General features: G+C 41.7%; 2 protein-coding genes across 2 annotated transcripts; both read right to left on the bottom strand.

Annotated features, from left to right (window-relative positions):
• Positions 1-3,360: 3,360 nt before the first annotated feature.
• Positions 3,361-50,829, bottom strand: pea15.S (proliferation and apoptosis adaptor protein 15 S homeolog). Its single transcript, XM_018233513.2, has 4 exons — positions 50,516-50,829; positions 16,635-16,812; positions 11,335-11,490; positions 3,361-10,691 (listed from the first exon to the last, which is right to left on the bottom strand). Exons 2-4 carry the CDS (start codon positions 16,804-16,806, stop codon positions 10,621-10,623), a joined length of 399 nt encoding a protein of 132 aa, XP_018089002.1. The 5' UTR covers positions 16,807-16,812; positions 50,516-50,829; the 3' UTR covers positions 3,361-10,620.
• Positions 50,830-60,136: 9,307 nt separating this feature from the next.
• On the bottom strand, positions 60,137-115,987 carry casq1.S (calsequestrin 1 S homeolog). Its single transcript, NM_001086758.1, is given in 11 exon segments — positions 60,137-61,309; positions 65,065-65,139; positions 67,957-68,057; positions 68,903-68,957; positions 72,064-72,109; positions 80,724-80,854; positions 81,916-81,989; positions 86,799-86,910; positions 91,742-91,842; positions 106,555-106,639; positions 115,523-115,987. Coding segments are annotated over 11 exon segments (1,290 nt in total). The 5' UTR covers positions 115,766-115,987; the 3' UTR covers positions 60,137-61,042.
• Positions 115,988-121,896: the final 5,909 nt, after the last annotated feature.

The following is a 121,896-nucleotide window of genomic DNA, read 5'->3' as shown; positions in this document are numbered from 1 at the left end:
GGAGTCATGAAAAGGAAGGTGGGAATGCAAAGAAGGCCTTCCCCTTGTCTGCAAATGGCCAACGTCTCTCCAATAAATTATTATTATTATTATTATTAACATGTATTTATATAGCGCCAACATATTACGTAGCCAACATATTGGGCACCTCTGGCTCTTGTTCAGCTCCCACATTTCCTTGACTTTCCCTTTCCCAAGCCATCTTTGTTCTCTCAAAAGCACATCAATATATTTCCTTTGCATGACAATTTTTCACATTCTCCGATCACCTGCAACTTCTCCCCCCCATTTTCACACCAATAGTGCAATAAAAGAAGCAGATTGTGTTTCCATGTGGAATAGTTTAACACATTTAAGCTGAGACGAATACGAATATGCGCTGAGAATGGAGATGCCTTTGGGCGGGGGGGCTGCTTACAGTCTCTCTTCTTGTTGCTTCCCACGACTGGAGTAGAGGTTCCAGATTCTACTCTGATGCTACAAAAGTCATTGTAGAAAGAACCAAAATACCTCTCTAAGTTTTTGACAGTTCTTTGCAGAGCTGGGACAAATAGTTTTGATGCCCAAGGCAATACTTCTTGTTTTGGCTTCTTGCCTGCTTACCCCTAGTTCCAGCCCTTGTCCTTTGTTTCTCTTTAGGGCAAGGCAAGACTAGGAAAGAAGCACATTTGGGAGAAGTCTTCTCTGTTCCAACCACCGTTCCTTTCTGATGCCCAGATACTCTCACCCTCAGTCTTCCATACAATCATTCCCTTAGCCATCATTCAAAGCAATACTTTAGCAAGTTGGGCTTCTTCATCACTGTGTCTTCTGCCCTAACAATTCCCAACCTTTTTAAGTCACCGTGAGCTCTTCTGCTAGGATGGCCATAATTGAACATTTTTTGTCAGAGGTATTTGTCTGGTATTTGACAGGTGCCTGATGGTGCATCTGTCTCGGGTGTCCAAGACCAATGTGGGCTGATGCCGGCACAATGACGTCACACCTGGCGTGAAAATTGAAATTTAAGAATTTCCAGGTTACGGGTTCAATGCTTATAAGAATTGCTAGCTTGTATTCCTGGGTGTTCCTAAATTGATTAGTAGTATCTTCCTGGACTTTTGATCCTGCCTGAACCTTCTGACCTTGATCTTTGCCGCCTGCCTACTGAACTCTTGACGACGACTACTCTTGATCCCCCTGGTTACCGCGACCTTGAACTTTGTCCTGAAGCTTCCTCCGTGATCCAGACTTACCTTCGATTGGAGCCGATAGGCCCCTGGCAGAATTATCCTTTCTCTTTCTTTTTTTTTCCAACCAACTAACACTTGAGTTCTCCAGGGTAAGGCCTCATGTGGAGCCCAGCATCTCCCCAAAGAAATCCTGGTTCCCTGGAAATAGAGGATAAGTTTCTAGGTCCAAAGCAACTAAGGAACTGCTAAAAGCCCTGAGGCTTTCCTAGCTTGGTGGTCTTTCTCTAAGACTATTGATTGCCCACAGGGGATGGATAAAGTATATTAATGGTGGATAGTTGTGTGCATCATCTCAGGTACCACCCAAGCCTTGAATAAATGCACCTGCACATCTGGTGCAAGATTGTTGCTGTTTGTTTCAAAGTCTGAGACCTGGTTGGTAGAGATGTAGATACTACCGGTCCTCTTTCACCCTTTTGACTGCGTCCAGATATGTTTACTTTCAGAGAAAGCCAAAGGATGCCTTAAATTCACTGTGTCTGCTGCAAACCAGATCCAAAATGCTATGGCCAGCCTTTGATTGCATTTTTTTTAATTTTATAATAGACAAGGAATATGAAGACATTATACAGTACTAGGTGTAGCCTATAGTCCAAAAACTCCAAAAAAGATGTCCCCATGCAAAATAGACATCTCTGAGATAGTTTGTCTGATTATGTGCTGGTATTACCAGATTAAAGGCCTGTGCCTCACAATCACTTGCCTGTGCTAAACTAGCCGCACTCGAAATGTTTCCATTTACGTCTCTCTATTTATATCTACAACCTGTAACCCTTCCATTCTGTGTCAAAAAAAGAGATCTGAGGTTTAAACGATTCCCCAAATGAATGAAATGAACGTAAAATAAGAAGCACAGCCATGAGCACACTTTTATCATCCACCCTCCCCAAAAATCAAAGTTATTCTATGCAAGTTGCAAAATACGAGCTGAGGGCGTCTGTCTCGTCCCCATAGATGTCCTCAAATATGAGACAATATGAAAGATCATAATCAAGTTTCTGGGTAAAGCAAAGGGCTTATCCATGTAATAGATGGGTTAAGTACAATAAATATGTTGGAATTCCTGCAACCACAAATAGAAGATTGCTCAGAAGGCTCTAAACTTTTGCAAGTGACACTGATATTTACCTAATTTTCAAGATATTAGAAAGGCTTTACACTAGCGTTCTGTGTGGGTTCTTTTTTTTTAAACCTGTACCCAACCCGTACCAGAAACCCGATCCCACAACCCACAATTTGACCCGGATGTCCCCACTACCCGACCAGCAATAGGCTAACTAACCTTCCGTCCCAGGGGGCACGTGGTACTGGAAGTGACATCACATTTGCCTGGAAGTGATGTCTTTTAAGTGCTGAATCTTCCAAAAAAATGTAAAAACTGGAAGAACCACAAGGGTGGGAAGGATCATGCTCGCTTCTTTGTTGGGTACCAAGCCGGGTTACCCGTGGACTGCTTGCACGGCCAAGGAATCGCGGACTTTTTGCCTAAAACACTTTGCGGGTATTCCGCGGGTACCCAATCCGATGCAGAACTCTACTTTACAGTGCTTACCTAATGAAGTTGGAGTAAGAGCGCCACCTGCTGGTCCGTTCTTCGACAATTCTGCCTGGGGGACAATTACTGAAGAACAGGTAACCGCAGATGACTTTTCTCATGTCTTACATCGCCAAGCGAGCGGATCTCTCCCCAATATGCCCACATTGAGATGAGAATGGAAGCCATACAGGCGGTCAGATCAACGAACAGATGCAACAGGATTTTTTACGCTGCCCAATCAACATCTGGCCAACTTTTGGTCAGATATCGATTGTGGAAGCTCGTTGGAAGGCCCCACACACAGACCAATAAGCTGCTGACTCGGTCTGTTTGCAGCTTTTATCGGCCCGTCTATGGGGGCCTTTAGAAGAGCAGCATAAGAAGAGTTCCTTGTTCTTCTTCTGAACTTTTCTCCTGACTTTATCACAGTCATAAAAACTGACCAACAGGCGGTGATGTTTCAGAGTCATACGATTCATCCAGTTATAATACCCCTGCTGTTCATTCATTTTCCATTGACCTTGACCAACCTTGGACCTCCATAATGAGAACAAATACACTTATTTACTAATGACAAAGCAGAAGACACAATGAAGCTCCATACAGTAAACTTTATTAGCACAATTAACAATTTAATTTTTTTTTTTTGTTTTTATTTATACATTTCAAGTTGAATGCAAAAGCAAAGCATGGGGACTGAATTACTATTCATTTGCTTCTAACAATATTCATATATATGTATTTTTATTAAAAAAAAAGTTTTTTTTAGCAAACTCGAGCACACAGAGACCTCTTGATGTTCAGTGCAAAATTAAAATTTCCAAATAATACTTTCACATTTTCACGTTTCTCCGCCTCGCACTCTCGCAGTCCTTTGCCCAGTCAATTTGCTGTATCCGCGGAAGGTGCGCCACTCGTATTCCCTACCAAGAACAATAGTTGTACCGCTGGATATCAACATCTTGAACAAGAATTGGTCATCGACAGAAAATCGGTATCAAGGGGATAGATTTTTTTGTTTCTGCACCAAAAATTTAATTTTCGTTTAATTTCACCAATATCCAAATATACGTTTTTGTATATATTTTTTTGGATATTTCTCTAAATTTTTCAATGTTTTTTATGTTTTTTTTGAATTATTATAGAAAATCAAAATGGATTCCTTGGTCTCAAGTCTTGTTTAGCTTGGCAATAAATTAACACGTAACAGCAAGAGGGACAATTCATTTTATAATTAATATACATATATTTATAATATATATGTACACACAGTTAACACGGTCTTAGCGCTGTATGCTGGGAAAGAGCAAATGGAAACGGTAACAAGAACACGAACGTTGACGTTGGGCGTTGACATAAAAACCCCTATTTTTGTGCTGCATCGGAGGGTTCGGTGATTGTTGATGGAATTTTAAGGCAGGGACGTGCAGCTTTTGGTACCCCAGCTAAGTTGTGGCAGCCATGATGGTAACTGGAAGCCTACATTAGCAATTGCATCAAAGGTTTCCCCAACTCTCTTTTAAGGTACATTTTGTTTTTTTCCTATATGGCTTTTTCCAGAGGCAAAGATATTTATCACATTGTTGCACTTATATTAAAATGTGGGCGTGATGTAAAAAGAGCCAAATTTGCAGTGAATACATTAAAAGGCCACTTGCAAAATAGATCTTTGTTGGAATGACTGGTCGGCATCCAAGCGGACGCCATTTTGAACACAATGCATGTCATGTATTTTTTGTTTTTCTACAAATTGGGGTTTGTAAACATTCTACCAAACAGAATATTGACCCAATTCTTGGATTTGGGGGGCATAGATGCATTTTGTCATGTAGAATGGCTTATGACCCTCTGGTTCACAGAGATACTTCTAGTTTTTGAGAGATTCATGGAAGGTGGTTTTTTTTTACTGAAAAACAATATTTTCTTCCATTTTTTAGATAGAACTGAAATAAATTTTAATCTCTAAGGCAAAATATGCTCCCGATCAAAAACAGCATATTATTTCTCTCTTTAGGTGGCCATAAACCTATGGCTTGTATTGACCTGTACCCATCAAAAGAATTTAAGTTGACCACACTCATAGTGGACTACCATGGGAAAATGTTTAAGGGTTTTTAGGATTAAATACTACTCAAGTGACCAATTGGAATCCTACTGGATTTTCCGTTGTAGCCACCAATCTCTACATAGTGGGCTCCAAAAATGCTCCTTAGGTCATTGACGAACAAATTTGATGGAGTGGTCTTCTTTAGTGATAAAGGTGATCGAGCATTAAAGATTTTTCTTAGGTCCATAAGGGCAGAGACAGACGAGAAGATGCCTCATGAGGAAATTTCAGGTGAATTTGGAAAACGAAGCGTTCCGAGTGCCATCCCGCCGGCGATTTAGATTCTAGCCAGCAGGAAGGCAGTTTGGGGAGATTAGTCGCCTGAAGAAGAGGAGATTTGTCCCAGACGACTAATCTCCCCGAATTTCCACGTGCGTCTCTGCCCTAATGCATTTGGCCAACAAAATAATCTTCTTCTGGTTAGTTAGGGCTTATAACCAATTGGTGGAGCATTTAATCTTGCAAGCAATTCCCGCTGAGATCCCTTTCCCTTAGTTTGTTGGAATATGAAACCTTCTAATATCAAATATGTAGCAGTTTTGTGTGAGTGGTGGTAAATCTATCAAGAGAAAGTCACTGGCGTTTGTTGGTGGTGAGTTAATAATTAATGAAATAGACAAGAGGAGGTCAGATTCGTATAAGGCTTTGGGGTTTGTGTGGTTTAACAGAAACGTAATCTCTTGAGTGGTTTATTTGGCTTCCGTTAAGTGTTGATACATATGTCAACATGTGTCATAGGCCACTTAGGAGTGAGGAAGATTCCCCAAAATGACCTTGGTACCCAAACAAATGACATTGAGTCCCAACAACTGAGACTTCGATTTTTTTTTAAACTTCTGGTGACCCTCTTGAAGGGAACTAGTCTACAGTCTATTGGCTAGGAAGGCACTATTCACAAAAACTGAAGATGAGATTGGACCAATTTCCTGCCATATATCGAGATGGGGGTTAGAATGATGCTAAACCTGTTCTTTGAATAAATCACACACCTGGCTTATGTCTTAGTGGGTATATGGAATGGAGATTGTGTATTATGTCTGAGATCCTCCATATAATATGGAAAAAGGACAGTAAAACATTAAAATTAAGCCACTTTTAGGTGCCAATGTTATATAATTGAGCACAAGAATGACACCAACTGTTTGGTAGGACCTCTATGGAATGTGTTTTTTCCTACTGGAATATGCCAGTGGCATAACTAGAGTGCACCAGGCTCCCCTGCAAAAAAAATCTTCAGAGGGGCCCAGCTCACTCTGATGCCCATCCTCCCGCCCAACTCCACCCACTTCCCCAAGCGCTCCGGCCTTTCCCTTCCCAGACTCCTCCCACTCTCCGCAAGTAAGATAGCAGCTGGGGAAAGGGGTGGTTCTTGTTGGCTATAGTGGAAGCAGACTGGGCCCCCCTTTTTCCCAGGCCCCCCTGTGACTGTGGGGTCTGCCATCGCCATGAACATGAAATATTATGGAAGTAGTTTTTCTCCCAATTTTCGAGATTTATCCATTGATTAAAAACTCCAGTTAAAAGATTAGGCAATGGGATGTGTATTTTTTAAAAGGCAATCTGTTTTAAAATTTTCCCTAAATATTGGAGACTTTGATAGAATACAATTTTAATACACTATATCCAGGGTCAAAACTAGGGGTAGGCAGAAGAGGTAGGTGCCTAGGGTGCAATGGTGTGGGGGGAAGCCAGGCATGTAACTCTTCTGTAGCCTACCCCTAGCCCGGGAACTTGCTCCCTCTTATTTTAAGCAATCCCCTACTCCCCGAGCACTCGCAAGAGCCCTCTTTCACGCCACCGGGAGGTCGCTCGCTTGTGCATGTGACCAGTGGAGGGGGAATCGACGAAGCCAGATGGGTGTTGCTAGGGAGCTTAGCTGGCTTGGCCCTGACTAGATAATTTTGTCAATGTGGTGAAAAAATTAGAAAAAAAATTTACAGTTATAAGATGGTTTTTTAAAAATTTTCATTTTAGTAAATCACTTTCTTAAAAAATTTCAAAATTCTCTTCTTGAGCCTGAGTAAAAGGACAATAAAATACTTCAGTTGAGTTTTAGAATATTATATATATATATATATATGTATACGCCAATATAGATTTTATTAGGTGCAAAACAAATGTAATAAAATAAAAATCAAACTGGTTTTAATTGCGGTAAGATTATTCTGATCTATATCAAAAATAGCGATCGGAAATGTATTCTTTTACATTTAGTCGTGTCCCAATTATTTGTGCGCCCAGTTTAAATAGTTATATAAATATAAACATATATCTGTTTCTGCAACGTTGCTGATAAAAATATGTCGAGTTTTGAAAAATGGTCATTCCGACTCGGGATATTGGGGTGATGATCAATACTGTAAGGCATATAATGGACGTGTAAGAGGTCATCGATATGAAGGTGCGTCCACCAATTTGTATATTAGAACATGGTCTTGATCTGCTCAGAACTCACCCCACCACACCCCATGCAACAATTGCACTATACTTGCCAGTTGGGGTATAACGTTGACCATCACTGGCCAACCCTTCATGATATCTGATCAATCATACTGCTGGCCAAATGGATAAATAGACCACAAGTAGCCACATGAGCGCATGGACACCTTTCTTTCAAGCAGGACAACAGCTCCAATGATCGGAAATGCAGGACGCAAAGTGGTGTCCAACCTAAATGTTGTTAAGTAGGTGGATAGCAGGTTGAACACCCTGATCTTGTAATGTCATTGGCTATTGAAATATCCAATGAATAATTGACCAAAGGATCTTCTAGGGCTCTCATTAATGGTGGGTATTCAGCTCTGCAGAGGTGTTTGCAGGCATCTGCACCCCCTTAAAGATATTTCTTTCATTTTTGTATACCCCTAGTATTAAATGCATGTAGGAGTATTATTATGTTAAGTAGGTGGAGAGCAGGTTGAACTTGATCTTGTAATCATTGGGTATTGGAATATCCAATGAATAATTGACCAAATGATCTCCTTAGGCTCTCATTAATGGTGGGTATTCAGCTCTGCAGATGTGTTTGCAGGCACCTGCACCCCCTTAAAGATAGTTCTTTAATTGTTGGAGTATTAAACGCATGTAGGAGTATTATTTCTTTCAGGTATTTCGACATACAGTATGGGCATGTGATAAATCCTGCAAAGAACCAATTTAAATTTTTGCTATAGGGCATGTGTAGAATGAGCTCCTCTTGCTTGCGAAACCTAACAGAGCACAACGACAAAAGAACTCACCACCGCCCAGTAGAGTCGGCCTCATTAAAGATACAACAAAGACAGACGGGGACACAATGACACCATGCACTCCTTCCCAGCAATCTGATAGAAGCAGCGACAACACATATTTCCTTACGGCCCTTGGCAAATTGAGTGGTAACACACACACAACCAAGAAGAGTAGGTGAGCGGCTCTCAACTGAACATTACACAAGCCTTTGTTCTCTGGGGCTTTAGCCTTGAGTGACAATTATAGCCAAGGTAAAGCTATTCTTGTTACAAGGAGGTATTACACAACGGCAGAAACCTGCTTTCTCATATGAACAAAATCAAGAGATGGATAAGAAATTTCCATACCAGATTTGGAGTTAAGCTTAGAACCCATAGCCGTTCCTCAGCATTTGCTAACCCCGTAGAGCGCAGAGGAGATCCTGGGAATAAACCCCAGTTTCACTCTTAAAACTGTATGGTAAATGCAGAAGAAATAAAAATAAATATCTATAAATATGCACTCAAACTGCAGCGGTTCCATGAATTTGTTTCTGACCAATTGAATTGCTAGTTACTGTGTTCCCTCGACCTTTCGTTTGTTGTTTCTTATGTAAAAGAGATTGATTACACTGTCACTCCTGTTTTTTTTATTACAGTTTAAATGTTCAGGGGAATCTGAGCTTAATATCCCATTTCAACAGAGCTTTGCTAGAGGAACGAGTTCGGGAGGGCAGGTATTAACGTGGGCTACTGTTACCTGCCACCATTTATCTCCTCTATGGATCTTCATGGCCATATCTCCGCCATATTGTGTAGATACCTTTCCATCGGACATCTGTTCTATAAACTGCTCTGCCCCTTAATATCAATTGTATAGAAATGTAATAAGTGAAGGTGATATTAAAATACACACCTAATGCTCTCACGTTCCCAGTCAAGTCAACAATTCTATCCGTTAGCAGAAACGTAAGTGTAGAGATCAGTCGGAATTAGAACCTTATTGTACCCCAAAACCAAGCTTTATTTACTACTGTTGCCATTTATTTCTAAGGAGACCCTAACCCATAACACTATCATACTTCTTCTTTCTATCTAGGATGTTGCATTCCAGTATGATCACCAGTATGCGCCCTACTCTCTCGCACATGTAACACAAATATATATTACTCCTTCTATCACTTACTCAGTCCATCTACTCCATTTCTATATATATATATATATATATATATATACATATGATTTATCATTAATCACTGTAACCCTCCACTACCAGGGTGTACATAACATTGGCTCTTGGTGAGCTCCTTCATCTTTACATTTTTCCATGTGCTTTCGTGTATTGATCCAGTACAGTCTGGGTGCATTTAATAGCTTTGTTTCTATGTAATATTCTGAATAATTCAGCAAATCACAAGAGGAATATTGTGGCATAGTCACTCAATGTACCAATGGGTTGGTAAGCTCCATTCCATATAGGCCATATACATTGTGAGTATATATAAAGGAGAAGTAAACCCTAAAAATTAATATGGCTAAAAATAACATATTTTCTATACTGATACATTGCATATCCCAAGATATCTTATTCCCAAAACTGATTATCATTTGGAGTCCTACTGGGCCCCATAGTAGTTGCAGGGTCTGCTCCTATGCCAACACCCCCGTCTGTATCCCAGATCCCACTTAACATTTCTTGGACCAGTCAACCATTCTTCTGTTCTTGAGGGTACCCAATAGACATATTTATCTACTAATGCTAGAGTTCCTAAGAGTAGGTCCTCTCCTATAATAACTATAATACACAAAATCTCTGCACTATATTGATAGATTATGTTTGTCATAGAAGAGCCTGTGAAGGGTCTATTTACTATTCTAATTCACCCTTATTAGTACAGTTAGTCACCTTGATGCACCAACTGTCCCCATTATCCTGATCTAATGTGTCTACTCAAATGAGACAGAAGCTCCCAATCTGGGTTGGAATGTCCAGTTCAGAACCAGTCACCATCTCCTCATTGAACATCAAAGACAAATACACAGCCTCATGCCAAAATCCAAGCCCCCTCCCTCCCTTGCCTGTGACCATACTTCTAGCTCCATCTGCAGTCTGCTATGGTGGAAACAGAGGAAGCTGAGGCAAGGTGAAGGGGGAAAAAGTCTAGAAAGGTTTAGTTTCCATTTGCATAGAAATCTCCAAACCACAAAAATCAATAATAAAATAGTATCAAGCCACTTCTTATCTCACAAAAATAAGACAAAAAAAGATATTTCTATTAAAACGCACGCTTACGAAACGCATCAGAAGTTGGGGGGGATTGGACAGACTTCAAGACACAGAGCACACACAATGGGGTTAGGACTCTTGTTAGTGGTCATCGATGAGCCTGGATCTACTTGTGCCCCACCCCGAGCTCCGACCTTGCACTTGATAGGAATGTGCACAGGGGAGGGGCAGGGAGATCCAAAGTGAACAGGTGAGATATAACAATGGAGACCAACAGGATGGAGGGTCTTCTTCTCTCTGATCTTCTTTCAGGCTTTCTTTGGAGGTGGAGGTGGGGCCAGCTTGATGATCTCCTCTTCTGAAGGCTGCCTTATAATATCTAAAGGGGAAACAGACAAGAAATGAACCAATGAGAAGAGGACAAGGAAAAATTCTGAATATGGGGTTGCGATAAATTCCCTTTAACAGGGCAATATCGGGGCACCATTCTCAAACCTACTTATAACCTGGACATAGTATGCCTGATGAAGGGAAGGGAACAGACCAATCAGAAATAAGGCTGCCCATACTTTTACCATTGGCCAGAATAAAGCTTGTCAGCAATTAGCAGTAATGAGTGAGTGATATGCATTCGCCTGGTTGTCTTTCTTTGTTTATAATCTTGAGTTAGAGTAAATGCATAATGTGAGGTTGATATTACTGTGTATATCCACTTACAGCCTGCGATGATGATATTTCTCATTAAATTGTTCTGCGTTTCTCTAACATATAATGAATCATTAATTAAAGGGAGATCATCCCACTGCAATAACTCAGCGCTAAATAATCTCATATGTCAATTGCTTGCGCTCTGATTATAGAGACATTGCAGTAGTCATCATGACTCCAGGGTCAGCAGGGGACACCTACTGTATATAGTGTATGGTGAAACTATAGCTCCACCCTCCATGATGTGACATACACAGAAACTAGAACTACTAACTTGTGGCTTGGCACCCCTTTTCAGAGTGACTGTCACCTACCTTTATACTTTTTGGCGCTGGGGATCCGAGTGAGTTTTGTGTCAAGTTCTTCCTCTGCTGAGATCTTCAGGACTTTGGTCCTGTAGTCAATGACCATGGTGAGGAGGTCGGGGCGTCGGGAAATCTCAAAGATGTGTTCGATGTAAGAAAGGTTGTCTGTGAGAAATAGAATGGGAAATAGTCAGCTTACATGTGACAAATGTTTTACTCTAATTCTACTATTTCCAAGCGTGTTCAGGTACCAAAACTTGGGCTTTCACCTTAAGGCAGTGGTTTTATTTCAAACCCCCACGTTGCAGATCCAGTTTTTAGGCATGGCCTTCTTTAGCTCATATCATGGTTACATATAGGAAAATCTTGGGGTAATAGCCACCGCTACCCAGGGCACAAATAAACACTCACCACAAATCTCCCCCTAACTGGCCTTCAGGTTGGGCCCCCTTAGCTCATAACAAGGTTGCAGATATAAAGAAACATTGGGGTAACAGTCACCCTGCTATAGTTCCAGGGGTACCCAGGGTACAAATAAGCACTCACCCCAAATCTCCCCCTAACTGACCTTCAGACTGGGCCCCCTTAGCTCATAACAAGGTTACAGATATATAGAAACATTGGGGTAACAGTCACCCTGTTATAGTTCCAGGGGTACCCAGGGTACAAATAAGCACTCACCCCAAATCTCCCCCTAACTGACCTTCAGACTGGGCCCCCTTAGCTCATAACAAGGTTACAGATATATAGAAACATTGGAGTGTCATCCTGCTATAGTTCCAGGGGTACCCAGGGTACAAATAAGCACTCACCCCAAATCTCCCCCTAACTGACCTTCAGACTGGGCCCCCTTAGCTCATAACAAGGTTACAGATATAAAGAAACATTGGGGTGTCACCCTGCTATAGTTTCAGGGATACCCAGGGTACAAATAATCACTCACCCCAAATCTCCCCCTAACTGACCTTCAGACTGGGCCCCCTTAGCTCATAACAAGGTTACAGATATATAGAAACATTGGGGTAACGGTCACCCTGCTATAGTTCCAGGGGTACCCAGGGTACAAATAAACACTCACCCGAAATCTCCCCCTAACTGGCCTTGAGACTGGGCCCCCTTAGCTCATAACAAGGTTACAGATATATAGAGACATTGGTGTGTCACCCTGCTATAGTTCCAGGGGTACCCAGGGTACAAATAATCACTCACCCCAAATCTCCCCCTAACTGACCTTCAGACTGGTCCCCCTTAGCTCATAACAAGTTTACAGATATATAGAGACATTGGGGTGTCACCCTGCTATAGTTCCAGGGGTACCCAGGGTACAAATAGGCACTCACCCCAAATCTCCCCCTAACTGACCTTCAGACTGGGCCCCCTTAGTTCATAACAAGGTTACAGATATATAGAAACATTGGGGTGTCACCCTGCTATAGTTCCAGGGGTACCCAGGGAACAAATAAACACTCACCCCAAATCTCCCCCTAACTGACCTTCAGACTGGGCCCTCTTAGCTCATAACAAGGTTACAGATATATAGAAACATTGGGGTAACAGTCACCCTGCTATAGTTCCAGGGGTACCCAGGGCACAGTTCCTAGAATATCTAGGGGAACTAATAAACGTTTAACTCAAATGCTCAGCCTAAATGACCTACATGGCAATTTCAAGTGTATCTAGGAGAGTAAATACTTATTCACCCAAAAGATGACCTGCTCTTTAGACTGGGCTTTCAGGAGTATCTAGGAGACTCTAGTCTCCCTACGCACAGCACTTTTTAATTAGAACACAGCAAATTAGTGAAAAGACCAAATTCTGTTATAAGCACGAGTTGAAAAATGTCAAATTATCATAACGAGACTCTTGTTAGGCTTCTTATTATGGCTTTGGTGTCTTGACTGTTCCAAATCTTCATCAACTCATCCTTCTGGAACGTGTAGCACATTCCACCGAGGCTTCACTGTTTTCAGCCCCTAGTTTCCATCTATTACTCTAGCTGAGGCAGCTCTCAACCATACTAGTTGTTGAACTACATTTCCCATAATCCTAATGGCAGCCAATGGTTCACTATAGTAGTTATATCACACCCCACATAAACGTTTTAACTGCAGAAGTGTCATGCCCTGGACCTGTTGTCCTACCAGAGCCCCAACTTGACTGAGCACAGGTATCTGGATGAACCCAAAAAGAACAATGACTTCTGCCTGTACTTATCCTTTAAAGATCTTTTTATTAGAGAGTTTTCGTACATCCCATTACATATGAGATCAAACAGCAGCCATAACCCGCTCAATAATTTATAAATGAAAATATATATAGAGCTCAGATCTAATGGCAGGGAGAGATATGCCTGTAAGCTATTGCTGACTAATGAATCTGAAGGATAAAGCATTGAGTCCAGCTCATTCCAACAGAACATCCCTACAGAACACGTGTCCGATCCTTGTCCGAATATGTCATTGCTGTGTCCTCTGGGTCATCACTTTCCCAATGACTAGACGGCCTGGAACGGTTGCATTTATATCCATACAACTACCGCTATTGCACTTGGACAGCTTCCAAAATGGGGGAAAAGATTGCTTGAATGGTGGGTGCGGCATTCGTTTTAGGTAAGGACAGGAATTTTGAGAATTATGAGAATGGTGGTAGTTGCAATTCATCAACATCTGGAGGGCCAAGTTCTACATTCCTGATTTAAACGCTAACAAACATTACCCAGTGTGGCCAGATTTCTTTGCAAGTGCCGCCTCCCTGAGCATTATCTGCCCCACAAGTGGCTTCAGCAACAAGGCAGCCTGCCCGACACTGAGCAGGTTAATGGCATCATAATAACAAGCTGTGCCCCCCACGTCCCCCCTGCCTCGCTGCACACTGAGCTTCTATGCACTGCTCTACGCTCACATCAAAGCACCAGTCAGGGAGCCATCATTGGCGTTGCCAGGAGACCAAGTTGGCAGTTGGAAACTGGAAATACGCAAAGGTCAATAAGTTCCATTTCTCCTACCAATGCAGAAATGTCATTTTCCTTAGCGTGTGGGTAGAATCACAGACGGGGAAGGACGGGCTGCTTTGATAAATGGGCAAAAGGGGCATTTTTGAAGTGCCCTGCCGCCTCTGTAGCAAAGTGGCGTATGCTGTAACCTACAGGAACTAAAGTGACAGTGGCTTTCACTAATCTAGCAGGAGAGCACATATGTTTTGTTGTAGGCTGGCACAAACCAGACTTCACTCCAAAAACTTGACGCAAGTGAAAAGTAGTGTATTCGACAAAAAGAACAGTCGCAAAAAAAAATAGCCCTACGCGTTTCGCACTTATTGATAGGCACGAAATGCATAGGGCTATTTTTTGAGATGGTTCTTTTTGTTAAATAAACTACTTTTCACGGTATGTGGCAGCCAACAACAAAACATATATGCCCAATTGAAGCTGAAGGTCTTGGGCTTGAGCACCTGGACCCCCTGTGTAACAAAAAAACCAAATACTGGATATCCATTTCCCCTCCCCCCTCTTTCTTGCAACTTATTCTAGCTCTGCTGATTGGTCTTCATGGGGGGGACCAGGCCGCATGGGTTCTGCTCCCCCTATATTTGTGCAATTGGGTCAGTTTATATTGAGCATGTTAGAAGCACAGAAGGATCCTGTGTGGGAAATGAATAAGGAGCCACAGGGAGTCCTACCTCCATCAGACAGAGATGAAACGAAAAATAAAAGTCAATTAATGGCTGATGTTTCACAATGAGTAGGAGCAGTGCCAAACGCTTCTTCTCTCATGCCAGACTCTGGGATTTATGAATTATGGCCAGTACAGTGTATCTGCCAGGAACCTTTCTTTTTCCTTCAGAGCAGAGTTCAGCGCTACTTTGGATTCATTCATCACACTGAAGCTAAACTATGAGTTGAGACTAAACACAGAAAAGGAGAAGGGGCTGTAATGGCGGATATATAAGATTGTTTCAAGGAAGGGTTGGATGCCTTTTTAGCAAGTGAGAAGACTAATACTCTAGAAAGAAACATGGTCTTTTGCATACAAGGGACACTATCAGGGGGTATTCCAGTCAGGGAACCCAAGAGGCAAGAGATGAGATCCAGTGGACTTTGTTTACATATGTTGAAACTACACTACATCAGAATTACACTGGGCCATCAATAGGCTTCCAGCAGGCCCAGGTGGTATAGAGGTATATTGGATTTACTGTAGTTAGTGTGATACAGTGTGTACTAAATAAACAGAATACTAAAGCATAAGTAAACCTTTAAAATAAGTGAATGTAAAATTGATGAGAGTGCTATTCTAGGCACTTTTGTAATGTACATTCATTATTTTATTTTTTTTAATTCCAAGATATTAAGGGATACATGTGCTGTTAATAGGAATGAATTTTGTTACAACAGCGCCACCTGCTGGTCAGTTTCCCACCAGTCTGACCACCAAGTAGTCAAGGAAGTTGTCAGGAGAAAGAAAGAGGCTGATGTTCTTCTGCTTAGGAAAGATGTGAGAAAGGTTTCTAATTTTATTCCTAAGCAGAAGAACATCAGTCTCTTTCTTTCTCCTGACAACTTCCTTGACTACTTGCTGGTCAGACTGGTGGGAAACTGACCAGCAGGTGGCACTGTTGTAACAAAATTCATTCATATTAACAATACATGTATCCCTTAATATCTTGGAATAAAAACAAAATAAATAATGAATGTAAATTTTATTTATTTATTTTAACGGTTTAGTTATCCTTTAAGCCTCAATGCGTCTACTCACTAGAGCAGGGGTCCCCAACCTTTTTTACTTGTGAGCAACATTTAAATGTAAAAAGAGTTGGAGAGCAACACAAGCATGAGAAAGTCCATGGGGATGTCAAATAAGGCCTGTGATTGGCTGTTTGGTAGCCCTATATGAACTGGCAGCCTACAGGAGAGTCTGTTTGGCAGTGCACCTGGTTTTTATACAACTAAAACTTGCCTCCAAGCCTGGAATTCAAAAATAATCATCTGCTTTGAGGCCACTGGGAGCAACATCCAAGGGGTTGGAGAGCAACATGTTGCTCACGAGCTACTGGTTGGGGACCACTGCACTAGAGTATTCGTCCCAAAGGGTTGACCCTTTTCTGGGTTTACTTGAGCTTAATCAGTTGGGGTTGACAACTGGCTTAACTAACATTTTAAATATGAATCTGATTGGATGGTTGCTCTAATCCTGTAATTATTCCAACATGGAAGACACACACATGAAGTTATTCCAGCCCTAGGCTTCCCAAATGGACCATTTAACAGTATAGGGTTAAGCAAGACTATCTAGATCTCTTCCTTGTTGTACCTTTTGACAGTTTTTCATGTTTTTCCAAGAAGCGGAACCACTCCTGGCAGGATGCAATCTGATCGCTCTTCTCGCTCGGGATGTCCTCTTTGCAGGCCGACTTTAGAAGGTCTAGGTCTTCGTTGGTGATGTTCTCTGTGAGTTCCTCAAGTAAAGAGTCATACTCCTCCATGTCAGCCTAAGAGGAAAGACGATGATGTGATGTTAATGGAACATGGATGAGAAGGCATCTGTAAATCAGGAAATTTAATTTGTTGCATTCCCTTTGGGTGTTACAACAGCTGGAGACCTTGCCTTGTGGTCATGGTTCTCTGATAATTTGGAATATATTGAGGGTTGTTGGGGCAAGTTACATCAATCATCCACCATCTAATAACCAGGAGCTTATTATGAAGAAGGGAGTATCACTACTTCACTGTATTGTTTGTAGAGTAGGCACTCAAAGAGCAGATCCTCCAGGTAGTTGTAGTTTAAAAAACATTTATTGAAGTACAAGTATGAATTACAGCCTTGCGCTTTTTGTGTTCTCGCAACACTTAATCATAGGCTACTGGTAAGCACCTGGGCCTCCTCATATACTCTATGGGGCAAATTCACGAAGCGCCAAACGCTAGCGTTACTTCGCTAGCGTTTGGCATTTTCGTTACTGCACAAATTCACTAACGAACGCTGGCGTAGTTTCGCTAGTGTTACTTCGCACCCTTATGCCTGGTGAAGTTTCGCTAGCGACGTAACTAGGCAAATTCACTAACGCGCGCAGTGTACTGAACGCTACCTTTTACGCCAGACTTCCTTCGCCACCTCAGACCAGGCGAAGCGCAATAGAGTAGATAGGGATTGCTTCAAAAAAAGTCAAAATTTTTTCTAAGTCCCAAAAAACGCTGGCGTGTTTTCTACATTATGGGTGATAGGCTGAAAAAGATCGAAATTTTTTTTGGGGCTCCCCTCCTTCCCCCCTACATTTCCTGACTCATGGCAACTTACCTAGACAGTGGGCACATGTGTAGGGAAAAATAAAAATTTTATTTGATGTTTTGAAGCTTTTTTAGCCACTTGTATTCCTCCATTGAAATTTGAATTTGGCGCCATATGCAAATTAGCCTTCGCTAGCGTAACTTCGCTTTACTTAGCGAATCAACGCTAGCGCAACTTCGCAACCTTACGCTACCCCTGAGCGCAACTTCGGATTTTAGTGAATTTGCGAAGCGCTGGCGAAACTACGCCTGGTGAAGTGCGGCGAAGCTATGCCTGGCGCAACTACGAATCTTAGTGAATTTGCCCCTATGTGTTGAAACACTTTTGATGATATAAAACACTTTTTGATGATATAGTATCACTTCTTCCTCTAGGAAAGTGGTTGTCTGACTTTCTCACTTCAAGATCTCCTTGGAGGTCCAACCTTTAGTCAGAGCCTTCATTCAGGTTGCCAAAATAGAACTGAGATATAGGAAACCACTGATGTTATCAGCCATAGTACCAAGAATATCCAGAACAATAAATAAATATTTATCCACTAATCTTGCTGAACTTCAAGAGAACAAATACAATAGGCATCACCAAAACTAGCCTTTAGACTTCCCAAATTAGCCTACCTTGCCAATGCTCCAGGCCTCTCCTGGGGTAGCCAGTCTCACAGTCCTAGTACAAGAGTGATCATTACTTGCCTACAGGGCTTCTCTATACCAGAAAAGACTCAGGCTAAGAATAGATTTAGCACTTAATCCCATAAAATTCAAATTTGTGAAGGGAATAATGGAGGAACTATTTTTCAGCCTCAGCTGCTGTATTACTGATTACCATCAGCAATTCCCATCCCATAAGTTTTCCTCACTGTAATTGGAATTGGTTCTTCTAATACTTTGATTGGCTACTTGTGGTAAGTCTGTGTATGTACTAATATTCTGATTGGCTAAAGGTTTAAATATGATGCTCAAACCTCACTATTACCAGTTATATGCCTTTTGTACTGTCTACAAAGAAGAATGACTGCCCTCCCAGGCTGGTGCTAAGCTGACAGTTAGATATATTAAATTGGACAAGTCTGTCACATTGATTTTGGGATTACTCTTACTCGTCTGAATGCCAGTGCCATTGATTCTGGGTTCATCCATGACTGTTATTAACTGTAGCTGCTATAAACTAACAAAACACACTTCAATCCTTTAAACTCATAATCCATATTTAGTTCCAGTCAAAAAGCGTCTCCACATCTAAAAATAATTTCATAAAGATATCTGAAATCTTAGCCATAAAGCAGGGCCGGACTGCTGCTTACAATGGGGATCAGATAGGATCTGTGCAGCCACTGGGACAGAATGTTCTGTTATACAGATAGCTAGAATCTCAGCTGCCATAAAGCAGGACAGGACTGCTGCTTACAATGGGGATCAGATAGGATCTGTGCAGCCACTGGGACAGAATGTTCTGTTATACAGATAGCTAGAATCTCAGCTGCCATAAAGCAGGACAGGACTGCTGCTTACAATGGGGATCAGATTGGATCTGTGTTACTGGGACAGAATGTCTTTTATAAATACTACTTCTGTTTATGGATAAATATATCGTGATGACATCACCAAGGTGACATCAGCATTATTTATATGTTACCTACAGTATGCAGGCTTATGAATAATCATATAGGTTTCCTGTATACGGGAGGCATATAAATTCAGGATGATTCATTGCCAATGCAGCTGAGCAGAATGTTGCATTTGCTGACAAATCGCAGTGATATTCAGCAGCCCCTACTGTACTTTACACTCTCCCCTTTGCTGTATTATTACGTGAGTCACCTACAGTTTCCCCTTTATAAATTCCTTATCTGGCAGCAGCACACGCACCATTAACAGACTCAATACACTCCCAATACACCTCCACCGACTTCATCCAAACTGCTCCCTCGGTCGCCACTAACAACAAACCTGAGGCTTTGGGGCGGAAAGTGGTTTTGAAAGAAACCTGTTGTACTAGAGATCTAATGGCCGACATCAACTCCTGCCTAATCAGAGCATCTAATGTAGGTTACTGTACAAAAGGGGCACAAATAATGTACCCCCAGAAGTGAGAAACGGTGTGTTGTTTCACAAACGGAGCCACAAACAGTTCAGCAGGAACAGCCCCTAAGTTTGCTCATAGTCTGTACAGAGAGATCCCATAAAACTATGGCAGCATAGGTATTCCCTGTACTAAGCACAATTCAGCAGGAACAGTCCCTAAGTTTGCTCATAGTCTGTACAGAGATATCCCATAAAACTATGGCAGCATAGGTATTCTCTGTACTAAGCACAATTCAGCAGGAACAGCCCCTAAGTTTGCTCATAGTCTGTACAGAGAGATCCCATAAAACTATGGCAGCATAGGTATTCCCTGTACTAAGCACAATTCAGCAGGAACAGTCCCTAAGTTTGCTCATAGTCTGTACAGAGAGATCCCATAAAACTATGGCAGCATAGGTATTCCCTGTACTAAGTACAATTCAGCAGGAACAGCCCCTACGTTTGCTCATAGTCTGTACAGAGAGATCCCATAAAACTATGACAGCATAGGTATTCCCCTGTACTAAGCACAATTCAGCAGGAACAGCCCCTAAGTTTGCTCATAGTCTGTACAGAGAGATCCCATAAAACTATGGCAGTATAGGTATTCCTCTGTACTAAGCACAATTCAGCAGGAACAGCCCCTAAGTTTGCTCATAGTCTGTACAGAGAGATCCCATAAAACTATGGCAGCATAGGTATTCCTCTGTACTAAGCACAATTCAGCAGGAACTGTTTGCTCATCAGTAGAGAGATCTATACATATGTGTGAATGTTTCAGTGGTATCAATGAATCAGTGAAGGTAAAACACCGCTAGATATAAGGAGCCCATACATACAGATAGCCTAGGGTACAAATGTGCTATATGAAGCTCTTAATAACTCAGGAAAGAAGAATATTTTTTAGACAAAGAGAAACAGAATCAACCCCTTCCAGTCCTTTAATTCTCTGCTCAGTCTATGTGGTGTGTAAGTGCCTGTGCCCCTGCTCGTTAGCTGCTGGTGACATTCTAATTAACACTTTTTGCTGTGCCTTCCACCTCTAGAACGGTGCGAGAGAGAAGAATTGAAGAAGGGATGTCACATACTAATTGGCTGGAGAGAACAGAAGGAATTAGTGCAACTTGTGGGCAGCCAATCCAATGTAGACACTATTCTGGGAATGTCGTCACTGAAGGGCATGGAATAAGGGTAAGTTAGACACATCTACTGGAAATGTGACTTCTAATTATCTGATTGGCTTCAGCTTGGTATCACCATACGAATGCTGCAATATTACAATGTGATATGAATTAAAGGGATTCTATCATGGTTTATATATCTAAATTACTGTTTATACTGCAAATAATTCACTCTACCATGTAAAATTTCAGACCTAACCCAACAAATGTATTTTTCAAGTTGTAATATTGGTGCATCTTGGGTCATTTTGCCTGGTCATGTGATTTCAGAAAGAGCCAGCACTTTAGGATAGAACTGCTTTCTGGCAGGCTGTTGTTTCTCCTACTCAATGTAACTGAATGTGTCTCAGTGGGACCTGGATTTTACTATTGAGTGCTGTTCTTAGATCTACTATGCAGTTGTTATCTGTTTACCTTCCCATTGTTCTGCTGATGGGAGTTGGTGATATCTCTCCAACTTGCAGTGCAACAGTAAAGAGTGACTGAAGTTTATCAGAGCACGAGTAACATGACTGGGGGCAGCTGGGAAACTGACAATATGTCTAGCCACAAAAAAAATCTGTTTGCTCTTTTGAAATACTGATTTCAGTGCAGAAGTCTGCTGGAGAGCACTATTAACTGATGCATTTTGAAAAAAAACATGTTTTGCCATGACAGTATCTCTTTAAAGGGGACCTGTCACCCAAAAAAAATTGTTCCAAATCCTATTTTAGCATGTTAGTCAAGCAAAATGAACTTTAATTACACTGTATAAATTATTTGAATCTTGTTTCCATCAGTCTGGGAATTCATAATGAAAGCAAGCAGGCAGGAGCCATTTTGTGGGACACTGTTATTAAGGCAAGTCTTGTATCATCTCAGAATCTTGTTTGTGCACCAGAATGGGGGACCTGATGTCCATCCCCATGTCCTGGCTACACAATTAAATGGTGAAGAGAACTGGGGAATGTGGGGAGAGCAGTGACATGTAGGAAGTGCTGAATGGAAAGTGAAAGTAATTGCCTAAGACATAGAGGAGGGGCAGACAATATTTGATTGACAGCTGAGATTTTTAAATGAGTTTACAACAGCTATGAACGCTTTAATAAAAAAAAAAGAATTTGGATGTTTAATTTGAAAATTACTTTTATTATACAGCTTTTTATGTCTGGGTGACAGGTCCACTTTAAGTCTGAACAATAAAGCTGGGGGCCCCTGGGTTTCCAGCTCATGATATTAGCAACGTAAAACTGCTAATATCATAACAACTAAAAAAAAAAAAAAAAAAACAACATAAATCGCAAAAGTGCTCAGAAGAGTCAATAGAAATAATCCCACGATTCCTCATCGGCCTAATGAGATTACAAGAAATCTTAATGTAGCCGCCAGTATAAGCGCAAGCTAATTAAAATTAAGATGATGATAAAGGCGAGTTTAGTAGAGGTGGGGAAACTTGTCAGCCGGCGTCTTTGTATTTCTTATTTTTATGAACAATTTCACCTGCTACTAAAGCCTCCCACTCCGGAGCCCACTAAGCCTTGTATCAAATCGAAGTAAAGGCATTTTAGCTTTCGCCGTTGGAATCCTCATTGGCACTACCCTTAATCCTGGCTTTAGAGAGCAGACGGCCACACGCCATTCTCTTTATGTCTGTAAGCTGCTCGCCAATTATTTTTAATTCATTTTGATTCCCCCCGCGACTGCGTTACTGACAGAGAGACTGGATATGCAATAAAACATAAAAGTGATTTGTAGTAAACATGTCATTGGAGAGAAGAAAATTTACAGGAAGGGCATTGTGGGTAATCTGGGGGCATTTGGGTAGAAATAATGAGTACAGTAATGTGGCGTTATGTCTTTCTGCTTGTCTCCCTCAGCTTCCTTCCTGTCATGTGACTAACTACTTCCTTTAGACAGCGGTCTTGTCAGAGAGCTCTCAAAAAGGGTTTAAAATGGAGTGCAATTGTCCTACCGTCTCCATCTTTCCCTACTGTCTCATTCTTGCCCTACTGTCTCCATACTGTCCTACTGTCTCCATCTTGCCCTACTGTTTCCATACTGTCCTACTATCTCCATACTGTCCTACTGTCTCCATCTTGCCCTACTGTCTCCATACTGTCCTACTGTCTTCATCTTGCCCTACTGTTTCCATACTGTCCTACTATCTCCATACTGTCCTACTGTCTCCATCTTGCCCTACTGTTTCCATACTGTCCTACTATCTCCATACTGTCCTACTGTCTCCATCTTGCCCTACTGTCTCCATCTTGCCCTACTGTCTTCATCTTGCCCTACTGTTTCCATACTGTCCTACTATCTCCATACTGTCCTACTGTGTCCATACTGTCCTGCTGCCTCCACCTTGCCCTACTGTCTCCATACTGTCCTACTGTCTCCATCTTGTCCTACTGGCTCCATCTTGCCCTACTGTCTCCATCTTGCCCTACTGTCTCCATACTGTCCTACTGCCTCCATCTTGTCCTACTGTCTCCATCTTGCCCTACTGTCTCCATACTGTCCTACTGTCTCCATCTTGCCCTACTGTCTCCATCTTGCCCTACTGTCTCCATACTGTCCTACTGTCTCCATCTTGTCCTACTGTCTCCATCTTGGCCTACTGTTTCCATCTTGTCCTACTGTCTCCATCTTGCCCTACTGTCTCCATCTTGTCCTACTGTATCCATCTTGCCCTACTGTCTCCATACTGTCCTACTGTCTTCATCTTGCCCTACTGTTTCCATACTGTCCTACTATCTCCATACTGTCCTACTGTCTCCATCTTGCCCTACTGTTTCCATACTGTCCTACTATCTCCATACTGTCCTACTGTCTCCATCTTGCCCTACTGTCTCCATACTGTCCTACTGTCTTCATCTTGCCCTACTGTTTCCATACTGTACTACTATCTCCATACTGTCCTACTGTCTCCATCTTGCCCTACTGTGTCCATACTGTCCTGCTGCCTCCATCTTGCCCTCCTGTCTCCATACTGTCCTACCATCTCCATCTTGGCCTTCTGTCTCCACCTTGCCCTACTGTCTCCATACTGTCCTACTGTCTCCATCTTGTCCTACTGGCTCCATCTTACCCTACTGTCTCCATCTTGCCCTACTGTCTCCATACTGTCCTACTGCCTCCATCTTGTCCTACTGTCTCCATCTTGCCCTACTGTCTCCATACTGTCCTACTGTCTCCATCTTGCCCTACTGTCTCCATCTTGCCCTGCTGTCTCCATACTGTCCTACTGTCTCCATCTTGTCCTACTGTCTCCATCTTGCCCTACTGTTTCCATCTTATCCTACTGTCTCCATCTTGCCCTACTGTCTCCATCTTGTCCTACTGTATCCATCTTGTCCTACTGTCTCCATACTGTCCTACTGTCTCCCATCTTGTCCTATTGTTTCCATCTTGCCCTACTGTTCCCATACTGTCCTACTGTCTTCATTTTGTCCAACTGTTTCCATCTTGTCCAACTGTTTCCATCTTGCCCTACTGTTTCCATACTGTCCTACTGTCTCCATCTTGGCCTACTGTTTCCATACTGTCCTACTGTCTCCATCTTGCCCTACTGTTTCCATACTCTTCTACTGACTAACTCTGATTAACAACTGTGGTGCACTGATAGCAGTAGCCATGTGACATGTTCTGCAGCTCAGTCAGCACAATAAATACATTTCAGTGCATACATTTATCCTAAAGAGTTCTAGATTATAAAGGCAGACTATGTGGTACTATTGTTTAAAGAATTTACATTGATTCAAAGAACAAGAGAGTAGCATGGTTCTAATTGGCACCGTTTAGGACAACACAGTTGAGTATTTGCGCCTAGTTAGAAGTTCTGCATCTGGACTATCTACTTGAACAGTCCCTCTTCCCCACCATGGGGTTTGAAATGGTGGCCATCTGAATATGTACAAAAGTCCTGAAGCATGATGGGATACTAAAGACTTACTTCTGGGACCACAATCTTATCCTCTATGTCTTGGCAGTTGTCTGTGTGTAGTGGTGAGAAAGACCAAAGCAGAGCCATATATTAACTCTCCTCAACATATATTTACTCTCTGACAACACAAGTCAAACACACTTTATGGATGGCAAAAAAAATTATTTTGAGGTTAACTTCTCCTTTGGACAACTTGTCAGAATAGTTACATGGGGACCTACAACCCCTCACATTCAAAAAGAACTTAGAACAACAGAGGGAAGGTTGTGGAGCAAAGGGACTAGCATTGTCTGTGCAGTGCAGTTTTATGTTTTCCACATGCTGCCCCGTGGCTGTGTACCCATGTGATTGGCCGGAAAAGGGGAAGAAGGAGAGAAAACAAAATTACTGATGAGGGAAAAAGCAGTGAGACATGAGAAGATATAAGAGAGAAAAGGAATGGAGAAGGGGATGAGAGTGGCTAGTGAACCCTGGGTGGGGCCCATATACCGGCCTGGCACTGGTTGGAAATAACAAAATGAATAAGGGCTGTTTGATGTGTAAATCATTATGTTCCATACGAGTGTAAGGGAAGTGCTCCGTTTATGTAATCTTATTAGGTTTCTCTTCTTTAGAAATGGAAAGAGGAATTGGTTGAAGTTGAAAGGCGCAGGGTCTCATCCAGGAAGAAGATCTGTCAGGCAGTGTGCCAGTAAGTAATGGGTATTACTGGTATGGATAAGTTAAAGGACTGCAGTTCTAATGCACCTTGGTAGAACAAAGAAAGAAAATGCGATAAATATGACCCAAAAACTAAGTGCTTTCTGGTTTGGACCATATAACTGAGGCATAACTTTGAATGCCGGGTCCAACTAACACCTACACCCCTGGGTTCTGCACCCCTGCTTCTCCCCACCAATGGTTCACACCATAGCAATAAGTAATCCGAGAATAATGCCCACAATGCCTTGCATTTTCTGTCAGTAACATACCTGAGAAGTATGCAAGGGATTGTGGGAAATGGAGTCTTGGCTGGAGTAGAGCTGACACTGAGCATTTCTGTAGTCCAATTGAGAAGGGATTGTGAGCAAAACCTCCTGAGAATCCCGTCACTAATAGATTTGCTGATGTCAAGGCCAGAGGACACAGGACAGTGTGAGTGGCGCCATTGTGTGCTGGACGGGGAAAAGAATAAAAGGAGACCATTTTAATGCAGATCTCAGTCTCAGAGACATAAAGAGACGGGATGTGTAGAACAAGGCAGGGAGGGCTGGCGTTAGATGTGGGAACAGGAAAACAGTTCATGGACAACTAAGAAAGAAACTTGATACAAAGCTGAACACAGGCTCGACTGCCAACCAGCTGGGAAAGACTCCCAGGCCTGTGCTCTGTAGTGCTGAACTTCAAATCTCAACATCCAAACATTCAATTTCAGGGGATGCCGGGAGTTTGTGGTCCCCAGTCTTATTACATTGTCTGGGGCTCATAGATATGAGAAACACCTCACATAAACTACTTGTTACAGGCCCCTCCCACTTACCCATCATTCTATGTGTGTGTCACATGGTATCAGTGAATCAGTGAGGGCAAAACACACGTAGATATGAGGAACCCCTCACATAAACTACTTGTTACAGGCCCCTCCCACTTACCCATCATTCTATGTGTGTGTGTCACATGGTATCAGTGAATCAGTGAGGGCAAAACACACCTAGATATGAGGAACCCCTCACATAAACGACTTATTACAGGCTCCTCCCACTTACCCATCATTCTATGTGTGTGTGTCACATGGTATCAGTGAATCAGTGAGGGCAAAACACACGTAGATATGAGGAACCCCTCACATAAACTACTTGTTACAGGCTCCTCCCACTTACCCATCATTCTATGTGTGTGTGTGTCACATGGTATCAGTGAATCAGTGAGGGCAAAACACACCTAGATATGAGGAACCCCTCACATAAACTACTTGTTACAGGCTCCTCCCACTTACCCATCATTCTATGTGTGTGTGTCACATGGTATCAGTGAATCAGTGAGGGCAAAACACACGTAGATATGAGGAACCCCTCACATAAACTACTTGTTACAGGCTCCTCCCACTTACCCATCATTCTGTTTGAGTGAAATTTAAATTCAGAGAAAGGTTCCAAGACAAAGCTAAGCTCTTTGAGATCCCTTCACATAGTATGAAACTAAAGAGGTTATTGGTATTGATATCAAAGTTTCCATAGTTTTTATACAAGGATCAGGAAGTACCTCAGGGTGATACAAACATGTCTACTGAAATACCAACAGAAAATGCTTCTACTAGGCACAGGCATAACCAAGTAATAGTTGGATATTTACACACACATTTACATGTACTGCAATGTGTCTCTTTTTGTTATGTAATGTGGAACATGCAGAGGCAGCCATCTTGAAAATCACTAGTATACAGATTTGAAGGAGGGAAGATGACAGGGATCTGAGCAAAGTCATTTACCTTCTGTAGGGCTACTGATGTTTATCCTTTGTTAATATCGGCTAGTACACAAATAAAGCAATGGCTGGGAGATCAGCTGGCTCTCTAACCATAGGAAAATATTTCAATAACTGTATTGATGTGAGGAGCCTGTAAAGGAGGCAACTATCATGGGCCCAGTTGGGAAGGGAGTGGGTGCCCAGTGTTAATCTGGCCCTGGGTACAAGGTGGCATCAGTAAAGGGAGGATGGAGGCTATAGGGAAAGATGGAGGCAATTTGGAAAGTAGAACAGAGAGGCAAAATAAAGACACTACGGCTACATGAAGAGAGTGAGGCAAGATGGTGGCAGTAGGAAACACTAGGATGTGCGATAAGGACTCAAGAACACAGTAGATATTGGGATTTGTAGTTCCCTGCTAATGGGACTCCCGGCACTCACGGACTAACCAGACAGTGTGTTACTAATGAACGGGCCTAATGAATGGGCCTAATGAATGGGCCTAAATGAAGCAAATGAGTACAATGGATCCCTGCTTCCAAAGTCACAGACCCTAAATAGCATTATGGGTTCCCAGTTGTAAAAGGTGAAAATAAAATGTCTGTTTTTTGGTTTTATAGACTTGCTGAGAGCAATGTAACGTCCAGTAAACATTCATCTTGTATGATGACTTTCCCTTTGGTTGAATACAGTGTTTTTGTCAGCAGAGCTTCCCATACACCACAGTATTCCCCGGGCAGCAGATAAAGACCTGCCTTTGTGCTCCATTTCTCCCTCTCGGGGGGTAAGTGACGGGTCTCACATCCGGGAACAGCTCAGAGCAGGGGAAGCGACCCCCCTCCCACCACCAACTTTTCATTCCCTGGCAGGATATCCATTTGGTGTTTTGTTTCTTTAAGAGGAAGTTTTCCAGTTGAACTCCCTTTTCCTGAATCACTGAATCAGCCTTTTGGCTTCCGTGGGTGCCCCTGCCTGGTGTCAGACTTGGGACTCACTCAGTATTCAGAGGGGTCTCTTCTGCTTTCAGCTGTTTCACTCCCAGTCTGTCCCACTGGCTTTATGTAACTTTCTTTCAGCCTTTTATCCTTTTCCACCGCACTTTGTTACCCTGTCAACTGCAATGATTAACCCTATCAGTTAATTCATCATGTTAGGGGCTCACAATCCTGCAGTGATGTAAGGGTTATATATTGAGCAAAAGTTCTACTGAATGGGCATGTGACTTTTTTCAATCTTAAAGGAACAGTAACACCAAAATATTGTAGTGTTTTAAAGTAGTAAAAATATCATGTAGTGTTGTTGCCCTGCACTGGTAAAACTGATCTGTTTGCTTCGGAAACACTACTATAGTTCATATAAACAAGCTGCTGTGCAGCAATAGTGGAAATTGAAAAAGGGCTATATGACAAGGTTAAATAGTGGATAACAGATAATGCCATTATGTTCTACAGAGTTTATCTGCTATCTACTGTGTAACCTGAGACTTTTCTCATTTGAATGGTTGTATGAATTGGCCATACAGCAGCTTGTTTATATAAACTATAGTAGTACTTATCTGTTATCTACTGTGTATCCTGTGCTTGAATGGCTGCCCCCATGGCTACACAGCAGCTTGTTTATATAAACTATAGTAGTACTTATCTGTCATCTACTGTGTATCCTGTGCTTGAATGGCTGCCCCCATGGCTACACAGCAGCTTGTTTATATAAACTATAGTAGTACTTATCTGTTATCTACTATGTATCCTGTGCTTGAATGGCTGCCCCCATGGCTACACAGCAGCTTATTTATATAAACTATAGTAGTACGTATCTGTCATCTACTGTGTATCCTGTGCTTGAATGGCTGCCCCCATGGCTACACAGCAGCTTGTTTATATAAACTATAGTAGTACTTATCTGTTATCTACTGTGTATCCTGTGCTTGAATGGCTGCCTCCATGGCTACACAGCAGCTTGTTTATATAAACTATAGTAGTACTTATCTGTTATCTACTGTGTATCCTGTGCTTGAATGGCTGCCCCCATGGCTACACAGCAGCTTGTTTATATAAACTATAGTAGTACTTATCTGTTATCTACTGTGTATCCTGTGCTTGAATGGCTGCCCCCATGGCTACACAGCAGCTTGTTTATATAAAATATAATGTTATTGTTCCTTTAACCACTAAAGCTAAAACTGCTAAAAACCCTCTGTTTGGGTTCCCCTTCCACAGCAGCATTTCCAGTCCTCCCTTCTCCAGGACAGCACGTGCCACTATTAGGGTGTAGGGTTGCCACATGGTCAGTATTTTATCGGCCTGGCTGGTAAAAATGTTGGGTGATGCCAATGTTATTAATAGGGAAAAAAGATAAATATTAAGGAAGGCCGGTATTTTTTTCCAGGAAAAGGTGGCAACCGTAGCCCTGTGCAGTCTTACAACTATGAACACACACAGGCCTTTAAATCCCCTTTAAGAGGCCGAGAGAATCCCAAGGGCATGGTCACGATAAACTTCATAAACAACATGTTAATTTATGGCACTTATGGTTAAACTGAAACAAGAGAAACCCTGCATATCCCAGATCTAGTCTCTAGATTGTAGTCTCTCTGGACTAGAATCCCATAAAACTGCAGGAAACGTTCCCTCTTCCTTTTCTGCATTTTCTTGAGTTTATTTACCAAGGCCCTTTTACTATCTCCACCCCAGACATTTTTTTGCTACCGATTCTGTTCCTGCTGTTGGGGCTAATGAGCTTCTCATAGCAGTTCCCGCTTGTAAGGGTAACTTACCTACTATTAACCCTTCACATAACGAACACCAGTTGGCATGCTAGGGCGAGTTAACTCTTACAGCTCCGCTGTTTTCCTCTGCCTGATTCAGTAATCCGGTGCACCTTAGCACCCCTTTACTATTCCGCCAAGCCCTCCCGTCTCAGTAATCCGGTGCTCGACCAGCACCCCTTTACTAGTCTGACCGGGATCTACCAACAGCACTTCTCTTTGCTTTAAAGGGATCCTGTCATCGGAAAACATGTTTTTTTCAAAACACTTCAGTTAATAGTGCTACTCCAGCAGAATTCTGCACTGAAATCCATTTCTCAAAAGAGCAAACACATTTTTTTATATTCAATTTTGAAATCTGACATGGGGCTAGACATATTGTCAATTTCCCAGCTGCCCCTGGTCATGTGACTTGTGCCTGCACTTTAGGAGAGAAATGCTTTCTGGCAGGCTGCTGTTTTTCCTTCTCAATGTAATGAATGTGTCTCAGTGGGACCTGGATTTTACTATTGAGTGCTGTTCTTAGATCTACCAGGCAGCTGTTATCTTGTGTTAGGGAGGTGTTATCTGGTTACCTTCCCATTGTTCTTTTGTTTGGCTGCTGGGGGGAAAAGGGGAGGGGCCGATATCACTCTAAGTTGCAGTACAGCAGTAAAGAGTGATATATGACTTGAGGCAGCTGGGAAATTGACAATATGTCTAGCCCCATGTCAGATTTCAAAATTGAATATAAAAAAATCTGTTTGCTCTTTTGAGAAATGGATTTCAGTGCAGAATTCTGCTGGAGCAGCACTATTAACTGATTCATTTTGGGGGGAAAAAAATTCCCCTGACAGCATCCCTTTAAGCCCTATTAACCCTATCCTGTGTCTTCCCTTCACTCTGGGTCCCTATCTCGTGGGATATCCACTGTAAACTATTTCCACTACACTCCTAGGGGGGGCAATAAACTACCCATCCTAACTTTCCTAACTCAGACACCTAGTGCCTGCTATACTAAAAGCTGCTATACTAATATTTCCCTTTTTCTTCTTTAGGTCTCCTTTAAAACAGAGCTTCCTTCTCTGGCAGCATCAACAGACATTAATTCTAGGGTGTGTCTCCTTTTTATACCCTCTAGCACTCTGGGCTCCCTCTACTGGTGGGGGAATGAATTACACCTTTTTACCCTTGAGCACCACCTGGTGACCAGTCACCCACATAACACCCTCAACAATTTTAACACTTACATTCACATATTATTCAACCAACTTTCAAACACAAATCAGTTACAACTCCTGACTTTACTTTTCCTTATAAAGCTCACGCGGGGTCACAGTTGTAGATTTGGGGACTTCTGACCATGCAAAAGCCAGAGAAACCCACCTGAGTGCTGTGGGAACGAGTGCAATACAACGACTGCTCCACAGCTTCCCTGTAAGACTTGATAAAGATCACAAGCAAATACCAAACTGTCAGCAGAACAAGGAGCAGGTCTGCATACAGTAGAAATGAGCTGGCAGGTGTAAGTAACATTGTCCAGAGATCTTCTAACTGCGCCCTGGCCTAAAGTCCAAATCCACTTCCTTTCTCCCCTAACAATTAACCATCATCCCCATCTGGTTTCTATAAAAAAAACATTCCCAGAGAGAGGCCTGTGTGAAATTCAAGTGCAGGAGGCCGTCTGCTTGATTCAAAGATTCAACATCATTTCATAAGAGACAAAATATTAGTTTTATTAAACACAAAAGCAACTATATCCATATAAATGATGCTTAGTGATGTAATACGTTATAATTGGAAATCACTTTTGTCACATTATAAACATTGTGCATTATAAGAAATAATTTACCCCCTATTATACAATTCCAGGCTATTAGCAGTCCTCTCAGTGACTTCTAATATCCTTATTATTTACAGTGGGGGGTACATTATCCCTTATAATACATGAGTGATACTCAGAGTTCCCTGTATAACTCAGCCTGCAGCCTTGTGCCTTTATATGGTCACAGAACAACCCCTCAGTGACTTCTAATATCCTTATCATTTACAGTAGGGGGTACATTATCCCTTATAATACATGAGTGATACTCAGAGTTCCCTGTATAACTCAGCCTGCAGCCTTGTGCCTTTATATGGTCACAGAACAACCCCTCAGTGACTTCTAATATCCTTATCATTTACAGTAGGGGGTACATTATCCCTTATAATACATGAGTGATACTCAGAGTTCCCTGTATAACTCAGCCTGCAGCCTTGTGTCTTTATATGGTCACAGAACAACCCCTCAGTGACTTCTAATATCCTTATCATTTACAGTAGGGGGTACATTATCCCTTATAATACATGAGTGATACTCAGATTTCCCTGTATAACTCATCCTGCAGCCTTTTCTCGTAACCCCAATAGTTTCCATTATTCTAACTGCACTAGACTGATATAAGATAACCGTTGCTAGGGGTTACTGCAGGTATATACAGTACAGTATACAGTACATTTAGCATTGGCTGCATGGCCTTGAGGGGATTAGACTTTATTCCCCATTGAATGTGTCCACTGATTAAAGAGAAGCTGCTATAAATGATATACCGCTGTTCCACAACATACGCAGAAGCGCAGTTCCCTCCTGGGGAGGATGATAATTTGTCATATTTCTCTCATATCACACCTCGTATTATATGTGGCGCAGTCATGTGACTCCTCAGGCAACTGACAGTTTAACATCATTAAGGCTCATTGGGGGAGGAGGGAACCATATTGTAATGGGGGGGGGGGAAGTTTAATTCAAAGCCCAGAGGGTAGAGAAGGGTGAGAATAAAATATCCATGTACGTAGAGTGCAGTTTATTTATCACGTTATTTACGCCTATAACACACTAGCGTTTTTTCTGTCTGCCAGGGGTGAGCCTGCCTTATTAGCACCCAAATATTATTCAGTTTGTTAATGGGAGTTTAACCCTCTGGAGGAAAGCTGCTGCCTCTGTATAAATTGCGGCCAAACAGGATTCAGATACACGACCCACCAGCGACGCTCATAGTCCTAATGTGTGTGTATCATATGAGCAGCCTAGAAAGGGCCACTTGTGTGTTTATGCTGCACTTGGATTTATGTACAGGTTAAAGGTAGGGATCCAATGAATCCAGGATTCGGTTCGGGATTCGTCCAGGGTACGGCCTTTTTCAGCAGGATTCAGATTTGGCCGAATCCTTCTGTCAGGCCGAACCGAATCCGAATCCTAATTTGCAAATGCAAATTAGGGGTGGGGAGGAAACTCGCGTTACAATTTGTCACAAAACATGGAAATAAAAACTGTTTTCCCCTTCCCACCCCTAATTTGCATATGCAAATTAGGATTCGGTTCGGTATACTGCTGCCAAACAAGATTATTCTTTACCATGGAACAATGACTGGATCGCAATCGTGTACACCCCAAAGATAATTGTCCAGATATACCTTTTGATATCTTCTAGAGCACCAATCAGATGTCAGTGGTGTAACTATTGATTACCTGAATGTTACCTGAATTCACCTGTGGGCCCTGTACTGCTACATTCAATTGGTGGGTCACCTTTAAGATACCTTTTAGTATGTTGTAGTATATGCCATTCCTAGTAACTTTTCAACTGGCCTTCATTATTTATATATTTTATAGTTTTTCAGTTATTTTCTTTGGTCTTAGCTTTCAAAAGGGGGTCACTGACCCCATCTAAAACAAATGGTTTGTAAGGCTACAAATATTATTGTTATTGCTACTTTTTATTACTCATCTTTCTAGTCAGCCCTTCTCCTATTCATATTCCAGTCTTTTATTCATATCAATGCATGGTTGCCAGGGGAATTTGGATCCTAGCAACCAGGTGGCTGCAATGGAGAGCTGCTGAATAAAAAGCTAAATAACTCAAAAACCACAAATAATAAAAAAGGAAAACCAATTGCAAATTGTCTCAGAATATCCCTCTCTACATCATACTGAAAGTTAACGTAAAGGTGAACAACCCTTTTAATTGTGCAAAGAATGATGCTGCGTAGCACTATGACTGGGGGGGACTCAAGTCTTACTGCATTGCCTGGGGCCCCGTCAGCTCTAACCCAAACTCTGCCTGTTGAGGAAAAAAATTGGAAGAAAATGCCTTTGGCCGAGGAAGGAGACATATAACTCAGCACAGAATATTTAATTCCCATTGCATAACACCGAGCTTTGTTCCAGCCACCGGCCTGTCGCTTCCATTAAGAGGAAATGACTGATTCTCCTCCAGAGGCTGCGCAATATTTATGGCTTCCCCCCTCCCATACTATATATAAAGCTTTTCTAATAATACTTCATGCTGCCTGATATTCGCATTATCACTGTTATCCTGTCTCTACTGCTAAGCCTGAATGCCAAATCATAAGGGGCCAGGCTCAGACGAGAGGAGAATCCCCCATTTTATGGCTTTGTTCCTTTTTTCCCAAATATCTGGGACATTTCCCTCAAATTTACTAAAGGTCGAAGTGGCCGTTGTTACCAAAAATTCGCAAAAAAAAATACAAATTTACAGGGACATTGGCAATTTACAAAAAGGCGTAGAGGACACTAGCGAAAGAGCTCATCGCTAACGAAGTTTCACGCCCTTTCCCCAGGCGAATTTTCGCTCAAACGATTGTTACTTCGCAAATTCATCAAAATGTGAAGTTTCCATTACGTTACCCCTTTTTTGCCAGAGTTTGCTTGGCCAAGGTTATTACTGGCAAACTGATAAGATGAAGCCACATCCTCCTCAATCAGTGACATCATTTCCTGGAGGCTGAAAAGTCATTAAAAACGCCGGCGTTTTTCATTTCACAAATTTCTTTAACCACTTCAGGGGCACGCCACATTTGTTTTAGGGTGGGCTCATGTCTAGGACAATAGAGGATCTCTTTTGTCTTTATTTTGCGCAATGTGTGCAGGGTTGGACTTAGGGTTGCCACCGGCAATCGCGTGCACACTGTGTTCTTAAGGCCCCGGGCCCTTCTTCAAGCCATTCACGGCAAGAAGAGGAACCACAGGGTGTGGATTTAGGCCGACGGGGCTCACGAGATTGTCCCACCGGCCCAGTCCGACCCTTTCCTAATGTGCAGCCGCTGTCCCACCACCAAATCTCCCCCTTAAGCGCCCGATCCAGTAAACATACCTTTCTCTTCCTCCCTCCTGAAACCTCTCTTTGCAATTGGTGACATCATCATCCTGCCCCATCACATCATAGCCCCACCCCTTAATGGCATTACCCCGCCCCATCAACGTCGTCACCTTGCCCCTCTATGACATCGCCCCACCCCTTTATGTGTCGCTACCCATACTGGACAGTAGTGATGTGCAGGTCAGGGTTTCCCTGACCTGCACCCGACCCTAACCCGCCCTGCTAATAACCGAGCCCGCCCACACCCGCTTCCAGGGGTCCTTTTATAGACCCTCGCCACCCGCCGATGACATCACAATGACGTTACAAAAGGGTCGGGGCGAGCAACCACGACACTATAAAACCGGAACCTGGATGCCGGATGCTGGCATTTGAAGATGGCGGGCGGGGAGAGCAGGAGAATAGCTCAACCTGCACCCGCCCACCACCCGTGAGGAGCACTGCGAGGTCGACCTGAACCTGCCTGATCCGCGGGTCCCACAGGTATCGGGTCGTCCCGCACATCACTACTGGACGGTAAGCAGGTCCGGACTGAGAATTAAAATAGGCCCTGGCATTTCAGGTACACAGAGGCCCAATCAGTCCACATAGAGGCCCAAACATCTCCCACCAGCCCACTAAATACTGACTTTCTATGGGACCTTATAGCAGCCCCTCTGGCATTTGCCAGAACCCACAGATTGCCAGTCCGGGCCTGACGGTAAGAACATTTTCAAATAGTGGCTACCTTAGTTGGACTTGGCCGGCCGGGAAAAAACCCGGTGGGCCCCAGGCCTCATGGGCCCCTGCTGGCCACGCACTCACCGGGAGTTTTAAGGTTGGGAGGGGGCTCCTAGGGACTGCCAGGAGGGCCCTTGTTTTGCAACCCAGGTGGGCCCACAAAGCTCCAGTCCGACCCTGGCAGAGCTTTCCGAGGCAAAGATTTGCCCTTTAGTGAATTTCCCCATAGTCTGTGGAAGAGTTTAATGGCAGACAGAAAGGGATTCTGGGAGGCTGACTCAGAGCTCAAACAGGAAATGGCTTCCGTTTCAGGCTTTTATGCTGGAGAAGGCCGCACTCCAACCCTGTCACTTGTACACACCAACTGTCGTCTAAAGAGCGTGCAGGTGAAGGCGTCTGGCCTGACAACTCTCCTGAATTTTTAGGGAGTCTTCTGCTTTCCATAAACCGCACAATTGAAAAGGCTTCTGAACTTACTGAAATATAATAATATTTCTGAAAACAATTGTCATTATTCTCATGTGACAGTCGGTTCAGAAGCCCCCCAAGCCAGCGCAGAACTGATCCAAGGAATCTGACAGAGTCAATTGTATTTGCTCGGCCTGAATGATATGTGAGAATTGACTCGACGCTCAGGAAACAAACGAGGCCTAGAGGGACACAAGCAAATGTTTTTCTTCCCGGTGAAATCTCCATGGCAACCCAAGGGCCCGAGCGAGTCCCCCACTATTCTATCCAAATTGGAACCTTTTCCCCGTTTTCAAAAGAAACTAAAAATTATCTGCCATGTCCCTGGTGCTTTATTATGTGTTATTATATATGTTATTCCCCAGTGTGAGTTTAAAGGGGTCTCAGTACTAACAGGGTCTTATTATTTATATACGGTTATCGGCTTGTGCAGGGGAGCTGACATGTCTACTACCTTTGGACAGGGTCTGAGACCCAGGGGACTCAAGTGACTAGAGGACTAATTATTGGGGTTCCCACTTAGTAGTACGGGGCCCCATGATTACAGCCCTCCCTCCAGCTCTTCTGAATCGCAGATCTGAGCAACACCAGACAGTCATGTGACACCAGTGGGATCCGTGGGGCCCCTTATTTGACCCTTGTTCATAGCTAGAGCACTGTCCCTTTAAGTTCTATTAGAAATAAATAAGAAGTCTGATTTATCGGGAACACTAATAAAACTTTCCAGCAACGTGGGTAGAAATGTATCTCACTGTTAATAGGCTGCCGGCCTCTGTACATAGCGCCTGCCTCTGTTATGTCATTGAAACTTTATTCTAGGGGCTGGTAACTAGCATAATATATCCTTTCATCCCCTCCAGGGCCCAACAAGTGGAGGGTCAGTCAGTTTTAAATAATTCCAGATTCTGCAAAGCTATTCTGGTCTTACATTCAAGCACATGTTATCCCCATTGTCTGCATGGTTTAACCCCACCGCTCCCCCAACCCCTGATCTGTTTTTGCAAATGGAAATAATGATATATATTGTATATTATGGGCCAAGCCAGCCTCCCGCCCCTATAGCTCTCTCATGCTCTCTCACACTCTCTCTTGCTTTCTCTCTGTCCAACGAACAATCCTGTTCTTTATATAGCAGGTCCCATAGATCATTTATTTGCCACATATTGGCACTAGCATAACCCAAAAAAAAGCAATTAAGTATTACAGATTCAATTAATATTTAAAAGAATAAATACCAATTTAGAGCACTTCACAGGTGATAACTACTGCATTTGCCCCCAGTAAGACTGCGGAAATCAGTGGAAAATCTCCAAAAAGCATAGTGAAAATAACATGGAGGCGGTAAGGCAAGATGATGACTGTAGGACAAGAATGGGAAAGTAATGAAAGATGTTTGTAGTTGTGTCAACATGGCAAAATGGCAACATGAGGGCAGATGCCGACAGCAGGACAAGCTAGAGACCTTGGTGGAAGATAGAGACTATAGGGCAAGATGGAGACAGTTGAAGAAGACAAGAACATTAGGATAGTTGGTGACAGCAGGACAAGGTGGAGACAATAGTAGAAAATATAAATTCCTGGGCAAGATGGAGACAGAGGAATGCAATTACTGTAGAGGAAGATGAAAATAGTGGGGCAAGATTGAGACAGTAGCACAAGATGGTGGTAGTAGTGGAAGATGACAGCAGAATAAGATGGTTACAGTAGGAAAAGTTGGTGTCAGTAGTGGAAGTAGGACAAGATGGAGACAGTAGGACAAGATGGAGACAGTAGGGTAAGATGGAGACTGTAGGACAAGATGGAGATAACAATGGTGCCATTAGTGAAAGTAGGACAAGATGGAGACAGTAGGACAAGATGGAGACAGTAGGACAAGATGGAGACAGTAGGGTAAGATGGAGACTGTAGGACAAGATGGAGATAACAGTGGTGCCAGTAGTGGAAGTAGGACAAGATGGAGATAGTAGGACAAGATGGAGACAGTAGGGTAAGATGGAGACAGTAGGACATGATGGAGATAACAATGGTGCCAGTAGTGGAAGTAGGACAAGATGGAGATAGTAGGACAAGATGGAGACAGTAGGGTAAGATGGAGACTATAGGACAAGATGGAGATAACAATGGTGCCAGTAGTGGAAGTAGGACAAGATGGAGACAGTAGGACAAGATGGAGACAGTAGGGTAAGATGGAGACTGTAGGACAAGATGGAGATAACAGTGGTGCCAGTAGTGGAAGTAGGACAAGATGGAGACAGTAGGACAAGATGGAGACAGTAGGGTAAGATGGAGACTGTAGGACAAGATGGAGATAACAATGGTCCCAGTAGTGGAAGTAGGACAAGATGGAGACAGTAGGACAAGATGGAGACAGTAGGACAAGATGGAGACAGTAGGGTAAGATGGAGACTGTAGGACAAGACGGAGATAACAGTGGTGCCAGTAGTGGAAGTAGGACAAGATGGAGATAGTAGGACAAGATGGAGACAGTAGGGTAAGATGGAGACTGTAGGACAAGATGGAGATAACAATGGTCCCAGTAGTGGAAGTAAGATAAGATGGAGACAGTAGGGCAAGATGGACCTGTTATGTAATATAGTGGGTGCATAAGGGTGAGGGTGGGAACAAGGCATGAAGAAGTTATTCCTGCAGTATAGGATGACAGGAACTCATATATAGGTCCAGACAAGAAAATGCACGCACTCCTGCAGCCGTGGTAGTTGAGGTAAAAGAGTCAATTTATTTCTTCATGTTAAAAGTAGCGTCCTAACGCGTTTCGTATCAAAAGATACGTAATCATAGGCCTATTTATCTTTTGATACGAAACGCGTTAGGACGCTACTTTTAACATGAAGAAATAAATTGACTCTTTTACCTCAACTACCACGGCTGCAGGAGTGCGTGCATTTTCTTGTCTGGAGATTTGATTCGCCCAAGCTACGGGTTCGGCGCACAGCACCCGGGCCATCAGATAGACGCGGTGAGTGCCAAGCTAAAGCTGAGTTCATTTTATTTGGATTAGAACTGTTTGACTGCAAGTGAAAGGCCTGGGGTTTGGACACCCAGGCCATCCCGTTCCATGCGGTAAGAATTACCGTGTGGTTGCTAGTTACCTCAATCGTCTCAAAAGAGTGTTATGCTTGATCTGCCTAAATTGTTTAAATTGGTTTGAGTGATTGGGGTTAACAAGCATATAGATCCATCGTCAAATTGGTCCACTTGAGATTAGTAGCCAGCGATCTTTTTTTCTTGTTTGTTCTCATATATAGGTGCCACCAAACCCGTGACCCATCATATGTTGTTAAAATACAATTGTCTGCATCTCCAGACAGCCACTGCTGTCCCCAAAACTGTTCCTGGCTTCCTTCCAACTGTCCAACGAGAAAACCCCATGTAAAATGTATCTGAATCTGGAATCCAAGCAGCTCTCCATCCTTTTGTTTCCCCTTCCCCAGCTGACTGTGCAGTTATTTGTGTCTTGTTGTGTCCTCATAACCTGCACCCCACAGCATTATCATTCTCAGACTGTGAACTAAAGATGCTCTCAGAGAATTCTCTCCCCTCCACCCCCCCCCCCCTTCAATGCAATGGAATGTCCGGCTGGCTGATGGCTTTATGCAAAGATAATGTGGGAGCAAACAAAAAGCCCTATAGAGCGGGGAGGGAAGGGGGAGCACTTGGTGCTTGGAGTTGACAGTGCGGCTTTTGTGTCCATGTTCCCTGCCCCAATTTCACCACCACAGTGTCCTGTTCTTACAGGGACTATTAGCATCCAGGGAAGGCTTCTGGGACAAACAGAAGGCAGTGCCTCGTCATTATTATTATTATTATTATTCAGGCTGGAGGGGGTGGTGTTTATGGCTTTTGTTGTAAAAAAATATGCTCAAAAGAGCGTGAAAGCTGCAAAAGACAAATATTCCCAGGCTCCGACCTTGATATCCCAGTGGGAATGGCTGAGCGGGGACAGATTTAGTGGTGACGTCGGGGGTCTGAGACTTTACAGGGCTCCAAAATAAAAAGTTATTAATAATAATAATAATTGTCCAACCTATAGTGGCTTGGACACCCCAGGCATACAATGATATCATTACGGTTAGCGGTCATAGTGTCTATTTGAACCTCACTTACTACATATGCTACAATCTCCTTGTGCCATTGCCTGGCTATAGGCTACTGGAATTTGTAGTTAATAATCCTGCAATTAATGCCTTTCTTATGAGTAGTTGCAACATGGCTCTGGACTGAACTATCAATGAAAACCAACGTTGGACTTGTCATCGGCCAAGCATTTCCTGATGTGTTTTCTGTGCTTAACCGCCCATACGACAGCCAATGAATAAGGGTCAGGAGGGGTCATTTGGGCTACTAATGAAATGATTCAGGGGGCTTGTAGTATTAGAGAGGAATCTGCTGGAACTGTACGTCTGTGCCGGATCACTGTGGGAATATGGGATGCACAGCTGTCGGATTATATCCCAGGCTTAGGATGTGACGGCCAATCTGGTCCAGTATTTACCCCTCCCTTGTTCCGGATCCCACAGAGCAACCGAGCCCTCCCTAGTATTCAGGTCAAGCCAAAATCATAGCAGCGAGCATCAGCTGACTCCCCCCAAACAGATGGGCCGTCCATGGTTTCCTCGGTGCTTCCTAAACATTCGTAAGCCTCTGAAATGTACAAATCTCATGTCATCAGAGCCCAGTGTAAACTACAGCCCAGGAGTATGCACTAAGCCTGGCCCCTCCAGCCTGAGTCAGCAGCTTATTGGCCCATGTAGGGACCCTTCCGACAGATATTTGCCCGCACATTGTCCAGATATTTATTGGGTATGTTTGAAAGTTCTGTTGGGTGAGGGTCCCATTGGAGCGTTAATGGGTCTGTATAGACCTACACTAGGATCCAACCAGAACATTAGAACCTCCACAAGGCACAGACCAACGCTCCTCCTGGAACTAGAACATCAAATCATTGACATGAATAGTCAAATGTTTAAATGTTCCAGAGCATTAGAACGTTCCTAGACCAACCTTAAGTCAGTTGGAGCATCCAGACCTCCAAAGAGTAAATCTAACCTTTAAGAAATCTAAACAATGGTATTTTAAGCCAACTGTCGCCTTTATTAGGAACATCAGCTTCAAAATGCCATTTTGAAGTGTTCAATACGAGAACCATTGAATATTCACACAACCTAGAACTAACCTGCAACCAGTGTATTGGAACATTCAAAGTACTAGAACCAACCTCTAGCCAGAGTACTATAATATTTAAAGTACTAGAAAGTACTAGAATCAACCTGTAGCCAGAGTACTAGAACATGCAAAGTACTAGAACCACCCTATAGCCAGAGTACTATAATATTTAAAGTATTCAAAAGTACTAGAATCAACCTGTAGCCAGAGTACTAGAACATGCAAAGTACTAGAACCACCCTATAGCCAGAGTACTATAATATTTAAAGTATTCAAAAGTACTAGAATCAACCTGTAGCCAGAGTACTAGAACATGCAAAGTACTAGAACCACCCTATAGCCAGAGTACTATAATATTTAAAGTACTAGAAAGTACTAGAATCAACCTGTAGCCAGACTACTAGAACATGCAAAGTACTAGAACCACCCTATAGCCAGAGTACTATAATATTTAAAGTACTAGAAAGTACTAGAATCAACCTGTGGCCAGACTACTAGAACATGCAAAGTACTAGAACTACCCTATAGCCAGAGTACTATAATATTTAAAGTATTCGAAAGTACTAGAATCAACCTGTAGCCAGAGTACTAGAACATGCAAAGTACTAGAACCACCCTATAGCCAGAGTACTATAATATTTAAAGTACTAGAAAGTACTAGAATCAACCTGTAGCCAGAGTACTAGAACATGCAAAGTACTAGAACCACCCTATAGCCAGAGTACTATAATATTTAAAGTAATAGAAAGTACTAGAATCAACCTGTAGCCAGAGTACTAGAACATTCAAAGTACTAGAACCAGCCTGTAGCTAAAGTACTACAACATATAGAGTACTAGAACCAACCTGTAGAGTACTAGAACATTCAAAGTACTAGACTCAACGTGTATCCAGAATATTAGAACATTTAAAGTAGTAGAACCAACTTGTAACCAGAGTATTAGAACATTAACAGGACCTAGAACCAACCTGTAGTAAGAGTACTAATCTATTCAAAGTAGTAGAACCAACCTGTAGCCAGAGTACAAGAACATTCACAGAACCTAGAACAAAGCTGTATTCAGAGTATTAGAACATTAACAGAACCTAGAACCAACCTGCAGTAAGAGTACTAGAACATTCACAGAACAAGACCCAACAGTATCCAGTCAGAGTATTAAAATATTAAAAAAACTAGAACCAACATTGGGTCATTGACAGGTTTTTTCTTCTTTCTTTCTCATTGAGAATTGAATTTCAGTGTGAATTCTTGGACTATTTCTGCATGTTTCTTCCTTACCCTTTACATCCCATTTTTCATTGTTTACTTTTTCAGCATTCTCTGGATTTTTTTGTCAGATGTGCAACACCCACTGGATCACTTGTACTACCAGGTGCAAATGATACAAAGCTACTTAAAGGGGAACTATTGGGAAAATTAAAATGCAATATAAGCATCATAATGAAATAAGAAACTTTCTAAATACAATCAATTAAATATTCTGCATTGTTTCTGAAATAATCAAGTTTATCTTCACTATTCCTCTCTCAGCATCTGTTTCTCTTCATTCTGTCTTCATGCAGCAGTTGGGTGTCAGATATTCACAGTTAGATCCAATATATCTTATAGGGGGGCTCCTTTTGCCTAGAAGATGTATTAGAGGTCACTCTATTAAAATCACCAGACATCATGTCTCTCTACATGCAGGATTTGTGCAAAAGGCAGTGATTTTGTTACATTTTGTTTGTAATGGAATCAGTTATTTGAGTGAGCTCTAATACATCTGCTAGGAAAGGAGCCCCCCTATAAGATATATTGGATCTAACTGTCAGTGAATATCTGACACCCAACTGCTGCATGAAGACAGAATGAAGAGAAACAGGTGCTGAGAGAGGAATAGTGAAGATAAACTTGATTATTTCAGAAACAATGCAGAATATTTAATTGATTGTATTTAGAAGGTTTCTTATTTCAGTATGAGGACGTTTATATTCAATTTTCATTTTCACGATAGTTCCCCTTTAAACACACAACTTACCTAATCAGAATCTCAGTCCAGACCCAGTCAGACTGGCCGGCCAGATACTAAAAGCTCAGCAAGGTGTCAATGGAACCAGACATGTCAATCACTGCAGCCCCAAGAGCCTCAGGGAGTGTTGGGAGTTACAGTTTTACCCCACAGAACAAGGCCCTGATGTCCCAGAGAGAGATGTGACTGACTCTGCAGACTGGAAGCAAATAAAGGGTAAAAGCCACTTTGGCAGTAAATTACACAAGTTTTCGGAACCCAAATACTCATCATGTTTCCCATGGCAGCTCCACTTTCAGATGAGAGAAACAGATCAGTGGCCACATCTGCTAATACACTTGTTACTGCTGAGAGGAAACAGCACAGGGACCCTTTAACAACTGCTCTTTAACTCTTTAGTTACCAGCAGTTTTAACTACAACTCCCAGCACCCACCACAGCCTGCGGCCGAAGGCAAATGAACTAATAGACCTAGAGAAATACCCGGATGATCTCTAATGATGTAAATAGTGATATATGTATATAGCTGTAGAAATATCATGCATCTCTCTACATTTCAGCCCAAATGTCTTTTGCCATAGAGCTTACAATCTAAACAGTATAGGTGGACCCTGGCAGGCAAAATGAAGGTAGAACTACACCCTGAACCAGTGAACGTGTCATCTAATGAGCCACCACTATCAGACAAGATTTGCCAGTCTGCGTGAGCAGAACTACAACTCCCAGAATCCCTACAGCATAATCAGCTACTAGGATGCTCTGCTGCTCCTTATTTAACACCCAGAGTCTGACTGGCCCACAGGGATACCAGGAAAACTCCCAGGGGCCCAGGTGTTAGTGGCCCCTCAGGCTGCTAAACATTTGGCCTATTTCATGGTCATTCCCAATTTCTACGAGAACAAAGAAGCTAAATAGATGGATAAATAATAGATTATAGTGTGTAAATAAAAGAGACTAGGGGAATAGAGGCTGAGTGAGGAGAGGAAGAATAATAATACTGAGTGGGCCCCTGGTCTAAGGTTTTTTGGTGGGCCCCTGGTTTAAGGGTTTTGGGTAGGCTCCTGGTCTAAGGTTTTTGGGTGGGCCCCTGCTATAAGGTTTTTTGGTGGGCCCCTGGTCTAAGGTTTTCTGGTGGGCCCCTGGTCTAAGGTTTATGGGTGGGCCCCTGCTCTAAGGTTTTTGGGTGGGCCCCTGGTCTAAGGTTTTTGGGTGGGCCCCTGGTCTAAGGTTTTTGGGAGGCTCCTGGTCTAAGGTTTTTGGGTGGGCCCCTGGTCTAAGGTTTTTGGGTGGGCCCCTGGTCTAAGGTTTTTGGGTGGGCCCCTGGTCTAAGGTTTTTGGGTGGGCATCTGGTCTAAGGTTTTTGGGTGGGCCCCATGTCTAATATTGTTGGATGGGCCCCTGGTCTAAGGTTTTTTGGATGGGTTCCTGGTCCAAGGTTTTTTTTGGTGGGCCCCTGGTGTCCCAGTCCAACACCTGATTCATCTAGGTCACTACCTAATCAATGGCACATTTTAACAAGGGGGGGGGGTGGCTATGGCGATTGGTTGGTAGTGAATTGGATCAGGACTGAGGTCCTCATCTATATTTCTGGACAATGTCTGGCAGATATTGGTTGGCCAATTGAAGACCAATTGAAAAGTTCCTTGGAATTGACCATTCTATAACATACTAAAGGGAGGTAGGGGGACCAACAAAGGGCCACAGGGGCCACAAAGGACCAGGGACACTTGTGATAAAGAAATTAGGGATTTTATCCTTTGGCCCTCTGAATATATCATTGGCCAGTATAGTCATGTGAGCCAGTCTTTGTCATGGCCATTTAACCACCAGGGGTCGCTGTTCTATTAGAGTGAGTGGAAGAGCAATGGATTATATTAGTGGATTGTATCTATAACCAGGGGATAGTTTTCCCTTTATGGGTAATGAAACTAAAATGATGAAATAGCTCAGTAGAGCCAGTGAAATGTATCCGGGAGCTGAGGTGGTAAATACAGACATTTCTCATTATATCAAGACAGAAACAGATCTTTGCTCAAATGAAAAAATGCCCCCCCCCATGAAGTTTGGTATATCCTAATCTTTCATAAGCAGAGTGACTTGAAAAAATGCCAATCTACCTTGACGTTTGGTATATTCCGATCTTTCCTAAAGGAAGTGACTGTACGGCACAAATAAAAAAAATGAATCTCAGTGTTAAGTTGACCTTTAATCCCGCACATATCTAGGCCCGTGTTGTGTTTGTTACAGACCAATATAGTAAAAATCAGAACTCAGCTCTCCAAGTCAGCCGATAACTACAACTCCCAGCATTCTCTGTCACACAGCTGATGTCACAGGGGTGGTTCACCTTTAAGTTATATTTATAGTATGTTATAGAATGGCTAATTCAAAGCAACTTTCCAATTGGTCTCCGTTATTTATTTTTCATCATTTTTGAATTATTTGCCTTCTTGCCTATCAAATGGGGGTCGCTGACCTCATCTAAATACTTAAAGGGATACTGTCATGGGGAAAAAAATTTTTTCAAAATGAATCAGTTAATAGTGCTGCTCCAGCAGAATTCTGCACTGAAATCCATTTCTCAAAAGAGCAAACAGATTTTTTTATATTCAATTTTGAAATCTGACATGGGGCTAGACATATTGTCAATTTCCCAGCTGTCCCAAGTCATGTGACTTGTGCTCTGATAAACTTCAGTCACTCTTTACTGCTGTACTGCAAGTTGGAGTGATATCACCCCTCCCTTTTTCCTTCCAGCAGCCAAACAAAAGAACAATGGGAAGGTAACCAGATAGCAGCTCCCTAACACAAGATAACAGCTGCCTGGTAGATCTAAGAACAACACTCAATAGTAAAATCCAGGTCCCACTGAGACACATTCAGTTACATTGAGTAGGAGAAACAGCAGCCTGCCAGAAAGCATTTCTCTCCAAAAGTGCAGGCACAAGTCACATGACCAGGGGCAGCTGGGAAATTGACGAAATTTCTAGCCCCATGTCAGATTTCAAAACTGAATATAAAAAAATCAGTTTGCTCTTTTGAGAAATGGATTTCAGTGCAGAATTCTGCTGGAGTAGCACTATTAACTGATGTGTTTTGAAAAAAACATGTTTTCTGATGACAGTATCCCTTTAAAGTATGTTATAAAATCGCCAATTCTAAGCAGCTTTTCAGCTGGTCTTCATTATTTATTTTTATAGTTTTTTTTTAATTATGTCCCTTTTTCTGCGGACTCCTTCCCGCTTTTAAATGAGAGTCACTGATCCCATTAAAAAAAAAAAACAAGTGGTCTTTAAGGCTACAAATATATTGTTATCACTATTTCTATTACTCCTTCTATTCAGGCCTCTCCTATTCATATTCCAGTATCTTATTCAAATCAGTGCATGGTTGCTAGGATAATTTCGACCCTAGCAACCAAATGGCTGAAATTGCAAACTGGAGAGCTGCTGAATAAAAAGCTAAACAACTGAAAACCCACAAATAATAACAAATGAAAACCAATTGCAAATTGTCTCTGAATATCCCTCTCTACATCCTACTAACAGTTCATTTAAAGGCAAACAGTCCCTTTAAGGATTTCCGCTGACTGCAGTGCTCTGGAATTTCGTAGTCTCATCTGAGCGAGTGGGATTTTTGCCTCTTACAGGCGAGTATTAGAATAAAGAACATTTCTCCTCCCAATCAATTCTTTTCAATCAAGGGGATTATCCTGATAGGAGAATTTACTCTCCATTTGATGAATACACAGGGATGAGGCATGAGTGGATTAGGGCAATATTAATTCAAAGTGGCGTTTCTGACGGAAAGCCGGCAGTTGCGTCTGCTGGGAATTCTGCTAAATGAATTTTAGTATAGAGAAATAGGCTGCGCTGAGAAACAAAATAACCCAGAGAGCTGTAGATAAAGCAGATGTTATGGAGGGGAGGAGAAGCGTAGCCGGGGCCACATCTGATTGGAGATTCATTTCAAATCCATTGCTGTTATCTGAGCTTTAAAGAATAAGTAAACCTTTAAAATAAGTGAATGTAAAATTGATGAGGAGGCTATTCTAAGCACTTTTGCAATGTACATTCACTATTTATTTTATTTTCATTCCAAGATATTAAGGGATACATGTACTGTTAATATGAATGAATTTTGTTACAACAGCGCCACCTGCTGGTCAGTTTCCCACCAGTCTGACCAGCAAGTAGTCAAGGAAGTTGTCAGGAGAAAGAAAGAGGCTGCTCTGATGTTCTTCTGCTTAGGAATAAAATCAGAAACCTCTATCAGATCTTTCCTAAGCAGAAGAACATCAGCCTCTTTCTTTCTCCTGACAACTTCCTTGACTACTTGCTGGTCAGACTGGTGGGAAACTGACCAGCAGGTGGCGCTGTTGGAACAAAATTCATTCATAGTAACAGTACATGTGTCCCTTAATATCTTGGAATTAAAAGAAAACAATTAATGAATGTGATATATAAAAGTGCTTAGAATAACACTCTCATCAATTTTACATTCACTTATTTTAAAGGTTTACTTATCCTTTAAATAAGAAAATGCTTATCGCTTGGGTGGGATTATGGGGGTCTGCTCCTTTCACCTGTTGGATTTGACAAACTAATAAATACAATTCTGATAGCAGAGCAGACAGTAACCCTTCCAACACTTTCCTCTTGTCTCTATATATTAGGTACCTATCTAGTGTTACCAATCCCTATTTCTGTAGGGAAATGAGAGAGAGCAGACAGTAACCCTTCCAACACTTTCCTCTTGTCTCTATATATTAGGTACCTATCTAGTGCTACCAATCCCTATTTCTGTAGGGAAATGAGAGCAGAGCAGACAGTAACCCTTCCAACACTTTCCTCTTGTCTCTATATATTAGGTACCTATCTAGTGCTACCAATCCCTATTTCTGTAGGGAAATGAGAGAGAGCAGACAGTAACCCTTCCAACACTTTCCTCTTGTCTCTATATATTAGGTACCTATCTAGTGTTACCAATCCCTCTTTCTGTAGGGAAATGAGAGAGAGCAGACAGTAACCCTTCCAACACTTTCCTCTTGTCTCTATATATTAGGTACCTATCTAGTGTTACCAATCCCTATTTCTGTAGGGAAATGAGAGAGAGCAGACAGTAACCCTTCCAACACTTTCCTCTTGTCTCTATATATTAGGTACCTATCTAGTGTTACCAATCCCTATTTCTGTAGGGAAATGAGAGAGAGCAGACAGTAACCCTTCCAACACTTTCCTCTTGTCTCTATATATTAGGTACCTATCTAGTGTTACCAATCCCTATTTCTGTAGGGAAATGAGAGAGAGCAGACAGTAACCCTTCCAACACTTTCCTCTTGTCTCTATATATTAGGTACCTATCTAGTGTTACCAATCCCTATTTCTGTAGGGAAATGAGAGAGAGCAGACAGTAACCCTTCCATCACACCCGACTTTCCCTTCTCCCTACACATTACGCTGCATTAAAGCAGCTCCAGGCATTGCTCTTGCACTCAGTCAGAGGGTTTGATTTTCTGTCGTTTGGCATTTCACAGCTTTCTTAACATCCAATGTCCCGAGATCTCAAGGGATGGAGATAATCAATGTGCTGCCTTCGCATTGACGTGGGATAGGATACCACCCGGAGAGGGCAGCGAGAAATTTTTGGACATTTTTCCTAGAAATACTAGTGGGTAGACAACACAACAAACAAGAGCGAAATAAATTCTAGATATCAACTATGCTGCTGGGGATGCTGGGAAATGTAGTCCAAGTAGATCTGTATATCACCATCACTGTATTTACTATGTATATATGTGCATTCATTCATTTTATATACAGTATAGCTCCAGCAAACTCAAACTGCAAATCCTATTCCAGTGGCTGGAAGTTGTAGTTCAGCCGTTCTGCCTTTCCTATACGCCCTTGATGCTATATTATTAACTATATATATATATATATATATATATATATATATATATATATATATATATATATATACGCTTTCCCATAAAGCACTGGGTATAAATTCAGGGCGGGGTAATGAAATAATCAGGCACCAGGTATTGGTTTTACAGCAGTGCAACTTTCCCCATGCTGGAATTGAACCCATGCACCGGGCCGGTGGGAGGAGAGCAGCCTTACCAGGGGCTCAGGGAGAGGAAGGGCGGATATCACTGCTATGCTGTACTGACAAGAGCTTAATCTGTCCCAGGCAGCTGGGGGGTTAATTGAAGCACAAAACCCATTGAATGGCAGAAGCTGAGCAAATAATCCCGGGGTTTAACATTAGTTTGGTCATTATCCGGCACTCCCCTCCGGCACTGAGCTTTGTTTCACTCTCAGCTACTGGCTTACGGGGGGGGGGCAGATACTTCCGCAATGGTTTGGAAGCTAATAAGGAATAATAAGTTAATGTTATTCACATGTCGGGGGGGGGGAAAGCAGCTCAAGTTCTAAAAAGATCTGAAGTCCCACCCAGATGCGCTTGTAGTTGCGTTCCGGTAGTTCTGACCCACTGAATGGGCAGAGCTATGGGCAGGAATCCCTGAACTCGATGGGTGTGTGAGCTACAGTGATAGGATATACCGGAGACATCAGCCCAGCAATCAGGGATGGAGTTTGGGAAGAAGTGGGGCCCCCAGCAATGCAGGGAAGTCTGGGGCCCCCAAGTGAGGGTGGGGCGGGGGAGGGAATACATAACCCTTCAGACCTCCAGCTGTTTGCCTCCCACTGGCACTGGAGGATCAGGGCAGATGCCCTTTCTACCCGACTATCTCTGCCCCTACCCCCCGACTATCTCTGCTCAGAGGACACAAACTTCAGCGATCCATCACTGTTCCAACTGTCAGCTGCTTGAATGCCATCCTGGGATAAGAATCCTTGCAAGTGACAGCCATGCAACTGGTCTATTTCTAAGGACTTCCAGCTGTTGGGTACAGCAACTACTCCCTGCAACCACTCCCTTCCTGCGAGTCCCACATCCTATGCTCACCCCCCCCAAAAAACAGAATCACACCCATCATGACTCTTACCGTATCCTTCAGCTCGAGCTTAGACTCTGGTCCTGGGTATCCCAGATGGCTGGCAAAGCTTCTGTGGCCCCCCTAGAGCCCCTCGTGTTCCCCTTTCCGCTCAGCGACTGGGAATGGTGTGGCTTGTGCCCGACTGTCACTTACTCCCTGTGTGGATGTGACTCAGCTGACAGTCAGGCTCCGCTTTCCTCTATTGCTCCTTCTGTCTGAACAGAGAATTTCCCTTCCCCTTTACACTGATTCCAATGCTTTTTCACTCCACCCTTTGTACTGAGTGATGTCAGACTGTGAGTGTGTGCGAGTGTGCGAGAGAGCGGCCAATAGATTTGTATTATTCAGCACATGGATACAATGAATTGCAGCATCCACGCAGAGGAAGTGTGTCATTTGGGGAGGGGGGTTTTGGATAAGAAAAGGGTGGGGTGCTGGTTTGTCCTTAGTAAATAAACTGATGGCATGCTGCATGAGTCGGAACTTTCACTGTAGGGAAATAATAATGACAGTTGCTGGATTAGCGGGTGCCATCTGGTCATCTTCAGTGTATACCCTGAGTACTACTATCATGTAAGTGACCCAGGGCTGGTGCTTATCATTATTATTATTATTATTATCCTTGATTGATATAAAGAGACACATCCACATGCAGATTATACGCCACCCCCATCGGCTCCAGTGGAGCTTACAATCTAAGGACCCTATGACATTCTTACATACACACACGCTAGGGTCAGACAATTCTCAGAGCCAGTTATCCTGCCGATATATTTTTGGGGTGTGGGAGGAAACTGGAGAACCCCCAAGAAGTCACGGGGCAATATACAAACTATTTGCACATAGAACCCTGGCTGGAATTAAATTGGCACTGCTGCTATCATATCAGTCACCACAATTTAATTAGCATTTATTCTAATATGAATGTCCCCTTTAATATCTGCATCTGTATTGAAATTAAAGGGGTTGTTCACCTTTAAATTGACTGTTAGTAGGATGTAGAGAGTGATATTTTGAGACAATTTGCAATTGGTTTTCATTTTAAATTATTTGTGGTTTTTGAGTTGTTTAGCTTTTTATTCAGCAGCTCCCCGGTTTGTAATTTCAGCCGTCTGGTTGCTAGGGACTAAATTACCCTAGCAACCATGCATTGATTTGAATAAGAAGAATAGGAAAGGCCTGAAAAGAAAGATGAGTAATAAAAAGTAGCAATAACAATAAATGTGTAGCCTTGGAGAGGAATTGTTTTTTTTTTAGATGGGGTCAGCGACCCCCATTTGATATCTGGAAAGAGTCAGACGAAGAAGGCAAATAATTAAAAAAACAATAAAAAATAAATAATGAAGACCAATGGAAAAGTTCCTTGGAATTGACCATTTTATAACATACTAAAACGTATCTTAAAGGGGACGCAGAAATGCCCACAACTCCCCCATCCAATCATTACTGCAGACACACTAAGCGAAAGCTATCCTCTGCACTGCTGGTCCTGACTACCTATACCTTTGAAACAATGCAGCAATAGTCAGCTCCCCTCCAGCCAAGACTGACGTGTGCAAGGCATTGTGGGTACTTGAGTCTTCCCTGGAGTGAGACATGCAGTCAGGACCAGCAGTGCAGATAATAATAGCAAAGGACTGATAGAAATGAATGAAATACAGTCACGTATAATCCCTCCTATTACTGCGCTACAGCCGCATTCTCCACCATTTCATTAGAGGAGCTAATAGATGGAAATTACATTTATTTTTGTCCAGTGATCTTATCAGATCTGCTTCCATTGGGAATTAATAACCGTTTTCTATTCACGCGGAGCAGAGAAATAGTCGTATTTATTGTGCCAGCCGTTATTTTATCTGTTTATCCCTTTCAGGTTCTGACTGTGGAGACAATGTAGCAGAAGTCTCCTCCCCCAGGTGAACACAGGGAATCTGATCTGATCTGAGGAAATGAAGGGAGGAACTGGCACATCTGATCTCATGTAACAAATTGAGTTTTGCAATGGGATAAAGATCAGGGTTTGTAATGGCGCCACCTACAGGAAGGCTGCAGTAATAACAGTCCAACTTCATCTGTAACTGCTTATGGGAAATGCAGGGAGTTTCCTAGAGTTGGGGGAGCCACATGATATTGTGCAGGAGAAAAAGAGCAGGCGATACATGAGAAGCACCGCCCCCTCCAAATAATCCCCCCCTGGTGCATCACTAGGATATATAATCATTTATGTCTTCCCATTTATGTCTTCCCATTATGTCTTCCCACTATCCAGAGCTTCAATGGGAAGGGGGAGAGGAGAGTGTGAGTACAATAGAAAAGAGCTGAGTAAGAGAAGAGCGGAGTAAGAGAACAGCAGAGTAAGAGAAGAGCAGAGTATGAGAAGAGCAGAGTAAGAGAAGAGCAGAGCAAGAGAAGAGCAGAGCAAGAGAAGAGCAGAGTATGAGAAGAACAGAGTAAGAAAAGAGCAGAGTAAGTGAAGGGCAGAGAAAGAGAACAGCAGAGCAGAGTAAGAGAATAGCAGAGTAAGAGAAGAGCAGAGTAATAGAAGAGCAGAGTAATAGAAGAATAGAGTAAGAGAACAGCAGAGTAAGAGCAGAGTAAGAGAAGAGCAGAGTAAGAGAAGAGCAGAGTAAGAGAACAGCAGAGTAAGAGAACAGCAGAGTAAGAGAACAGAAGAGCAAAGTAAGAGAAGAGCAGAGTATGAGAAGAGCAGAGTAAGAGAAGAGTAAGAGAAGAGCAGTGTAAGAGAACAGAGTAAGAGAAGAGCAGAGTATGAGAAGAGCAGAGTAAGAGAAGAGCAGAGCAAGAGAAGAGCAGAGTATGAGAAGAGCAGAGTAAGAGAAGAGCAGAGTATGAGAAGAGTATGAGAAGAACAGAGTAAGAAAAGAGCAGAGTAAGTGAAGGGCGGAGAAAGAGAACAGCAGAGCAGAGTAAGAGAATAGCAGAGTAAGAGAAGAGCAGAGTAATAGAACAGCAGAGTAAGAGAACAACAGAGTAGGAGAACAGCAGAGTAAAAGAAGAGCAGAGTAAGAGAAGAGCAGAGTAAGAGAACAGCAGAGTAAGACAACAGCAGAGTAGGAGAACAGCAGAGTAAGAGAAGAGCAGAGTAAGAGAACAGCAGAGTAAGAGAAGAGCAGAGTATGAGAAGAGCAGAGTAAGAGAAGAGCAGAGTAAGAGAAGAGCAGAGTAAGACAACAGCAGAGTAGGAGAACAGCAGAGTAAGAGAAGAGCAGAGCAAGAGAACAGCAGAGTAAGAGAATAGCAGAGCAAGAGAAGAGCAGAGTATGAGAAGAGCAGAGTAAGAGAAGAGCAGAGTATGAGAAGAGCAGAGTAAGAGAAGAGCAGAGTATGGGGAAGAGAAGAGTATGAGAAGAACAGAGTAAGAAAAGAGCAGAGTAAGTGAAGGGCAGAGAAAGAGAACAGCAGAGCAGAGTAAGAGAATAGCAGAGTAAGAGAAGAGCAGAGTAATAGAAGAGCAGAGTAATAGAAGAACAGAGTAAGAGAACAGCAGAGTAAGAGCAGAGTAAGAGAAGAGCAGAGTAAGAGAAGAGCAGAGTAAGAGAAGAGCAGAGTAAGAGAACAAAAGAGTAGGAGAACAGCAGAGTAAGAGAAGAGAAGGAGAACAGCAGAGTAAAAGAACAGCAGAGTAAGACAATAGCAGAGTAGGAGAACAGCAGAGTAAGAGAAGAGAAGGAGAACAGCAGAGTAAAAGAACAGCAGAGTAAGAGCATAGCAGTGTTCCTGTGGGTACTGGGCTTAGATCAGGGAATGCTAAATATGCTCATGCAGAGAAGAGCTGGAGTTGCTGTGCCCTTATCTATCCCCCTCCCTGGCTCATGCCGGGCACTAGAGAGTCACACAGCTGGTACACAGGAAGGAACTTCTATTTATATCCCAAATTCTGCCTGTGCATATGTGTGTCTCCTCCAATGAAAGTCGGCTATTCTGATACCATCCAGTCTGTATGTGACGAGTATCAGCCAGGTCATAGGAGCAGCCGGCTTCTGATTGGTCAGGGGATTGTACAGAGCCAATATACTGTATAGATATATATATATAAAGGATGGTTGTATAGCATTGGTGGATTCAAGGGAAAAACAGACTTGTCAGCTTCCAGGTTGCCAGTCACACTCCCTTCCCAGAGACTATTATCCACTGTTACTATAGGCACCATCTCTCCCTACTATACCTGCTATCCCACAGTCACACTCCCTTCCCAGAGACTATTATCCACTGTTACTATAGGCACCATCTCTCCCTACTATACCTGCTATCCCACAGTCACACTCCCTTCCCAGAGACTATTATCCCACTGTTACTATAGGCACCATCTCTCCCTACTATACCTGCTATCCCACAGTCACACTCCCTTCCAGAGACTATTATCCACTGTTACTATAGACACCATCTCTCCCTACTATACCTGCTATCCCACAGTCACACTCCCTTCCCAGAGACTATTATCCACTGTTACTATAGGCACCATCTCTCCCTACTATACCTGCTATCCCACAGTCACACTCCCTTCCCAGAGACTATTATCCACTGTTACTATAGACACCATCTCTCCCTACTATACCTGCTATCCCACAGTCACACTCCCTTCCCAGAGACTATTATCCACTGTTACTATAGACACCATCTCTCCCTTACTATTACCTGCTATCTCACAGTCACACTCCCTTCCCAGAGACTATTATCCACTGTTACTATAGACACCATCTCTCCCTACTATACCTGCTATCCCACAGTCACACTCCCTTCCCAGAGACTATTATCCACTGTTACTATAGGCACCATCTCTCCCTACTATACCTGCTATCCCACAGTCACACTCCCTTCCCAGAGACTATTATCCACTGTTACTATAGGCACCATCTCTCCCTACTATACCTGCTATCCCACAGTGACACTCCCTTCCAGAGACTATTATCCACTGATACTATAGACACCATCTCTCCCTACTATACCTGCTATCCCACAGTCACACTCCCTTCCCAGAGACTATTATCCACTGTTACTATAGACACCATCTCTCCCTACTATACCTGCTATCCCACAGTCACACTCCCTTCCCAGAGACTATTATCCACTGTTACTATAGGCACCATCTCTCCCTACTATACCTGCTATCCCACAGTCACACTCCCTTCCCAGAGACTATTATCCACTGTTACTATAGGCACCATCTCTCCCTACTATACCTGCTATCCCACAGTCACACTCCCTTCCCAGAGACTATTATCCACTGTTACTATAGGCACCATCTCTCCCTACTATACCTGCTATCCCACAGTCACACTCCCTTCCCAGAGACTATTATCCACTGTTACTATAGGCACCATCTCTCCCTACTATACCTGCTATCCCACAGTCACACTCCCTTCCCAGAGACTATTATCCACTGTTACTATAGGCACCATCTCTCCCTACTATACCTGCTATCCCACAGTCACACTCCCTTCCCAGAGACTATTATCCACTGTTACTATAGACACCATCTCTCCCTACTATACCTGCTATCCCACAGTCACACTCCCTTCCCAGAGACTATTATCCACTGTTACTATAGACACCATCTCTCCCTACTATACCTGCTATCCCACAGTCACACTCCCTTCCCAGAGACTATTATCCACTGTTACTATAGACACCATCTCTCCCTACTATACCTGCTATCCCACAGTCACACTCCCTTCCCAGAGACTATTATCCCACTGTTACTATAGGCACCATCTCTCCCTACTATACCTGCTATCCCACAGTCACACTCCCTTCACAGAGACTATTACCCACTGTTACTATAGACACCATCTCTCCCTACTATACCTGCTATCCCACAGTCACACTCCCTTCCCAAAGACTATTATCCACTGTTACTATAGACACCATCTCTCCCTACTATACCTGCTATCCCACAGTCACACTCCCTTCCCAGAGACTATTATCCACTGTTACTATAGACACCATCTCTCCCTACTATACCTGCTATCCCACAGTCACACTCCCTTCCCAGAGACTATTATCCCACTGTTACTATAGGCACCATCTCTCCCTACTATACCTGCTATCCCACAGTCACACTCCCTTCACAGAGACTATTACCCACTGTTACTATAGACACCATCTCTCCCTACTATACCTGCTATCCCACAGTCACACTCCCTTCCCAAAGACTATTATCCACTGTTACTATAGGTACCATCTCTCCCTACTATACCTGCTATCTCACAGTCACACTCCCTTCCCAGAGACTATTATCCACTGTTACTATAGACACCATCTCTCCCTACTATACCTGCTATCCCACAGTCACACTCCCTTCCCAGAGACTATTATCCACTGTTACTATAGGCACCATCTCTCCCTACTATACCTGCTATCCCACAGTCACACTCCCTTCCCAGAGACTATTATCCACTGTTACTATAGGCACCATCTCTCCCTACTATACCTGCTATCCCACAGTCACACTCCCTTCCCAGAGACTATTATCCACTGTTACTATAGGCACCATCTCTCCCTACTATACCTGCTATCCCACAGTGACACTCCCTTCCCAGAGACTATTATCCACTGATACTATAGACACCATCTCTCCCTACTATACCTGCTATCCCACAGTCACACTCCCTTCCCAGAGACTATTATCCACTGTTACTATAGACACCATCTCTCCCTACTATACCTGCTATCCCACAGTCACACTCCCTTCCCAGAGACTATTATCCACTGTTACTATAGGCACCATCTCTCCCTACTATACCTGCTATCCCATAGACTCCATATTATCCGAATTATACAAAATTTTCTGTGTAATAATAAAACAGTAACTTGTACTTGATCCCAACTAAGATATAATTAATCCTTATTGGAGGCAAAACCAGCCTATTGGGTTTATTTCATATGTACATTTTCTAGTAGACTTAAGGCATGAAGATCCAAATTACGGGAAGATCCGTTATCTGGCAAGCCCCAGGTCCTGAGCATTCTGGATAACAGGTCCCATAGCTGTGGTAAATAGAAAAACTGCCATTTTAAGTACTATAATCTTTCCATCTGGCTTGTATGAGGCTCACACACATAAACCCACACATACGGGCTAAGCCAATGAAGGGAGAAAGAGGCGGGTCTTTGACTCCCACACGTCTTCCTGTTTCAGATAGAGCTGCGTTATTTCCTGTCAGGTGATCAGTGAATGACACACAAACCATCACAAAATGGCGGCTCAAGGCCAAAGAGGCAAAAGAGCAATATTTACTGATATTATGGCCATTTGATAGGATATAAAGTATCTACTGGTTTAGTTTTCTGTCATAAAGTGTAAGAAGTGGGATTATTTGTTACCTCAGTGCCTCTATCTGTGTGACAAACAAAGTCTTCCCGCCGTCGGCGCATTTCAGTTTGGAAAGGTTACGGTTTTGCTGATCTGTCTGAGAGCCGAGAGGAGAGAGAGATAATTATAGTACAAGCTGCACTATGTGTTTATTACTTATAATTAGCACCAGTGTTGCTACAGACAGGCCATGGATTGTGTTCAATTCCCATCTGAGAACCAAAATAATACATTTTAAACAACAAACGCCTTTTTTTTCCATTTAACCCTAGAAACCTGCGTCTGGATTTGTTGGGTTGACTAATATACAGTTTACCTTATCAGCAGGGAATATTAAAGTAATTATGGATTATTATTATTATTTGGGATTCGGCCGAATCCCCGAATCCTTTGTGAGTGATTCGGCCAAATACCGAACCGAATCCTCATTTGCCTCTGTAAATTAGGGTCAGGAAAGGAAAAAGTGGGGACTTTTTTTTAACTTCCTTATTTAAGTCACATGATTTCCCTCTGCCCCTAATTTACATATACAAAAAGGATTTTGTTCGGGCAGGCAGGAGGATTCAGCCAAGTCCTAATCCAGATGAAAAAGGCAGAATCCTTGCCCAACCGAGCCTGGATTCAGTGCATCCCTAATTATATGGCTGCACAGCAGCTTGTTTATATAAACTATAGTAGTACTTATCTGTTATCTACTGTGTATCCTGTGCTTGAATGGCTGCCCCCATGGCTACACAGCAGCTTGTTTATATAAACTATAGTAGTACTTATCTGTTATCTACTGTGTATCCTGTGCTTGAATGGCTGCCCCCATGGCTACACAGCAGCTTGTTTATATAAACTATAGTAGTACTTATCTGTTATCTACTTTGTATCCTGTGCTTGAATGACTGCCCCCCATGGCTACAAAGCAGCTTGTTTATATAAACTATAGTAGTACTTATCTGTTATCTACTGTGTATCCTGTGCTTGAATGGCTGCCCCCATGGCTACACAGCAGCGTGTTTATATAAACTATAGTAGTACTTATCTGTTATCTACTGTGTATCCTGTTCTTGAATGGCTGCCCCCATGGCTACACAGCAGCTTGTTTCTATAAACTATAGTAGTACTTATCTGTTATCTACTGTGTATCCTGTGCTTGAATGGCTGCCCCATGGCTACACAGCAGCTTGTTTATATAAACTATAGTAGTACTTATCTGTTATCTACTGTGTATCCTGTGCTTGAATGGCTGCCCCATGGCTACACAGCAGCTTGTTTATATAAACTATAGTAGTACTTGTCTGTTATCTACTGTGTATCCTGTGCTTGAATGGCTGCCCCCATGGCTACACAGCAGCTTGTTTATATAAACTATAGTAGTACTTGTCTGTTATCTACTGTGTATCCTGTGCTTGAATGGCTGCCCCCATGGCTACACAGATATAGGGCACCCCCAAAACCTAGATCATATTGGTCTGTTTTTCAAAGATGCATATAAATTGTATTGGCAGCCATGAGATTTGCTCTGTATTTGAGTCATGAGGAGGGTGTTATTTTTGTCTGGGGAGGTGATCATTAAGAGACTTTCAACTGGCAAACTTGAATATATATATATATAACATTTGGTCTCTTTTTGGGCAAACGCAGCCTTCCTAAATCGTAATAATCCTCCATCCATGTTTGGAGCCCACTCAGTAAACATTGGCCAATTTCATCTACCAAACTATATTGCACAGTAATGATCTACAGTCTCTATTGTGACTTAAAGGGGATGTAAACCCCAAAATAAAATTGTACATAATGGAAGATAATGTAATTCTAAGGAACTTTTCAATATACATTCAGAACAAACGCTCGCTGCTTTTATTTATTTGTAAATACAATTGCTCTTTTCAGCTGTATCTGTGCGTCTTGACTTTTGAAACAACGTTGCAAAGCTCGGCTCTTCTCCAGCAAAAACAAGTGTGTAAATGGGAGGCTCCGGTTACACTGGCTAAAAGGTCAGGGCAGAAAATAGAAATGGACCCAGACATATCCAATTATATTTACAAATAACTTTAAAACCAGTGAAAACGTGTAGTGAATGTATATTAGGAAGTTCTTTAGAATGATATTTTCTTTCATTAGGAAAAAATCTTATTTTCGGGTTCACATTCCCTTTAAATCCACCTATACCATCATCACTGCTGCCCTTCATCATCTGCATTTTTTTTTTATAAAAAGGTTTTTTGCAGGTTTGAGGCTGGACAGACCTATCCCCACCCCACAAAATACACACACAAAGAAAAAAAAAAGAAGCAACACGTAGACAGTTTGGGTGTTATCGATCTTTCTTTTTTTTTTGTACCATTAGATTTCAGAATCTGGGATGCTCCGAAAAAAGAGCAAAGGAAATAATGATTTAAGACATTGTCAGTGAGTTGGGTTTGACATGTTTTTTTTTTCTGGATTTTAGAAAAAAACTGGAGAATGAGATTTAGTCATTGTCTTGTGATACAAAAAAACCGACACAATAAATAATAGTTGTGCTAACAATGTAGTACTTCAAGGTTTTCTGGTTGGTAAGTGCACTGTCTTAATAGGATGAAGCTTTAAGACTAGATGTGTAAAATGCTAGAGGCAGATCTCACTATCTACTTTGATTTCCTTGGGGTAAGTAACTAATGTGTTTAAAGATATAATAGGGCAAATTTACTAACATTAGGTGCCAAATGGCGTAGGGCATGAGCCCCTTGGCTGCTAATTTATCGGTCAAACTCACAGTAGATCAATAAAGCCAATTATTGCCACTTTTGTACCTAAGTTAGTAATAGACCCTCCATGAAACTCCATTGAATAACCCTGTCTGGATGGACAGAAACATGTTTTGGTCTTGGAGTCTCAATAGTATTGGCTTTTGGGGGGGGCACATGGGTTGTTTTTCAGAGTTGGTTCAGTCCTTGGGCTTTAGAAAGGGACAAAACCAACCATGAATGGACTGAGAGGCTGGTTCAGGAAATGACTTTGCTTTGCTAAGCCCATCGCCCATGCCAGTGTATATTCCGGAATCTGGGAATTCTACATTTACAAGATGATGATACCATGGGATGGTTGAGGAAATAAAATTTTCTAAAATTCATATAAAAATAAGTTGTTTCCATTGACAGATGATTGACATGTGAAATAAGTATACATATATATAAACTAGTTAGATGCTAACGACTTTGTCAGTTGACTGTTTATTCGTCATCATCGTCGTCATCATCATCGTCGTCGTCATCATCATCATCATCGTCGTCGTCATCATCGTCATCATCATCGTCATCATCATCATCATCGTCATCATCGTCGTCATCATCGTCGTCGTCATCATCATCATCATCGTCGTCATCGTCATCATCTTCTGTGTTGACATCTCCTTCCAAAACGTCCTCAAGCCAATCTTCCAGTTCATCTACAGTGGGCAAGTCTTCTTCGTCATCCATGTCCATCCAAATACTATCGGCCTAGAGAACATATTGAGAGAGTAAGTAAGGATGGATTTCATTCATCGTCCCTTTGGCCCATGCCTCCTAAATATATGCTCCAGATTTGTGTAGAAACATTTGCACAAACCCTAGAACCTGTAGCAACCAGTGTCACTTTTCTTATTATACTTATTATACTATTCTTCTTCTTCTTCCCATTACTGCTACTCCTTGGAGTCTGGAACAGTTGGCCCATTCAGATCCTCTAAATCAGTTCTTTACAGACTTTTAAATTGACGTCCTCACATTTGGTCAGGACACCCCTACTTAACCAAATAATTGTTCTGCCCAAATCCTACCCAAATTGCCTTACAGGGTTCCCCCCATCCATTGCTTTAGACCCCCTTAGGAGGTGTCAGTCCTACATTTTGGGAACCCAGTTTTTATAAGGTCCCATATACTTCCAGACCGACAGATGACCCCACACATTTTCATTTTTGACAATATGTCTAGCCCCATGTCAGATTTCAAAATTAAATATAAAAAAATATGTTTGCTCTTTTGAGAAATGGTTTCCCAGTGCAGAATTCTGCTGAAGCAGCACTATTAACTGATGCATTTGGAAAAAAACATGTTTTCCCATGGCAGTATCCCTTTAAATAAAAAAAGTCAGATCAAACTAGAATCCACAATTTGACCTTATTTATTATTAAAAAAAATCTCGATTTAATCCGATCGGGGAATAACTCAATAAAATTGAGCGAAAACCCGAATCGGACGATTTTTTTCCTGATCTTTGGCCGAAAAGCCCGAAATAATCAGGTTTTTGGGCTAATTTCAGAGCAGACCATAGAAACTTCCACATAGGATAGGGACCTCTCCCAACTGACTTATATACAACCTTAGCAGGTCTGAGATGGTGGATTTTCGGATTCAAAATTTTTGCAGCCCCAGGGTATAATAAATCTCAATATGCGAGTTTTTTTTTCCCCCACAAAAAATTTGAATTTTATAGTAAAAAACTAAAAATATTTGAGTTTAATAAATAATCACTATAGAAGCGAAGGTTACTGCCACATAAAAATAAATAAACGTGGTACCACTTAATGGAAAAGTATTAAATCAAAAAATACCAAATGAAGTAAAGAATGAAGGAGAAAACACTCACAGTTCACCTCAGCCCCAAGGTGCAAAGTCAAAATTACTGTGTCCAAACGGAATGCGAGGGTCTCCAAAAATACGAAAACAAATGTAAAAAGTAGAAAATTTATTAGGACATGATACCTAACGCGTTTCGTGCCTATTGGGGCACTTACTCATAGGAATATGAGTACTATGAGTAAGTGCCCCAATAGGCACGAAACGCGTTAGGTATCATGTCCTAATACATTTTCTACTTTTTACATTTGTTTTCGTATTTTTGGAGACCCTCACATTCCGTTTGGACACAGTAATTTTAATAAATAATCCCCTTAGTACCTATAGCAAATTAGATTCAGATTCCTGTGTATTGTCCCCCTCCCACAATGCATCCTTTTTAATGATCATTGCCTATTCCAAGATGATGAAAATTTATGTTAGTCTGACTGTTGAATAAAACAGCTGTTTCTTCCCCAAACTGAAACCAGCAACCACACAAGCAGTAATTATATATATATATATATATATATATATATATATATATATATACATACACAATAGTGCAATGGGATGAAAGGGTTGAGGAGAGTGAGGTGGAAAAAGGCAGGTAGTTTAAAAGATATGGGGGCTGGGGTGTTCCTTTCAGATGAATATTTCTAAGGTTACAAAGTGAGGAGCACATGGCAAGTGACGCTGGAGGAATAAACTGGCGAATGAAAAGGGAGATGGGGAAATGTCATTGGCTGGTTGGCTTGAAAGGAGAAAATAACCCAGAGTCAAAACAAAAGGAGGATGAAAGAGGCAGAACTGGGGGGTGAGGGGAGGCTATAGGAAAAAGAAGTCAGTGTTTGTGACTCACCTACTATTTTAGATTTAAAGTGGAATTGTCCAGTGTTAGATGGGATCTCCACCAAAATCTGGTTTGTGCTTAATGACTATATATATATAAAACACCTCAACCACACAACATTGCCTCAATACAAAGGGAACGTTTCATAAGGAGCCGGTTACAGTAAATGGAAAGTAAAGGAAACTCATGAATAAGGCAAATATTCTCTCTAGTTGGTCATTGGAAGCCATTGTCCCCTACTGGAAGAACAGCAGACTCAATGACAAGAGAGCCATCGGGAGACATCCATAATGGAAGAGACATTCATTATTAGTGAGTACAACTCAGTATCAGTGAGGCTAAATGCATGGCACTTGGGTTGACTGATTAGCGAGGGCCAGAAGGAATTTTTCGACACTGAAGGTGGATACAATGACTTGTTGTGAGATGACTTAGTAAGTCATTCGATCACGGGATGATGAATGGTGGCTGTTAATTTGCCACTGGCCTATATGAGCCCCAACCCTTAGTTGTTATATGGTCTTTCTCAGCATTGGATGGCCAAATTGGGACAAGATCCATGTGTTTGGTAGTGTGTTAATACAAATATCCACAGTGGTTCACCCATTGTTAGCATCTATGTCTAACAATGGGTGAACCACTGTGGCCTCTCGTATTAACTCTTAAATATGTGACTAAAGGTAGCCATAGATGCACTGATCATATAGTATGAAACAAATTTCGTACTATCGTTTCAAAAACAATTTTTTTGGGAGACAAGCTGACAGATATCAGCAGTAGATATTGGTCAGCTCGTTGAGTGGGTTTTTTTGATCAGGTGCCTTGGAACATTGGCCATTGTTAGTGCTGAATCACCAGATACAGATAGAATTCTATTGTTTCTACCTATATATTTGATGATTCAGCTCTACACGTGTGTATTGAAATGAACAATCTTTTTTGGAAACATCCTTTCCAGGAAAGATCGTAATTGTAACGTCTATGGCCGCCTTAAGATGGAAATGTGCCTAAAGCCATGAGCTGATCATTTGCAAGTTGTCACAGCATTTATGGTAGACCAAAGTATCCAAGAAAGGCCCACATCTGGTCTTTAGGCAGTTGACTGAATGGCTGGATCAGTGGCACTGAGCACACAATTTGGGGGTCCTGCAGCACTATGAAAGAAAGGTTCCTGTGCAAAGGTGGGGTCTCAGTTCAAATTTTGTTCCAGAGCCTGTAACCTTCTAGTTACACCACTAGACTGGATCATGTGTGTCATGCAACTCAAATGAACACTGGTCTGGTCAGTAGAACTCCAGTATTACCTACAATTGCCACCATGTACTCCATGTAAGATAGAGTCCTGCGTCGGGTTGGGTTCCTGCAGAATACCCCCAAAGTGGTCGGTTTGGGGCAAAAAGTCCCCGATTCCTTGGCCATGCGGGGAGTCCACAGGTAACCCGGCTGGGTACCCAACAAAGGTGCTTGCCTGATCCCTCCCAGCCACCCTTGTGGTTCTTCCAGTTTTTAAAAAATTTTGGGGAAAATTCGGCACCGGAGTGACGTCACTTCCTGGGCAAATGTGACGTCACTTCGGTGCTGAATCTTATGCCGGGTCGGAAGGTTAGTTGGCCTGTTGCGGGTCAGGTGTTGTGGACATGCGTGTCTAATTGTGGGTTCGGATTGCGGTTAGGGGCCAGGTATGGGTTTCAAAAAATGGACCCACGCAGGACTCTAATATAAGGTTGATAAGGTCTACTGCTTAATATTTTAATTGGTATTTTATAGCCATGTTGCTTTTCTTTCTCTTCGAAAAAATACTCACATCTGTGACATTGACAATACCAATGTGGGGTCGGGACAGGTCAATGTCGAATGTTTCCTCCCAGTATGGAATCAACTGAAAAGAAGAAAGGTAGACAAGGCTTAGCAAAACAAAACAATAACTTACTGTTTTATATTCATGCACTCCAATATATGACACTAGCATTGTTGACTTGACTACTGTCACATTTAACCCTTTTTTTAAAAAAAAAATTGTTATGAAAAAGTTCTAGGGGGAAAGTCATTTGATGTTTGATAAAAGTTATTTGATGTTTCATAAATGTGCCCCATAGTTTGTGAAAATATAATGGCTGCTTCCTCAAACCAACATTTTTTTCCAAGGCTGCTGTGCAAATTGCTGACTCATACTGGAATCTGCCAATTAGAGCAGGTGCATTCTGTTCAGTGTCGGACTGGCCCAGCGGGAAACCGGGAAAAAACCCGGTGGGCCCCGACCCTTAATGGGCCCCCGCCGGGCCAGACCCCTCTCCCGACCATTTTGTTAAAAAAAAAAAGATTTCTTTAGGCGCCGCGCTGCGCCATCTGCGCATGCGCGCAGCAACATACAGAGCTCTGAGCGGCGTCTCTCAAGAAGGAGCGTCGAAGCATGCTGTCACGAAGGTGTGCAGTGCGCATCACGGTAGGGGGTCGAGGGGGTCGGGGGGGCCCTGGACAGTAGTCCCGGTGGGCCCCGGGCCCCCCAGTCCGACCCTGATTCTGTTGGTGACTCACAGCATGAGTGTGTTGATTGCAGCTGGGAGAAAAGTTAGGTTGAGGAACACACACATATATTTTTAAAATACATGAACTATTTGTGAAACATGTTTATTAAAGGGGTGGTTCGCTTTTAAGTTAACTTTTAGTATGTTATAGAATGGCTAATTCTAAGCAATTTTTTACAGTTTTTTTTAATTATTTGCCTTTTTCTTCTGACTCTTTTTAGCTTTCAAATGGGGGTTATTGACCTAATCTAAAAACAAATGCTGTGTAAGGCTACAAATATATTGTTATTGTTACTTGTTATTGCTCATCTTTCTATTCAGGCCTCTCCTATTCATATTTCAGTCTCTTATTCAAAAGTGCATGGTTAAATGGTTGCTCGGGGAATTTGGGCCCTAATATTGCAAATTGGAGAGCTGCTGAATAAAAAGCGAAATAAGTCAAAAACGACAAGTAATAAAAAATGAAAACCAATTGCAAATTGTCTCAGAATATTACTATCTATATCATACTAAAAGTGAATTTAAAGGCGAACAGCAGCCACAGTTGCAATTTAAGCATACGCTGCAGTCTGGGCGCATGTTTCAAGCAATGGCAGCTCTTCTATAAAGACACGTTGTATAGACAGGCTTTCCATTAAACTCAATATTCTTTGCTCAGCTCAGAACACCGTGTTCTGCCGACTCATTAACACTTGTATCATACTGACACTCAGGATGGTCTCGGCTATTTTCCTAATGCTCATTATATATGTGCCTTGAACAATGGCAGTCATTATCCACTCTCCAACATAATGATAACCAAACTGCCATTAAAAGTGCATGTGAAATAAAGGACGATGGATTTTGTTGAGGCTTTCAATGTCGGGGGAGAATTGTTTTTCAGCTGTGACTTTCTTTGCCTTTTGTTCTTCTGTGTTTGGAGTAATGTTTTAAAAATTTGAGACATAAGGGAAAAATATAATCATAAGGAGGTTTCTTTTGCATTATACCCTTTCTATAAATATAACCGCATTCTCAGAAAATTCTATTCCCTTATAGGTAAAAGTTGGAAAATGGTTTCTATTAGTGGTTAAGTCCTGCTTGAATGTCCAACCTTTGGCCATTAGCTCATGAAATGAGTACAATAGCAGTTATGGCTCATAACTGGACAGCAAATATATATTCACTCCAAATCTCACTACAGCTGACCATAAAGGTAGGCTTCCAGGTGTATCTAGAAGAGAAAATGGACATTCTCCCCAATTCTCACCTCAACGGCCTTCAAACTGATCAACCTCCATATTTTGGAAACCACTGCAGTATACGTTATGAGGCCATAGCTCAATGCATGTTCAGAACATTGCTGATCAAAGAGTGGTGGCCTCTATAGATATCAAGGGAGTCAAGTAATGTACATGTTGAAGTGGTAGCCAATGAAAATAGCCATTTCCTACTTTAAAAATGCTGTAGGGATGTAATCTCTGAACCAATCATTTTCTGTTTATTTAAGGGAAATTATGCTAAGGGCAGAGACACACACTCAGATTTGGGGAGATTAGTCGCCCATCAAAAAATCTCCTCTTCTTCAGGGCGGCTAATCTACCCGAACTGCCTCCCGCCGGCTAGAATGTAAATCGCCGGAGGGAGGCAGTTCGGGTAGATTAGCCGCAGTTCGGGGATGTTGCCTCACGAGGAAACTTCGGGTGACTTCGGAAAATGAAGCACTCCGAGTGCCATCCCGCCAGCAATTTACATTCAAGATGGCGGAGGCAGTTCGGGGAGATTAGTCGCCCCAAAGAAGAGGCAATTTATCGCCGGGCAACTAAAGCTCTCCGATTTTGAGCGTGTCTCTACCCTATAAGGTACAGATTTTTACATTTTGGGCAGTGCTTAATGGGTACTTAAACTTTTAGGTCAAGAGTCTAGATGGGTGTCATATTGTGTAGGCAGATATTCCAAATAAAAGCCATTGGATGTGTGCAGAAAATCTGAGGGAACATATGTGGTAACAGAAGACCAGTTTAATCAGAAACTACCAAATCTTTTGTAGTAAGTTTAAAGTAGGGCGTCTAGGGAAAGAAGTTGCTCTTCAGAACAGGAAGCGAGTAGGAGTATTACATTATTAGTGCTTCTATTGTGTTTCAATTATTGTTTGCCTTTATATTCTAGCATAAATGCCTTGGCCTTCTTACCAGTGGGAACTCTTCTGGGTCGATCCAGATGATGCTGAGGTCAGGGTTATCTGTGTTGTCTTCTGCTACTTCTTTAATGATTTCCAGGAACTCATAACCATCTGTAATTAGAGCAGCAGATTGAGTTATTAGTGACATCATAAGTGACATCATAAAGTCAGAATACCTGACTATAGGGAAGGCAAAGAACTCTCCACAGGCGACATTACACATTTCCTCCCCAAAAATTCCAGCTCTAAACAGAAGGCTAATATCCAGCTGTGTAACTATAGAGGAAGCAGACCCCGCAGTTGCAGGAGGGCCCGGGGGAATAAGGGGGCCCGGACTGTGGGGTCTGCTTCCTGTATAGTTAATAAAACCCTCCTCCTCCCCAGCCGCGCACTCTTACCGGCAAGGAAGGGGGAAGCAATTTGGGCGGAAGTGGGTGGAGTTGGGGTGGGGCTTGGGTGGGGCAGAGATGGGACGTTGGTGGGGCGGAGGCAGGGTGGGAAGTGGGCGGAGGATGGGGATCGAAGTGTGCCCGATTTTTTTTGCAGGGGGGCCCGGCGCACTCTAGTAACTTACTCTGAAAGTGAACCTCGTATACCTAATAACCATGGATCACATCATCTACAAAGTGTGTATATCCCAGTAACTCTTGTGAGGACCTTTGTTGATAATGCATGAAATTAATAATTTTGTGGACACATCCAATCAGGATTAAAGGCCTTTAAGAACAGATTTCTCAGGCTACACATTCCCGAACAGATATCCTTTTGTTTGTTATACACACAGAAGAAGGAGGCTGCTTAGTAAGATCAATGGCTCTGGAATACTTACTGCAGTTAAAGTCATATGAAATCAGATTCCCCCACATACCTATTATGCTAAGCTCGGAATGTGCCATGTTTAAGGCAGAAGAACAAATCAAAGTTGATTTTAATGATAAATGAAAATAAATGATTACCGGGGTCATCCTCTTCAGCGAAGGCAACAATGTGAATTCCATCCAAATCATCTTCCTGTAAAAAAGATTAAGAAAATTAATTAGAGCTGAGAAGGCTGTCTCACATATTAGGCAAGGGTCACTATGATTTCTTAATGGCTTCACAAAGAGACACATTCAAAAGTCTATATATATATATATAATATCACAATATCTATAATATCATGTAAAGCAAGGCACTTAAAATATGGTGAAAAAGAGATAAAGTTTATTTATTATCACAACGTTTCGGTCTTCCTTGAGACCTTTCCCTGATTTTACATCCTGGATTAACACCATGGGGCAAATTCACTAAGCGCCGAAGCGCCGATCGCTAGCGTTAATTCGCTAGCGTTTGGCATTTTCGTTACTGCGCAAATTCACTAACGAATGCTGGCGTAGTTTCGCTAGCGTTACTTCGCACCCTTACGCCTGACAAATTTTCGCTAGCGACGTAACTACGCAAATTCACTAACGCGCGCAGTGTACTGAACACTACCTTTTACGCTAGACTTCCTTCGCCACCTCAGACCTGGCGAAGTGCAATAGAGTAGATAGGGATTGTTTCAAAAAAAGGCAAAAATTTTTCTAAGTCCCAAAACACGCTGGCGTGTTTTCTACATTATGGGTGATAGGCTGAAAAAGATCGAAAAATTTTTTGGGGCTCCCCTCCTTCCCCCCTACATTTCCTGACTCATGGCAACTTACCTAGACAGTGGGCACATGTGTAGGGCAAAATAAAATTTTTATTTGATGAATTGAAGGTTTTCTAGGCATTTGTAGTGCTGATACGTATTCCTCCATTGAAATTTGAATTTGGCGCCCTATGCAAATTAGCCTTCGCTAGCGTAACTTCGCTTTACTTAGCGAATCAACGCTAGTGCAACTTCGCAACCTTACGCTACCCCTGTGCGCAACTTCGGATTTTAGTGAATTTGCGAAGCGCTGGCGAAACTACGCCTGGCGAAGTGTGGCGAAGTGCGGCGAAGCGCGGCGAAGTTGTGCCTGGCGAAACTACGATTGTTAGTGAATTTGCCCACATGTGTTTCTGGTCCCATGAAAAACATAAAATGGTGGTTCTACTGTTTATATAAATAACCATGCACTGATATTATTGGTTGGGAGAGGACAGGTAAGGATTGTTGAACTGCCCATTACTAGTAGGACCTAGAAATGTTAGTGTTTGTGCAGTCAAACCATAAGTAAACATGAGGCCCAAAACTTCTAAGTGAGGAAGGCCCTACCAACAAGTAAACGGGGCCCCAATGAAACTAAAATTTTCATTGGGAAATGATGGTGTCCACTCCCCAGCGATGCCAAAACTTCACCCATAATCCACTCAAACCCTGCCCACTCTTTGGAAGCTCTGCGCTTTTCAGCACCATCTTGGACCAAGCTCTCCATGGGGCTCCTGTAGCCTCAATTTTGTCAAGCTCAATAGCAGGGCTCAGTTCTAATACTCTACTAAAAGTGTAGTTTGTGTGTTTGCTCATCCCTTGGACTGACACATTGATCAGCTTTCATTAAGGTGTTAGTTAAAATACTTTTCTGACTTCCATGAGAACATAAACAAATGGGGAACATGTTAAACTGTTGGGATTTCCTCTAGTGTCCTCTAGTGTCCCCAGTTCTACCACTAGGTTTTGGATGAGATATACAAAATAAATATTCCCTCTAAGCCATTGCAATCAGGGTCCACCATCCCATGGAGGCTAAGATGAAAATTTTAAAAAGGGAAATTTAAATCATGTTGCAACTAAACATTGTGTTGCCTTGGAAACCAGGCATCGAAAATAATATCCCTACATCACAGCTTGGTTTCTAAGCTCCCTCATAAACTCTCCAATGACTCTTTGCTCCTTCATATTCCCACTGCCAATTACACAATGAGAATTTGTTTCCCTGCTTTCGTTAGAATTGCTCTGACAAGTATAATGAGCTGTATGAGAGAGCTCCCAACTAGGGCGCTCTAGTGCCATTAGGAGGATATCCCTAATTGAATACAAGTGGGTTAATCAGTACATCAGCCATATCTAATGGAGGGTTTTATATTCTCATCTAGCAAGGGCCTTTGAAGATTAGGGTTGAAAGCTAAATCAGTAAGAGCTGAGCTTCAAGTAATTGCTGTGGCCCTGAGAAAGTGTGTTTGTTGGTTGTTATGATCTGAGCAAACAAAAAAAAGTGCTCTTCACAAATGGACTTAGTCACAAGATGTCTTCATGTCAAATGTTGCGCTGCCCTCAGAGGTCATCAGAACAAGAAGATAGAACACTCAAGAGAGGCCTCTGCATTCATAGATGGGATATCTGCTGAGTATTTTCTCATCAAATGGAGCTAAAGCTTGATTGTCTAGAACAGTGATCCCCAACCAGTAGCTTGTGAGCACCATGGTGCTCCCCAACCTGCTGGATGTTGCTCTTAGTGGCCTCAGAGCAGGTGCTTATTTCACTCCTAAGAAATGTATAGCTGTACAAGCTTCCTTGTGCTTTTCAAATAGCATATTTGCTTCTGAGGTCATTGGAACAAGTAGCTTCAACCCTAATTAACCTGTCTCTATAGAGATATAGTCTTCTTACCCAATAGCACACTGGCCTACAATGTAAACAGAACAAGTAGCTATAACCTATGATTGTCTATGTAGAGTTGGATGTGTGTTGTAGATTCTGAACCTTCTGGAACAGAAACCCCTAATGAACGATGGGTCTATATTAAGATGGATACATCTACAAAATACTGTATCTTCCTCTCAGTTGTCCAACTGCCCTTTATCCAACCAAATCATTGCATATGTACTTCATCCTAATCCCAGTGTTGATAGAGTACTGATACAGGGAGTTTGTAGAGTGGATGAGATGAGTAAGAGATTCAAGTATGAGCAAAGGAAAGTATAACAATTCTGAAAAGAGATGTTTCATGCTCATGTCGCCTTGAGAAATGTCATTACTGGCTGTATGGGGGAACACTCTAAATTGATGTTCGATATGTTATCTGATATCAGAGAAAAGTGAGATATAGGAGGCAGAGAGAGAGAAAATGTAGAGCCATAGACTTCCATGTCATTAGCAGATAGCCAGTCAGGTTTATCTTTCATGTGTTGTGTAAGGCCACATGCAGTCAAGGGGGTTGTATATAAATGCACTTACCCAAGTCTCATACATACTGTCAGGCTTAAGTTTCCTCAGTGTTGGTCTACAAGAGATAAGGAAGGGTACAGTTAACTTTGTGTTCCGAAACAGAGCATGATTTGCAGTTATGCAAAATAAACACTTCAGTATTAATTAAATACAAAGGCACAAAAGGAACCAAACGGAGACACAAGGGAACAGTCTGACTACATTGGGAGTAGTGAATATTTAGATCTGTGTCTAGAAACAATAACCAGGTAATCAATGGCTTTCTTATATTTTATCTATAAACGTGAGTCAAAAGCAAAATGAATTCAATTCATAAGGGGACCTAATGAAGCATCAGCCAGGAGATTCCTGATTCTGGAACGTTTTACATTGATGAATTATGTAATGTATGTATGTAACAGTGATGCCTGGGAACTGAAATTCTTAACTCTTTACCTCTTTATGTAGCACAAGAACATTGACTTTAAGGTTTGATTTCCAATTAAATGGTGCCAATGTGACTATCCTAGCCTGAACACTGGGGTGTAATGGAGTCCATTCTAAAATTAAGCTGTAAACAAACTGCAGATCAAGATGGAAGTAGCTTTAATAGAGCTGTAAATCAGTGACGATCTGAGAAATGACTAAGTCTCTGGGTCATAGACTGTTCTAAGTAACAGTTGCTGTAACTGAATAGGGTTTTTTCAAGGTGGATTTGTAGTTCGGGACTTTCCCAGTAGGACTTTCCCACTTTTACAGTGTCCCCAAGAGGGGGTTTGGGGTTTGAGTTCAAGGTTTTTTCCAAGAGGTTTCAGGATCTTCCCTCAATTTTCCCAAGGGATTTCTCAATTAATGTTTGGAATTAAAGTTCAAAGGTTTGCTGAACCTATTTTGGGTCAGAGTGCAAGGAAGAATTTAATATAGATTTGAAGTTATCCTGACATGTTTTAGATCTAGATTTTATGTTTTTGCCAAAATATTTTGGGATAGTTTAAACAGAAGGTTTTAAGAGGTAGTGTTTATGGGTGTCACTAATTGTTGTTGGGTTAATGGTTAGAATTTTTAAGGATTTTAGGAAATTCATTGTTTACTGGCAAAGTTGGATTCATAGTGGCTTTTAGCCCTGGATTGCGCTCTTTAACATGGACCTGTCTCACCCACCAACAATTTGAAACATTGCTGAATTTGAGTGCTGAACCCCCTAGGCGCTACTAGTCCCAATGGTAACTGGATTTACGAGACAACACTAAGGTGTATTTTTAGCCAGGTCCTATCTAAGCTCATATCAAGGTTACTGAGATATAAAATGACTGCTGTACCACCAATTCGCCATGGTTCCAAGAATACGCAGCATAGAAAATGTGTTGACCCCAGATCTCACCCTAATTAACCTTTAGGATGGGGTCAGTGAAGCATCTAGGAAGGCAAATTGGAATTTTTAGCAAATCTCACCCTAAGCTAAAAGACCTTAAGGTCCTCATCCATATTTATGGGCTTCTCAGTTCCACAGTTTGAGCACCGCAGATCAAAAATTTGTAGAGGAATTTGTTAAAGGCAGGATCATAGTATTTCCACTGGTAGAGGAACACCTCCTTCTGCCCATGCTACCTGCCATTCAACTCAATGACAATGAGCTCAGGCAACCTCATGCGTTTTACACCAACATCATACGTTTGTGTGTATTTGTAATAGCATCTTGGTATAGGGAACATGTACACACAGTTGAGTGTAACCTAGCACAGCCAGGAGAGGGGTGGTGGTATGAAAGAAGAAAAAGCAATATAACAAAACAATCATAATATGTTTGCTCTGCGCTCGGCATAAAGCCCCTGTTGCCATAGCAACCTAAGGCTCCTATCTGCCAATATTTAAAATGTACATCTAAGAAGACAAGCTTTCATCTTAGATAAAAGCTCCGAGCAAGAAAGTGTGTCCCTTTAACCCCTCAAGTCATTACAATATTATTTATTTAGCTTCTGCAACATAACAGGCCTTTAAAATGACCCCGGTCTATTTTTCCAGCACTACAACTCCCAGCCTGCAGTATTTTTACTTTTATTTATTTTATCCATGGAAAAAAATCCAACTCTCTCTGACCTGAGACTGTACGGAGCACTACAGATCTTGGGAAATGAACAGTACAAAAGAAATCGATCCAGCCTGGAGACGGCTTGATGTCTCCCAGCAGAAAACCCACTAGAGGCGGTGGATTGAGAGATCAGTTGCAAGAGCTGAGCTGGGATTACGGCTTTGGAAACCACAAACAGAAATGTCCCCAAATAAACATTTGTGCAGCTATCGACAACTGGATGAGCTCCGACATCTCATTTCAAAGACAGACTTCCACATGATGTAGACCAAAAGCTGCCAACCTTGAAACCTGTTGGCCAGATGTGGCTCTCAGGTGGATTTTTATTGACCTCCAGATACTCCATATATTTGTTTGTACGGCATCATCACTGTAAAACTGTAAAACACCCTATGGCTTATGAAGCCCATTAAGAATGGGGTCCCATTGGGTTTTGTCCATGTGCCCTGGTGGGCTAGTTCAACCCTACTAGTGGTCTTATACTGTTACATCGCATTTTCCATGAAAAGATGAATAAAAGACATGTCTGTGCCATTTGTAGAGAAGGAGAAGATGATGCTGAGTTCCCCTTTAAATATGTGACATTGCAACATCTGTCTGTGCAGCAAACTAGTAGAAAAATAAACACATGATTCTGTCTGAAAACAAGCCAAACCGTGTGCTAATGACAAAATAACAGGGGAAAGATTTCCCAGGAGTGAGACCATTGTTAGTGAAATAGAGAATAATCGCAGGGAAGTCAATGAAAGAGAAAGATTCCGTTCTACTATTTCCCTGACAAACCCTGTGTGCTTATTAGCTTGCTCATTCTGCTCTCTGCATGATACAATGAGTTAAGCCATAGCTACTGTCCCAAGCTAGGATGGGCAATATAATCAATATTTCTAATTATGCAGCCCAAAAATATAGATACCAGGAATAGACACCAGGAATTGGTCATATGTGGTCATATTTACCCTCTCATCCCCATAAAAAAAAATGTCTGCCACTCTAAGGGGGTTATTTATTAAACTCTGAATGTAGAAATCAATTTATAAAAAAATTATACCCCGAGGATGAAAATATCCAAATCCGAAAATCCGCAATCTCCAAGCTGTCGAGGTCCTGTAGAAGTCAATGGCAAAGGTACCATTTCAAATCCCGTCTGCACTGATTTTTAGGCTACAATCTAAAAAATTTGAGCGTTTCAGCAAAAACCCCGAAAAAATTCTAATTTCTTGAGCAAAACCCCACCAAATTTGGGTTTTTCGCAAAAATATTTTTTATAGGTTTTTACCGAAACTATTTTTTCAAGCTTTTTCCATGATAAATAAGTTCCAATTAGAAATTGGGAGTTGGTCTGCCTTTTTTTTCCCAAAAATTCTGAGATAAATTCAGACTTTGATAAATGGGCCTCCCTGTGTGGGCAAGATAGCACCTTACCAAGAAAGGAAAATGATAGAGGGAAATTTGTTTTGAATTTTGCTACTGAGTAAGTGAATGGAATGAGCAGTGAAGGAACGCTATTAGTTCCTAACATTGGAGTTGCAGGGAAAAATGGGAAAGCAAAAGAAAGAGCAGTGGAAAAATGGTGGAAGGTCGGGGTGACACAAGATGTGTTTTTGGTGGAGAAAGGGATATTAAGCAACCGGTACAAATGAAATATAGATCATTCTAAAAAAAGTGTGGGGAAACTAAAAGGTGTGGAGGAAGGGAGAGCAATAGATCAGTATTTGCATATATAAAAGACAAGGAACGTGATCAGTAGGAAATGGGTTGACATGAAGCGAAGTGGAATGTTGGTTGAAGAATCCTTGGGATTTACATTAGATTTTATAATGGCTTTATTATGGCTTCATGGTATCTCTGGCTTTGGAGACTTTCAATTATGAGGGGAAAAAGTGTTAATTTGAGTGGAAATCGACTTATGGTGTTACTGTGTCAAAGCCAGATATTCTTAATTACCACAGAACATTTTGGCCAGGTTGAGAATTTAAGAGGTCTAGAAGAAGAAGAGGAGTTGAAGATAACTGTGGACAACTGTGGATGACAAGTTATAAGTAAAATGTGGAAAAGGATGTAGGATGAATGAATTAAATAAATCTAAAAGACAAAAAAGAGTATGGGGTTGACATGGATGAAGGGGATGCTAATAAACCACATAAAACCCCTCATAAACTAAATGATGGACTGAAGTTCCAAGTTAATCTCATGGTATCTCAGGCTTTAAAGACTTTCAATTGTGAGGTGGAAAAAAAGGGTTCAGTTGAGTGGAAATCAACTTATGGTTGTTACTGTGTCAAAGTCAGATAGTCTTAAACATGAGTTGGTGTTGCCACAGGGCAATTTGGTATTGTTGAGAGTTTGAGAGATCTAGAAGAAGAAGAGGAGTTGAAGACAACTGTGGATGACACGTTATAAATAAAATGTGAAAAAGGATGTAGGATGACTGAATTAAATACAACTAATAAACAAAAAAGTAATGGGTTGACATGGAAGAATGGGAATCCACAGAAGAAGGGGACTTTGAAGAGCCACATTAATTAAATGTTGGATTGAAGTTCCAGGTTAATATTAAATAATCTGAGAACCATAGTGATAGGGGTTGAAATATATGCACAATTCAACATGGCTAGTAAGTTTATTCAAGGCTGAGGTCTGGCGGGGGGGGGGCAATTTTAAGTTAGAGGTTGTCATTGTGGTGGAAGGTTTTGCATGACTGCAGACTGGGGTCTCCATCATTTATTAATTGGGAAGCATTAAAGCTAGAGTATATGATTATCAGAATTAAGGTGGGTTCTATAAACATCTTCTCTGCTCATTGTGACTGAGGAATATAACTCTGTTAAAGGTACAATAAAAAGGTATGATTAAAAATAATGGTCTGTTTTTGAAAAGGGTGGAACGCATATTTTTGTTAGAATCATAACAACAGAATAGGGTTACATTTAAAGAGATAGAGATGGGGGAAAGGTAATCCATGCTTCAAAATTGTCCATGACAGCTTTCATCTTGGATAGTCCATCTTTAAGTGATGGATAGGGGATGCCATTGAGTGTAAAAAAAATGTTATATCACCGATTTGGCCAGAAATTCAGCTTGAATCTCCTAAAAACCCAGAAGTTTCAGGAGGAGTGTTGAAATAGATATAGTTACTATACGAGTGATAATGAAACACTGTTTATATAATAATTGCAATGATGAGATTTTCCTTTTTGGCAAATGCAATATAAAAATTCAAAAGAACTTCAGAAGGATATTGTATTAACTTTGTAATTAGGTAGATGCGTTTTATTTAGACAGGATTGGTGCCTTGTTAAGGGAATGTTAGATACTGTAAAAATGCAGATATTATTTTTATATATTTAAAGGGGAACTGAAAATTTTATAATCACACTGAAATACAGTAGAACCCCTATTTTACATTTTTCAGGGGACCGGGAAAAAGTGGTGTAAAATCCAGGGAAATGTAAACTCAGGGAAATGTATTATACAGTACATAATATATAGGTGGGACCACAAAACAACAATGTAAAATGATGGAAAACTTAAAATCAGGGGATGTAAAATGGGGGTTCTACTGTAATAAGTTATCGAAATAAAATCAGTTAAAAATTCTGTACTGTTTCTGAAATAATCAAGTTTATGTTCACTATTCCTCTCTCAGCATCTGTTTCTCCTCATTCTGTCTTCATGCAGCAGTTGGGTGTCAGATATTCACGGGCAGTTAGATCCAAAAAGTATTTTTTTGACTACTTCGACCATCGAATTGGCTACTTCGACTTCGAATTGAACGATTCGAACTAAAAATCGTTCGACTATTCGACCATTCGATAGTCGAAGTACTGTCTCTTTAAAAAAAACTTCAACCCCCTACTTCGCCACCTAAAACCTACCGAGCATCAACGTTAGGAAGGTCCCCATAGGCTTTCCTAGGTTTTTTTGATCGAAGGAAAATCGTTCGATCGATGGATTAAAATCCTTCAAATCGTTCAATTCAACGATTTTTCCGCCGATCGAGCGAACGAAGGAAATGCGGTAAATCCTTCGACTTCGATATTCGGAGTCGAAGTATTTTACTTAGATGGACGAATATCGAGGGTTAATTAACACTCGATATTCGACCATAAGTAAATGTGCCCCTAAAACAGAAAAAATTAAGCTTCTTAAAATAATTCTTAAAAAATAGTTCTTAAAATAATTTGTTAAACAGGAAGAGAGAGAGAGAGAGAGAGAACAAAGAAATTTAGCACTTCCAGAGTCCAGAGAGATTTAATTTCCCATTTTAAAGGGGAAGTTTATTTTGAATGAACTGTTAGGAAGTTCTAAAGTTTCCTATTCTTAGCAACTGTTCAGCTGATCATTTGTTATGGTTTTTGAATGATTTGCCTTCCTATTCGGCCTTTATCCACGTTGGAGTTTTAAAAAAACGCTATCTGGAGTCAGTGGGTCACTGATCCTGGCAACCGGAAAACCGATGCTCTGTAAAGTGCTATCTCTATTGTTACTGTTACTATGCAAGTTCTATATCTTGGAGACCATCAAGCCATTCTATATGACAGTGTGTAAACAAATCAGGGAGGCAACAAGTGTAAAAATGTCGCATACAGCCTTGCGTAGATGTTAGAGATTTGTGATGTACAGCGATTTCGGATTTATATCATATGACGGGAAAACGACGGGTTAAGGCAGCTGCATTTGAAAACAGGAAAGAAAAAAAACAGAGAAAAAAAAAGGGTGAAAATTGTCCCTTTTTTTTGACTGAATGTTTCTATGGCAGCTAAATTGTTTTTCTACGACTCCATGGCAACTAAGCCAATCAAGACTTGTGGCTCGTATAAAGCCGGCCCGTTTTATAAATCTTCCAGCGCTCTCCAGCTTGCAATTAGAGCTGAAAAAAGAGAGATCAGAGGCTACTTTAAAAGTTTAGACTAATGGCTTCACCCGTGTCCCTCCAAATGTGTAATCTTTCCATTCAGCACACTCAGGGCACGGTGCTTGGCACAGCAGGTTGCACAGACTAGAAAGAAAGGTGGCGAAATGAGCCGCACTTGTTATGGTTTATGCCATGATCACCTGTAGACTGATATATTACATTTATTTTTATGTTCAGATTCAAAGACACGTGTGTGCCACCTTTGCTGGAGTGGTGTTCTGCTGGAGCATTTCCTTCTGCTCATGTACTTTGGACTTCTCCCTGGTTCACAGATGCAACACCTGGGCCACAAATTTGACCACCAATTTTCTCATTCTAAAGTGAAATTGATTTTAGTGAAAGCAGTTGGAACAGTTCTACCCGGCAACTGGTTCAGAAAGGCAGCAAGACCTGAAGGCTGATTTATCACCCCTTGGTACTATTTGCTGATTGGTTGAACAATTTTCTTTGGCCACTAAGAGCAGCTGAACCCCTCATGAGGAGCAGAAGAGTGATCAGCAGGTCACAATGGGAGCAGGGCTTGTGGGGAGTAAAATGGGATTTGTGGATAGTGTACAGGAGGGGTCTAGGGGTAGATCAGAGGGATGCCAATGTGTGTGTGGGTATTTTGTTTATTTTGTTCTATTTTGTTTATTTTGTTCTATTTGATATTTGGGCCCCCTAGGATGCACCAATTATTAGCTCACCTGGAGTGAGGTGCTAGGCCCTAAGGAGGTGATGGAGTAAATAATTCCAATATTCATTGGGGAGAAAGAATTTGGACAGCTAAAATCTACTAAGGACTAGTGATGCGAGTGTCAGCCTGAAAGCCATTGGTTGGGTGGGATTGGGCCAACATTCACACATTCTTTGGGGGTCGAGGCAGATTTGGCCTGAACTTCCTTCAGCCCACCCATGACCTTACTATGACACTCTTCCACCTCTGGCAGCTTATATTTATATTTGTGGGGCACGGTTTTATAACTACAAGTGACTTGCTGGGTCTGGTTGGGAGTGGGCAGGTTAGGGTCAGGTGAGGGTTGACTTATTGCTCACCCGCACATCACTACTAAGGATTGTAACTCTATAAATCAAGAAGGCATTTGACTGGTCAGAGCAACTGATTCCCCCTCTGTTATATGCCCAGGACTGAGCAACTAATGCCCCCTCTGTAATATGCCCAGGACTGAGCAACTAATGCCCCCTCTGTAATATGCCCAGGACTGAGCAACTAATGCCCCCTCTGTAATATGCCCAGGACTGAGCAACTGATGCCCCTCTGTTATATGCCCAGGACTGAGCACTATCACCCTTCCAAATCCTTACCCCCAGGCAAATCATCCATACACAGATGAAGGGTTTGGACAATTATTTTCAGCTCTGGAATGAATAATTCCAATATTTGTTGGGAAACAAGGATTCAAACAGGTGATACTGCCCAGTGCCCAGTGATACTGCTGAGCAGTACTGAGAGTATTATCACTCCATATAAAATAATGTCATTTGATTACTCAGTTGAACACATTGTGACAGTGACAGAAGTATGTTTCATATATCTGTGTTTGTGAAATGGTGAAATTGCCAGGAATCCTAGTTCCAGTTCCACAATCATTCATTCAGCCCCATGGTTTTCCAATGATCTGAAGATCCTGAACAGCAGCTAATGTTACATGATGCCTGAATGGAAATATCAGGTTGAGCTCTCACCTCTTGTGTAAGTGCAGGAAGTCTACAATTTCTTCTTCACTGTTGGGCTTGTTGGGGATTGTGACCGGCTCATCATGGAAAGGCTCATAGTAGTCAATTTCGTTTATCTTGAGGTCCAGTTTCTTAGCAACCTAAACAAGAAAAAGTCAAAAGATTAAACTTGATGGACGCGTCTTTTTTCAGCCTCAGCTACAAGTAACTAGCAACCAATAGGTGATGTGTGTATTTGAAGGCCGAGGCAACTGTCGGTTGTGTGGGTTCAGGTCGCAAAGGAATACTGTTGTCATGTGTTTGGGCAGATGGTGGATCCAGCTGCAGGGATTGCCAGACCTGAATTATCACTCATTTTACAGTTATTATTGTTCTTTGGTTCTGACTCCTGAGACAATGTAATTAGCTGTCTTGTGCTACATTGTTGCAGAACCCAGTACCAGCAGTACAGAGAATATATAAACAGCCGGACAGCAGACCATTGGCAATGTGCAATTAATGTATATTAGAAAGTTGCCTAGAATTGCAATTTAGGGGAGCCTGTATGTATGGTTTATATGCCCTTTAATTCAAGGAATGCATATCATTGCTTGTAGATAATTATTGTTATTATTTTGTTTTTAATCTGTCATGTTAGTCATCTTGCTATTCAGACAACTGCCTAGTTACTACGGCAACTGACCCTAGCCTCTAGATAGCAGTTTCAATCACTAACTGCGGAGATGAAAAACAGCAACAAAAAGCTCATTTAAAAACAAGCACACATAAGAACCAAACTGCCAATTGTCTTACTGTTCCTCTGTCTATATCAGAGATCCCCAAACTTTTGAACCCGTGAGCAACATTCAGAAGAAAAAGGAGCTGGGGAGCAACACAAGCATGAAAAATGTTCATAGGGTGCCAAATAAGAGCAGTGATTGGCCATTTGGTAGCCCCTATGTAGATTGTCAACCTACATTGAGACTGTTTGGCAGTTCACCTGGGTTTTATACAACCAAAACTTGCCTCCAAGCCTGGAATTCAAAAATAAGCTCCTCCTTTGAGGCCACTGGGAGCAACATCCAAGGGGGTTGGAGAGCAACATGTTGCTCACGAGCTACTGGTTGGGGATCACTGGTCTATATCATAACGATAGTTTAACCCAGTTCGCTGTCGAGTGACCGAGAATTTGGAAGCTTTTCGCGGGGCAGTTGCAACTCACCTTGCTGTCGAAAGTAGCAAAGAACGGGATGTAGGGGTGGAATTCCTCTGCTGCATCTAAGTAGGCCTTGTAATCTGAAAAAGAGAAAGACAGAATAGACATTTTATCAGTTGTTCATTCTCTCTGGGCAGGAGCGTTGTGTAGCCTCTTTAAAGGATTGCCTTCTTCTAAATAAAACATTTATTGAGAGGCCTCATTGTCCAAAGTCTTAATGGGCTGGAGGAACAAAGATGGCTCCACCAATTACACTGATGGGGAAGCCATTGAAGAGGTTCTACTTGAAAACAAGTGACAGACAATAGACAGAGGTGGCTAATAAGCATTAGTGAGCCTGGAGGCTTGGTTACATTTTCCATGACCCAATGTTCAATCTGTCTATTACTCAAGTGCCTAGCCAGGCCACCAAAGCTCCTCGTCGTTAGCTTTAAGAAGGGCTTAGATCAAGTGAGGGAATACAGGGATATGGGAGATAGCTCATAGTACAAGTTGATCCAGGGACTGGTCCCATTGCCATTTTGGAGTCAGGAAGGAATTTTTTCCCCTTTGAGGCAAATTGGAGAGGCTTCAGATGGGGGTTTCTGCCTTCCTCTGGATCAACTGGCAGTTAGGCAGGTTAAAATAGAGTTAAAAGTTTGAACTTGATGGGCGTGTGTCTTTTTTTTCAACCTACTATGTTAATATCATGATGGAAGCTAATGTCACTGGTAAAGCAAGTGCTAACTCTTTGCCCTGCAACAATAAAGCATTACACGCTCTTCATGTTGTAGATATTCCACCCCTCCATCCCTAACCCATCCCAATACCCGTTGCTCATCTTAGACTATAAATGGAGAAATGATCATCTCCCATAGAGAGTAGGTCAATGCAAGGTGTTTTGTCCGAATGATATTATTACGACCCCCTGTTGATACGTTTTGGCTATTAATGATCTTATAATGTTGGACTTTTTCATTTGTCTGTGATACCGGTAGAAAAGGGAATGATGATGTTAAGTTCTAGATGGATTGAGGTCTAGTCTTACATATTTTACGAACCTTGGGGTTTTATCTCGGGCAACCTGCACTCCGTGATAACGTCACAGACGGTGCTCTTGTTGGTTGTCCATCTTTAGAAGTGGACTATAAATTTAGCTGCGTGACATGGGGACTGCTGCATTATTAAAGGCCCTCTTGCTCCTTATCGTTCCACTGCATGAGTCGGAACATTTCAACGTATAATTTATATCCGGAGACTTCAGACTCCCAAATAAAAGAACTTTGTGTGAAATGACTCCAAGGGTGGGGGGGCCTCTACAAACCAGGAGTGTCTGACTACATTCAGAGGGATTACACTTGTCATGCTGTCCATGGTCTCAACCAACAATCTCTGATACAGGCACCTACTCATCTCAAGGGTTACTGACTGTCATCTTCGTGATCAGTGACTCATATCACCCATAGGGGGATTCCATTTACAAGTACTGGGAATACTTTAATTTTACACAAATGTATAATATACAGATGCAAACATATGACAGGCCTGTTACAATTGTATTAACATCTTTCCTTTTTTTTAATTTCATTAAATGTCTCTGTTCATATGACTTTGTTTATTTGATTTTGTAATGTATTCTCTTCAAATTAATTTATAAATCTAAATGAATAGGTATGTGTAATTATTATTATTCTGTAGTCCAGTAATATCCAAAATATTTTTTACCTGGCACTTTAGGGTCACTGACATCATTAAAAATGCAAAAGAACCCTCCAATGAGAATTCATCTAATCTGGCTCCCTTTTCTTTGTTCCTGCAACTGGAGCTGGAGGCTTTAAACACAGCTGTTTCCATCACAGAATAACTAAAGAGAACTTTATGCTGTATGGTATCAATAAAAATTACACAATCTCCCGATGTAAGATAACAGCAAGATAGCTGAAGTAGTGCTAGCAAGCAGCATTTTCATTCTTTTTTTGAATCTGGAATTTAGCTTTTGCAGGGTGGAATACTTATGGGTGTGTAATCTTGCATCCGTAATTCAGAATTCTTATTCGTTAATTGTTTTGCATCTGTAATTTTTTTTATAATTTATAAATTTTTAGGTCTGTAGCATTCTCATTGGTGAATTATTTTACATATATAATTAGGTATTCATTTATCTACACTAGACATTAACTAGGGGGTGCAGTGGGGTAGTTTTATTTATTGCTTAGACCCCAATCTGTGATTGCACAACCTAGGTTACAACACACATTTGGCATGGCCTCATGGGTAGTTAATGCAAAATGTATGCAGCTCACAGAAAACACTTAAAGGGATCCTGTCATCAGAAAACATGTTTTTTTCAAAACACATCAGTTAATAGTGCTACTCCAGCAGAATTCTGCACTGAAATCCATTTCTCAAAAGAGCAAACAGATTTTTTTATATTCAATTTTGAAATCTGACATGGGGCTAGACATTTTGTCAATTTCCCAGCTGCCCCTGGTCATGTGACTTGTGCCTGCACTTTAGGAGAGAAATGCTTTCTGGCAGGCTGCTGTTTTTCCTTCTCAATGTAACTGAATGTGTCTCAGTGGGACCTGGATTTTACTATTGAGTGCTGTTCTTAGATCTACCAGGCAGCTGTTATCTTGTGTTAGGGAGCTGCTATCTGGTTACCTTTCCATTGTTCTTTTGTTTGGCTGCTGGGGGGAAAAGGGGAGGGGGGCGATATCACTCCAACTTGCAGTACAGCAGTAAAGAGCACAAGTCACATGACTTGGGGCAGCTGGGAAATTGACAATATGTCTAGCCCCATATCAGATTTCAAAATTGAATATAAAAAAATCTGTTTGCTCTTTTGAGAAATGGATTTCAGTGCAGAATTCTGCTGGAGCAGCACTATTAACTGATTCATTTTGAAAAATTCTTTTTTTCCCATGACAGTATCCCTTTAAGGTGGTCATACATGCAGAGATCCTCTTGTTTGGCGAGGTTGCGCCCTAATATGTCCAAAGATCAGATCAGAATGCAAGGAGGTTTGAACGAGGACCACATCAACAAACCATTGTGGTCCTTAATCCGATTTCAAACCTGTTTGATTGTCATCTGCCCGATTTCTGGCCAGATAACGATCAGGGAATCCCGTCGGAGAGCCCTATATACCACCCAATAAGCTGCTGACCTTTAGTTATTGTGACAAGTTCGCTGTCAGTCTTCATTTTTAATTTCCTACCATCCTGTTAAGGCATGAGGGTATTAGGATATTGTGCAAACCAAATGACCACCAGGCGAGGGTCATTGTAATAAAATGAAAGTCATACCCAGTTATTTCAGATGCAATGTCATTTCCATATAAGATAAAAATAATAAAAAATCATATTCAAGTATTAGCTGTTTGTGTCATATTTATGAAACCCCCCTCCTCGGCATGGAATCTTTGAGCTGTGAATGTCACAATGTGGCCTTGTTTTTTAAGAATTGCCTGAAACATTTGGCGGTGCACAGGCTGGTGCTTATGAGGGTGTAAATCGGGACTAGATGAAACGACATGCATGATATTTATTTTGAAGGCCCCCTGGTTAGTGACATTTCTGCTCATGCTGAGCTGGAGGTTGAAGCATCAGACAAAGCCAATTAGAGGGAGGGATTTTGTTCTGGTGCCAGTTTAGTCGTGCTGCGAGAAGCAGGTTTTTCTCCCTGTGTTGTCTTGATGTATCATGCAAGATGGAAAGGAGAGGTACAGTATGAGACAACTTGCTCAGTTTGTATGTCTCAAGATTAATAGTTTTCCCTCTGTTGCCTGTTCAACTAGAATATCATTGTCCAGTTTGTAGCTTATATAAACCAGACATGTTTGGTTCCTCTCAGCCCTCATATAAATGTGCATTCTCATCAATCAAGGGGCGTGCTATTCTCCATTCTTGCTAAAGCCAAATCCATTGGGTGCCATATTGGTATACATGAACAACATAAGTGGTGTAGTGGTAAGAATGGTGGCAGTTTGGAGCAGGGTGGCAGTTTTCACTTGAAAAAATGAGGTGGAGTTGGATGGGGGGTGGTAGGGAAGTGTCCTCAAACTTAAGTTGGCCATGTGTTTAGCCAGGTTGTCAATTGAGGAGATTGGTAACATGTGGAGAGCGTATTGGAATGCTGAGCTCTTGTGTCAACAATAGGAGTTCCGTGGGAGATGGAGAAATACTATTGGCCATAGACCTCATTTGAAGTGTACTGTCCCTGGCAACCACATTTTCTACTTGACTTTGAAAGGCTCTGTTTTGGTACTAAACCAAAAGTTACTACCTAGTCTTCCAGCTCTATAGTAGGTCAGATGGCCTTTCAGTCTTTACATAGACCCTATATAAAATAGTACAGATAAATATATGTTAAAATGATATAGTTTTATCTTTAGGCTATAAAAAGAAAACTCAGTATCTGGAGGCCTTAGGACTAAAGTTTCTTTGTGGATTTTAAAATGTACTCTAAATCCTCCCCATTGTCCCTGCCGAGCCCTCTCTACTCTGCCCAAATCCCCCGGTATTGTGAATCTGCTGAGTGCCCAACTTTGAGCTTAGTTGATCTCTTACTCTTGGAAACTCACACATAGGAAACTCCTATTTTAAAGGTATAATTCACCGTCAGCATTTCCGCTGTTCTGTACTGAACCCTGCAACACAGCGTTGTGTGGACTGCACTGAACTGGTCTGGCAAAGAATGTTATTTTATATAAATTTAGTCATCTGTATAACTCAGCCTGTGGGTCTCTGATATGCCAGGACCTTGTGTGACATTAGAAGAGAGGAAAATTCTACAAAAAACGCAAAAATTATAGTATAGGTTAGGTTTTCTATAAAACAATGTGCCTACCATTGAATATTGGACCCTGGAGTAGTGTTTTTATTGACATGGATGCCATTTGCACTTACGATCAGAATCTTCATTCTTGAAGTATCCAATGAGCTTTTGATCCTCGTCAATGTTTTCGAATGCGGCAAGTTCATGACTTCCCTCAATAAACTCTACGGGGTCCTCAAGTACCTGGAAAACAGTATTGACAAATGTGTTGACTCCTTTAAATTGAGTTGACCTCGGTGTTACAGACCAAGTAAATATTAGGAGACTTCTGAATAAACATTTGAGATGCAAAACATTTTCATAAAGTCGATTTATTCCCGAAACCTGAATATTAATGGTTGGGCCTTTTAGTTAGTACTGGTCTTATCTACAGTGGGGGCCTTTTTATTACCAGCTGTAAAGCTGGTGGCAATATAGGTCTTCTGTAGTTACTGGACTACAAAGACAAGACAAGTTCCTATGAGTAGGGATGTAGCGAACGTCGGAAAAAAAGTTTGCGAACATATTCGCGAACTTGCGCAAAAACGCGAGCGGTTCGCGAACGGTTCGCGAACCCCATAGACTTCAATGGGAAGGCGAACTTTAACATCTAGAAAAGACATTTCTGGCCAGAAAAATGATTTTAAAGTTGTTTAAAGGGTGCAACGACCTGGACAGTGGCATGCCAGAGGGGATCAAGGGCAAAAATGTATCTGAAAAATCTGCCTGTGTGTGCTTGGAAGAGATAGTGTAGGGGGAGAGCTGTTAGTGATTTCAGGGACAGATGATAGTAAGTTTGCTGGCTAGTAATCTGCTTGATACTGCTCTGTATTGGAGGGACAGAAGTCTGCAGGGATTTGAGGGACATTTTAGCTTAGGTAGCTTTGCTGGCTAGTAATCTACTGTTCTCTTTAAACAACTGCCATACGTTGACCTTGTAGGCATTGTTTGCCCAGTTTTTTTGGACGCAGCCACTGAAGCACAGTTGCCAGAAAAAATATGCCATATAAATGCTGAAAATAGTCATTTTTCGCCATACGTTGACCTTGTAGACATTGTTTGCCCAGTTTTTTTGGACGCAGCCACTGAAGCACAGTTGCCAGAAAAAATATGCCATATAAATGCTGAAAATAGTAATTTTTCGCCATACGTTGACCTTGTAGACATTGTTTGCCCAGTTTTTTGGTTGCAGCCACTGAAGCACAGTTGCCAGAAAAAATATGCCACATAAATGCTGAAAATAGTCATTTTTTGCCAAAAAAAGTGGACTCCGGTGTTTTTTCTGGAGACGGTAATATTATGGATATTTAGACAGAATGGGAACAAGGTCACACAGCTCGATGGCGGGTTGAAGAAAACAGTGTGCAAATAATGCCTACAAGGCCAACGTATACACTACTACAGCGGTGGATACGGATTACGTAAAATATATTATGGCTGCTTGAAAAAAGTGACTCCGGTGTTTTTTCTGGAGACGGTAATATTATGGATATTTAGACAGAATGTGAACAAGGTCACACAGCTCGATGGCGGGTTGAAGAAAACAGTGTGCAAATAATGCCTACAGGGCAAATAATGCCTAAAAGGTCAACTTATACACTACTACAGCGGTAGTAAAATAAAAAAAAGTAAAATAAAAAAAAAATGAATATTAAAAAAAAAAAATTAAAGTTGGTGCTGCTGAACTACTAGGAGCAGCAGATTAGCACACCAGTCCCACTCCCCAACACTGCTAGACTAATAGCACTGGGCTCTTATAGTAGTAGTAGTAGTAGTAGTAGTAAAACAACAAAAAAATAAATAAAAGCAGTCCTTACAAGGACTACTGTTATTGCAGCAGTCAGCAGATGAGATCAGAAGCAGGACAGCTGCCCACTGCAGCTACATACAGAGCACTGCAGTAGAAGGTAGATTACTAGCCAGCAAAGCTACCTAAGCTTAAATGTCCCTCAAACCCCTGCAGACTTCTGTCCCTCCAATAACAGAGCAGTATCAAAACGATTACTAGCCAGCAAACTTTCAACTGTCCCTGAAATCACTAACAGGCAGCAGCTCTCTCCCTACACTATCTCTTCAGCACACACAGGCAGAGTGAAAAAACGCTGCAGGGCTTCGGTTTTTATAGGGAAGGGGAGTGGTCCAGGGGAGAGCTTCCTGATTGGCTGCCATGTACCTGCTGGTCTGGGGTGAGAGGGCAAAAAAAAGCGCCAACAATGGCGAACCCAAAATGGCGAACGTCGCGCGACGTTCGCGAACTTCCGGCGAGCGCGAACACCCGATGTTCGCGCGAACAAGTTCGCCGGCGAACAGTTCGCGACATCTCTACCTATGAGTTCTTCCTACATAATTGCTCTTACAAAGGTAAATGGTGGAATAAAAAGGAAAACAGGATCTTCTATCTGTGTAAAAAAATAGGTATTGAATCTTTTGTATAATTCCAAATTGAATTCTAGTTTCTGTTTTATTAAAGGGATTCTGTCATAATTTTTATGATGTAGTTTCTATTTCTAAATTACACTGCAAATAATTTTACTCTACAATTTAAAATTTCATTCCTGAACCAGCAAGTGTATTTTTTTTAGTTGTAATATTGGCGTGTAGGTGTGAATGTGTCTCAGTGGGACCTGGATTTTACTATTGAGTGCAGTTCTTTGATCTACCAGGCAGCTGTTATCTTGTGTTAGGGAACTGCTATTTGGTTACCTTCCCCTTGTTCTGTTGTTAGGCTGCTTGCCTTGCAGTGCAGCAGTAAAGAGTGACTGAAGTTTATCAGAGCACACATCACATGACTGGGGACAGCTGGGAAACTGACAATATGTTTAGTCCCATGTCAGATTTCAAAATTAAATAAAAAAATATATGTTTGCTTTTTGAAGAAACAAATTTCAGTCTGTCACTAAAAGCTTAGCCGATCAATATGTCCGTTCCCTTTCCCTTGTATAAAATCCAGTACACAAACTTGTGCACGTTTGTTCCTCTCTCAGCTGGGGTATAGATGATTTGAAGACAAATCAATGGTAAAATGTCTGTGAATTATCTTTTTTTGCCATTATTTATGGAAAAAATACATTTTTGTAAAACAGCTAGCCACAGCAACACAGCTGATGGTGTAATTATATAGATATCCTCTTGGCCTTTACTCTTGCCAGAAGGGTATAAGGAAAACTCTAAATTAATCCCTGCATTGATCAAAAAGCAGATCTTAACCTTGTACTGAATTGGGAATGTATTTGCTTTGTAGGCTGCACCCAGCATGCTCTTGGCTTCAGCTATATCCTGGAGGTATAATTGGGGTCAGCAGGGATTTCATTCTGTAAATATTGGCCAAATTCATTTGTCTGCATCCAAATAAAATGCCCAGTAACCAAAGGCCATAAAATATATATACATACAGGTATAGGACCTGTTATCCAGAATGCTCAGGATCTGGGGTTTTCCGGATAATGGATCTTTCTGTAATTTGGATCTTTAAACCTTAAGTCTACTAGAAAATCATGTAAATATTAAATAAACCCAATAGGCTGGTTTTGCTTCCAATAAGGATTAATTATATCTTAGTTGGGATCAAGTACATGTTACTGTTTTATTATTACAAAGAAAACTGAAATCATTTTGAAAAATTTGGATCATTTGGATAAAATAGAGTTTATGAGAGATGGCCTTTCCATAATTCGGAGCCCCAAACTAACTAATAGAGCCCGCACTCTGGGGGTATCGCAAGGACACTTGCACCGGGAGCTCCTAGTTGGGCATAGTGCATGTGCATAAAGTGCTTCTGACGTCAACCGCATGCGTGTAATGAGCAAGTCACAGCATTCGCTCATTATGCATATGTGTGCACCAACCGCTTGTACAGGGAGCTCCCTCCTGGTGTGAGAGCCTAGCGCTGGTGGGGGCAATTTAAAAAAAAAAATACTGTTACCCCGAACAGGAGTCAGGGCTGGATTTACTATCCAGGTGCTTCTAGGTCGGTTCCACTCACCCCATCTCCTTCTCCTTCCCCAATCTTCTTCTTCTCCTGCCCATCCCCTCCCCTTCCCCTTCCCATCCCATCCCACCCCTTTCCTTTCTCCTTCTACTCCGTGTCCCCTCCCCTTCCACATCCCCTCCTCTTTCCTTTCTCCCTCTCCTCCCTGTCCCCTACCCTTCCCAGTCTCCTTCTCCTCCCTGTCCCATCCCCTCCCCTTCCACATCCCGTTCCCTTTCCTTTCTCCTTCTCGTCCCCTCCCCTACCACATCCCGTCCACTTTCCTTTCTCCTCCCCGTCCCCTCCCCATCCCGTCCCCTTTCCTTTCTCCTTCTCATCCCCTCCCATTCCACATCCCCTCTCCTTTCCTTTCTCATTCCCCTCCCCTCCCCTTCCCATCCCCTTTCCTTTCTCCTCCCCTTCCCATCCTGTCCCCTTTCCTTTCTCCTTCTCGTCCTCTCCTCTTCCACATCCCCTCTCCTTTCCTTTCTCATTTTCCTCCCCTTCCCGTCCCCTTTCCTTTCTCCTCCCCGTCCCCTCCCCTTCCCGTCCCCTTTCCTTTCTCCTCCCCTTCCCATCCCGCCCCTTTCCTTTATCCTTCTCGCTCCCTCCCCTTCCACATCCCCTCTCCTTTCCTTTCTCATTTTCCTCCCCTTCCCATCCCCTTTCCTTTCTCCTCCCCGTCCCCTCCCCTTCCCGTCCCCTTTCCTTTCTCCTCCCCTTCCCATCCCGCCCCTTTCCTTTATCCTTCTCGCTCCCTCCCCTTCCACATCCCCTCTCCTTTCCTTTCTCATTTTACTCCCCTTCCCGTCCCCTTTTCTTTCTCCTTCCTGTCCCCTCCCCTTCCAAATCCCATCCCCTCCCCTTCCCTGTCTCCTTCTCCTCCCCTTCCCCTCTATTTCTACTTCCTGTCCTTTATATGCGCACATGCACAGGTAGAACTGCACTGGAGACATGTGGGATATTTTCAAAAAGTCTATTCTTCGCATCTATTTTATTACATGTAATTTTTCCCTTGTTTGATCCCAACCTGAGTGGGTTTTTGTCACAGAGACAGACATTACTTACATCCAACAAGAATTCAACCAGAGTATCTGCAGCAAATTCCCCATCATACTCGATAACCTCGTCATCTTTGAATACGTAGATACTGTCTTCTTCATCCAGTCCTGAGGAACAGAAAGAGAGAGGGTCAGTGGTCTGGACTTGCCAGTAGTTCTGTATGGTGGGTGCCTTCATGCTGACTTCAGACGGACCTGAGAGGGGCCCCCAGTGCAAAGAGTGATGTCACTATTGCTGCCTTGATCACCCATAAATAACCTCCATGGCTCATTATCATTCCCATCATGTATGCACATATTGTCAGCAAGTGCTGCTGTTCTTTGCTACATTATAATGGGGGTGGGGGCAAGAAAGCATCACATACAGCATGAGGTATGAAAAGCTGTGCACCTGTGGTCTATCGATAGAAGTAAGCAAACCCGTAAAGAATTAAAGGAACAGTTCAGTGTAAAAAAAAAAACTGGGTAAATAGTATGTACACAATAAAAATGTTTCTGATATAGTTAGTTAGTTAGTTAGTTGCCAGCTCTCTAACTCTGAGTTAGTCAGTGACTATAAGGGGGGCCACATGGGACATAACTGTTCAGTAAGTTCATAATTGATCCTCAGCATTCAGCTCAGATTCAAAAGCAACAGTTATGACCCATGTGGCCTCCCCTCAAGTCACTCATTGGTTACTGCCTGGTAACCAATCAGGGGAAAGCACGAGAGCTGAAAAGCAGGAAGTAGTGTTCTGGCTATTATGTTACACATTCAGTCACTCCAGCCTTTATACATTACATTTTAGGTTAACTAACTATATTAGATACATTTTTTATTTTGCACAGCCTATTTATTTACCCAGTTTTATTTTTACACTGAACTGTTCCTTTAAACTGCTGCATTGATGTAGTAGTGTGGTGCTCCTCAGAACAAGCTCAGTAGGACAGCAATTCCCTTCTTTTCTAAGCACTGCAGACTGTTCTATGGGACAGAACTTTCCCTGCTGAATAAAATAAGTGAGAGTCACATGACTCAGTTTCCTGCATTTCCTTCCTATTATGTTGTTCCCACCTGTTTATTGGGGATTTATACAATACACAGCTTCCTGCCGCTTCCTCTCCCTCCGACTACCCTCACCCCCTCAACTTTCTCTGTATCTACTGTGTCTGTAAATCTCTAACTTGGGGAGGCACATTTATCAAGGAGTTTTTTTGAACTCCCCTAAATTCCAATGAATTCGAAATTCGGCAGGGTTTAGGTGGCGAATTGTCGAATTTGAATTCTTAAAGAGCAGAGAACGATAAATCTCGAAATACGATACTGAAAAAAATTAATCTGCCCCTTGGAGGCACATTTATCAAGGATCGTATTTCGAATTCACGTGAGTTTTTTTGAACTCCCTTAAATTCGCATGAATTCGATATTCGACTGGCCAAAATGTATATTCGATTCAAATTCAATCAAATTTGATTCGAGTTTTTTCTCCGAAAAAAAGCTTTAATGTCAGGAAGACTGCAAACATCTCCAAATTGATCCCCGTACCTCTCCGATTGACTTAAACAGTAATTTGTCAGGTTTTAGGTGGGAATGATCGAATTCGAATTCTTAAAGAGCAAAATTCAAATTGAAATTTTTTTAAAAACTCAAGTCGAGTTTGGATAATTCCCTTGTTGAATTTGAGAGTTTGAGACCATAAAAAAATAAATCTTACAGTAGAGGGAATTTAGAATTCATGTGAGTTTTCTAACTCCCTTAAACTCCCATGAACTTGAAATTCAACCAATCAAAATGTATTATTAAAATCGAATTTTTAAAACTCGAATGAATTTAAAAGACCGGACAGCTCGAATTGAATTTGATTAGACCTCTCCCATTGACTTAAACAGTAAGGTTTTAGGCGGTGGCAGGTTTTAGGTGGCCAATAGTCGAATGCGAATTCTTAAAGGGCCAGAGTATGATTAATCTCAAAATTCAAATTCAATTTCAGAGAATGATTAATCACGAAACTCCAATTACATTTTTTTTAAAGAACTCTAATCGAGTTTGGATTATTCCCTAATCGAATTTGAGAGTTTTAACCATTAAAAAATTTGAAAATTCTAATTTGAATTTTCAATTCGACCCTTAATAAATCTGCCCCATAATGTCTCTCTATATCTACCTATCATCTATCTGTCTGTCTGTCAGCCTATCTATCATCTTTCCATTAGGCCCTGGAAGGAGAAAGAGCATTGGGTTGGATAAAGGCATTATGTTAGGAAGTTTCTTAGGTTTCCTTAGTATCTTGCTAGTTATTGATCTTCCATGTTATTGCTTGTTCTGATCTAATGTGAGCAGCCAGCGTTGCAATGGGTGGCATAAATGCAGGAAAACGCTTGATGCAGTTACTACACGTAAGCTCCAGGGACAAGGATATGCGTCATGATTACAATAAGCTTATGAAGCCAAAAACGCAAGCAATTTGGTAATTCAGCCAGCTGGGCAGATTGTGTCTCCAGGAGATCTGTTGGCAGACCAGCCCAAAATCACTCATCAAGTAAAAATATTTGATCACATGGGTGATTTATACTCAGATAAATAAAAGCGATGAACAAGCTGCCGCAGGCATACTGGAATCAATAGAGGACTGAAGCCAAGCATAGGTGCTTACTCCATTTCCCAAATCTGTGACCATATAAAGACACAAGGTGGAAATGCATTTATTAAAAGTGATAATGTACCCCCTACTGTAAATGATAAGGATATTAGAAGTCACTGAGGGGTTGTTCTGTGACCATATAAAGGCACAAGGCTGCAGGCTGAGTTATACAGGGAACTCTGAGTATCACTCATGTATTATAAGGGATAATGTACCCCCTACTGTAAATGATAAGGATATTACAAGTTACTGAGGGGTTGTTATGTGACCATATAAAGGCACAAGGCTGCAAGCTGAGTTATACAGGGAACTCTGAGTATCACTCATGTATTATAAGGGATAATGTACCCCCTACTGTAAATAATAAGGATATTAGAAGTCACTGAGGGGTTGTTCTGTGACCATATAAAGGCACAAGGCTGCAGGCTGAGTTATACAGGGAACTCTGAGTATCACTCATGTATTATAAGGGATAATGTACCCCCTACTGTAAATGATAAGGATATTAGAAGTTACTGAGGGGTTGTTATGTGACCATATAAAGGCACAAGGCTGCAAGCTGAGTTATACAGGGAACTCTGAGTATCACTCATGTATTATAAGGGATAATGTACCCCCTACTGTAAATGATAAGGATATTAGAAGTCACTGAGGGGTTGTTCTGTGACCATATAAAGACACAAGGCTGCAGGCTGAGTTATACAGGGAACTCTGAGTATCACTCATGTATTATAAGGGATAATGTACCCCCTACTGTAAATGATAAGGATATTAGAAGTTACTGAGGGGTTGTTATGTGACCATATAAAGGCACAAGGCTGCAAGCTGAGTTATACAGGGAACTCTGAGTATCACTCATGTATTATAAGGGATAATGTACCCCCTACTGTAAATGATAAGGATATTCGAAGTCACTGAGGGGTTGTTCTGTGACCATATAAAGGCACAAGGCTGCAGGCTGAGTTATACGGGGAACTCTGAGTATCACTCATGTATTATAAGGGATAATGTACCCCCTACTGTAAATGATAAGGATATTAGAAGTCACTGAGGGGTTGTTCTGTGACCATATAAAGGCACAAGGCTGCAGGCTGAGTTATACAGGGAACTCTGAGTATCACTCGTGTATTATAAGGGATAATGTACCCCCTACTGTAAATGATAAGGATATTAGAAGTCAAGTGACATCACTGAGCTAAGATGAGAACATTTAGTATATTCATATGGATATATTAGGCTATTAATGGTTGCTGTGTTATACTGTTCACTCACTCACTCAGGCAATAGAAACTTGTATTATAGTGTGTGTATCTATTAGTCAGAAACCCAAACTCTCCTGTGTAATAAACCTTTTTCACCCACCCTCATTACCCCCTTAGTAAAAACACTGCCAGAAACAACAGATTCTGCCCACAGACACACAGATGGAGCTGCTCTCCCACACACTATTTATCAGAACACCAGTCAGCTAACCTTTTTAATTACTATCCAGTATGGGAAATCGTTATTTTAGTCATTGAGCCAGGAGCAAATAAATAAAAATGAAGGTTTATTTTTTTTTACATTTGTTTTATTTCTCCTTCCAGGTATACAAGTCCAAGGGCACAGTAGGATATCGCTTGCTTGTAAATGAACACTTAGGCCTGATTCTATAGATGACAATTATACACAGGGCAGTTTCCACCAGATGTACTGAGATCTGGCAGCCCTGGGGTCCCACAATGCTGGGCATTGTATAGTGAAGTAAATATAACTTGCTTTCCAGGTGATTAAATAAAGATGGCACCTAAGTGTTGGTGATGTCACCTAAGTGGAAACGTCGTTTATATTCATAGAACTGCCCTCACATTGGTGCAGATAGGGGTCACTGCCTTAGTCCCCACTCATAGTCAGGTTCCACTGAACAGTATTTTGAGGCAGTGGTGTGGAACAGTAACTATAGTTAAAGGGATCCTGTCATTGGACAACATGTTTTTTCCAAAATGCATCAGTTAATAGTGCTTCTCCGGCAGAACTCTGCACTGAAATCCATTTCTCAAAAGAGCAAACAGATTTTTTTATATTCAATTTTGAAATCTGACATGGGGCTAGACATATTGTCAATTTCCCAGCTGCCCCTGGTCATGTGACTTGTGCCTGCACTTTAGGAGAGAAATGCTTTCTGGCAGGCTGCTGTTTTTCCTTCTCAATGTAATTGAAGGAGTCTCAGTGGGACATGGGTTTTTACTATTGAGTGTTGTTCTTAGATCTACCAGGCAGCTGTTATCTTGTGTTAGGGAGCTGTTATCTGTTACCTTCCATTGTTCTTTTGTTTGGCTGCTGGGGGGGGGGAAAGGGAGGGGGTGATATCACTCCAACTTGCAGTACAGCAGTAAAGAGTGATTGAAGTTTATCAGAGCACAAGTCACATGACTTGGGGCAGCTGGGAAATTGACAATATGTCTAGCCCCATGTCAGATTTCAAAATTAAATATAAAAAAATCTGTTTGCTCTTTTGAGAAATGGATTTCAGTGCAGAATTCTGCCGGAGCAGCACTATTAACTGATTCATTTTGAAAAAAATGTTTTTTCCTATGACAGTATCCCTTTAAGCATGAACACTACAGAAGGGCAAGATGGAGACAGCAGGGTAAGGTGACAGCAGTAGGGCTAGATAGAGGCAGTTGGGAATGATAATGACAGTTACATAATTAGATTGGGTTGAAAAAAAACCATCAGATTCCCAAATTCCCATCCAAATGAAAATAAAACCCAGTATCTATACATACACTGACACCTCCATACACTCTCATAAACTATATATACTCATACACTAACTGTAGAGTTTAGTATCACAATAGCCTTGTCCAAGAAATCATCCAAGTCCCTCTTATAGTCATTAAAAGAATCAGCATCACAACATCACCCGGCAGTGCATTCCCCAACCTCATTGTCATCAATGTGAAGAATCCCCTACTCTGCTGCAACTGTTCTGTTCAGGTCATTAATAAACAAATTAAAAAGGAAAGGGCCAAGGAAAGAGCCCTGTGGTACTCCACTAACAACACTGGTCCAATTTGAAAATGTTCCATTTACCACCACTCAGCCAGTACTCTATCCAATTACAAATTCTATGTTCTAGGTCAACATTCCTTAATTTAAACAGTAACCTTCTGTGTGGCACTGTATCAAATGCTTTAGCAAAAGCTAAGTAGATCACATCCACTGCCATCCCAAAGGCAAGGTTCCTGCTCACCTCCTCATAAAAGGCAATTCGATTTGTCTGGCACGTATCTTATTGCTTATTACTCCTTTCAAATGCTGTTCTACTGCTGACGTCAAACTAACAAACCTAACAAACTAACAAACCTATAGTCCTCAGGATGAGAATGGGATCCCTTTTTAAATAGTGGCACCACATTCGCAAGACACCATGCCAGACCTCAAAGAATCCTGAAAAATTAAGTGCAGAGGTTGTGCAATTACTGAGTTAAGCTTGTTAAGTACCCTGGAATGAATATTATCCGGTCCCGGGCATTTGCTTACCTTTACGTGTTCTAGTCTCTTTTGAATTTACCCTTGAGTGACCCATGCATGAGTAGTTATATTATTGCAATTGGGTCCATTAAAAAGGAAGTCTTTATTACTTTGCAACCCAGATGAAAAAGAGCAGTTCAGAATCTCTGCTTTTTCCCTGTTCTCATCAACCAACTGACTTACCTCTGAGAATAAGGGTCTCATCCCATCCTGCTTCATTTCAATTCGTTAATATGTAAATTACTATTTACATATTTAAACATTTTGGATTAATTTTACTCCTTTCTGCAATTTCCTTTTCCATTTCTATTTTAGCCTGTCTGTCCTTATAATGAACTTGAATGCCTTAAGTAAATGCATGTTTTTTTCTTTCCAACCTCAACATCAACATTTCTATCAAGCCATAAAGCTGATATATGGGGAGAGAGGGGCTGATATTGGGGAGAAACTGCTAAAAAGGGAGAGAGGGGGCTGATATATGGGGAGAGAGGGGCTGATATTGGGGGAGAAACTGCTAGAAAGGGAGAGAGAGAGAGTTGCTATATGGGGAGAGAGGAGCTGATATTGGGGAGAAACTGCTAGAAAGGGGGAAAGAGGGGCTGATGTATTGGGAAAAACTGCTAGAAATGGGGAGAGGGGCTGATGTATTGGAAGACACTGCACAGTCAATGGACAAGAGGCAGAATATTTACTGGGAATATCAGTGTCAAGTGAAGTGGCCACTATCACTATCATCTTGACTAATGAGCCTGCGTTAGTAGAATTATGGCTGACAGGTATTTCTGGGCTCATTAAGGCAGGTGACGGCTGGAGTGACTGTTGTCCCTGTCTGTGCTAATAATTCTCTGGTGGTGCCTTTCAGCCACTGATGATAATGACCCCTATAGAATGGAAATCAGACCTGTCAGGATCCCATTTATGTCACTGTCAGTGCTAATTGCTCAGCCTCTTAATTATGCTAATGAGAAGCGGCCACTGAGGCTGGGAGGATGAAGGGGATGTAAGTGTGGTGGGAATAGGGAGGGGTAAGGCAAGGCCTGAGGGAAATAGACACTGCAGGGGCCAGGAGTATTATGCTTCTCTATGAGCAGTGGAGTAATTATAGTGCAGTAAATGCAGTGGAGTAATTATAGTGCAGTAAATATAGTGCCCCATAGTTGGGCAAATTGGGCAAATATCCTCAGTTTAGTCACCACAAGCTAGAGAGGTTTGTTCCGGTCTGTATCCAGCACCAAACCTTCCTATTAATCATCATTATCAGGGAAAAGTGGAACATGGCCACCTGAAGTCAAAGGGATTTATTATTAATATTATTAACTCACATCTGAGTTTGATCATCAAAGCTTTGCGATGGGCCATAGAAAGCCCTCATCCATAGGCCCAGAATAATGTGGCATCAATAAGAGGCCTCTAGAGAGCACTCGGGCTTCCATCTTAATCAGTCACAGTCAGTAGGTAGCACTTAAGCACCCCAAAACTACATGCAACTGTCCCCTTCAATAAACACAAGGTAAGGACTTGCCAATAATGTGTTGTTTTCTCAGGGATTATACTTCCCAGGCACATACGTAAATGCTTAGTACCTTTTGTTAACCCCTGATAGGCCATACATTGTAACAACTATTGTACCTGGTGACTTGAGATCCCACCAGCAACCAATCAGCAGGTATTATTGGCTATTAAGGGTTCTTGCACCAGGTCAGGCTTAATGCCTTTCATTACATATGAGGGTAAGAATGTAGCAGGAATGGGAGCCATCTTGGCACATTTAATGTGTAGCATGAAGGATAAGACATTATAAGTGAAGCCATCTTGGAACACACTACTGCATATCTCCCAAATTCTGAATTCTCAAATAAGGCACAATTTAGACCATGCACCCACTCGAGCCCTGTTCTGCCCAAACCTCATCCACTTTCCAGTGAAGCCTCATCTATGTTTGGAACACACTATGTTGATGTATCAAAATCTGAATTTATGAAAACTTCTCGAACCGAATCCACACAGATCTATTTATCAATACATTTTCCCAAAAAATTCTTGTTTGGGGAAAAAACTTGATAGAATTGTGAAAAAATCCGAATACCGCAACTTTTTTTGATTTGAAACCCAAATGTGCCTTCTTTTTCGGATTTGACGCCCGAATACCACAACTTTTTTGGATTTGATGCCTGAAAACCTTCGGATTAATTCACAAAACCCAACACAGATCAGGATATCTTCGGGACTTCTCCCATTGACTTCTACATGAACTTGGCAGGTCTGGAGTACTTTTTTATTCTGACTTTTAACACCCTCTGGGTGCATGAAAAAAGGGGGTTTTCCCCCTTTAAAAGGCCAATGAGTACATTTTTTTAATTCAATAAATAACCCCCTAAGTGTGTATAAGGAAGGAGATTAATATTGGGGTACACTAGGTGTGCATATCTCCCAATGGTCCTGTTTTTGAACAGTTTCATATCATGGACCTGAAAAGGGCTGGGGCTCCAAGGGAAAGTGGAGGGGAATTTGGACAGTCCAATCATAAATTGGTGGGTGTGCAGCATAAAGAAACGTTTTCTGACAGATCAGCAATTAGGTAGTTGGAAACATCTTGGGGCACACTAGATATTAAGCATGAAAGGAAGCTATCTTAAACCATGCAGTTCCGCCTCATTATTATTCATTGTTGGGTAGCTTTGGGGCACACCAAGGGGCAAATTCACTAAGATGCGAAGTTGCAACTTCGCCGCACTTCGCCGCACTTCGCCAGGCGTAGTTTCGCCAGCGCTCCGCAAATTCACTAAAATCCGAAGTTGCGCTCAGGGGTAGCGTAAGGTTGCAGAGTTGCGCTAGCATTGATTCGCTATATAAAGCGAAGTTACGCTAGCGAAGGCTAATTTGCATACGGCGCGAAATTCAAATCTCAATGGAGGAACACGTATCTGCACTACAAACACCTAGAAAACCTTCAAATCAGCAAATAAAAATTTTATTTTGACCTACACATGTGCCCACTCTCTAGGTAAGTTGCCATGAATCAAGAAATGTAGGGGGGAGGAAGGGGAGCCCCAAAAATTTTTCGATCTTTTTCAGCCTATCAGCCATCATGTAGAAAACACGCCAGCGTTTTTTGGGACTTAGAAAAAAAATTGACTTTTTTTAAAACAATCCCTATCTACTCTATTGCGCTTCGCCTGGTCTGAGGTGGCGAAGGAAGTCTAGCGTAAAAGGTAGCGTTCAGTACACTGCGCAAGTTAGTGAATTTGCGTAGTTTCATCGCTAGCGAAAATTCGCCTGGCGTAAGGTTGCAAAGTAACACTAGCGAAACTACGCCAGCGTTCGTTAGTGAATTTGCGCAGTAGCGAAAATGCCAAACGCTAGCGAATTAACGCTAGTGTTGGGTGCTTCGCGGCTTAGTGAATTTGCCCCCAAGTATGGATATAATAAAGGTGTTATAAAATATTGTGAAATACTTGAAGCAGCAAATGGCACCATCATTGGGCCTACTCAGCTTGGATGAGGAAAATCCATGTGTAGATATTAAGGTTCCCCTTGGTGAGTGGCACTAGCAATGATTACAATTGGGGCATCATGATCAGGACCACAAGAATCTGACCCCATTGTTCAGCCACTTCCAGTTGCAGTGTCCACCCTATGGCTAAGGCTGCCCATAAATGATCCCACGGAGAGGAAAGGGGGAGAAACCCATCTGTTTCCACTTTCATTTGTTCCCTCTCTTCTCTCTCTATCATTTCCTAATCTGCTTTTCTTTCTATGTCAAAATAGCATCAATATCGATTCATCTTCAGCGGCACCTGCAAGAGCTACATTTGCATTTCCCTTTCATACATTTACACATTCTATTTCCACATTGTGCTGTAATCACTGCTCTGGTATGGGACGCTTCCATATTCTTGGAAATTCTAAAGGGACGCGTGACACAGAGCCTCCGCCTCTCACAGAGTATTCTTCCATTGTTGCATTTCCCACTGTCACATAAAAACCACTGGCGCCCGATTTGCTTTTGGTGGCTCAATGGCCAGGCTTAAAAGAGATCGATAAGCCAAGGGTCCCACTTCACACGGTGCCCACCCATTTTTAAACATGTGTTCTTCAAAAAACAAGAACAAATATAGGCTTGGATCAGTACATTAGAACTCATATCCCTTGGGTTCTTTTGAAGGCCTTAGTGTGGGAGTAAGAAAAATGGGAGTGTGTGCTGCCACAAGGAAAAATATTCAATATAAGTGGTACCACTCTAAATACAAAAAAATATAATGGTTAAGTAAATAGCAGGGAGATTCACTCACAGTTCATGCAAACAATATTACACCATGCATCCAATACGAGGGATTTATAAGTTTTCTATAAGCTCTATCCATTTAGTTTATCACACATCTCTTGTGCTTTTAATTAGCTCACCATTCAAACGTAGTGGTTCGGGTGCAATATGCCCCGAACCCTGCTCTTATTGGTGCCCCAAAAGGGGGAGAAAAACCTTGTATCCAAAGTATATTTTTTACATGTAAAATTATACAGATAGGCTTACCCTTTCGGTAATGTGACCCGGGTGCTGCCGCCCCGAGTCCGTCGCTAAGGAGACAATCCGCCGTGTAGAATCCCAAAGTATGGGGGCGCACTTCCAGGGCCACAGATTGGTCGCTTCAATTTTTTAGTAAAATCACTTTTATTTAAACATTGTTTAAAAAGAACTACATCAGTTTATGGTCAAGTACGTCTATACGAAACGTGTCAGACCATAAACTGATGTAATTCTTTTTAAACAATGTTTAAATAAAAGTGATTTTACTAAAAAATTGAAGCGACCAATCTGTGGCCCTGGAAGTGCGCCCCCTTACTTTGGGATTCTTCACTCACAGTTCACCTCAGTCCCAAGGTGCAAAATCCAAGACACTAAATCCAAAAGGAAGAGTGTGAGGAACTCCAATAATTAAGAACAAATTTTGTTAAAAAAAGTAGAAAATTTATTGGGACATAAAACCTAACGTGTTTCGTGCCTAATGGGGCACTTACTCATAGGCGTTAGGTTTTATGTCCTAATAAATTTTCTACTTTTTTTAACAAAATTTGTTCTTAATTATTGGAGTTCCTCACACTCTTCCTTTCGGATTTAGTGTCTTAGTGTGGGAGTCCCCAACCTTCCAAATGAGGGCTGTAATTAGGCTATTAGTAGCTCCTATGTGGACTGAGGGAATACAGGAGGTTCTGTTTTTATCAGTATACATAGTTTTCATGTAGCTAAAGTTTTTCCTTCAATCAAGGAATTCAAAAACAAGCCCCTGCTTTGAGTCCACTGGGAGCAACATCCAAGGGGTTGGTGAGCAACAAGTTGTTCACAAGCCACTGGTTGGGGATCACTACATTAGTGTGGGACCAGGTACAATCCAAATAGATAATTGTGCTCTAGTTGTAAAGAGTGACGTCCCCTGGTCCCATCCAATTATGACTCGATTTCATTAGAACCGAATGCATGTGAATTCTAATGTATTGATTCAGTCATCTACATCTGATACATATTATAGAGAGTCAGTCCAGTTGCACTTGCCCTAAAGTCTGTAGTGGGAACAAGCCGTTAGTAGTAAGAATGTCCAAACTGCATATAATGGGATCTTTGAATCCTCAATGGGATGGAAATCCAACTACCCACCAACTGTGGTTTACATACATTGTAAAATCTGCTTGTTTGCACAAAAATGTTACCAAACTGGACCATCAACACACTGGGCCAAAACCAGGATCATCTGATATCTTTAATGGGGACCTAAAGAGACATTGTTTGAGGAGGCTACCATTAAAATATATAGCAGTAGCTCTCCTTTTGGGAGGTTAAGCCTACCTACTGTATATGTTCATTATTCTCCACCTATCAACCCATCCAAATACAGAGCCATCAGTGAACCAATGCAGTCCTTGTAAAATTTTACCAAACTGGACCAAAACCAGGATAACCAGATATTTTTAAGGGGCTTAAGGAGACCCATTAAGGGGAGGAAAGTAAAAACATTATTTGAGGAGGTTACCAATAAAATATATAGCAGTAGGTCTCCTTTTGGAAGCTTAAGCCTACCTATATGTTCATTATTTTCCACCTATCAACCCATCCGAAGAGGATGCCATCAGTGAGCCAATGCGGTCTTTGTAAAATGTTACCAAACTGGACCATCAGAACGCTGGGCCAAAACCAGGAAGATGAAATATTTTTATTGGGGACCTAAGGAGACCCATTAAGGGGAGGAGAGTGAAAACATTGTTTGAGGATAAAATATCTAGCAGTATGTCTCCTTTTGGAAGGTTAAACCTACCTATATGTTCATTATTCTTATCAACCCATCCAAGAGGAGGCCACCAGTGAGCCAATGTGGTCTGTGGTCTGATGGAATTTGCAAACATGGCAGTAGATATGTTGCTGATTTGTTGACCAGATATTGGTCAAGCACAACATTGGGGGGATTCCCACACATGGGCCAATGAGATGCTGAGATGGCAACTTTTTATATTAAATACCATATGAGTAAATGAAAGCATTCCTCATTCTATCCATATATCCAGTGCTGATTAACAGTACAGCAGTATTATTTTGATGGAAAGATCTAAGGGTTCTTGCCGTAGTTTCCTTGGCAAGAATTACCCACAGTGCAGCAGTAATGAAGCCATATTTGTGTGGCAGGGGTTAGCACAAGGTGCACTGTTGGTACCTCAGCTTCTATCTCCCTCCTCGCTGACAAAACACTGTGTTCCCCTATGTACATCACTCAGTCCTGCCAGCCCCCACCCCTGTTAGTAGAATAGAAGTCGTCATGGAAACCGGTCGCTTCTCTTTTAACTTTAATTGCTTTAAGCGCTTAATGTCTTTAACCTATTCACTCAGTTGGATTATTCGTGAAGTTCATTTAAAAAAAGAAAAAAAAACAGTACATGGTTTTGCAAGAGTATATAACATATATATAATAACAATGTATCTTCCCACTTTGCTTCTCAATCATTTTGTCTGCTGGAGCACCAGGTCTGCTAAATATACCCTCTAAGCCATTCTTGGCCACCCAAAGTGAATCCTTCTCCTATCATTAGTTTTAAATAAGTTTTAAAGGTGAAATCAACTATATTAAGATACTCTCTCATTATCTCCATCTTGTTCTACTGTCTCCCTCTTGCTCTACTATCTCTTTCTTGTCCTACTGTCTCAATCTTGTCCTTCTGTCTTTTTCTACTGTTGCCATCTTACTCTACTATTGATATCTTAACCAACTGCCTTCATATTGACATAAGTCTGCACCTTACTTTCTCCTATTCCTTTCTCCTTGTCCTGCCTTCTATGTCTTGTTCTTCTGTATCTACAATCTCAACCTTGTCCTACATTCTCAGTCTCCATGATGGACTACTGTCTCTGTCTACTTCCACTGTTTCCCTACATCATAACCAACTGCATAGTTCATCATAATTCTGCACCTTGTCCTACTGTCCTGGCTTTGTCCTACATTTTCTATCTGGTTCTACTATCTCTGCTTTGTTTACTGTCTCCATCATGTCCTACTGTCCCAGTTTTCTTCCACTGTGACAATCTTGGCCTACTGTTGACATCTTAAGCAATTGCCTCCATCTTGTCATACATACAGTCTCTACTTCTTCTTTCTCCAACTTGTCCTGCTGTTTCCTTTTTGTCTACTGTCTCCGTCTTCTCCCACCATCTTGCCCTACAGTCTCCACCTTGTACTAATTTCTCCATATTGTTCCTGCTGTCTCCATTTTGTCTACTGTCTCTGTCTTCTCCCACCATCTTGCCCTACTGTTGACATCATACTCAACTGTCTTCATCTTGTCCTGCTGTTGACATCTTGTTCTACTGTCTCCCTTTACCCCTACTATTCGCATCTTGTCTTAATTTTAACATATTGCTCAACTGCCACCTGAGGTCCCTAATGTGTGCCCTGGCCAGTAAGTAACTAATATTTGCACCATGCTAATGCTCTGGGTCTATTATTGTAGAAATTAGAGAAGATGTATCCCAGAGCAATGGAGCAAGGTAGGTGCTTGAGAGAATATAAAAACAATTGCTGCCAGGGAATGGTGGCATTTGTAGTTCAGTTGATTGAACTAGAATGAGGGGGTCTTTATTGGTTACAAATTAAATGGTGCTTTTACAGTGGATAGTGTTTGGCTCTATATATAAGAATTTGTTTGTTGCCATACTGCAGTCTCAGAGAAGTTCAAGGCAATACATAGTCCCTGTGCTGGTTACCGATTCCATATACCCTCCCTGTGTGGGTTACTGCTGTGGGCTGAGTAAATCCGCAGGCTGAACATTTTTGCTGGTGTGGGCTACTCCAAGCAAACCAATAAATACACAAAGAGAGATAATTCCCTTTCGGCTTCTTGCGGTTGCGAGAATTTGCCTCGTCCCCTGCGTTTACTCCATAACAATCTTTCAAACCTGCCAGAGTTTATAGTTAATGGCACTTTGGAGATGTGAAAACCAGGGAAATCAGACTGAGAGACAAAACAGCAAAAAATTGCCCCAATACATCTTTATGAGCTTTTGCTCTTCTGACAGTCAATGAAACTCGACTGCCCCCTAGTGCTGGCAAATTAACTTTTAAGTTTAAATACAGTTTAACAATCTCCATTAACTGAAGTTGCATTTCCAGGGGTATAACCCCAGCCTAATGCTGTAGGTGCCACTCACCTAATTTTTTGGCCACAGCAGCATCTTTCTCAGAGTCGACTAAGCCAAATCCCACACCTTTATCTTCCAGGACTTGGGCAGCTAACTAGGAAAAAAGACGTGAAAAGGAGAGAGAGAGAGGAAAGGGGGAGAGAGAAAAGGAGAATGTTTCAGGACTGGAACAAAGTAGAATATAGAGACATGCAAGAACACATTGGCACCTCATGCAAACTTCCCACACATAAAGCTCTTTCTCGCATGATTTTGTTCAAAGACTGGAAAGGCAAATAATGAAGCTTTTAATTAAGTACCTCACTAAAGTTCATGTTACCCCAATATAAAAGTAAGGGTGTCCAAGGGAAACTTTGTCCGCAATACTCCCCCAAACCAGCGCAAGGGGTAGGGGAGGCCTGAAGGCCAACGAGGAAAAAAATTTTATTCCCAAAAATAATTGAGGGCTTACTTAAGTCTAGAGGGTATGAACATGAAGGCATAGCTTTCTTTTTCACCTACACCACACTGCCACATGCAGTACAGCAAGATCAAAGAGTGGTGGCACTTAAAGGGTAAAAAGAGCAACACTCACAGCTAGTGCTAAGCCGGCATCACATCCCTGAAAACCACAGAAATGCAGAGTTTTAGCCTCATTCAAGGAATTATGGGTAGCTGAATGCAAATATCATCTCTGTGCCCCACTTCCTGATATCTCTGTTCCTCATGTGATACGTTACCCCTACATTGGATACGTTAGAATGATGGCAGGGCATTGCAACAATGTCTGGAGCCTTTTGCAGCAATGCCATTTTGCAAGGATGTTAGCAGGACATTCACGCTGCTGCTAAATATAACTGCATGCGCCCCCTGGTGGCAGAATGTATTCTAAATACAGAAGCTTATGGGGAAAATTCACTAAGATTCGTAGTTGCGCCAGGTGCAACTTCGCCGCACTTCGCCACACTTCGCCAGGCGTAGTTTCGCCAGCGCTCCGCAAATTCACTAAAATCCGAAGTTGCGCTCAGGGGTAGCGTAAGGTTGCGAAGTTGCGCTAGCGTTGATTCGCTAAGTGAAGCGAAGTTACGCTAGCGATGGTTAATTTGCATACGGCGCCAAATTCAAATTTCAATGGAGGAATACGTAGAATCACTTCACAAGCCTGGGAAACCTTCAAAACATCAAATAAAATGTTTATTTTGCCCTACACATGTGCCCACTGTATAGTTAAGTTGCCATGAGTCAGGAAATGTAGGGGGCAAGGAGGGGAGCCCTAAAAAGTTTTTCGATCTTTTTCAGCCTATCACCCATAATATAGAAAAAACGCCAGCGTTTTTTGGGACTTAGAAAAAATTTGAACTTTTTTTGAAGCAATCCCTATCTACTCTATTGCGCTTCGCCATGTCTGAGGTGGCGAAAGAAGTCTAGCGTAAAAGGTAGCGTTCAGTACACTGCGCGCGTTAGTGAATTTGCGTAGTTACGTCCGTAGCGAAAATTTGCCAGGCGTAAGGGTGCGAAGTAACACTAGCGAATTTACGCCAGCGTTCGTTATTGAATTTGCGAAGTACCGAAAATGCCCAACGCTAGCGAATTTGCCCCTTAAACTTTGATTTTTTATTGATTATACATCCTGCCACTAGGGGGGGCATGCAGTTATATTTAGCAGCAGCGTGAATGTCCTGCTAACATCCTTGCAAAATGGCATTGCTGCAAAGGCTCCAGACATCGTTGAATTCTTACTCACTCACTCACTCCCTACTAGATAAATAACTGCAAGCGATTAGTTGCTGGAAGGGATCCAACCAGAAAACACTGCACAGTCTGTTTAAAAGTATATATACTTATACAAACACCCACCTGGGCCGGAAAGGGTTAACCCCTGCCTTGTTTTTCGCAAAGTGAACATTTGCTGTTGTTTTCGGCGAAAACACGTATACTATGCAAATGAGCAGTGACACAAACAAGGAACATTTTGATCTCTGTCTTCCTTCTGCCTCTCACGGAACCTTCCCAAATGTGCCGCCCCCAGGAGATTTGGAAGGAATCTGTGATAGAGAAACAGCAGCTGCCTTCCCAACAAGAACTTAGATACGAAGGCGGCTATTTGGATCCATCCAAAGTGAAATATATTCCTCGCTAGCTGCCATGTTGCTTGCATCAGCCGATGCACTTTGCATAGAGCAGTGAATGTATAAATAATAACACTAAACATACATACTGTAGCTAATGTTATTGTGTGGTTATTATTGTCCATGCCAAGGCAAAGCAAAACTATTCCCTCCTATATGCAAATACAAATAGGAATGTTCCAGTCTCACAATAAAAGATGCCAACCTGGTGCCTCCAACAACAGGGCCAAGAACTACATGTGCCCAAGGCAAGGTCGCTCATCTGTTCTTGACACCATAACCAACTCAATTTCTAACTCCATGATGTGCAGGGCTGGATTTACAGAAGGCAGCAGACGTATGTGCCTCCTCATGTTGCAAAATACTTGCCTTTGCTGCCTACCCCTAATTCAAGCCCTGATATTGTCCTCCCTCAACAGGTCACCTTAGGTCCCCATTGAGTTCCAGTCATTAGCTTGGAGAGCCAAATAATCAGATCATATAATTTGGCCCACTGTGCTGGTGCCCTATCATTAGCTTGTGTCCCAAGCAAATTATATTATTTTTACCATGTATGCCCAGCTGTGGTGTGATTTTTTCTGTTCAAGCCCCAATAGATCAATCACCCTTTAATAAGGGCCCCCCTAGGTCATGAAATTAGTACAGATATTCTCAATGCATCAGCAATTCGGGGATATTTTCAAGAATATCTAGGGCAGCAAATATATATTCACCCCAAATCTTACCCTAACTGGCCTTCAAGATGGACTTTCAGGTGTATCTAGGAGAACAAACGGTCATTCTGCCTAACTCTCACCCTAACTAGCCCTCAGGCTGATCTCCCTGCAGCTGCTCCAATCTTATCTCCAGGAGGCCAGTGCCACAGTTTGGGAGCCACTGGCCTAAGGGAAAAATATGGCAGCTCCCAGGAAAATATACAAATATACAGAGAAGAATGTACTTTGCATGGGAGAGACTTGGTCATGGGGTTGGACACATTTCCAAGGCATTGTACATAGTCATTATAGATCCCTGGTGAGGCCTCATCTGGAGTATGGGGGCAGTTTTGGACTCCAGTCCTTAAGAGGGATATAAATGAGCTGGAGAGAGTGCAGAGACTAAGTGCAACTAAACTGGTTAGAGGGAGGGAAGAGTTAAATTATGAGGAGAGACTGACAAGGTTGGGGTTGTTTTCTCTGGGGGAAAAAAGGCGCTTGTGAGGGGACATGATTAGACTTTACAAGTACATTAGAGGACATTATAGACAAATAGCAGGGGACCTTTTTACCCATAAAGAGAATCACGTACCAGAGGCCTCCCCTTCAGACTAGAGGAAAAGAAGTTTCATTTAAAGGAACAGAGTAGGGGGTTCATCACAGTGAGGACAGTGAGGTTGGGGAATGCACTGCCGGGTGATGATTCAGTTAATGACTATAAGAGGGACTTGGATGATTTCTTGGACAGACATAATACAAAGGCTATTGTGATACTAAACTCTATAGTTAGTATAGATATGGGTATATAGAATTTATGTGAAAGTAGGGAGGGGTGTGTGTATGGGGCTGGGTTTCATTTGGAGGGGTTGAACTTGATGGACTTTGTCTTTTTTCAACCCAATTTAACTATGTAACTATGTGTGTGTTTCCACCCAAAACTGTTTTGTTTTTGGCATTGGCATAATGAATAAATAAAGTGAATTTTCAGTATAAATTAATTATGCACGTTCAGTGGTCCCTTTTGGTTTGGTTACAAAAAAGAGAACACATCTCTCCTTGGTTCTGTTGGCAAAGGCTGTTGACTGATTCTATGAGAAGGCAAATCCTCCCCCTGTTCGTGACTATACTTGGGTGACTTCATAATATCTGGTAACTCAGGACATGTTGCCTAAAAGGGTGAGGCTGTGTTACTGTGAAACCCTATAAAGGCTCTATTTTTGATGTTCTGGGAAGGTACTGTAAGTTCAGGCTGGGGAGAGAGCCTAATACCACTTGGAGGCCATCTGGAGCAAGCTGGAGTTTGTCTCTAAATCAGCACTCCAGCCTGTAACTTAAGGAGCGGAGGAATGGGATGGGGGGTGTTAATGTGAGGTCCAGCTCAACACTTCTCCAATTCCACCCCTGCTTCACCTGCCATAGCCCAACGTCTCAGCCCTTTCTTGGTTGCAAATCTCTGGACCTCCCCCAATTGGTTGGCCAGAGCTGCAGAAGGGAGGGTAACCTTATAAAGGTACATGGACAGAATTAGGGAGAAGAGGTAAAGTTAGTTTGGGGTTTAATCCAAGTATAAGCTCTTCCCTGTCTTTAATTCAGTACTGAAAGCACCACCAACAAACCACGCTTTTTCCTTAAGGGAATGTAAACCCAAATATAACATTTTGCGTGTCTGCGGTGTCACTGTATATAAGTTGTGCACTTTACTCCAGGTTAAAGTAAATGTAGAACAGTGCAGAAAGTACAGTCAACCACTAGGGGCAGTAGATGAAATATGTTCTAAGACATGGGACGAAAATATTTTTCACTGGGCACGGGCCTAAAGGGGGGCCCAGCTGTGATGCACTTTTAGAAATAGCCCCTTGACAGCGTCAAAGCCGCGCCTAAGCTGCCGAAGTCCTGAACCGCCAAAGTCCGTAAAAAACCCAAAGTTGAAATCCTGAAGCCTCAGTTCTACAGAACACAAATGTGTTTTTATTTTATTAACCCCCCGGCCACCAATGTATTATTTTAATATTCTATAGGCCCCTGTCATCAATGTTTTTTTTTTTTAAATATTCTCTGGGCCCCTTATGAGGAGCCCTGACCACCAATGATTTTTTAAAAAGTTTGTTGGGGAGGGCCCTGGCACCAATGTTTAAAACATTTTTTTATAAGGGGCCCTGGCACCAATGTTTTTCTTTAACTTATAGGGGAGCCCTGGTCACCATTTTTTTTTAACATGTAGGAGGCCCTCGCCACCAATGTTTTTTTTTTTAATTTTATGGGGGGCCTTTGCACAGTTTATTTTTAACTTATAAGGGGGCCATGACCATCAATGGCTTTTTATAACTTGTGTGTGTGTGGGGGGGGGTTTTACCATTTTTAGCGCTGATGCCTTTGTGGTCTTTTAACTATGGTATGGGTGGAATCTGGGGTGAGGCTTGGGGGCTGGAATGGGCGTGGCCCAGAAAATGTTGTTGTATGGGGCCCCGTGATTTCTAATGGTGGCCCTGCTTAGGTTATTAATGTCTTTAGAGTTTGATTCTGCTCATCCACATGAAATGAAAAATATCTGCAGGTGTGCAAGCCACATAGTTGGACCTATTGAAGTCATGGTTACTTGACTGTAAAATGTGGGTGGGAGGTTGATTCTATAAAACTTCCAAGGCCACATATATACAATATAGAAATATACAAGAGCCAATGGCATGAAATGGCTATGGTGACCAGGAAAGCTATTTCTATTCATGATCACCGATAACTAATGATCTTCTTTAGATCTAGGTGGCATCTCACCATCTTAGACTTTGAGACACTCCAACACCACTGGTTATACCACAGTCAGGTGAAGATCAAACAAATACATTCAACTGAATCTTATGGGGCCCTTCAACAGGCCTCCCCAATCTAGATCTGGCCACAATTTTTCTGACAGACAGAAATGGCTTATTGATGCAGTCCTCGCTCTAACTTTTTGTATCCCCGTCATTGCAAGGCCAAACGATCGCATTAGCACTATATTGCCCAACCAAGGTGGGCCTATTAGAAGAAAGATTCTTACAGTGTATGGCCAGAAATACGTCAACCAGAAACGTACCCAGTTTTCTGCTGTAATAGGGAGGATGATAGCCCTTCATATCCAGTTGAGCCACAAATCTGACTTATAGAGTTATCCCTGTGTTATTAAATGAACCTCACTTGTGTTCTAACACAAGTGAGGCTCATTTAATATTATGGAGCAATCTTTGAATTAATGCTATGGGTTGTACATTTGCCCAGTGTTAGTAAATGAGCCTGGATGACTTGTGTCATAGAACACCCTTTACCTGTAAATATACATTTGGTTTTGCCCCAAAATGCAGGCTAATGGTGAACATTCTCATCCCTTTGACCCACCAAGCAGGAGGTGGAGAAAGAAGGTGAATTTGGACATCTCCAGAAGGTAAGTGGGGGATGGTCTGTGGGCTAATTTTTCATGGTATATGACAGCAGATCATGTCAAGTAATGCAATGAGCCTAGACCACAATATGAATTATACCACATCTTTGCCAGATTGATCTGATAAGCTGGTGGCGTCAGCTAGAAGTTGCTAGTGTCTTCATCTTCCCAACAGAGATAAAGAACAAAACAGTAAGGGATTATGTAAAGTTTGTGATGAATTTTGGCTAGGACCTGGTGACAGAATGAGGTATCATACATGGGTGCAACATGCTTGAATGCACCAAAATATATTGTGGTATGATCTGTGTAAGCTTTGCACAACGAGTACCCATGCACGGCCGTGTGAGAACTATTTATAGAGAGAATTAATGTCATTAAGCATGGAATGATAGCTAATCTTAGAATGATGGCAAGGCACCAAAATGCATAAAGTCAAATGTAGTTTTAAACCAAGAAATGTAATGGAACCCGGATGCCACGATTCAGCAAGTTTCCTGGCACGAAAAGTATGAAAAAAATATCAGAGGCTTGTGATTGGTTAAAAGAAAGCAATCCACAATACATCCCATAATAAGTTTAACCAATCGAAATGTAGTAAAAAAATTGAATTTTCTAAACTCGGTTGAATAGGATCGATCCGAAAACTCGAATTAAATTCAAATCGTATTCGATTCGAGTTTTTTCTCTGAAAAAAACTTGAATGTCAGGAAAGCTACAAACAACTTCAAATTAATCCCAGGACGTCTCCTGTTGACTAAAACAGAAATTCAGCAGGTTTAAGGTGGTGAATAGTCGAATTTGAGTTTTTTAAGGGCCAGAGTACGATAAATCTTGAAAATCTAATTTGAATTTTTAAAAAAGCTCAAATCGAAAATTTTGAACGGGTGCCTTTGAAGGCACCCAAACATCGGCCATTGTTAGTGCTGAATTATCAGATACAGGTAGAATTCTATTGTTTCTATTGTATATCTGACCATTCAGCTCTACACGTGTGTATTGAAACGAATGATCTTCTTGGATCCAAGAAAGATCGTAATTGTTACGTCTATGGCCACCTTTAGGCAGGAGAGCAATGATTTGCTGATTTGAATAGGGGTGGGGTTTATGTTAAACTAGGTGAGGTTTCAGGCAGATTAGGGAAGTAACTGGGTGTGGCCTACAACTCCACAGTTTTTTTTCCACTTTGGAAATTTGGAATAAATGAGACTGCTGACAACTGATACAACCCCTTTATAATGGTGATGACCTATGTCAGTGATCCCCAACCAGTAGCTCGTGAGTAACATGTTGCTCTCCAACCCCTTGGATGTTGCTTTCAGTGTCCTCAAAACAGGTGATTATTTTTGAATTCCAGGCTTTTAATTGCATAAAAACTAAGTATGGTGCCAAGTAGAGTCTCCTGTAGGCTGCCAATCCATATAGGAGCTACCAAATAGCCAATCACAGCCCTTATTTGGCATCCCAAGCAACTTTTTTCATGCTTGTGTTGTTCCCCAACTCTTTTTACATTTGAATGTGTATTTGCCAATACAAAGAGAAAGAAACTTGTGTACAAAAAATAAAAACACATGGAACTTAAATCAGTTTATAAATAGGCCAATGAGTCAAGTCAAGTTTACTTTAACCCTCCTCTCACTGCTGCCTGTGTCTCAGCCTTCTAGATAAGGAGGAGCTAATAATGAAAAAAGGTTTAACCGGGAGGAAGAATCTCATTAAATATCTTCTATGCCTCCAACAGTTGCTCTGAAAAACCATGAAGGTGAAATCCAGAGTATGGTATTTTGTATATACAAAGAATGAACAGAATACATTTCCACCAGCTTCACCAATTTAGGAGTATATTGTATATAATCCCTACATTACGTGGTGTATCCCCATTTTGAAGTATATTTCTGTAGGAAAGTATGTGGTTAATTATGGCGATAGTTCTCTGCAATGCAGTATTATGCTGACAAAGCAAATCTCTGCTGATATTAATTACAATACGGCAAACAAGGCAGCATGCACCTTTGGACCTCAGGTTGGTCAAATCCCTATAATAATCCCTCTATTACTATACTATTAAGAGTCCCCCAAACAGGTATTGTACTAGGCAGGTACTGGTATATTGCTACCTGTGCATTGCTATCGATACATGAGCCACAGCTCCCAGCATTCTCAGGTTCCCGATGGATTCTGGGAGTTGTAGTTCAGAAGCAGCTGCCCATTATGGCAAGGAAAATGGTGCTCTGTGCTTAGTCTCATGATGAAATTTCATCCACACATAGATCCACTTACATACATACCTAGGATGAACATGTCATCCATATCATTCCTATTTAGGTTTTAGTTGATCCAGGAGAAGACAAAGATCCCACAAACTGAGTCAAAGTGATTAAAAGTAGTTCAGCCCCCAAAACCCTACAATTAGTTTACAATCATCCCAGTGGTCCTGTTGTTTCTGATTTTCTGAAAACAGCATCCGACCCTTCCTTCAAGCTATCTATTGTATCTGCCAACATGACTTCTCCTGGGAGTGAGATCCTTGTTCCACCGGTTTATGTGCATTCAAATAAAAGGTGCATTGGGCTATAATATATTTTAATATTATGATGTCTGCATGAGCACTGACCAGACCTAGGACAGGCACCCAGCCCTGTTTCCAAGGGATTAAGGACATGGTTTCCAGTTTGCTCCCTAATAGGGTTTTCTCCTAAATTTAGAGCAAGACGATGGGCTAGAAAACATATTGAACACCTGCATGCATGGCTTTGTACCTCAAAGATCAGCTCCTCCATCTCAAATTGCCTTTGGGAAGCCTTGTCATCCTCAATTGGTTCATGGTACAGCAAGGCTAACACTTCATACTTTTTCAGGGCGGCCTTGTAGTTTTTGAGGTTGATGTTGATTACTCGGTCCTCTCCATCATACTCGGGGAAATCTAGCCCGTCCTCTGCCCAGGCACCCAGGTTTGCCAGGGCGAGGCACAGAGCTGCCAGAACCAGCCACGGCCCCTTCATCCTCTCGCACGTTCCAAGTCAACAGGTCCCCTGAGAAGTCCAATTTAAATCAAAATCAAGGGGGGTGGGGGAAGATAAAAGAAAAAAATCCCTTCTCCACCCTTATAGGTAGAGGAAGTGTGTCTGGGTAGTAGGTCCCTGGCTTTCTTGGTGGGTCAGCTCCTCTCTCACTGGGGACTTGGGGTGCAGCTGCCTGAGCTGGATGAGTTGGGAGCGAGAGTCTGGGGAATAGTGGTGGTTACAGTCCCAGTGTTGAGACACTGAAAAGCAAAGGCAGAACCTGACACCAAGGCCATAAAAGAGGATGAGGGGGTTGGAGCAGAAGATGTCTACCCTATCCTGACAAGCTTGGAACTCTGAATATCCGTCACTCACACCCCCTCCCTTGGGTTCCTCTCTATATATGTCTATATGAGATCGTTGTCCTAATATACACGGTAGTCTTCTTCATTTCCCCTATCAGCAGACACAGCAAAAGCAGCTCAGAGACAGGCAGTGACAACAGTGTCAGCAGCCTACAGGCACCTAGAGGGTCACTGAGCCCAGAGAAATCATAAAGTGAACCCAGAGTCTCAATGGGCTTCTTCAAGGGGCAGTAAAGTTGACCCCATTTAGAAAGGGGGCATGTTTTGACGTATTTATATGTAAAATTCCTTATCGACTTTATCAACAGTGAAAAAAGGGAATCTTGCTGCCTCAGGGCTTCTCTGGAGTTCTAAGAATGTCACCAATGTTCTGCCTAATGATAGGGACTTGCAAGGATTTTTTTTTTAAGCAACTGTTGGGTTTTGTCAACTGCCGAAAAAGATCCAATCTGATCTCACAAGGCAACAAAGTCTTTATTTTCTATGAGCCCATACACTATAGGGCCCATTAACTAACAATCAAATTTTTATTTTTTCCAGGAATCTCTAAAAATGTGTGGTTTTGTTTCCTATAGTTTATAAAAGAGCTAAAAATTCCAGATTTATTAAGTGTAAAAACCACAAAAACCTCCAATCACTGGGAGCTGGGCTGATCTCATTGGACATTTTTTACTCAATTCTGACTTTTTTTGGGGGGTTTTTTCCTAAGGATTATCTGAAAAACTTGAATTTTTAGAGGTTGAAGAGGTATTTGTATTTTTTAGCCCATTGTTTAGCACTTTTTTTTTCATTCGTACCTTTTATATTTGGATTTTTTAATAAATTCCATGACATGGAATATGAGTCAAAAACCACTCAAATTCGACCTTTAATAAAGAGGGTGAACAGGAACAGGTTAGGACAAAAAAGGGATATATGTTGGTCCCTAAAATTTATATGGGTCTGCCTCCCATTATTATCAAAAGATTACCTAGGACACTGTTTATTTCAATCATGTATGTGTCAAAAATATTATTTTTCAGGATAAAGTCCTGTTTTTTTAAAGCAGGGTGTTTGCTATCAACTCTGTTGTATTCAGCCATCTTGTATCCAGGGTCGGACTGGGCCAGTGGGACACCGGGAAAAAAAACAGGTCGGGCTGACCCTCGTAGGCCCCTGCAGGCAAAGACCCGCCCTTGATCGGCCCGAACTAAAGGAAAAATATGTTTGGCGTGGTGCGCAGGATTTCGTGCATGCACGCAAGCTTTCTCGATTGTGTGCTGACGTTCACACATGTGTGTGACTGCCTGGCATTTGCGCATGCGCACAGGGGCCCCCCGAGGTTTGGAACCCAGAAGGCCCCAAATGCGCCAGTCTGACCCTGCTTGTATCTGTTGCCTAAAAAAAGCCCCACCCCCTCTATTGTGATCATTAAAGCCTTACCTAATACATATTTATGAACTACCCCCCCAAAGCTTTCTAGAACATATGACAACTATATAAAGATCCATGTTTGGTTAAAATTATGTGTAAATGCATTTGGGGTATTTTCTTTGCAAAAGATGCACATTTGTAGTAATTTGGGCCACTAGCACTGTGCCCCAAGATAGTAAATAAGGCCCAAGGTGTATATATTTTGGACCTAGGTCAACATTTAAAGAGGACATGGATGGGGCGATCCTGGGGCTGCTGCCCTCCACCCACCCGCTCCACACTAAACCTTTAGCAGGTCATAAGGGGCTACTAGTAGAATGAGCTCTCTGCACTAGCAAAGCCGAATTCAACTCTTAAAGTTAAAGGCTTTTTGCCGCCCCTTGTAACTGCCCGCTCACTGAGCCTGAGGCAAAGTTTCATGGCAGGAGCGGCTCTAGACATGTTACCCATGTCATGAAGGTTTTAAGGGGAATGCACTGAAATGAGGATTCCGGCAGACCCAGAGTCAGACTGGGCCAGTGGGGCACTGGGAAAAAACTTGTTGGATCCCGTCAGCCCAGATCCACACCCTGCGCTTCCTCCTTCTTCGGGCTGGTCGTGGCAAGAACACAGTGTACGCGGGCCCAGTTGGGGGGGGGGGTTGAAGGGGGGCCCTGAGATAGGGCCCCCAATCCGACCTTGGCCAAACCTTTGAAAAATTTAAAATATTAAATGGAAAAAATAAAAGTTGGATGCATATCTTGATCAAAATAGCACATTCGTTAAATAAAGAAAAAAACACAAAAATTCGATTGGATATCAGAAATAGACCTCTAAGTATTTTTTACATCCTTTCAATTGATTAATCTTGAAAATTCAAGTTGGAAAAACATGAACTAAAAAACAGTTGCTGCAGTTTTTTCGAAAACTCAGTTACAAATGTGATCTCAAATTTTAATTAATTTGCCCCATGTGTATTGAACCAAATCCAACCTGTTTATTGACAACTGAATGTGACATGTTTTATTGTTCACTTAAATATTTTCTTCTTCTCAAATATTAACATGCAAATTAAAGTTCAGATTCAGTTCAGAAAAAAAACTCAAAAAATTCGAAAACTTGAATTCTTGACATGAGGATGGAAAAAGCCGAATCTGAAAATCTGGCATCTCAGACCTGCCGAGGTTGTATATAAGTCAATGGGAGAAGTCCTGAAGATATCCTGATCTGAGCTGGGTTTCATGAAATAATTCTAAGATTTCATGGTTTCCGGGTAGAAAATCCGTAAAAATCGGATATTTCGGGTGGAAAATCCGAAAAATTCGTACGATTTGAATTTTTGGACGATTTTTGGGTTTTTTTCATGAACTGTAATTTTTGGGGAAAATGTATTGATAAATAAGGGGAAATAACCTGTGCGGATTTGGTTGGAGTATATTTTAGAAAATAATGAGATAAATTCAGATTGTTCACTCAAACATTTTCTTCTTCTCAAATATTAACATGCAAATTAAAGTTCAGATTCAGTTCAGAATTCTGTTCATTGTTCTGGAATTTGGTCACATCCTAAAAATGTAGGACAATTTGCCTTCCCCAGTGTTTGTGCAGTCATTGCTGTGGGGAACTGTGGAGCACTTTGAGAATGTTTACTTTTCCTTGAAGTAAAAATGGTACTTACCATATGGTAAAGTCCATCAAGTTCACACTTTTACTAAGAAGCCTATTTATAACAATTACTTCCAGTATTGGGACTTGTTTTATCTAACATTAAAAAGTTGTAGTTTGCTCTTTTCAAATTTGTTTTTATTTTTCCACCAATTGCAAATGCATTTTGCAATATGTGTGAGGTTTTTTTTTACATCTAAACGTGTTCACCTATCTTTTAATCTGAACATGTTGGCTTTTTTTTCTTGGCACTTCTTTTGTTTCTAATAAAAGACTTTGAGGGGAATGTAATATCGGTTGGTACCACAAAAATCATTCGCAATTCATGGGAGTCACCAGTTTTGGAATCTTAAGGTGGCCATACACACACCGATATTAATGTATGAAAAAAATATTTGTACTATATTTGTTGAATGTATGGTGATAGATGAGCCAACTGATATCGGCAGAATGCTTGTCGATCGTTCCAGGTGGAAAATTTTGATTGGGCACCTTTTAGGGCAAAGACACCTGCCCAGCGACAAATCTCCTCTTCTTCCGGGCAACTAATCTACCCGAATTGAATTATTATTAAAGTCTAATTGCCAAAAACTCCAAAAATTTTAGTTTTTGACTATAAAAACTGAATTTTTTGAGAAAACTTGAATTTTTCGCGATTTATTATACCACGAGGATGGAAAAAGTCAGAATCCGAAAATCAGGCATCTCAGACCTACCGAGGTTATATATAAGTCAATGGGAGAAGTTCCGAAGATATCCTGATCTGAGCTGGGTTTCATGAAATAATTTTGTGGTTTACTGCAAAAAATTTTGGGTGGAAAATCTGAAAAATGAGGATGATTTGAATTTTCGGACGATTTTTGTGTTTTTTCGAGTTTTTTCCCCCCGAACTGGAATTTTTTTGGGAAATGTATTGGGGAAAATAAGGGGAAATAACCTGTGTGGATTTGGTTGGAGTATATTTCAGAAAATAATGAGATAAATTCAGATTCTGAAAAATAACCCCCTAAAGAAAATATACCTATTGTCAGATGAATTTCAGAGATTTCTTTTAATTGATATATTTTAAAAATTTGGAGAAAGTCTTTGAATTTGCCTTTTTTTGTAGTGATTCCTCCAGTTGAGACAAAAACTTGAATTATAATTAGTGTAGTAAAGTAGATTTATACAACCACAGTGAAAGATAGTAAAATATCATATATAATAGTTTACGAAATATGGAATTTTTCAAATCATCAAAATTCATCTTAATTTTTTTAAATATTTTTTGATATCAGAATTTTTTTTAAAAATGGATAAAATATACTGCATGAGTATTTTATCCCCACACTATAAATAAAATAAAATTAATAAACATCTATTTGATTCATACTTTATATTTGATTTATAAATCTAAATTCCCAACCCCCTTAGGCTCACAGGGTACTGTGAAGTGATGGATTCTTGAAGTCTCTCTGCTTTACATAGTGAGTAGTGTACAGATTCTGTGGAAAGCGGGTGGCCTTCAAGACCCAGAATCCATAACTTCACAATGGAATTACCCTGTGAGCCAAAGGGGGTTGGGGAATTGATCCCAGCAAGCACACATACAGGCTATCAAGGCTTCCTTTCAATCTGTGGAATTCTGTATGTCTCTGTAAAAAAATAATATATATTTATATTTATTTATTGCAGTTCAGATTGTGTTTCTGCACATGCACATGTTTCAGCACTGTCTCAACTAAATGAGCTCATGTTGAAAAAGGGGGGGATGATATTTTATCTTTTTTGGGGTAAGCAGTTACTAGGCATCTTATTCTAATATAAAATAAAAACTGGAATACTGAAAGGGAACTTGTGTCAGGCTGCAATAAATCAGAAGGTTTGGATGAAAGTTGATCTCTCAGTAGGTCAATGATTCCAAACACAAGTCAAAGGAACACTGGAACCTCAAGAACATAAAGGTGAATGTCCTGTGATGGCCTAGTCATGCCTTGATCTCAATCCAACTGTTTGAAAACAGAGGCGTTAAAGCAGGGATCCCCAACCTTTTGAACCCGTGAGCAACATTCAGAAGTAAAAGGAGTTGGGGAGCAACACTAGCATGAAAAATGTTATTGGGGTGCCAAATAAGGGCTCTGATTGGCCATTTAGTAGCCCTTATGTGGATTGTCAACCTACATTGAGGCTTTGTTTGACAGTGCTCCTGTTTAATATACAACCAAAACTTGCCTCCAAGTCTTGAATTCAAAAATAATCACCTGCTTTGAGGCCACTGAGAGCAACATCCAAGGGGTTGGAGAGCAACATGTTGCTCATGAGCTATTGGTTGGGGACCACTGCGTTAAAGTGTCACCTGAATTACATGGAGCAAATCTACTTGGAAGAGTGGGCTAGGCTGGTACCTAATTACCCCATAAGTCTTGAAGAATTTATTGCTCCATAGGGTGTATCTACCAAATTTTAAAGTGTAGGGAATTAATTCTGTGGGTCAATGCTGTAAAATATAAATATCAGAGAGATGGAAGGAAGGCACACCGACTGCCACAGGCCTTGGTGTAGAATTGTGGATTTATGAGTGTCCAGTTATAAAGAGATAATGGCAGCTGTAAGATAATTTAAACCATGAAATCTTACCCTACACATACTGCTTACATTTCCACTCCATAATGGAGCGTACAGAAGGAGTGGGTGCTCAAAAAAACAAAAGTAATCTTAATGTGGGCCAGA

This window comes from Xenopus laevis, chromosome 8S (genome assembly GCF_017654675.1).
Source record: "Xenopus laevis strain J_2021 chromosome 8S, Xenopus_laevis_v10.1, whole genome shotgun sequence".
Taxonomy (NCBI): domain Eukaryota; kingdom Metazoa; phylum Chordata; class Amphibia; order Anura; family Pipidae; genus Xenopus; species Xenopus laevis.
The sequence above is the reverse complement of the archived record's forward strand: the minus strand, read 5'-3'. Positions and strand labels throughout refer to the sequence as shown.

What these genes read in the sequence shown, in the direction of transcription:
- pea15.S (XM_018233513.2), bottom strand. Translation starts at nt 16,806, where the DNA reads ATGGAGGAGTATGACTCTTTACTTGAGGAACTCACAGAGAACATCACC. An exon ending in ACATGAAAAACTGTCAAAAG is followed by an intron (nt 11,491 to 16,634) that starts GTACAACAAGGA and finishes TATTTCTCACAG; the next exon opens with ACAACCTTTCTTACATCGAA. An exon ending in CAGCGCCAAAAAGTATAAAG is followed by an intron (nt 10,692 to 11,334) that starts GTAGGTGACAGT and finishes TTTCCCCTTTAG; the next exon opens with ATATTATAAGGCAGCCTTCA.